Source organism: Chlamydotis macqueenii, chromosome 1, assembly GCF_036417535.1.
Source record: "Chlamydotis macqueenii isolate bChlMac1 chromosome 1, bChlMac1.mat, whole genome shotgun sequence".
NCBI lineage: Eukaryota > Metazoa > Chordata > Aves > Otidiformes > Otididae > Chlamydotis > Chlamydotis macqueenii.
The window spans coordinates 48,901,093-49,045,271 of record NC_141556.1 but is presented as its reverse complement, the minus strand read 5'-3'; the positions used below and the strand labels follow the sequence as shown (position 1 = coordinate 49,045,271).

Genomic DNA, 144,179 nt, shown 5'->3' with positions numbered 1-144,179 from the left:
TCGAGCTGCAGTAATGCAGATACTGAAGAAAGTACTGAAGTCCTCAGTTCTCACCCATCTGAGATGTCCTCCCTGGTATTCCAGCTGTCAGCCCCTGCTATTTTCCAATGAGATAATATTCAAAAAGACCACAACATATTGAACCAAGAGATCCAAGGCCAAAGAGGAGCAATGTGTCCAGCTCTCAGAGTGATGTAGCTCACTTTTTCAGCAGCCTGCATAATTTCAATGGAAAAAAAAAATCTTTTTAGTATGCATGAAATTATAGGTGGGATACCTAAGTCTAAAGTTTTTCTGTGTTTAAGTGAGAATCAGCTCCAACTATGCAAATGAAACTAGAATAAATCAGGTCCAAGCTGATATAAATGTATCCAAGTGGATATTTGTTAGAAATGGTGGAAGCAAATACAGCTCCACTTGTTTGACATCTAGAATGGGATTCATTGATGGATTAAATGGTGAGGAATAAATACTTTGCAATACATGACTCATTCCATTTTAAGGTAGAAAAATAAATTAATTCAGATGAGTTGTACTCCAGAAATGCTTCTCCACTACAGTCAAAAGGTTTTCTAGACAACTAGCTCAGTTTTGCATGTTTACACTAAAGGCATCAAAAGTTTTAGTGAGATGAATCTCATCCCTGGTTTACCACAGGCCTCAGTTGTGTCCAGGTTTAACATGGAGATCCGAGAGCCTCATCCTGTTGCTGATGTGAACGTGTTTCTCTCTCTCTGGATCTGATCTGCACTGAAGAGAGGGTCTTACGGTGAGGAAGGACAGAAGCATACCGACATGCAGAGCCATGGCCAGAGCCAGGCCCAAGGGGGATATCGGCCAGGCAGGGGCTTCATGGAGGGTGTCACAGCTTGGGAAGCATACAGCCAGGTTGATTGCGTGCATGCTGGTAGCTGTTGCTGCCCAGACACAGGGCCTGCAGGTCCCTGGTGGCAACTAGTAGGAGTGTGAAAGGCAGGAAGAGGCATCACAGCAGGATGCTCCCAAATCTCCTTGTGACAGCTCTGCCTGCGTTTCTTGTATGCCAGCAAGCATTGCGTATGACACAGGGAGAGGCATGTAAGTTTCATTCCTTATGAGCCAACAGCAAATTATTATCTGCAGCATGTGAGGGATATTTTAGAGAAACTGTACTTCAGGGAAGTATAGTGGAGAGTTAAGACTTCTTGGGCAGCTCAGGGACATAGTCTCAAGGGGAATTCCTTGGCAGACCTGATCCCAGCTGAGATCTCAAGCCAGATGGTTCTTTTCTCCATGCCAACACAGCTGTTCATATCCTCATGGACGAGGAAACTGATGCCACTGAAATATAATGTGTTCTTTATTATTCTGTGGTGTGGTTTGCTGCCTTATGTGGCTCTGCTGCTGGATGTCCGTGGTGAGGTTCACACAGCAACCCTTGCTCAGAGCTGCTTTTTTACAGGCTCAGCATAGTCTGTTGCATAGTCTCTTAGATTTCTCTTTATGTCCTGTCAAGCAGCTCTTGCTAGTGATGTGAATCTTCACACATGTCCCTGGCTACCCTTTGGCCGGTCCTCAGAGAAAATCCTACATAACGACCAGCCCCTGTCTTCTTTGAATATGGTGAGCCAGGCTGTAGTCACAGCACCTTTGCTTGTTGTCTGTGACCTCACTGGCAAGACAAATCAACCCAGAAGGAGGACTTGCTCTTTTAAAGGAGGTCAGTGAGCCTTTGCACATTACGGATTGGCATGATATGTGTTGGTTATTTGAACCAGAGAGGGCAAAATCCCCTTGGCCTGTTGCCCAGGCTTTATGAGTTTATTTGAGTATGGCTGACAGCTTGCTGTCCCCAGCTCTGTGCCTCACCCTGGACGTGCAAGGTGCCTCTGAGTCAGCTGCTGCATCACCTCGGTTTACATCATGGTTACAGTTTGTGGTATAATAGGGCTGATTCATGTTGATTCATCAGCAGCTCAAATGTTCATACGGTCTGCGCTAGGCAGAAGGCTGGGGCATTGTTTTTCTCCTTTCGTCCTATCTAAGGCATTCTTACTCTTCACCACAGCCCTTAGCCATGCTGGAATATGGGGAGATTCACTGTTCTGCAGAGCATTGCTAGAAATTCTTCTTTCTGCCTTCAGCAGAAAGGGGCTTTCTTAGATCTTCACCTCAACTTGCAGAAACATGCTGTCCTCCCTCGCTGTGCTGCCAACTTGGGCATATCTGCAGAGTGCTGCCCCCTTCAGTTCTTGATGGCCCATTGAGGCAAATGCTTGAGAATTTTCCTTCCCTTGATTTTCTTTTCCCCCTGTTCCCATCCCTTTTAACCGCTTATGCAGAACTGAAGAGCACTATGACACAACAACATTAAAAATATTGCAAAATGTTTCTGCATTTTCTATATAGCAGCTGCAGACAAAGCTCACAAAATGCCATGTTATTATGTACTGCAGGGAAAAATATTGCCTGTTGTACACTGACTGCTTCCTTACTGCCAAGAAAGCTCCTTCCAGACCTGCTGGTGTTGTCCACAGGGCACAGGTACCCTGAGCAGTTCTTGGCCTCAACCCACCACTTTCCTCCTTCACCCTACATTCAGTCTTTCATTCCCATCCCTGCTTCATCCCTCTGGCTCTGCGTCTGCAACTACATGCCGGGAAACAGATTGAACCCTATCATGAAATGATCCTAGCTGAAAGGAACTTTGTTTCTGAGGGGTTTTTTTTTGCTTCTGATGGCTGCAGCGATGTAGTCAGCAGCACAGCCCCATTGTGCAGTTAGCGGGCAGTGCCCGACAGAGAAAGTGTCTCTGGCTGGACAGGAATCTCTCTGATGGCTTTGCCTTGCAGAAGACAAAATTCTGTGGAACTGCTTCTGCTTGACAGGTCTGTCAAAGGGGCTTTAGTGTAAGAAGGGTGAGAGATAGAGAGGATCTGCTCAGAGAGGCTGTAAGGCGGTGGTGGAGCAGAGTGAGAAGAATGAGAAGGAAGATGGAAATTAATGTATGAAAACTCAGTGGGTCCAGACAAGACTTGGAGTGCTGTCAGAAGGGAGATGAGGTTAGAGGAGACTTTATTGGGGAGAGAGAGAGCTGAGCATCAAATCAAGGAGTGGGGTGTGGAAGGGAGGTGTCATATCTTTTGCTAGACAAATATAGCTAGAAAAAGCTCAGACATACTTCTGAGCAGGCTGACTTTTCAGTGACATGGGGATGGGCTTGTGTGCCTCAAAATCTATCTGGTTTCCCCCCACAAATACACAACTTAATTTAATAAAAACTAGGACCTGTCTTTACAAATATTGCCTTAGTTCTGTTCTGAGACCATCACAGCCTCAACAGCCACAATATTACAGCCGTAGGTAGAGACAGAATGAGAGTTGGGGAACTGGCAATTGAATTGGTGGAAAAATTCAAAGGCAACTCTTCTTGCTGGCTTTCCCAAGGATATGTTAAAAACAAGCCTGTGACTTCTTTACGCAGTCTCTGCCCTGCAGTAGATTTTACATTCTCTAGGTTCCCTAGAGTTCAATCCCATTTAATGTCTAAAAGCGTTCGCCTGTTTGTTACAGAGCCAAGTCCTGCTCGGTTTTCTCCAAAATTAGCAGAGCTACCCAAATAGTAGAGATGACCAGGATCAATCCCGTCCTGTTATCTTTGTGCACAATTTCCCCTGATCTTTACTGGATAAACTGCCTCAAGCTAGATATGCCCATCAACGTACGTATCCCCAAGCTTGCCACAGCACAGACACTGCGTGAAGGAAGTCCCCTAGCATATGATAACACATTGTCTCCGTGTTTCTAGTTTAGTGCGGGGTAAGCGATGGGATACCATTTCAGGGAAGACTGCTGATTTGCAATCTCCAGGAAATTGTAGCATTCCCTTAGACACTATCCTTAGTCTGAACACATTAAGCCCACTGGCGAAAAGACAGCCACAATTTAAGTTAATTGTACAGTTGGTGGAAACAATAAAAGAAGAAAAGAGTTCTCTTCGAAGTTAGTCCTCCCACTCATGGGATCAGCTAGTTTCCTATCCCCACAATCTCACACCACAGACCAGTGGGGAGAAAACAGTAATTCTTGACTTTCTTTTTTAGAAGTGGAGGAGGCATGGGAAGTTCATTTTTGTATTCTGTACAGCTTTATTCAGCAACAAGCTTGCATTTAACTGCAGTTTTCAAGGGTCTCAAAAGGTTATTACACGTATCCTGAGAAATATCGGCAATGGAACTGTCACTTTATTGCAAAGAAAGAAAATGAGACAAAAAGAGGTGAAATTGAGGGAATTAGTGTCAGGACTTTCTGGCCCTAGTTTTAGGCTTAGTTTATTAGAAATTGTTAAATTGAGCTGTTTTCAAAAGGTTTTTGATAAAATGCAATCAAATGGTAATGCTTCTGGACTTTTTGCTCCTATTTACAATATAGGGCTGTGGAATAGGTAACCAAGCGGTGTTCTTTCTCATCAGTACTCAAATCCAAAGAAAGTGAGAGAAGGAGAAATATGCTGTTTGCCTCTGAAGTGCTAGCAGTTGACTCCAAAGGATTCTTGAGCTTGTCAGTGACAGGAGAAAGCTCTTCTTCAGGTGTAAGGACACTCTCTTGGGGATTATGGACTTGGCTTCAAATACAGGCAAGACAAGAACTAGATGTTACTGTGCAAAGAACTTTTCCCTGGGCATTCAGAAGGAACCTTCAGTAGCTCTGTGCATGTTTACTCCCCAAAACAGGGGTTTCTAGTGCTTTCTGGGGACAAATGCTGGTGAAAGCAAATGCCAAACCATGGTACCACATAAAGGCCAGAAGAGCTGCTTAAAAAAGCAGACTGTTCCCCCTTTCTTCTCTCAGTCAGTCATTCCTGTCCTTACAGAAACCTCCTTACAATTGCAGCACAAGCATTTGTATGTCCTTGTGGGGAACCATATTGGAAAAATTGTGTATTCTTTTTCCCAGGGGCTGTTTTACAGCTGGATCAGTTCCCTGATCTGGTTCACCATGTAGCCACACAAATATTTATGATGGCACAATACAACAGATGATCTGGGAGAAGATGTGGGAGTCAGAGAAAGCGGGGACTGCTTTATTGGCAATGGTGTTCACTTAAAAGAATACCAAACTGTAGCTTAAAGAAGAAAGGAATAGCAGTGGGATGACAGATCTGAGAAGGGAGTTGAGGAATGTGCATTTTCCCCAGAAATGAAAACACAGCTTCAAATGTCAAATGGTGCAATTATAGGGGGTGAAGATCAGCTAGCACAGCCATTTCCAAATTATGCAATCTGCAGGTAGGGAGATTTTCAGTATTTCAGTCACTCTGAAACTTCACTTTGAGGGAGCTGGGAAGCAGAAGATGCAGATGGTGGAGCAAAACAGCTGCAGAAGCAGTGGATCTGCATGTGAATGACCCCCCACTCCCATGTGATCTGTGAGATCTGAAGTGAGATCCTGTGTGAGATTGTTTTGGATAAATACGCTGGTGTCTGTGTGTTTGTGTGTGTGCATGGGTAGAGGTTGGATTCTGTGAGGGGTTCTTATGTGGTTTTCTTCACTTGAAGGTGCTTGTTGTGTGTTTCTTTTGAAAAGAGTTGTCACTGGAAGGAGACTATAACCCACAGATCTGTGTACCACTATTTTCTTACTAAGCTGTGCTACTTGCAGCAGCCTTCTGGGCCCTGTGCACTGCAATGGCATAACAGCCTGGCCAAGTCCTTGCAGAAAAATGACGTGGGCTCCCTGTCCCATGTTGCCAGTGTTCACCCTGATTTCTGTCACCTGGCACTGGGGCTTGTCTGGCCTTGGGACAAGTGTCCTGTCTGTACCTGCCCACACCCCCCAAAACTGACTTTGCTGGGCCTTTTATGGCTTCTGGCATTTGCTTTAATATGTCTGGTTTTTATGCCAAAACATCCTAGTTCCAATGGATCCAGGTGGAGAAGAGAGAAACTGAATAACTGTTGTTCTCTGCTTCTTGAGGCTCTACTGCATTTTATAAAACCCTTCAGGGATAACTCCCAATCCAGAAGGGAGCTCACAACATGCTGCTTCACCATTATTAAGTTAATGCAGTTGCCAAGTCTGTTCAGAGTCTTACAGCCACAGGTGTGCTGAAACGCTTTGCTGGATAAGGGTCCAAAAATGCTGGGCTATGTCTCTGCTGCAGTCTCAAGCACCAGCTCATGTCTGCTCTTTTTCTCCAGGACTCAAGATATAATTTAGACACATAAAGCTAATTTTGAACTTGTTAGCTCAGCTGCCTACCAGCACTCTAGCTAGGGGCACAAGGAGTTAAAAAAAATTCCTGTCAGAAAATCAAGGTAAATTAGGCAGCACTGAGCTCCATGATGCTGTAGGTTGATGGCTCTCTGCTCCAAAAGATCAAAGTTTGGGTCTTTTCACACTGTACTGTGTTTTTGGGGTAGTCCTACCGTTATGTTGTAATGGGCTGTGCCTCTTACATACTACAGAGATAAGTTTCCCCTGTTTACATCTGTCTTTTAAAATATTTTCTACCCCAGTATTGCAAATAGTCTCATAGTTATACACAAGGTAAGATAAGGGCATTTCTGCTCTGCAGTCAGTGTTGGGGGAGGATGGACTATGTGCGAGTACTTTGATTCTGGACTAAATGCCAAGTCTGATTTAGCGTGGCAGTTCTTGTACTAGCGTTCCTGGGGACACATGAACCATTTCCTTTCAGAAATGTTTTTTGATGAATGAAGTTCTGAATATCCAAGTGACTCTTCATTATTCATTGGTACTTTATTTCAGTAGTTGCAGTTTCAGTCAGTATCTCCCTAGCTTTTAAGTGAATGATGTTATTATACCTCCACTTCTTCAGAGGCTCTCAGGATCTGTTGTGAGATCAAAGATGTCAGCTGCTCTGTGATCTTCATTAAAAGGGAAAGACAACATGGAGAGGGCTGGCTCAGGCAGCAAAAAGATCTTTCAAAAATCTTTGTCTCTTCAGACTGTAATAAGGGAGCAATAATTGTCGGTTGGCTAAAGGATGCAGGGTAAGAAGCAGAAAAGTGCTGGAATGAGACAATTTGGTAGTTTCCTTGTTTTGCACATGGGGAAGGTCCTTTCCAGAGCATTACAAAGTCTTTGTTGCCCCTGCATTTAACAGCATTGTAGGAAATGTGATGGGAAGGTATGACCTCGGCAATGGGTTTACAGTTCCAGCTGCTGCAAATTTAAGGATGGGATTGCTGGGGTTATAAAGCTTTGAGTGAAAAGGAAGCAAAAGTGTGATCCTCATCAATTCCAGCAGCAGAATGATCAGGAACTTTTTCTTAGTAATTCTGCACCTCTGCATGCCAGTGCCCGTCCTCCCAGGGCTCCCCTCACCCTGCCCACAGCCCAGGACCCCATTTCAGCCTCCTGGGGCTTTTGGTCCCTGCCCCAGTGATGCTGCAGCAGGGTCAGTCTCCAGCTCCCCACAGCCCTGCCCAGCCATGGGCCCCCTGAGCTGGGCCCACTCATGGGTCCATGTACCCATCCCCAGGGAGGTCCCCAGTGCGCGGGGCTGGGATGGCTTGGGTGCCCCTCAAACAGCCGTGTTCTGGGCTCTGCCCTGCCGCCTCCCATGGGGAGCCCCCAGTGCCTTGGCCTCAGGGAGCACCCCCCCAGCTCTCATGGGCTGCTGACAGTTGGGTTGCTTTTGCTGGAATTCAGCCAGTGCTTTTCTGAGGGCATTTTCCTGGTGCTTTCTCAGATACATGAATACATCTAGGCTGACTAAAAATATTCTTATCTATTATTCAATAATCTCTTCATCTTTCACCTTGCTGCTGGGTTGCTTTGTAAAACTTTAACAATAAGCTCATTTGATTGAAGTGGTGATAAGGAGTCAGCTCATATGTGTAGATTTTTGCTGGGGAACAGTTTGTGAAAGCCATGTGTATTTGCTCTGTCTGCTTGTTTCAAGACCTATAGACACTACTGTAAGAAGAGGGTGCTTGTTTGTTTCCACGGACATTTTGAGTACATAACGTAAGATGAACATGTTCGTTAACCTTTATTTAAAAATATCTATTGCAAAAGCACTGAGCTCGACTCTAATACCCAGGAATAGCAAATAAGCTGTTCACTAATGTGAAGCAATGGTCAAAACAGAGTGTTTTCACTACTGTGGTTTTTTCAGTTGAATGATTCTTTTTCATCAGTGTCAGAATGTTTGGTGAATCCATTTGACAATATTCCCTTAAAGAGTTTATGACAGCCATGTGTCTGAGGCTGGAAGAGGAGGAGGAGGATGGGAAGAGTTAGCTAATGTGAGAAGAAAGAGCAGACTGCAACAACTCCCTGCCACTCTTCTCCCATTCTGGATATAACGACACAGTTCTGATTTTAGAAATAAGCAATTTATTTTTCTGCTCCTGAAAAAAAAGGGGAACGCATTTTTCAATGTGATTGTGAGGAGGAACTGTCATCCTCCAGCCTCTGCAACCTGTGCAGGCTCTGCATTCGGGCAGTATGAGAATGTCCATCTCATGGAGATACTTGTTCAGGAGTGATAAGGGAAGCCTAACTCTAACCCAGGGCACGGTAGTATGTACGCTGCGAAATGTGAGTCCTACCTATGGCAGGAAATTTCACTATGAAGTATCTATCTGAGTGGTTGTCCTAGTATAGATAGGTGGATACCTGTCACCTTCTGCAGCTTTTGCCATGGAGGTGGTAGGTGTGATAGCAGTGGCTTCTCCACGCTTGCCGAAGAATCTTTCACTTGAGATATCCCTCTAGGTTTCCTGTGTAAGGAGGACTGAAAAGTAAACCATCTATGTTCTCAGCACTTCCCTGAATAAAAATTCTGAAGGAAAGGAGAGTTAAAAGCATTTTTTTAAAAAGTCTGGTTAATTAAAGATTGATTAAAAATATCTTATTAAGCCTCTTTAGCCTTAGCTATACTGAGAAAATATGCTGATTCAGCACATAACTTACACAAAATACAGTTGTGTTTAATAATGTGGTAGCTTGTCACAAATTTCTGCCCTTGCTCATTCCAAGGACAAAGTGAAGTTTAACATTGGGATAGTTAGAAAACATTTTACCTCATACATTTTAACACTGCATTTTCCCTGTATAGTGTCGAGCTTAGTTATTCTAATTTTATCTTCAGTAATGGGTTCCTAATTTTATTGTGGCTGTTGTTCCCTCAGGGCATTCGGAAATGAGATTCAGCATTTAAAAAAAACCTTAGCTGTAACAGACTTTTAATAATGAAATAAATGAAAAGAGTATTTCTGACTATAAATCCTGAGTACTTTAACATGGATGCATAAAGAGTTGCTACCACTTGTTCAGTGTTGAGTTTTCCAGCCCGGTTGCATTTAACCACTTATTTGTCCTGGGGATATTCTGCACAGCTGTGGAAATCTCAGTTCAGAAGAGCCAGTGGATGACATGTTTTCCACCAAAGCATTTGTCAGGTGTGGTAGAGTCCACCGAAAACCTTTTGAAACACAAGAGGACTGTGTAGCCAGGGCAGTGTTACGGCTTTATGACCAAGAAGCTGTTTTAGCTTTGAAGCAACAGCAGACGTTTCCTCTGAGACAGAAATAGGTACAATTTTTTTTTCACTTATATGGAAAAGTTGGCTACTGCAGGTCTGGAAGGTGGCATGTATATGGCTAGGTAGGACTCTGGGAGTTTCCAGCAGCTGCTCTTCTTCACCTATGTAAAATGGTGGTCAGTGTCTTGCTGTGTGTGTGTTCGCAGGAGATGGGCTTTCTCCTGGGGAAACTCTTCTCCGTATCTCATCACTGCTTGTCTGCTCTGCCCTGTGCCTCCCCAGCATTTTTATCTGAACAATTCAGGGCATCTGGAGGTAAAAGGAAGGCCCCAGAGTAAGTGCTTTGGGATCGCCAGATGCTCACTTCCCCTGATGCCCATAGCTTCAGCAGAGAAGAATCAGCGAAGGTGTCAGTGGGGCCCACACTTGGAGACTTCTTGATTTACATGTCTGTAGATTACTCAAATAGGAGAATGTGTTTAAAAAAGGATTATCTTGCAGAGTCTTGTTTGCCAAATATCAGCCTGGAGCAAGTTTTTAGAGCTGAGATACAATGCCTTGATAGCAATGTTTATGATAGAAATTCTGCCAGCTACTTAATGCCAGCAACACACTGGCCACTTAATCACTGGAAGACTTTGTTGTCCAAATGACTTTTTCTTTTGCAAATGGGAATATGTTTGGGGAATATTGCTTGGTACTTCTAAGAGTGAAGGCTCCACGCTGGTTAGTGGTTAGCCAAGCCCACAGGCGCTGCCTGCAAACGTCCTCATGCAGCTCTGCCAGTAACAATAACGGCTGGCGCTTACGCAGCAATTTTCATCTTCAGGCTGGTTTGCAGAGGGGTTGGGACCCGCTCCTCACAAGCTGTGGTTGCTGCTGGCTGCGGAGCTGCGATGGCAGCTCTCCTGGGTCTCAGGGCAGGAAGGGTCATGGCAGTACATGGGACACATGCTGCCCATCACTCCCACATGTTGTTGGAGAAAAAGCAACATGTGCCCTAAGACAGCACATCCCAGCTCAGGCACTCATTGCTTGCCAGGGTTACCACACCGTGCCTGCCTAGCAATAGGACTTCTCTATCAGGCTAAATAGAAAAGGATCTCTTTATCAGGATATTTTTTTTTTGTGGGAGACGTGCCCATGGAGGACCACGGCATTATGGCTTCCTAAAGTCTTTTGACTACCCTGTGTGTCGCTGGGGGGGATTTTGTTCCCCTTAAGGCAAATGCTTTTTGATCCTGATCTTATTTCCCAGACTTGGAGCACTTCTGCGTAAAGAATGCCAAATATGCAAAATTACATAGTGTTTCTTCAGTGGTGTTACCAAGTGCCATTCAATGCCCTTGTGCAAAAATGTTACAATGGGGCAAGCTCATGACAGGGGACTTTGCCCTCATGGAACTGCAGGATAACCTTCCTGCGGATATGCCTTTGGGACATACTCAGAAACAGTGGTCTCACGTGTTGGTATGGGCAAAAGCTACCTAGAATTTGGATAAAAAGGAAAATGTATTCGCTGAACTGTTCTTGGTAATGCAACAGCTCGTACAGTAATGTATTGGTTGTCATTGGCCTGCTTTGAGCAGCAGAGTATGTTCAGCTCATATTCAATCATATAAAACAACCATGCAAAATGACATTGTGATCCAAGACCACTGATCTTCAGCTTACATAGTACATTGCCTGCTTTTGGTTAGGCTCAATTTGAAGAAAATTATTGCCAGTTGTGTTTCATTAGTGCACCGAAAAAAGGGCTGCATTTTTGTTTTCCAGAAAGTTGCTGAATCACATCCCTGTGCAGAATATATTCCTCAAATGGCCTCTCTGTAATGATGCAAGAAAAAGAAAAGAAGGAAAACTGATATCAAAAGATTATATGGGTTAGCTGAGGAAAAGTAGTATCTTTTTTTTTTAATGCCTTATGCTGCAGTGCCTGGGGATTGAAGGGCATAGAGTGTTCCTTTTCTCTTTCACTGCTGCATGACCTGTGCTTAACTATTTATATTGCAATCCCAAGACCTGTTCTCGCTCCCCAGGAGACAAATGCTAAAGTATTATTAGACCTTAGTGCATGGGGGAGAGGAGCTCTTAGTATAATCTTAATGTATAAATATTGTATGCTTTGTGCGAGTTCTTAGATTTTGGCAGGAATGTCAGGTAGCTGGTGCATGCTCTGGGGCCAGTCTTTCTACAAAGAGATCTCACAGGTACAACATGGTGAATAACGCATGTGTATTTGCCATGTATTGCACACAATTTTTTTTCATTTCTAATTGTTATTTTTAAATTGAGAACACATACACTACTCAGTCAAGCATCTTACGAAAGTCATTGCTCCCAAACGGGTATTTTTCAGTTGCTAGTCTTTTGATCTCAGAGGCTAAATCTGGGTTTGTTTGATAAGATCCAGTTTCTGTTTAACTTTTTTGGTCACAGCTTCCTATCTGTTTCCAAAAGAACAAGAATAAGAAAAAAAAAATCTTATCCTCTCTGTTGTTGGACTATAATAAACATGGTAAGGCAAAGGCTCTTGGTACAGATTTGTGTCGTGCTCAGCAAATGCAATTCTGACTAGGCCGGGCCTTCCGGGCTTTGCAGGCATACAAATAACTACCAGCTTTCTGGTCCTACAATACAGGTATACATGGGTTAAAGATTTTTAGAAATTTTTGTGTATGCACATGTAAATTAGAATAAATATAACACTTAGTTCAGTCACATAGCCTCTACTGACAATAACTCTTTGACATTTCTGCATATTCTGTCTTCTGAATGCAGTTTTAATATTGATTCTGCTTGATACTGCTTCTCTTAAGTTGTCTGTGACATACAGTTACACATTTTTGAGTTATTCTTTTTTGTTCCACAGGAAATCTCAGGATTTTCTTAGTGCATTCTTCCCTTACTTCTAGGCAGTGTTCTATTACTTCGGCTGGAGGTGTGGGAAGACAAAATTCCGCTCAATTTCCAGTCAAACAAATCTCCATCCTGCAATATGCTGGAGTGCTGGGACACCCCAGTGACTATAAAAGAGGGAAAACACTGAGAGATTCTTGACCCCTTATAGGGCTCAAAAGTGTGACCCTGAAGAAGAGGGAAGGAGCAAAGGACGGTAGATGTGGATCTGCAGTCTTCTTAGCCACGTCCTGAGAGGCAGGTGCTGCTGCTGCTCCCGCTCTTTGCAGGGTGGCTCGCCTGGTACTGCTCCCTATGACATTTTTATCCTCTGCCTTTGGCTCTCCTTTCTCTCAGGGTCGTCACTTAATGTTGAAAACTCCTGGAACTCAGGAAAAGAAGGCGACCTGCTCCCCCTGTAGGCTTTCCCGGTTGTTGCTTTCACGAACCGTCCGGAGGATCGGAGCTGCATGCAGGCTTTGAAGGCTGGCAAAAACTCTGAAGTGAGAAGTATTTTGCATTTCTGTTAAATTTACAGATAGTTTTTGTACGTGCATATGTGTGTGAATATGTATATGTGTGTCTATGCATATATGTGTGTATACGTATATACACATTCTCTAACACTGATGTGTATAGCTAGTTTTTCTGCAGAAGTCACATATGGAGTAAATTTGACTGTTTAGTCTTAGTCTTTTTTAAACCAACACATGATCCTTTTGTGTGTCAACTTTCTGTTTGTTAATGATTTTTGATAACACCCTTATTAGTGGAAGAGACACCATCTGTGCTGGCATTTCCATGAACCCAAGGGCGCTTCCTCCCCGGTGCCCGCTATCCCGACTCCTTTTCTCCCCTCTCTGTCCCAGGGCCCTACCTCCTCTGTTGCACCAGTATGGCAGTTTCTGGCATCGCTCTGCTAAGAAAAGCCACTTGTATTAAGAACAACCTTGTAAATAAAAAAAGATTATTTGTAACTTGGATGAGCTCAGTGACCTGCTTTACAGCACAGCCCCAACAACAGCTGCAGAGCAGCATGAGTGTGAAGAAGCAGCCGGAGGCAAGGCAGGGATGGGTGACAGACGTTCCCAAGCTGGCCTTGCAGCTGAAGTCTCCCTTTGTGAAACTGCAGCTTCCAGCGTACCTTTGTTCTGGCACAGGTATCAGAGGGAATTCCCCTGCAGAGCCTGAAATAACACTTAAGGGAAGAACTGACACATCGGTGAGTTATATATTAACCGTTATAGATGACCTTTCAGAGAGCGGCAGAGTAACAATCTCACTGAATTTCAGATAAGGAAAAATGGCATTTTTTCCATTATGCAGAGCAAAAGCATTAACTCCTAGGAAAAGACTACCCAGCTCTTTCCACTAAATTGCAGTTTCAGTTCTTCCATACTTTTAAAAATATGAATAAATTGCTCAGATGTTTTTAATGCTAAATAAATGCCTCTGGCTGTTTCTTGTGGGGAGCTGAGGGGAGAAGGCAGGAAATGTTTTAGCTAAAATGATGCAGCCACTTCCAAGGAAGTGCAAGAAGAGCAACATACAAATTTGCTTGAGTTACAGAGAAAAATAATCTTAGCAGTCATTCAGTCATTCAGCACTGTGCTCACTTTTCCTTCCCAAGGTCTGACCTTGCTCTGTGTTCAGCATTATCAGGGATCTACTGCAATGAAGTTGATGTACTTATGTCACAAATGAATTGCTTTAACTTAAGCTTAAAAGCAAAACCCTTCCAGAGATGACAAATATGAGGACTATATATCACCAGTTAAATGACTAATGATTTATTTGTCTTTGAAGCTTCTGGTGAAATCTGAAGCATAATGGTGAAAGAAAAAATAATTAAGTTACGTAACATATGGAATTGATAGTGCTCTGGTTTTGTATGGAATAAATTGCTCTTCAGTGGTAATATACATAGATATAGGCTTTTTGACTGAAGATGATTTTCACAGATCCTTCTTTTGGTCAATATATTCCACTATTTAATGAAAAGAAACCTTGGCCATATTTTGGTTGAATTGTTTGGTTTTCAAAAGACTTTTTTTTTTTTACCTTCAAAACCACAACAGTTGCCCTTGTTTTAGACCGAAATATCATATTTCTGAATTGCAAAAAAACAAAAACAAAAACCACCTTTTTTTTTTTTTTCAAAGAACTTCTTACTTCATTAGTAATATATTTGCTTCAAATTGTATGTTTGGAATTTTATGTATGGAATTTATCTAGCCAAGGCTTTAAGCACCTTTGCATAATTAATAATATAAACCAAAATCCCCACAGTCTTTCTATCAGGATCTCAGCTAAACAGGCACCTGCAGATACTTTCTTCCACTGCGTCATTATGGGAAGCATGCTCTGCAACAATGTGAAATAAGAAAGGATTCAGGCAATGAAAGCCTGATAATAAATACCAACCAGCATGCGAGATTTGAGAGGAGGCCACATTCCAGACAGGATATTGCTCAAATGTGTTTGGGGAGGGAAGGTCTGAGAGGGGTTGCTTATCCACCCCTTAGAGCTGCTACCGCCTCACATAGGTCAAGGTTGTCCTGAGATGTAGAGGCTGCATCTCCTTTCATCCCACTCAGACCTCTTCAGGAAAAGAGAGGCATGAGTAGGGGAGAAGATGAATAATTTTGCTTAAATTGCTGGTGTGGTGGCAGCCAAGGAGGCAACCTGTGACAGAGGAGAGGAGAGGTGAAAGGCAAAAAGGGGTAGCCAGGATTACATCAAGAGAATGACTAAGCAAAAGCAGAGAGAGAAACACTGAAACAAAAGCTTAGCCTAGAGATGAGTGAAGCAGAGTTTCTATGAAATTGCTGGAATCTAGGATATAAGTGTGCTTAGGAATAGTGTGCTGATTATGTTTGGATTCAAGGGCATTGTATGTATACTAGCATTGCAGCTATTGAACATCTTTAAGCTGGTGCCAGAGACCTGTCACATACGTTAATCTTGGAATTGCTGCCAGTTTTCTGAGTACAGCGTATCCAAATGATTATTACATGAGAGAGCAGAAGCATGTGAAATGAGTTGCACGTAAGTTGTACTTGTATCTGATATTTGGGCTCTAGGAAAAGGGGAAAGAGATGTAAGTCTTGCATGTGACAGTTCTGATCAGCCTCTTCAGAAAAGAAATTACTTTGTATTTGCGCATAAATTAAAGTTGCATTGTGATGAAAAGACAGCAACATCAATTTCCACTTCTTGGAAATGTTTTGTGTGCAGGCTTTGGCAACATCATTTCTCCTCACAGGAAGAAGACTGTAAGAAATCCTAGCATTACCTTTCAGATAGTTATGCCATCATTCTACTGTATTGCACCACTGGGGCATTGCAAAGAATGCCTTAAAATGTGGAGCTACCCAAACCTAAAAATGCTTGGGAGCAGCATATTCTTTACTGTATGCATGACCTCATCTTAAAAAGGAAGATTATTAAGATTAAGTTAGCAAACTTAAGATGATGGAAAGTTGGGAGGAGTTGTTATAAATTTAATTTCAGCAACAATATGGTTCAAACAAGAAAAAAAAACTTTATTGGCATTGTCTTCTTTGGCTGTTCTACCTATAACAAAAGGTTTTTTCTAACAAAAATCAGGATGAACAAATTTCCCACCTATGGGCCAGGGCAACATCAGAAAGTGATGTGCAGAGCAGCTGGTATTGCTATTCGAGCTGCTCAGCACAGCAGTGAAGGTCACGCTCCGGGCTGGATGCAGGCGCCTGTGACTGCAGGGCAGAGGATGGAGCTGCCAGTAGCTGCCAGCAGCCAGCTCTGGTGTCAGACTTATTCAAAGTATGACTAAAACAATGTCACTGCTGAATATAAAATTCCCCCATTTCTTTCTTGCTTTAATGAGAAGAGCACTGCAGATGTGGGAACGGGGACAAAAGCAGCCAGTATTTCCTCTCTTTCTGCATGCTAATCAGACATGCTCATGGGGCACTGTCTAATCCCTCTGGCTTCTGAACTGAGGAAAGATGCTCCTCTTCCAAGGAACTAATGAATCACCCCTTTTAGTACATAGCATGCATGACTGCATTGTTAAAAGCAGTCTTAATCACTTGCTGAGAAAAATGGTATCAATCTCTTCTGCCTTTTAGTTGTTAACTGGAAGCCTCAGGAGTTGTGACTTACAGCCTGTGTGCTGTGGCAAGCCCAGAAAGACTTCAGTGGATTTTTAGCTAGTTATCGGAGTCCCCTGCATCTTATTCCTTGCATCTTCCTAGTATGGATATAATTTGGAAAAATGATAGATTTCTTGGTTTTATATCTTTCTAGGAATCACTGTCCTGCAGATGGATTTGGCCTGAACTTTACGCCAAGGTTCAAAGAAGAGAAGCATTTTTGGTAGGCAACCGACTTCTAGGAAAACAACTCATGAGCTGGAGGAAACCCACCCTCCATTTTGCCTTTAGCTGTGCAGAGATGTGTGTCAACAGGACAGTGGAATAAAGAAAAAGAAGTAATAAGAGTAAATTTGAAGGTTTTTGACAGCTTCCTGGGAAAAGCATGAATGGGTCTGAGGTGAGAAACAAATTCTATTGTTGACTAGGAATTGCCAAAGGCAGAGCAAAGTGAATAAATATAAAGTTTTCAACATGACATGGGAAAAAATGTTTCTGTAGTTGTTTCAATTGTAGACAGATATAGTGGCAGATATACTTGTGTATTAATTGCATTAAAAATACTACACTGAAAGATTGTTACCAATGCCAAATGGTCAAGTTTTCAACAGATGGAAAATGCCAAAGACAGCCTATAAGCCCTTAAATCAGTCCTTCTGTGTATATGTGTCTTATAAGAGTATAATATGTAATATGGCTGAATTTTATTGTTACATCCAACTTATTTAATTGAATCAGGCTATCAACTTGTTAATTTCTCCACAAATACAAAAGAAGCTATGGGGCCTCCATAGAAGAGGATGTATAAAGACAGTTCTGTTAGTGAGTGATTGAAGCATGTTTGTTGTTACCAATGCTTTCTGTTATTTCCCCTTGTGCTGGTTTTGTGTAGTGGGGGCAGGCTACAAGTGGCAGCTTCTGCAAGAAGCTATTAGAATTTTCTCCTTTGTCTGGTGGACTTGGCCGGATCTAGGGTGGACCCGCCAGTGTCCAGGGCCAAGCCAGTTGGTGACAGTGATAATGCCTCTGTGACAGTGTATTTAAGAAGAGGGAAATAATAAAAAGGAGTGAGGAAGCAGAAGCGAGGGCAGAGAGGGAGACACGAGTCTTGTAGGCCTTGCGGCCCTCACCCTCTGGCCTCCCGTTGGGTGGCTGTCTGGGCCTGACTTGGCCCGGCCTGGCCAAGAGGAGAGAGGAGGGGAGATGTGAAGTCCAGCGTTGGCTCCCCAGCCCTTCTCTTTCACTCTGTGCGGAGACCTGCCCCACATGCTCCTCCAGTTCTGACACTACATGACATGTTGCTGGTCAGCAGGTCCTCTGCTGTCCCACCACAGCCTTCCTTAGCTGCCGAAAAATGGGGTTAGTTGCCTTCTGCTCACAGCAGACATTTATGAGGCAAGGGGAAGAGGGGAAAAAAGGCACCCACTGAACTAGTGATTGCTTGTGTAATGATTGTGTAATGATGCTAAAAACACATGCATTACAAGACTTAATCATATTTTAATGTAGCCGGCAGCAAAGGTGATATAAAAAAATGCTGACATGCTGAGCGGTCAGGGTGGAGAGAGGAAAACTGTTTGCCAGGAGATGCCTGAGTGCTGAACATGATGCATCCTTACGTATGCTGTCTGCTGAGCTGAGGTTGGTGACACAACATCTCAGTGATTTGTTGGGTGCTGTTCAACTATCATAGCTTTTTGTAACAGGAGGCATAACATCCTCAGTCTCCTGAAGTCCGCAGCAAACAGGTCTCCTCAAAGATACCAAGTTCATTCACAGTGGCTGATGATCTTTTCTTTCCTCAGCAGGCCTTTCTGGCAGCTCAAGCTCCATTCTTGGGGAAAGGACAGAAAACACTCCTTCCAGGACTGGTTCAATATAGGATTAGGATCCACTTGCATGCTACCCAGATGGAGTTAAGTATTTTTTATTTGCTGCTGTGAATCATCTGCCATAAAAATACATGTAGTCTACTCATTAAATGCAAATTGCTAAGCACAATGGGGGATAAACAATAAAAAAAAAATAATCTCCAGGTGAATGGTATGCTAAAACATGCTTCAAAAAGGCACTAGTAGTCATCCTGCGGTCTGTCCTTTGGGCTGTGCTGGTAGAGGTGGAAGGGTGAGATGGCCCAGAGATCCTCTGCTTTAGCAGGGACTGCTGGGACACCTTTGCTCCCTCCGATCATAACAGTTTTCTTTCAGCATCTTTGCCTGGCATTGGATGAGTAGCTTTTTGTTTCTTGCACTGCCGTTGCTGCAAGAAGTATTGCTGTTAGCTGTAAGTCTTAGAAATATCCTTTGGTATATGGAAAGGAAATGGAATTTATTTTGTGACAGGCTCTCACTCCACTGGTGGGTTTCTTGATGAACGTGGTCACTTGATGGAGGCATGCTGCCATGGGGAGACAGCCCCTGGGATCTGCCCCTGCATCAGCTCAACTCTCAGAGAAAGACATGAACCACTGTGGAAGAAGCAGATGTTCTCAGCGGTATCACAAAGAACAGACTGGAACTCATTTGGGAAGGAGAGCCTGCTAAAAATCCTAGCAAATCTGCGTTTGGTAGGTTCAAGGGGGGATTCGGTGAAAGCAGAGATGAAGAGAGAGCCTTGCTGGGAGATAGCTCTGGAGCAAAGCAGAGAAGCTCCTGAGGCCTCCCCAGCCTGTCAAGGGGGATCAGGTTTTGTGTAATGACCCTATGGATGCAGAGGAGTGTAACTCACAGAGCCACTAATCCCAGCCACCCTCTGCATTAAAGGATCAGTGAGAAATACCAAATAGTAACTGTACAAAGTTCTAGCCTTTACACAGTTTTGTCTCAGTAGGAAATAACCTGGCCTTTGGCAACCTAAAATGGACAGACCTGTTATAATCATCTGTAAATGTTTTTGCGATGCAGAGATAGCTACAGTAGCCAGCACTTGTTCTTTGTAAGTAGGGTAGCAGACATCAGGAAAGCTGCAATTTGAATTCCTAACTGCAACTTCAGTTTAAAATCTCTTTAATACTCTTAAAATATATTTCAGGTTAGTGACTTCATTCAGCATCAATTTCTGCTCAGATCTGAGAGTACCTTTTAACATTTGCTGTTTGTTACATTCATAAAAATAGTACTTAGACATCCATGGGTCCTTTATAAACACAAGACTCTTGGATCACTTCAGCAAATTACTATTACACCTAATTGCCCGCCACTTCACAAAACCCCTTTCTGTTTCAGGGCCCTTGCAAGCCCTCAGTGAGACTGAGATAGCTCCATCTAGTATCCCCATATTGCAGGTATAAGATTCTGACTCTCAATGCATTCTTTTTTGTCTCCTAGCCAAGTTCATGCTCACCAAGTAGTTAAATCACCACTGAGATGTTTTGCAGGTTGGAAGGTTTTAATTGGGTTTGTAATCTTTAAATTTAAACAAAAATCTTTTCTTTAAAATGCTTTTTCTTGCTTATTTGATTTGAAAACATTTTGAGGCAGAGATGGCCCATGCTATAGACTTCTTCAATATTAACATCAAGTTTTGGAGAAGCCATTTCAGTATCATTATAAGGCCAAGGGTGAAATAAGGAATGAACGCTTATTTTCTGAGCATATGCATCACTGGCATTCCTGTTACCATTACAGCTAACAACCATCTAAGAAAAGACATATAGGGGCCAGGCTGTGGTTACATAGCTGGCTAAATCTAAGCTTCAGAATACTTAATGAAGGATCAGAAAAGTTACCAGCACAAATACTAAAACATACAGGTCTGGTGCAAACTTATCCCACCTCATAAAATGTGTTAGCATTGTTTTTAAGCAGTAACTTTCTTCTGGCCAGCTTTATAATGGATTTGGTGTTTGTTTTTGGTTTTGGTTTTGTTTTTTTCTACAATCAACTTACAGTTAACATAAAGTATAAAACTGCTTTAACACTATATCCCACACTCTTATTAGCCCAGAAGAAACAGAAATACAGTGGTGCATGTGTATTTGATCCAGATTAAAATTGTATTGTCAGTTGACCCAGTAATGCATGTAGCTGGCATTAATGAAAGGGAAGCCTCAGCTGTTGAAGGGTTGTTTCTTGAGAAGCATGTAACCATGTAGCATTTCATCATCCCACAGGAAATGCATCTGTTACTTTTTCCTTCATTGATTCCCACTGCCTATTTGCCCTAGGCTTTGGTAACACATTTTATTTTCCATTTATAAATTAGAAAGGTGTTTTTTTTGTTTGCAAACTTTATCTAGTGTTTTATGAAATTATAAATCTTACCTGCTCTATACCAGGAAAGGAAGATGATGAATGAAAAGTCTCACTCATTATTCTTTTAGTGTGAACATTTTAACTTTAAAACTGAGAGAGATTTTTAATCCTCCTTTGCTTATACCCAAGTTTCTTCCTCATGTCTAAGTCATTACTACAATGGCTACATAGACAGGTTTGGCTAGTACTGCAAGAAAATCCAGGGCTGGCCAGCAGGGCATTTAGCAGTGCAATACTGTACAGCTTAAAAACAGCATTTTGGATCCTAGATGCAGTAAACTTCTAACATTAAAGTATGAATCTGGAAGATTTTGAAGGTTACATTTATAATAACAGATGCCATTAAGCATTGCGTGATTACTGTAAAGCTACAGGAGCATTTGTTTACTGTTTTAAGAAAGTCTGTCAATCTCCTTTTATAGTTAAAATTTGTCCTCTTTATTTAGCAGCCTATATTTTGACCATTTAAAAATATTTAACTGAATTGCTGGTGCAATGCATGTACACAGTGACTCCCAACAAAGCCAATATTTGTTATATCTGTTTATATACAAAGCCATGAACAAACAGCACATTAATTTTCAGAGATGGAGGACACTGTTTGAATCAGTGCTGTATGGACCTTCATATATTAAAAAAAAAAAAAAAAAGCTTGTTCTTCCGTTTGGTTATATTTGTGTTTGAAAAAAAAACAAACAAACCCCACTGACCTTCAGCTTTTTTTGCAATTATGCAGAAGGATAATCAAAACAATGCCCATAACTCTATTGTCACTAAATCTTCATACATGACATTGAAAATCCATCTTATGTTTCCATTGTAACTAAGAGAGTCGTAATAAGCTTAATTTAAATGATCAGTACTACTGGCATCTCCTACAACCTTCGTAACTAACGACTCCTCTGCTTATTTCATTTGGCATTTTAAGCATTTTGCTGAAAAATCTTTGAAATAGCCTCAAGCATGCCTGGACTGATGGAGATGAATAAGTTTGTGGTTAAGACCCAAAGAAAGAGAAGCTACATCTGTATATTAGCACATACCAAAGTGAGCAGATAAGTAACCCTGAAGAACGTCTTCTTTAAAATATTTGAATTTTACTCTGCAGTGGAATTCCACCAATCCCTTGTCTTCTTCCTATTTACTCAATTTCTGTGCCATTTACTGGAAAGTGCCTAGGAAACTTGCCAGCAACAGCTAACGTCTCTGAAGTAACGGGATCAGAATGACCATGGTATCACCACAGCTTTTTAGGGTGGAATTCGAAAGTGTTTGTTTTGTGGCAGGCTTTCAACTTTATGCAGAATAATTTCCTAGCTGAGGCATTTGGCAAATAGTGCTCTGCGTGACTCAGTGGCAGATCTTCTCCATCTCAGATTTTGGTTATATTAATATCAGGTTTATTTTTTACATGAACTCATACATATTTATAACTTAAGCTTTCTAGCATGCTGCTGGGCTTTCTCTAGTTCCAGTGCCTGTCTCTCCAGCTACTCCGCAAAGCTACATGGCATACTCCACACAGTGATTCAGTCTTGGAGTGGGTGGAAAAAAAAATCAGTCACTGGAGCATTTTTTTTTGGTGTTAATAGAGATAATTCTGTTATTTCTGTCTTTAATTGGGGTTACCTGTGGGCAGCTGTGCAAATCCTACAGCGTTCACGTTCTGTAACGCTAGAAGTCATGGCTTCGAGCTCTTGGATGTGGTATAAATGCTAGCCATGCAACCCTTGTTAGTACACACACTCTTTACTCATGCAAGCAATTGCACTGTCTTGAAAGAGTGCTCCTTTCTGTAGCACAGGAGCTGACCTCCAGTCGTCAGCTCTTTGTGACGGACATCATCACAGAGTCACCCTGGTTCTCAAGTAGCTGAGCAAACACACCCAAATGCATGCAGGGTGAAGTACTGATGCTCTGGCCAACCTCTTCAGTACCTTCAGTGAAGGGCTGAAGAGCTGTTATTTTCCTCTGTAGTGAGAGGGGAAAGGGTCAGGAAAATTTGGTGACTAGTTCAAACAGAGACTAAAACCATCCTATAGGTTTTGTCTAGCTCCTTGGGGAAGCAAAGCTGACCTTCTGTGTCTTCAATGTCCTTCCCCTCTGCTCCCCACCACATACCTTTTGAACCCATGAGGCAATTTAAATGGAAAGAGGTGTAGATCTCTCAGAGGTAGTTACCTGTCTTGGTTTTCAGACAAAATTGATGACTGAGTAGCGGTAAAAGATCCACATTTATGCTACTGAAAAGATCAGCAAGATGAGCTGATGTACAAAAGCACCTGTGCAGCTCTGGACTAGCCGCAGCACACACTGTCTCCTGTGTGGTGGGGGCCCTGAGTGGCCTTGGAGAGACAAGATGAAGTTTCAATAAAGGTGAAGCTGTGGGATATGTTCTTCACAGGAAACTGGACGTGATTTCTTTCACTGCTCATAAATAATTTCGTTATCACCATCTAACTGATCGCTAATAAATTTACATTAATAGTAATATTTGCTTTTAATCACTAGATTCCAATTTCTTTAATGTCTTTATTCTCACAATACCCTGTAAAGCAGAGAGGTATCAGCACTTCCTTTTTAATAGGTGGGGAGTGTTACTCAGAGAACTTGCTTTAGGCTGAGTACAGAGTTACATCCAGTCTCCATAGTCCCAGATTAGTGCCCAAGCCACTGGCTAATTTTGATTTGGTAACAGCAGCTTAAAAACACTCTAAATATTTTTTTCCAGGCTAGACACATTTGTTTCCCCTGACAGAGCTGAGAAGGACCAAATGGTAAATAACGAGATACTGAGAATTCAGTCTGGACTATCAGACTCTTTTGAAGGCAGGACAGATGCTGTCATTTTAATACTCAGCCATTGTCCAGTTTAAAGTATATTCCTACATAAATAGTAAGATCAGTAACAAATGCAAATTTTCATATTTTGAGAACTCCTAGAAGCCTTTTAGCTATTCTTAATTGGATATCTTAGTTCTCCTATGGCTATTGTGGAGCAGATGTGCCCTATATATAGAGGTGGCAGGCAGGGAGGGACTGGCAGCTGCCTTCCTTAGCACTGTCTGTCAGGGTCCGTATACCTCCATTACATGGCACTGGCCCATCTGTGCTGCTAAGCAGCCCTGCTTTCAGTTGAAAATGCATTTGTGCCCAAATCTGTACTTCATAAAGCTTCCAATTTTGTCATACCCTTTTATGACTTTGTCTTTACAAATCTACAAAGATTGAAACAAAGTGAGGAATTCCGAGGGTTTAAAATTTTTTCCGTCTTTTTGACTTTTCACCTTTATATGTCACTTTTAAAATTATTTTTGCTTGATGTACTATGAGTCTCATTGATGTTTTATCCCAACCATTTAACACTAAATTTGAAAGCTACTTGCTGAAAATATGAGCAGCATACAATGACAGTCAAAAATGTACAGTTAAATACCTCTGGGAAAAAGGAAAACAACCCAACCAGAGGCTTTTTGATGCCTTTTATAATTAGAATACTTAAAAGCAACATCTTGAAAAAATAGGATACTTTTCCATTGCAGCACATAATGAACACAAAGAGCTTGTGACCAAGAGATGTTGAGGTCATCATCTGCATAAACACTGATAACATTTAGGACAGTAACCCAGAATCTTTGCGAATGTATAGGCCGCAAGTCTAAGTGAGCACATGTGCTATGGACATATCACTAATTATCGTCCTTGCCATTTTATCCCAAGTGATGGCAGTTCCTGGTGGCCCTCAGTCATGGCAGAAGATTACATGGGCACTGATTCCTGTGAGTCATGGTCCAGGAATCGTTGCTTTTATTTGGCTATATGTATAGCCATTTAAAATTAAAAAAAAAAAAAAGGCAGTCATCTGTTGGAAGGGCTGAGAGGTCTTGGTGCATGCTGGGCCATCCTCAGTACTGCTTGTACAGTCAAAAGACTGATTTCAGTTCTCTACTGAAATAAAGGCATACTGGCTTCTGCAGGTATGCAAGAGGTTGATGTAGTTCTGACTTTCAGCCTTTGGCTTCTATTTGGAGGATGAAGTACCTCCTTCCAGCTGGATCTGGGAAAGTCTTTGCTCTGATTGTGGTCTGAGACTTTCTGCCACCAACTCCAGAGAAAGGCACCTTTTAACCCCCCTGTCACCAAAGCCCTCAGAGTTTATGAGGTTGGATGAAATTAAAATTTACAACTCCCACGCCTGAGGACATAACCTATATTCTAACAGCCTGAGATTTCGATATTAGGGCAGTACATGATATGATTTCATAAGTATTACCATACACACAATAATTAAATCCAAGAACTTCCACTGCAAGTGGGATCAATTTAATCCTTTTTTTATTTTCTAGATCTCTGCCCCAGGAGTGAATTTTTGTGTGCATTCTTTGGTATTTAGTAGTCACACTGCAGTCTTTCCTTTACAAGCAGGAATCAAGAGGATCTCTATTCTCTCCCATGCCATCTATTTAAATTTGTAGGAACTTAATACCTTTGAGCTTTTTCTGGCTCTGTCATATTTGATTGAAATTGGCTGATGGATTCATACATTAACTGAGGGAATGACAGGTGGACAGGGAGACAGATGGATATGTTCACACAAACATCCACATAATTAAAGGATCCTGCATTTCCTTGCAAGACTTGTCTAAGAAAATCCTCCTCTGATGTAAGACTTGTAACTAGTGTCCTCAAATCTGTATCATCTTCCTCTGAATGCTCAGGAATTGCTAACCTGGGAAAGTAAAAAATGTGTTGCAAAGATAGGCTGCTTAACTTACCTGGGTATGGCAAATTGAGCACTCCAGCAGTTCATTGTCTAGGCTGTCAGTTGCTCCTGTTGAAATACTGGTAGCGGGAGTGAAGTATTAAAATTTGCAGTCATTTTTGTTAGATTTAGAGCAAATGTCTGCAGCTTGCCTAGAGTTTTAAGAAACTGGACAGCCGTACGAGAACAATCCTCTTCCCATTGTTAATACCGCATACAAAATTCAGAAGCAAACCTAACTGCTGCCATGCAGTGCACCCTATTTCAAAGCCATTTTGTACGATGGACACATAAATGAAAATGATCTAATAGATGTGACCAAAGACATCAGCGCTCATCACCTGAAGCCATTACCAACTGCGCGCGCGCTCTTAACCTGCCCCAGTTGTGGACAAAATGATGTTAGCACGAAACACATGGGAGCCTGTAGCTGGGCTAAACCGAGTTCAAACACATAATGCTGCTGCGCCTCAAGCCTTCAGCTGCTGCAGCCGAATCCTCCTGGTCGTGGGGTCCTAACTCATGCTAAGGCTGAGGATTTTAGAGTGCTTAGAAACGTCAGCCTTTGAGTGGAAAAATGTTTCAATCTTTGCAGCACAACTGGTGCTCTGCTGTGATATTTGCTCAACTCGGCACAATTAGTCATTGAACAGGTTTGTTATTTACTCATGACCCTTTGTCTTGCATCCAATATGTAACAGTCACAGCTTCAGAGTAGAGAAGGGGACTACAGCGTGTTGAATTATGTATTACAGAAGTGTTCCAGCAGCTGTCCTGCCACGTCTCGTGTGGGTTTCTGCACCTATAGATACAGATTCTTTCCTGGCAGAACTGACGGTTTTGGGCTATCTTTTGTCTGAAGGTAGACGTGTGTTTGTGCGAGCGTGCACGAGCAAAATGATCTTTTCTGAGATCTAAAAAAACACCTAATGGTTCATGCCACAAGGTTGTCTTTTCAGTTTGGGGCCCGAAGGAAGGAGCTGCTCCTTCAGAATTAAATTTCCAGCTAATTATCCAAACAATATTTGCTTCAACGACACTCCTTCAACCTGCATCCCCCACTCCTTTCGATACCGCACGACTGCCCAAATAAACGCGGAGCTGCGTTTGCCCTTCGCCGCACACCGTGAGCCCTCAGCTGCCAAATCCAAACGCCAGTTTGGTTTCCTTTCTCTGGCCGGGACACGATTCCAGAGAAATGACAGCAGCGACAGGGCCCCGCAGCAGCTGCCCGGCGCCTGAGGGGAGAACGGCGGGGCAATCCCGTCGGCCTGCCCCGGCGCACCCTCCGCCCCGTCTCTTTCTTTCCCCCGGCTCCCCTCGGCCAAGGGGCGGCCGCCCCGTCCCCGCCGGGCCCGGCCCTCCCCGGGGCGGTGCGAAGCGGCGCTGTCCCTCCCCGGCCGCGGCGGCTGCTCCGCCTCCCCGGCCGCGGCGGCTGTCACGGGGCGAGCGGGCCGCGCCGGGCTCCTGCGGGGCGGGGGCGGCGCTGCACGGGGCCCCGCGGCTTCCCCCTCGGCCTGGCCGCCGTCGCCCGGCGGCGGCATCCGGGCTCCGCCACCATGTTCAGGCGGATTCTGCAGAGGGTAAGGCAGCGAGACCCGCCCCGGCGGCGGCAGCGAGGGCGGCGTGGTGCCTTGCCTTGCCTTGCCTTGCCGTGGCGGGGAGGGGAGGTGCCGCTTCCTGCCGCCGGCCGGGCTCCCCGCGGCGAGGCCGGAGCCACCGGCCCGGCCTGTCCTGCGGTGCAGGGGTGGGGGTAGGCCCGCGCAGGCCGTGAGCTTGCCCACCGCCGCCCCCTCGCCCCTCATGGGGGACAGCCTGAGCCCCGACGGGGCGGGGCGGGACGGGCCGGGCCGGGCCCGGCTTGGGGGCGTTGGCGTCCCCCCGGCTGGGCGGGGGTTGCCGGTGGCGGGCGGGCCCCTGCGCCCGGGCCTGTCGGTGGGGCGAGGGGTGGCCCTGCCCTGGTGTGCCTCTTTCCCGGAGCGCGGCGGTGTCTCCGCTCGCCGCCTTCGCTCCTCGCCGCGGGTTAGGGCAGGCTGAAGGGAGCCCGGCCTGGGGAGAGCTGGGGTTGTTTCCCCGGAGGCCAGCTGGCAAACCGGCTCCTAACACCGAAAGCCAGCCCGGTGGCCACCGGCCAGCTGTCTCCCCTATTTTTAGGAACAGGCTTTTCCGGCAGCTCTGCCTGGTTTGGAAAGCCGAGTTGTGACACTGGTTTATGAAACCCTTCTCGCCTTCCAGAATCCTCGCCTGTCTCAGCAGTGGCGATACCGGCCGCCTTGCAGTTCGCTTGGGGGCCGGGATGGAAGCTGCCTGAGGTGCTGGCGAAGGGCGGGTGTGGGCCTGGCCGTGGGTTTGAGGAGTCCTTCATCGCTGGCCCTCGGCTGGAGGATGCACTGAAAAGGGTTGAGTCACGCCGGGGGTGGGAAGGCAGCGCTCCAGATCCCGCACCGCGGGAGAGTGGTGTTGGTGTCGTTGACGGATAGAAGGGAAACCGGCTGCCCTCCGTGTTGCTTCTGGTGTTTTCTTTCCAAGTGCGCTGCCTGCGTAACACCTCTGTGGAAGGGTGTTTTGTTGGAAATGTTGGCATGCTTTGCTTATCTGCCATGCGAGGAAGCGTTGCTGCAAGAATGAGAGTTAACAGAGGGGAAGAAAGTACATCAGTATGCATACCGCCAAGTTTTTCAGCGTAAAGCGTGCCTCGGATTGTTTTTCGGTCATAGATCCTGAGCAGGTGAAGATTGCTCTTCATCTGTTTGGAGCTTTGTGTTTAGGGAAGAACTTCCTTCCTGGAGTTTGATGGGAAGCCCTGCTAGCAAGCAGGGTGGAAACTTTGTACGCGTCTAATTAAATATTGGCAGCACTTAACTGGGTGTTTATTGATTCTGAGCAATAACAGGCCATCAAGGAAAGCTTCTATGATGGAGGAAAAATCTTGATACAGTGCCAAAGGAAATTTGCCCCCCAAGTATAAGTTCAGCTAAATGCTTCCTGTAAAAATCTAAAGTCAGTGCAAAGTTTTTGTGTGTTAGAAACAGCTGTCTTATCTGAAAAGTTTAAACAAATAACTATTCCCCAGCGACTCCCGAAAATTACAGGATTACAGCAGAGCTAATTGCAAACAAAGATGAAGCCGACTTCTTCCTGCCCAAAAAGTAGAGAAATGCCAAGGTTCTTAAAGGTGTTAATCTTGTAATTGGTGCAAATAACTAGGATTTAAAAAATCCACCTCTTATTAAAAGAGCTTTAGACCTTTTATAAAAGTGGTGTTTGCATGCACAACCTCATATGTGGCAAAGTATGAAAAAGCCTTCTGATGTACTTCGGTGTTAAAAGAGAGCCTTAACTTGCTGTCAAATTTGTTCATAAAGAGCATAAGTATTATAACCTTTCACGTCTTTGAGGCAGTAATTTGAAGGCCAAGGAACCTCCTCTTGACTCTCATCTTGTGCATCATTAATGTAGCTGGCAAAAACTCCCCACCTTCCAGTCAGTGAAACATAATTTCCTATATATCTATTGGGTTTATTATTTGATTATGGATGATGCCATCCTTTCTAGCTGGGTGGCTAGTCATTACTGGTGATATAACTTCAGTTACAAAAGTATGTTTTTTTAAAAAAAGAGGAATTTTTTATTACATTCCTTTTTTTTTTTTTTCGCTTTTGTAACTCCTCTGCCCATCAGGTTGCAAAGGAGGAAGACAAAACCTACAAAGATACTGTTTATAGTTTTAGTCAATTATTTGAAATTATCTTTTATTTATTATTATTATATGAAAATATATTTTAAAACATAAAGTATTTCTTTTCTATACTACTTCTGTTCCTGATCACCTTCTTATTTCTTCCACAGTTGTAATTTTTGTTTTTAAAAGCGTATTCATGGTGACTTTGAATGGCATATTTTCAAAATAGAAAGTATTATTTACTTGTAGTAACAAATATATAATGAATGTTCAGTAGATCCTGAACATTGCTTGTTTAGTTTTTGAAGTTAGCATCTCCATGCTGTCTTCAACCAAGTCCTCATTTTAGGTCCTTTCCGTACAAGCTGGTTTTGAATTTTATGTATGTTTTCAATGTGACATCTCAGGGATCCATCTGTTCTGTACATTTGCACTGTAAAACCCGCTTTCATTCATTCTTGCCACTTCTCAGTTTCATGCATTGTTTGTCATGCTGATCTAGAAAAATGTGGTCTTTCCGAAAAAAACATCTGTGTGGAATATCTGAGACACAACTTTCCTGCCCAGATGTTTTGATTTTTTTTCAGCATATTCTTTAGAGAGCTGTCTTTTCTTTATTGTGTTCAACTCTGAAGGCCCTTTGTGGCCATTGTGTCCCTTCTCTGTTGTTCATCTACTAGTGGGACAGTGGCTGTTGCCTCTGGTCTGTTAAAGCAGAAATTGCTCTTTATATTTGCAAGGTACCAAAACTGGAAAAGAAAGAAAAAACCCACTTCTTGTAAGGAGGAGGTATTTATTTTCAGATGATGGAAAACTGGTTACTTTGACCTTCTGACCCTTATTCCCATCACCGATGTTTTGTAGTGAAGAACTCATCTGTTGGGCCAGGGTGACTACTGTTTACATTCGTTTCTGTCTCCATTCTTTGTCTTTAACTGGCTGTCTACAACTGTTAGCACTGTGCTGTGTGTGGGTGGTGAGATCGTCTTGCACTGTTTCTAACAATGCTGGAGTTCTTGGTCTTGAGATCTTGGGGTCTAGGTGGAGAACAGGCCTTTGCGGGCATTTCTGTTGCTCGGATAGTACAGTCACCTTTTCTCTTACTCCACACTCAGGAGCAGAGATATTTACTTGTCTGGGATGCATTGAGTCTCATGCCTTACCTATAATTTTCTTTTTACCTTTATAATTGCAGGGCTCACTAGATTATTTATGCGGATGGATGCTGAACTGCAGTCGTACTTGTGCTCTCCCTGCGGGGTCGCGGAGAGCACGTGTCCTGGGCACAGGGTCTGCTTGTGTGGAACCGATGGTGCGATGGGAAAGAAAGGTTTTATGGTCTATAAAGTCAGGAGTCATTTCATTTGTGGAGTCATAAAACAGCATCACACTTCTTCAGGAGTAAACAATATTACTGCTTTGTATCGCACTGTATTCTGTTTCTAGCACTGAGCGTTTGATAACAAGGGCTTGGGCCTTCTTATCCTCTCATTCTTGTGTCTTGTTTGTTGCTTCAGGACCTTAATATGTTTGGACAACAGTACCCTTCTGTAGTATTTAAATCTGTGCTGGGAAAACTCTATAAATCCATATTTGTTCAGACTTTCTCAAGGCGTAACATATTTTTTCAAAGATTTAATTTATTCTGAATTTAAAGCTGCTGAGAAGAGTATCATAACTGAATGGAGTGTAGCTGTAGACAGATAAATGACTATGCAAAAATGACACGGTAGCGATCCATATTTATACTCTGTGATTTTAATGCATTAGCTCAACTCATTCATTATATAATTTTCTATTCCTTCTCAGAAAACAAGCTGCAATCATTGTCGTCCTTTTTGTTGTTAATGATGTTTCTTTATATTAGCTTACAGTTTTGAGAAAACAGAGAGGACAAAATTATGAAGTTTAGCATATTACTTCCACAACTCTACTGCGAGTAGTAGAAACATATGCGTCTCCGCAAAGTAAACAAATATAACTCAGACGACTAGGAAAGAAATACGCTGAGTGAGAGACTGATTTTGCATCAGTCTTTCAACCCCAGATGTGCCTTTAAGGATCAAATGTTAGTTTTGTAAAAATACATATACAGAAACCTGTGTGAAAATTTACTTTTCCTATGGGATTCATAAGTCATCCTTTTGCTCCCCTGCATAGTCCAATTGAAAACAAAGGGCATCATGCTGGGTCTTTCCTTAGTTCACAAAGTCTGAGTTGTTCAACGTGTTGTGATTTTTAATTTTTTTTTTTAACAGAATGTGATATAACAGTGGTCTGGGAGCCTACCTTAGACATGTCTGTGAACCTGTTTGATCATGCAATGATCAATTTAAAAAATATTCCAAATCTCCCATTCTTTATTTGGCTGGTAAAGGATGTTTAAATTATATAACAGGCTTGAAAGATAAGTTAATTGCATTTATGGTCTCCTTCCAAACTTATATTAAATTTTTCTTGCTAGTCTGTATTACTTTGCGAATGGATACCATGGGGTTTTTCTCTTGATCTTGAAAGTTACTTAATGGCCTCTTTCCTTCCCACCCTTATTCCCTGTGTGTGCCACTCACCGGAAAATGCCACCTACTTGTACTAAGCTTTCTAAATCTAACGTGGAATTATGCTTTCTCTTTTCAAGAGAGCACGTTAATTTTTGAAAGGTTAAAAGGATTTTACCAGGTACTGTTTAATAATTTGTCTTGTATATTGCATGTAATAAGACATGCCATGTGGTGCCTTTTAGTGTGATTATAGCATGTCTGAAGTGTTTCATAAAGCACATACTTTAATCAGCCACATAGTAATAACACTGTACTTTTAATATAAGAGCTTTCATCCTGGAGGATGTAATAGTCTCCAATTGGTAGTGCAATTGGTTGGACCTGGCAGAACTTCCTATGCAAATCTCATTGCGAAATGCAGTCAGCTCTGGGGTGAAGTGTGATTAACAATGCAGAGCGGCATTCTGTAAGAAGTTATGATATAAGGTGAGGAAAATATGGTGGCGTCACGGAAGATTCTTGGTTTCAGGATGAAATGATTCATTAGGCATGCTGAAAGCGTACGCTCAGGTATTGCAAAGCTGTCTTTGCTCCAGGCTGAGCCAGCCCTGTTCCCTCAGCCTCTCTCCACAGGGCAGGTGCTCCAGCCCCAGCTGTCTTGGTGGCCTTTTGCTGAACTCACCCTGATTTATCAATGTCCTCCCTGGACATTGCTGCCAGGGGTTTTCCTTCCCAGGCACAGGGCTCTGTGTTTGTTCCTGTTGAATTGTATGAGGTTCCCTTTGGCCTGTTCCTCCAGATCGTCTAGGTCCCTCTGAATGGCAGCCCTCCCTTGAGTGTGTCGACTGGTCCTCTCAGTTTGATACCATATGGAAATTTGATGAGCATGCACCCATGGTCCATGCTGGGATGTGCTTTGTTTACTGTCTATATTGGTGACCTGGAGGAGAAGTATTAGTGCCTTCACTTTGATGTGCTTTGCATGTGCAAATTTGCATTTGCACGTATTCTTTGCTTACAACTTTTTTTACCTCTCCTATTATTAAAATATTATCTAAAAAGATACGGGAGTAGGAAACCAGTGTATGTTGATCACTTAACTGATGACCCCAGAGACGGCTGGAATGAGGAGAGATGGTCCTCTCCTTCGCTTACTGTCCCCAGCCCCCATAGCTTGCTCCTTCACTCTTCGCTTCCCTTTGGCCAGTCTTCAGAGCCTTTCTAAAACTGAACTATATCTCAATGGGAATTAAGTCCTTAATCAGTAAACTTGACCTTTTTGTTACATATTTTTTATTTGATTAGCAATAAAAGTCTGTTATCTTTGTGAAAGTTGGAAATAGAACATTCTTTACAAAACAAAGCAGAAGAATGTGCTTAATTTTCAAAGTATGGAAAAGCATGCATGCTGCAGATACAAAAGATTTTTGTCTGAAAAAAAAAAAGAAGATATACTTGAGCAAGAAAATTCTAAAACAAGTAAGATTTTGGAAAAACCAAGATCTAAAAACTAAAACTACTAATCTACTTCTCTTCCTCTCTCTGTAGATTTCAATCCATATGTTTAAAATTCTTTATCTTTAATCCTCCTACATTAAATTAGAAAATCCTTTATAACATTACAAGTATTTTCAGATGGGCTAAAATACAGGCGTAGCATTACTTCATCCCATTTGTAATTGTCATCATGGAATTGGATAACGAACTTGTAGTTTTGGCTGAAACTAGGATTGCATATCAGTATTAAGATAATTTCTTTACTGATGTTTGCTAACTCTTCTTCCGTCGGTCAAACAGTGGTGTTCTGGAGATGAATAAGAGAAGTTAGATCAAATTTAAATCCAAGTTATAGTTAAATAAGGATTATAAATGGCAATCCATCTATCCAGGTTTTGAATCATGTAGTATTTCAAATTCATTTGCTTATTTTATCTAAATCTATAGTTTCAGATCAATACTGTTGTTTTGATTTTCCTATATTCATAGGGGTTTAATTTTATAGGTTTTCTTTTTAATTAACATGTTTTAACTTTAGCACAGGCTTGATTTTTATCTTTACTTTTTCCAAATCGAGGCAGTGTACCTGCTTGCGTGCTTATTTTATCAGCAGGGTCCTTACTCTTTAGTTTTCTTTCAAATATTTAAAGGCTTGTTCAGATTGTAGACAAGTTATCAAAAAAGTAGTATTATACACGTTTACTACTTCTGAAACTGTTTAGATTGAAATTCTTACTGTTTTCCTGTTGGATATAGAGACTAATTTAACATCGGAGTGAGTGGTGTAAGGGCACAGTTTAGCCCAATACTTTGTTTTGTGTTGAGCGTTTATGAGAGGAAGTGGTTTAAAATCCAGGCCTTTGCTTCTGATGTCTGCTTGTTCTTTGTTGCGTGGAGAGTCTTGGATAAAAGCTTTTGTTGAAGTATTGCACTGAAAATTATATAATTGCTTGTCAGCTTGTTCATTTCATTACTTTTGTGGAGGGAAAATACTTCTGTATTCCAGCTTTGTTAAATACAGTCTGTAAATGCTCATTTGTCTCTCCCTGCTCTATTTCAGACTCCGGGTAGAGGTGGGTCTCAGAGCTCGGATTCGGATTCTTCTGCCACACCAGGAAATGCCGTGGATGTGAACAATGAAGGCTCCTCTGAGGTACTGTACACCGTAATGGGACTGGAGTCTTAACCCTTGGGGGCTGTTTCTCTGATCCGTGAAGCTGTTGGAAGTAACTTTTGATGCCCTCCTAAGTAACAATTGTACAAAATAAATACTCAGAAGTATGATCTTCTAAAAATTGGTTGTTATTTAAATAAAAAAAGAAAGTCTAGGCCATATTTGTATGTTAGTGTTAACCAGACTTTTCTATCTAAATGATCACAAGCAATCCTTCCTGTAATCCTACAGACGAATTATTAAAATTAAAAGCAGTGAGACATAAGACTGCCCGTTAATAAATCTTTTATGAGAGTTCTGAAAAGTGAGGCTTACCGTTTTATTACACTTGTACTCCCTTTTCACCTTGCTTCAGCTAAGCTATAATGTATACTGGAAACATCCTTCTCCTTGTGAAATATCAAATATGTTGGTTTTTGTTTGGTGTTGGTGTATCAATTTACTACTTGTAAATCCTTTCCATTTTTTTATGTGCTCTATGCTATACTCAACTAGCAGAATAAGTTTTTGTTCTTGCTTCAATTCCATATTACGATGTCTTTGGATTTACAGTGTTGTCAAATATTAACTCTGAAAAATGCAAAGTGACTTCACTGGCTGTTGAAGCTAGTTTGTGCTAAAGTAGTCTGATTACCTAGCTTGAAAATGTTTCGAGCTTAGCATACAAATGCAGTGCAAGGTTAATTACTGCTATTATGGCATTAAAGGGAGCAAAGTGCCCTTTCTTACACTGAATGAAGTGTATGGTGATTCAGATACTCCTATGTCTGCTATGATAAGAGATATGAGAAACTTTCTCTGTGCTGTTGAAATTCCTAATTGTTTTCCATCTGTGCATCTGCTTATTTCATATTTCTTGAAGCCTTATTGCAGTCAGTATAATCAGACATTCCTTAATATTTTTCTGCATGTTATACACGTCACAGATTTGAGAGTTCACATCTGTTTTGTATGCATATTTACACCATCCCTGAAGCAAATAAATATTCTTAAATTGCACACTAAAATCTCATTACTTTTGTAGTTAATTAAGGCATAAAAATGTGCAATGAGAGAATTGCTTCTTTCCAGAGTTTGGCTAAAACTGCACAATTCTGTTAACGTGAGTGCAGTATTACTGATTGTACAGCCGGTGGATGTCAGAGGTACTTCAGTATTAATGTAGCAGTATTTTCTTGATGCAGGACGAGCTTTTGAAGTGGTGATGTGCCTGCACTCTTGCATCATTTGCTTTTTTTTTTTTTTGCTGCTGATGGAAACTGTGTCAGACCAAAGGCTGTTCCGTCACTTTTGGTTGATACTGTATAACATGAAAAAGTGTCTTTTAGTTATCAGTAATTCCACCATCTGTTGCATTGGTTACAAGTGGAGCGTTCTCCTTAGCATATAATTTCAAAAGCCGTTTGAAACTGAGCTCCAAGCCGGTGATGGGTTGGGTTCTTACTCTCCTGAGATTCATGCATTACAGCATGCAACTTCAGCCTTTCTGTTGGTCTTCGTTTTCCTGTGCATCTGGCCTGAGGTGTTGCCTCTCTGAGAACTTCTCTCCAGGAGCGCTGCAGCCAGACTTTGCAGAATGTTCACTCTCCATTTATTGTTGCCTTCCCACCTGGTTCTCCAGTATTATGTGAAGTCCAGTTGACTTGTTTTCACTCTAGTATCTTGGCTGGATTTTCTAATTTATATTGCTGCAAAATTCAAATGGAGAATAATTATTAAATCTGTGCAGATTCTCATGTTTCCTACCTCCTCAAGCCTGGTTGAAATCAATCCTGATTTTTGAGAATGGTAGTATGAAACAGAAGGAGTGGGGAAGTCTGAATTCAAACTGTTCCTTGCTCAGGGAGAGATGAAAATCTGGTTTAGTCCTATCTATGGCCACGTCAGCACTTCAGATCGCATATACACCTGTAATCAGGTCTAGATACAAGTTTTATTCAGTGTGCGTTCTGCCCAAGAAGGAAACATTTGAGCCTATCCTACCTGTTGAGCTTAGGTCCCAGTGCAACTCCCTTGGTCCCTGCAGTACTGGGTTGCTAAATACTCTGTGCTTGCAGTGAGTCCACCAGTGTCCTTACACTTTCATTAGTGTAATGTGCTGTGTTAGCTAGACAGGTTTGCCACAGACATGTTTTTTTGGAAGGGGCTTTAACCTTTCCATGTGTGCATGGAGGGTTGTGTTCAGTCTGTTCTGCCTGCCTGTAGTGCTCTGCCATGGAGGTGCAGGTGTTCTCCAGCCCACAGCGTGGATGGAGGCCCAGAGCACTTTGCTCTCCACCCTGCTTTTTCCAGGTGTTTAAGCATGTAGCATGTGTCTTGGAGATGTGAAGCTGTTGTTCTTCAGAAACCGCTTTAACTTTTGACTTCAGTAAATCTCTGGTGAACATACTGGGTATTTTTTTTTTTAAATTCTGCTGAGGAACGTGCATATTTTTCCTTCAGTGAGCATGCCAGCCAGGCATGTGGCTTTGCTGGTGCCTAGGCTTCTCCTGCTGCCGCAAACTTGCTTATGGATTTACAGGGGTATTTCTGCAATCTCACCACACCACCCTTGTCTCGCTGTGAAATATCTGAACACCTTTATGGGAAATTGTGTGATGGAGCTGACATGATGCCTTACAGTGGTCCATTTACAATTTGTTATGTCATATGAAAGAGGTACCAGGAATGTCTGAAAAACACATAGTAGTATGCAGCATGGTGCTAGCTTTAAAATGTGCTGGGTTTGTTTATTTTATGTTCTTAATAATTGTTCCTTCTTGCCTTCTCCATGGTATTGATATGTGGTTTGCAAAAGGAAAACAGACTTTGCTTTTGGTGACTGTAGAGAACTTCAGTGTAAGAATTTGAATGGTATTTGATTCCCAATTTGTTTTTTTTTTTGTCTTTATTAGTTTGTTAAAAACAAATATACATTTCACAGGGCTTCATCTGTCCACTATGTATGAAAGTGTGTGTAACTCCCACTGATCTGTCTGAACATTACCAGAATGAGCACACTGGGCCAGAAGGAAGACAGGAGCTTCATGACCTCCCAGCTGTTACTGTGGGTCTTGTTTATTTTGTTTCAATAGCTTTGGTAATGGACTGCTTTAAATGAACATATATCTTTTCTCATGGCTTCCGTGTCAGCTTTTAAAATTGTTTCTTTTAATTCCTTGCTGAAACATAATTTGATCTCTTATGCATCATTCCAAAGTATACATTCAGCAGAAGAATTAATCTATATCTATCTTTCTGGTTTGCAGTTGTCTCTCACATTAAGCATTTGCGATATTGGGAGACTTCCAGTCACCGATGTATTCTTTTTGAAGAGCTTTTGCTTGATTTTCTTGTAAATAAGACTATTACATTTTTTTGTTTTACTTCAGACTCAGTGGTAGTAGTGGTAAACGGAGTATTGGATCTGGTACATCCTTTGTGAAAAGAAATGTTTCAAGCTCTTATTAGCTACCTATTTTTAAAGCGGATTTCTAGTGGAAGATAGGTACATTGGGTAAAAGATGCAGCAGAGGACAGGAATATAAAAAATTTAGAAGCTTCTCTTCTTGAACGTGTTTAAGAGCCTTACGTATTGCAGCAACATTATAAAAATAATTATAAACCCGATTATTTTATATAGAACTTCATTGGAATTTTTTATGCCCCCAACAAAGTGCAAAGGCTGTTTCAATTAGACATTATAAATAGTAGTGCATTTCTAAATTTTTCCAATTGTGGAGTGTAAAACTGCACACTTTGTTTTAATCGTGCAGTTTTACATTCCTCAATGGGAAGAATTTTGTTTCTCTAAGGTAACAGCCTCCAGCTGCACAAGGCTATCTGAATTTTATTCTGCTGTGAACCTTCAGAGAGCAGATTTGACTTCTAGGGGCAGGCAGCTTGCTGTGCACTAAATGGGTTTGTGTGAAGTAAAGTTTTGCATTCTTTCTGCTGATGTTACTTTTGTTGAGTTTTGGAATTCGAGTGTTTATTCTAGGCTGTGTGAGTGATGTGATTTTATTATGTTTGTGGCTGTATGCATTTGCCAAGTAGTGCTTTTTTTCCCTTCCCTACACTGAATGTATATTTACACTTAATTTTTTTAAGGGAAAACTTCAAATTATGGAGTATTATTCCCAAAGATGATGAAAACCATGAATACCCTGATTATGCTAGAGTTACTTGAGATCTCTTTTCAAGGGCGAAGTGTCAGCTGTTAAAGTGAGCAGGTTCTGTGGTAAAACTGGCCCATGCTGCAGTCCTGGATTGCTGGGGGACCGCCTCAGAGCCAGGACAACTGAAGATTGACTTTTGATTAACTCCTCATTGCCTCCTGTTGAAGCAGGGACCATCTGTGGAGCTCTGTTTGTGGTCAAGTCAGCTTTTTATTTTCTTTATTATCTAGTCACAAAAGAAGTGCCTTATTTGAATAAGCTGTGACTTACCAGTGACAGGTTGTGGCATTCCTGATGCGATGATATCAGTAGATTGTGGGATGTGAGCCATCAGATATGACGTGGTTACCTGAACAAGTTACTCTTTTATTTAAACTGAGTTGCGTTTAACATAGTTGGCTGCAGGTTCTTGCCCACTTTGAGTTTTTGTTTTTCTGCCATCAGCTACTTGTCAGTACTTTTTACTTGTCAATAGCTAATTACAACATTTTAACTTGATAAAAGTTGTGTATTGAGTGTAGCACATGGAATGTAAATTCAGTTGTTTCTAGCTGTTGCTGTTTCTTGTGCTGAAGGTGTGTTTCTTGGTACAGTTATTCAGTAAATATCTGGAAGAGGTGAGAAACAAAGAACGCTAATATATATAGATTATTTTTTTTTCCCAGTTTGATCTTTTATTATATCAGTGTGCATAGAAGCAATGAAAAAGTGGGGATATCTGTTAATCATTATCATCAATTATGTAAAGTTTAAAATACTTGACTGCTGAGAAGCTGATGGTTTGCATTCGTTGATAGAAAATTATAGTTTGCATTTGCAACAAGCACATCGTGATCCTGAAGCAGCAACACAACCAGATTGTCACCCATTGTTCCATCTTTACCATTCCTGAGTCAGCATTATAAGAAGAGTATAATCTGTTATCAATGTAATATTATGGGGTAGACACGGACCATTGCTGAGTTTGGGTTACTTAGACTGGTGTTTGGCTTTCTGTGGCTTGCAGATACTGCTGTGAAAAGTTCAAATACGTTTTGTTGGAAACAATGATGAAGAAGCTCCTGAGTTCAGTTTTTTTTTGCCAGTGCATTCTCTTCAAATGTGGGGATCAGACACATTGCAAGGGCAGTGTTTGGTCACACTTTGTGAGACCTGAAAAATTGTCACTTGGTTGACAAAAGCATTGGTACCTTGCTTTTAATTTTGCCTACAGCTTTCTTTGCTAACCTGTCTTCCACTAATACACTCTCCCTGCTGATGAAAGTCAGGTCATTTGCCACTCTCTTCTTACCCGTCTTACATCTCTGTCCTACATGCAGTGAGAGCTGGTCTTATTCTTCAGTTACAGGCGTCCACTCCTGCAGTTTCTGAAGGTGTCTGATGTCCTGTTGTGGGAAAGGATCCTGACCACTCACCTGCAGCCTTATTTATGGTCTTCCTCTTGAACAGCTCTCAGTGCAGCCCTCATTTTTCAAAATAGGGATTGCACTGTATGATAACTGGTGAAAATGACAGTGAAATACTTTCTCCTGCCCTCCAAACACTGATGGAGCCTTACTTTAAAAGACAAAAGGCTTATTCAGCTGCTGGAACAACCACTGAAATGTTGGCAACTGTCTCTCTCTATATGTAGCCAACTCAGCCAAATAAATGCCACATCACCACGTTCCCAAACAGGACCATTGTTCCCCAACTTTCATGTATACACTGGTGTCACTAACAAAAGCTGTGTGGCTTCTTGTGTTTTGTTTTGTTATTTCTAAAGGTATGATACATTTCTAAACTGTTTCCAGCATTTCCTGACTGTGTCAGTTGGATGTTTGGGACATCTAAACAGTGAGCCAGTTAGAGAGGCTTAGTTTCAGACTTCCCTTCCCAGTTTCTCCTCAAGCATCCAGAAAACCTCCTGCAATGTTTAGAATGTAGTGGCCATTAATATCTATTGTCTTATCTACAGCTAGGCTTAATCTGAGACATTTTTTAAACAGTTCTTTTGTGTAGTCTCCATAAGTTTCGACCCTGATATTTTCTGAACAGACTTTTCATAGAAAGATTGCCTAGAGTATAAATTGGCATACTATTGGGACAAAAATGTAAGGTTTTCTTGTCTGTCTTTGAAAATACCTCATTCTTTACGGTGTTTTTTTACTTGTCTCATTGTAGATGCAATTGACTGTGTCTTCTGTTATTCTGGATGCCCTTGGAATGTTGCAGACTGGTTTTGCACAGAACATCACGTCAATGCTTTAATGCTGATATTTTATTGTTTTTGGCTGCTCTTTCAGTTGCTTCTCAAATTAGGTTGCAGCGGCTGTTTTCACCTCAGCAGTACTTGCCTTCTTTGCACAGGAAGAAAAATCGTCAGTTGAGCTACATTAGTACATTAATTTGCAGCAACATCTGAACAATACTAAAAGGGTGAAGGATTAGAGATACGAGTTTGATTTGACTTGGCCATGTGGTGTGACTTTCTTTAACAAACAGAGAATCCACTGGATTAGAATTTCTAATTCATGACAAAATTGTAGTCTTGTAGCTTGTGACAGAATTGTACTCTTATTCATCAATAGTAATAAAACCAGAAAAGACCTGAACTAGAAATTATGTTGGTTCTATTCTTCTTGGGAAGAACCCAGCTTCTCTTCTGGGAAGACATCCAGTCTTGCAGTCTGGTATAAAATACACTGTAGCAAGACACTTTTTTTTTATTCTTGTACAAAAAGTTTAAGTACTTTTAAAATTGAAATGGACTGCGGGTCTTAATTTTATAAAACATTACCTTTTTACCTACTTTTCTAATGATTAAATAGAGATGTTATCTGAGGAAGCAACTGTTGTCTTACTGTTTATGTACACACAGAGGAAAGGACTTTTTCTGGTGGAAGGCATGGAAAAAATGTCAACTGTATTTTCCTTTTATCAATATATAAAGTGACCTAATTTATTTAGTCTTTAACTTAAAATATCTTTTTTTTAATCAGTATGTAAGACTTCTGAAATAAATTGTGTCTAGGCAGACAGTTTAATCTGCCTCTGAGAACTTCCTGAGGATTCATTTAATTCCTTGGGTATATATTTGGGAAATAAAACCTAGAAACTACTTGATAAGTCTTTCAGCTCTGAAACATCAGTACATTTGTGTCCTCTGACCCTAAATATATACAGTTCCTAACCTTCTGTCCTGTAAAATGTTTCAGCCTTTAAATCACTGTGTAACTGCAAAATATCTGAGTTTTAGCTTAGATTTACTATTTAAATGTTGGTGAAGATGTGTATCTTGTATCAGGTTCATCTGCAGTGGAAAAACATGAATGGTGAATTTAGAATTTTTCCAAATATTCATGACACACAAACCCCAAAATCAGCTCCAGGAAGGTGTTTATGCCTCTGAGCACATGAACATGCCATACAGATCATAGAATCATAGAATGGTTAGGGTTGGAAGTGACCTTCAAAGGTCATCTGGTCCAACCCTGCAAGGATCAAGGACATCTCCAACTAGATCAGGTTGCTCAGAGCCCTGTCCAACCTGGCCTTGAATGTTTCCAGGGATGGGGCATCTACCACCTCTCTGGGCAACCTGTTCCAGTGTTCTACCACCCTCATTGTAAAAAAATTTTTCCTTATATCCAGGCTGAATCTACCTCGCTCTATTTTAAAAACCATTACCCCTCGTCCTATCACAACAGGCCCTGCTGAAGTGTTTTTCCCCATCTTTCCTGTAGGCCCCTGTTAGGTACTGGAAGGCCACTGTAAGGTTTCCCCAGAGCCTTCTCTTCTCCAGGCTGAAAAGATCTTGAACTTACTTTCATTTTTTAAACATGGTGGACTTTATTACCAATATAGTTGTGAAAGTGTTAATTTAAGTCAGGGTTCTGAGACATGGACAAAGGTAGCTCATGGCTGGAAGGTGTTACAGCTTTTGCTTTTTGTTCATGTGGCTCGCTGGGAACAGGCTTGAGTACTGGCCCAGTATTTCTGGAAGGTCAAAAATGAAGCACAGAAACTCAAATTTATTTAAGCTTAAAGCCTGGTCATGTGAATGCCGAGCATGTTAAAGTGCATACTGGATTGGGCTAATGTGTCCTATAGTATGTATACTGTGGAATAGTCACTCATCTTTTCTGTGTGGTAAAAGTATCAGTTATACTGAAATTCTCTGGGGTTTGATTTTTTGGTTTTGGTGGTTGTTTTTTTTTTTGTTTTTTTTTTTGTTCACTACAGTACTTAAATATTTTCCAAGATGAGGATTTATGGAATAAAATTGACTTCTCAGTGGAAAAACAGCAAAGTTAGTTGGTTCTTTAAGGCTGACTCATGACATAATTGCTGGGATAAAAATTCAAGATGTTGCAGAACCTCTGTTTGTCTTAGCAAATAGAGCTCTGTGCGTGCAATTTGTGCTATATGGCTCTCTACCACATACAGCTATAGCTCAGCAGCAATCATAGCAGCCTAAATGCGACCAGTTGTTCAGTTCTATGCAGTATTAAAATGGCATTGGAGAATAGACTAGACAGTCTTCAGAGATTTCAAGAAAATGCTAAGGAAGCTGGGTAGCTGTGACTGTGACTTTTGAACTTAAATCGGGTACCTTTTTTCTTGGACTCCAACTATATAAGCGAGCCTGAATTTCATCCTGTAAAAACTGTTTTGCCCATGGGACTGTCCTTCAAGAAATGTCATCTTTTTTCTTCCAGATAACTCCAGTTTTAATTTGCGAAAAGGGAGCTTCCAATAAAGTAAACTGTGCTTTCAGTCATTAAATACTTGAGATGAGATTTCATATTAGCTGTACAAAGGCCATTTAATTAAAGCTCTCTGGAAAAAAAGAGCAATTGGCAGATGAAGATGGATCTAATGTGTGTATAAGTAGGTGTCTCAAGCTCCAGTTATCGATGATGGAGTCCAAGGAGCTGTTATGCTGACCCTACATATGGTATACACATTTGTTAGGTCAGCTAATTAATTTCTTCCTCCTTTAACTGTGTTGAATAGTTCTCCATTGGTAGTGATTGGGGAGTAGATATCTATGTGTAAATGTCTGGTTATTTTTTAAACCTCAAGCAGAAGCCTCAGCCTGTTGAGGGAGTATCTTTGAAAATTTTCAATTTTCTTTGCTAGTGCGTAAGGAAAATGCTACTTTTCAAAATGTCTTGTCACATTACACAACTTCATTAAATCAGGTTTGTGCAGAATGATGAGGGAAAAAAGCATTAAAAGGAAGACAATATTCTGAGAAGGCTGAAATTTTCCAAAATATATTTTTACACCCCGCCCCACCCCCCCAGTCCTACAGAGTAACACAAGGAGAAGTGAGAGAAGCAGAATCAATTCAGTCCTATACATTCATTTTTCTGTTACATAAACTGTTTCTGAATCAGTTTTTAAGTAGTCTGAGGATTAGGAGGGCTACAGTAGCCTGCAGTCAGTCTGATTGTGTGCCGTGTGCCTGTGGGTCCATGCCCCTGCTCTTGCTGGGCAGTGTGTTCCGATGGGAGGCCAAAGTTCTTCCAACAGTTAATAGCCCTGTAGATTGTATTGGTACAATAAAAATAAATATGTTAGTTCTTGTGGTGAGAGTTTCCTTCCAGTGTTGCTTTTAGCATCCTGGCATACTTCCCAAAGAGTACTGTCTTAATGATTTGTACGAGTATTAATGTTACCCGAAAAGAATAATTTACCTTGTATGCCTTTCAGGAGAGAGAGCACTGAGAAGCTGAACTTTATCAGGCCTGAAAGTAAATCTTAATTATTAAAGGGGAAAAATACTTACAGATGTTCTTCTACAGGCTTATTTGTAAGTCTGTCTTGAGAAAGGCAAGTAAAGAAGCCTCTGAGATCTTTGGTGAAATTTGTCATTATAACTCGAGCTGAGGCAAGACACTTTCCTACAAAACTTCTTTGTAGCAATTTCTGTTCTGCTCCAGGTGAAACCGGTGTGTTTTGGAGTTTTTGCACTGAGGAGAGCCTGTCCCAGCATGAACAGTGTGGTGCTGTGGAGGTGCTTGGTACTAGGCATGGCTCATGGGCATCCACCTGACAGAGAAACATTTCCCTTGGGATCAGAAAAGAGGGATTTGAAGTTTAGCACCTGTCTTGTTCTCATTGGAGTGCCCTGACTGCTGGGCCAGGGGCTGTTTTGAGCAGTAAATGGTGTGCTGACTCCTAGTGACTTCTTTGTGCGTGTATATGGCATTTCGGTTTGGACTCCTTTTCTTTTTTTACTGTTCTTGCTCTGTCTTGCTTCAGCAATTCTGTGGTGATCTTAAGAACTCTTTCGTTATAAAAACTTGCCCATGTGGTGGTTGTGGTTTTATTTTTTTTTCCATTAACTGACAGACATTTGCAAAAAGTTTTGGATTCAATAAATTCTCATTTCCTGGTGCAAAGATTCTGTATTTATAAAAACAAAACCCAACTATTCATCCTGTACCTTCTTTTGGACTATTTTCTCCCTGTTTAAAGTGAAAGATGGAGCCCAATTAGAAACATCAATTAAGGAATTATGTTTTACGGTGCAGCACTGCAGGGGTTGTAAGTGATCTCTTTGCTTTTATTAAATTAAGAATATGAATTGACTTTCACTTCTCTGTGGCTGTGCTTTGTGCAGGGTAACTCATAAATGCACTTTAAAATGAAACCTACCAAGTGTCTCTTGGCAAATGTGCATGTTTTATATGGTGGCTTCCTTCTTCAAATACAAGAACATTGCTCTCATACTTGGTTCTTCTGTAAAGGAGTCTGTTAGGTAAGGGAGCCAAATGCAGGCTTACTGGGAAGGTTGCTTCAGCTCCCCCAAGTTGTGGTGACCAGTGTTACATCTCACGGTTGTAACTCTGCAATCTGCTCTTTATCCATAGTAGGAATGATCCTGATACTGGAATATCTTGCCCTCGATATAAATGCCTCCAAACTAACAAAAATGCTTACAAGATTTAAGCATCTCAGACCATCAAGTTTCTTCCCCTCTTCTTTCTTCTTATGCATTTGTCTTTAGATTAGTAAAATACACTTTTGCATACATTTTCAAAATTCATCTCAAGATGACACTGAGAGAGATATATTTTTATGGCTGTATCTAAAAAGCTTTTTAAAAGAGATAAAGCAAGAGACCCACCAACCCAAGTCCCCAAACAAGATTGCCACCTGGGGCTAATGGTTGCAGGCCCAAGAAACCTTTACATTTCTGTCTGTTACTGTCTGGTGCCCAGGATGATCCTGATAATTCTGATTTTCGTGCTATAAAGAGAACTGAATTAATGCTGCAGACATTAGAGCTGACATCTGAATATTATTAGCCTGCGAGACGCAGCTGGGTCCTGGGTTCATGCAGTTCAAGGCTCTGATGTGTGTGTGGTGGTGCCTGCAGCTGTAGGAGTGGGTGTTCTGCCCGCCTCCGCTCTGCACAGGAAGGATGACATTTTCCCTGTCCGGGATGCCCCATTGCAGAAGGGTGACATCTTACTCTGTTAGAGCTTGTGTGTCAGACTTCTAGGAAACGCTGCGTTAGAATAAGGGCGTTGTGTGGGAGCTGCAACCTGGTGCCGACTCCAACAGCGCCAGGTCCCCCAAAAGTGAGGCCAGCTGTGGTCACGGTAGTGCTGGTGGAGAGGCAGAGGCTGGTGGGTGGTGCACTTTTTACCCCTGCCTGTGTGAGAGGAAGGGGGTTACTACCACAAAGAGGAGATTTTGTCCACGCTTCCCCCCTCTGCTGGTGTACAACATACCTGTGCCCCCCAGAGCTCCCATCCACCGTGCAGGCTCTCAGCTTCAGCAAGTTCCCTTGGCTTGGCAGCTCTGCTCTGCCTCTGGCTCCGTGTCCTTGCAGCCAGTGCCTTCAGATCTGCCTGCCTGCCTGGGAAATTTTGGGCTGGCTTTGCCTAATAACTGAGACAAATGATTGATTGCTGTCCCTTCGGCCTAATTGCACATATAATCTAGTCTTTCCTCTTCTCCAGGACTCCTATTTCCACAGAATAAAACCCAACCACAAAAAACCCACCAAAAACCAAACAAAGAAACAGACTTTGTGTTTTAAATGGAAAGAAATAAAGGGCAAAAAGGAGAGATCAGAGCAATATTCTACACTCGTGCTTTCTAGATGTGCTTACGGGTGCTAGGAGGAACACTGGCTTTTCTCTGTGAAGAGCAGACCTTCCCATCACTGGGAAGCTAAACTAAACATTGAGAACTGCTCGGTAGCATTTAATCCCAAAAGGACACTGTTGCAGCGTCACTGTATGAGACTAACTGCTTTTACCTACCGGGAGAAAAAAATCCCTTGCTTTTTGACCCCTCCTATAGTTCATTGGCATTGCTATTTGCCAGGAATCTCCCTGTGGTTCTTTTGCCCAGAGTGACTATCACTGCCATCATATAATTATATATTAATTGTATCAGATTAACATTACTGAGAACCTAGTAGTTTAAACCATTTTTTTTTTTTTGTACCCATTTTGGCACCTATACATCCATATCAGCTAACTTGGTTTAGTCTGGAGTGAAACTGTGATGATCAATTCTAGAAATAAATAAAAGATTGTTAGGGTAAATTCCTGTTATCTGCTTCAGAAGGAGTATACTGTTTTGTTTGACCTAGTTGTGCCAAAATTAGTCTTCAATATGATATGTCATGGGTTTGAGAAGCAACTGTATTTAGTAATTTATTTCTGAAAAGCTAAACAAATAATAGCAGTTACAAAGCCCCTGTTCAGTGCTCTGGAGCTCTGGCTGTGCTCGAGTAGTTGAATGTGATGGTTCTCCTGGGTTAAATCCACATAAGTGTTTGGTTGTCGAATTTGTAGTGACTAATGAAACAAAATATTATGAGTGTCAAGTTAGAAAATGAGAGCTGCTGTGGTTATCAATGTACGCATTCAATATGTTCATTTTGTGCTGATATTTACTTTTGTGGCTTGTCTTGTAACATCCAAAGGCAAAGTTAAGAGAAGAAGAGGAGTACCAAAACTCTTCATATGTCCATCAGAAATCATACAGGAGCGTATGTTACGTGAAGTGTGATAGTCCTGCAGGGGTACTCTCATCTTGGATAGTGGAGAGCTTTGGTGTAGCATTGGAGTGCACTATGATTTGTACTGGCATCAGAGGCGTAAGAGTAACATATAAATAAGCAAAATCATATTTGAAATTAATTTAAGAAATTTAAGGGGCCTTCATCTCATTTGCATTAGTTTATCTTTGCACAGTTTGAATTACAAGGAGCCGTTAACGTGAGACTGAATTGTTACCTCTCACTCTGAAATGTCTCTCTTTTGCCACCATGGTGCATATGGGCTGTAGCATAAATAGAAACTGAGCTCAGAGTGGACGTGGTAACTGAATGAGTGAAGAACCAACATAAAATTCAGCCCTTAAAAGCAGGTGTAATAGATTGCTAGATAAAATGAGATGAATTATACTTCTGCAAATGGCAGCTTGGACACTCCACAAATGTTTGGAGGTACATAATATTTACTGTTTTAATTTATCTGTGGGCTAATGGGTACAATGAGGGCTTTGCTCTGCTAAATTTTCACTCTGGTGAGCTTGCAGTAAATACACTGGGGTGAAAATGGATGATTTCTGATTCTTTAGGCTGTAAAGATATGATTTACTTGAGGTAGTATTTCTCTGACTTGCATTTACTAATTAATTACATGCAAGGTAAATAGAGATTCTTAATCTCCTGGCCCATATTAAGATCAGTAGCCTAAATACGGCGGTAGTAGGTGTATGAAGAGCTGTGCTGTAGAGTGGTTTTTTTGTATCTCCTTTTTATAAGGCCAAACTCCAAACCTTACCTCGATTTTATGAAAAGTTGTATGGAAAATTCTTTTCTTGAGGGGGAAGAAATTGCGGAACAGTCCTGAAGTGACTTGTTATTTTTCTACATAAATGTTTTGTTGCTAGTATGTAATGCTGTTGGGGAAAAAACCCACTGAATAATGGAATATGATTTTTGTAGGTATTTTCTAACTTTTTAATTGCCAAAACTGTTATCAGAGCATGAAATAATTAGAATAGATCTTAACAATTGTATCTGCTACCTTTTAGATGGGCAAACAAAATTTAGAATTCTGTGTAAGAAGGAGATGAAAAAAAAAAAATTTTGCTTATCACCTCTTTTTTTTTTTTTCTCTTTTCCTTTTTATAATAGGGCTTTATTTGTCCTCTGTGTATGAAGTCTCATGGATCAGCTGAGGAGTTATTCAAGCACTATGAAGCAGTTCATAATTCTGGCATTGATTCAACTCATGGAGGGGAAGGTCATCTGTCACCGGAAAGGTGCAACAGTACTCATTTGTGCATGTGCTTTTGTGTCAGTGTTGAGCTGTTTCTAATGACACCAAAGGGTGTATTAATTTGAACACTCAATTATGTAGTCAAGTATTTAAATGTTCATGCCCCATTTCCAACTGCAATTAAAAAGCAGCTTGAAACTTACATTGGCTGATATTAATCTGACAATAAATGAAAATCAGATACACATGTTTATATTGTTAATTAAGTAACCTGTTTCTCATGCAGCTGACAATGCAATATTGCAAACTGGAATGATTTTTAGGAGTGTGGCAGAAAAAATAGAGTTTCCTCCAATTTCTGGCTTAGAGCTGAAATTTCATCTTTTGCGGGTAGGGGAGGACAACTCTGAAGACAGAGAAGAAACCTGATTTTGTCCCTGCGTAGTTAGGGTACTTACTGGGTAATTATAACATCAATATTTGCATAAATAGGTTTCCATATTACCTTGTTGTTTGCAAATTTGAGAAGTTTCTGTCTGTGTCATTAATTCTTCTTCTGTGTTCCAGAAACTCCATGCTGATCTTCAGAAATCTTCTTTAATTTATTTTATTTAAGTGTTTGGTCAAAAATGTATTGTTAAATGTATTCCCAGGAAACATACCAGGTTGTTTTATTTTTGAAACCAGCAGGACATAGCAAGAACTGATAATGCAAAACTTTCTCTAGAAAAGTTTAACTGAGTAGTCTGCCTGTGGTGGTTTGGGGAGCTTTTTCTTAGGGGTAAAATCTACATAGGTTTCCTTTTGCTACCAGCTAGTTCTTTTTCTGTTCCATGTTTGTTTTGGACTGTTTTAAATAACAGTCCATGCTGCTGTTCTGTCACACTCCCCCAAACTCCCATGGTTTGTACACAGCAGTGTTAGAGTGAGCAGCTGCCTGTGGCTCTGTTCAGCAGAGGTACACACTGCACAGCCCTGCGGGTCATCACCTGCTAATGGAGCTGGCTTCTGCCGGTGCTGGGAAGTAAATTGTTCAAATGTTTTGTCACCAGCAGAAATGTGACCCAAAATGATAAATAAGCACATTGAAAGAAATACATATATTTCTGTAACTAATTCAAGAAAGGGTGGTTCTTCAGTGAGAAAAGAGTGTGGAAGGTAACATATTTCAGTTGGTATCTGAATGAAGATCCCTGCCTCCCCCAGTATTGTGCAGAGCTGGCAGGCCAGTAACAGTCAGCATTAGCAGAGATCACGTCTTCATGCATGGACGGGCTCTTCCTTGTGGATAGCTGCCTTCTCTCCCAGCTGCTGCAACAAAAGAAATAAAAATTAGGGCTTTATATAGGAGAAAGTGGTAGGGTACTAGTGGAGTTATATTGGGTTTCCTATGTGCACATTTATTCAAGAATGAGTATTTCTTCTCTGTCTGATTTAAGCCTTTTTGGAGTGATATAACTTAGACTTGAAATGATACTCTTAGTAGAATAATAGCATTCACATGGGGGAATTATTGGTCATAACTGTATTGTTTATATAGTTTATGAAAGATTTATTTTTATGCCTGCAAGTTTCCAATGTCAACCAGATGTTGGTTGGTGAAATTTATTTACTTTTTTCCTGACTCTTGACAGTTTAAGGACAAGTGGTTTTGTTTTCTCTCATGTAATTGAAAAAGTGGGCAAGGTCAGGGAGTTTGGATGGAGTAAAGGGAGTCTGGTGAGAGCTGTTGTGTAACACATGAGCTATTTTTTCATATTAGTGTGGCATTTTTTAATGTTTCTCAGTTTCATGCTTGCCTGAGAAAACTCTCATTCAACATAAACATGTTTTTCTGAGACTTGGAATACCGCGTTAAAGAAATATTGCAGCCTGCAGCAGGGAGCCACTTGTTAGTAGTCTAGGAGTAAATCTTACATGTAATTCATAGGATCAAGATTGGGAGGTGAAGTTCCTTATTTAGTCAGTAGAGAAAGCCAGGTGCTATGAATCACATTTGTGTCCTCTTCCCCCCATCCCACCAATAAACCACCATAGTTAAGTGCCAAGGGTAAATCATGCAACTCTCCCCAGTGCGATTCAGCAAGCCTATTGGTACTCGGTGCTGGGGTGGAGGCAGCAGCGTTACAGATGGGGAAGGGAGTTGGAGCATAAGGAAAAGGTAGAAAGGATTTGCCAGTTGGTGAGGCTCGGATGTACTGAGAGGAGGAAGGGACTGTAACAGCCCTAGCAGAAAGGGAGATTTGGTGAGGATTTGGATGGTGGTAAGAAAAACCAAAGTTACAATGTCTACAATGATCCCTTACACTTTTTTCCCCCATTAGTTTTCCACTGGTCAGTTAAACTGAATTTAAGTTTCATTTTAGAACTGTCAAGCAGAACTATGTTGGGAATATTGAGGCAATTACTGTAGAAGGGTCCTTACATTACAAACTCTCTCTCTTCCCCTTCTCCTCCTTTCCCTCTACTACAAACTATTTTTATACAGCTTAAAACCTGTTATCTGCTACAAAGACCGGAACATCTTAAATGCTTCACTATTGCAAATCTGGCATATTTTCAGGCCCAACTTCAATATAGTTAACTGTTTCACCTGCCTGAGATTTTGTTTATAATCTTAGATGTGACTGTTAGCTGACTGACTTACTCTTATTCTGATGAGAAAGCTGCTCCCTCTTCTTCACCCACAACCGATGTATGGGTTTTGGATTACAGCTACATCTGTCTCGGTACAGTTGTATTTGTGAACCTCCAGTGAATGTCTCACACAGGCAGAATAATGTGTAAAGAGCAGAAAATCTTCCTCTGAAAAGAATTAGCCTCCCAATATCCCATCAAAATTGGTCCACCTTAGAGTTCTTGCTTCACTGGTTCAAGTGCATGTTTCACTTCACTTGCTTCTTGATGACCCTGACCTGATGTTAATGTGCTAATGTAGATTGAATCTATTCCTTCCCAGTTTAGCTAAGGAATAGCTTGTTTTGTTTTTGTTTTTGTTTTTTTCTCCTGAGATAATTTAAAAGAATTATCCTGTGGAGGAGGGGATAATGCAGCACAGCAGCAATAAAATTGTATGATATGAAACTGAGAGAATTTGTTGGCATAGGCACCCACACACATATATTTGGTATACTCCTCACTGTGGCCACTGCACAAACAATAAGAAAGGGTATGTTTGCATTATTTTAATGACCTGTGTATTCTAGATTTGAAGTGGCTGTATCTCAGTAATACAACATTATCCTGGTATGTATAGTTGTGCAATTCTGTAAGGAGATGTGTGATTTAGAAGGGTGCTGTCTAAATCAATTATAAAATCATAGAATGGTTTGGGTTGGAAGGAACCTTAAAGATCATCCAGTTCCAGCTCCCTTGCTATAGGCAAGGACACCTTCCACTAGACAAGGTTGCTCAAAGTCTCATCCAACCTGGCCTTGAACACTTCCAGGGATGGGGCACCCACAGCTACTCTGGGCAACCTGTTCCAGTGCCTTACTGCCTTCACAGTGAAGAATTTCCTCCTTACAGCTAATTGAAGTCTAACAATTGTAGCCTTGAATCTTGTGTGGCTGGAGGCTTGACCCCAAAATTTGAGAATTTGAAATGCAAAGCTTTAAACATTCAGACCCTTAAGTGAGTGTGTCTGTGGGGCATACTGAATTGCTGTGTGGATGAAAAAATATGTAACCGCATATTTCAAAAGGAGTGAGATAGCATGCTTTCTCTTAGCAGTGTTCCTTTACATGATATGGGAAATGAAAGAGAGTAGACCTGTCCTTTTCATAAAAAAGACATGCAAAACAGTTAAATGTCCCAGTGCTCAGCTTTGCCATTCTGACCTCATGTGGTTAAGCTGATGCACCAATTTAGACTTCTGTTCTGTTTTCATGAGACTTTTTGCATATCTATTTCATTACTTACCCAATTAATATGTTTAGCATTTTTCAAGTGATGTGCAAAGTGAACTAATAAGTATCTGTTAATCCAGTTTCTTCCAAATTTCAAAACATCTAAAGCTTTCTATTTCTAATTATGTAAGAGATATTTATATAGTACATGGCTATCACCCCAGTTATTTAATACATGATATAACCTGTATGTAATTGACAAAATATAACCACTGCATATTCATTTTCTCCACTCTATGGATATATTTATTCAGAGATGAAGTATCACTGCTTCGACAAGAAGTTCAAGACTTGCAAGCTTCGTTGAAGGTTGGAAATGTATTTTACTTGCACTTGGTTCTTTGTTTCAAATTGCAAAGTGTTTCACTGTCTTAAGCAACCAAATTTACAGTTCTCTCTCCCCCATCTCCTTTTTTTTTGTTGTTGTTTTTTTGCCCCCTAGGAGGAGAGATGGTATTCAGAAGAGCTGAAGAAAGAACTAGAGAAATTGCAGGGGCAGCGGCAGCAAGTAATTGCTTTAAAATACTTGAAGCAGGTTTATCATCAGCATTGACATTGAAGATTAATACCTTTTTTGTAAGGCACGTGGCCTGATTTAGTTAGTTCCATAATTTGAATATTGACATATTCTTGAAAAAAAAAGCTAGTTATCTCTCCACAATGCAATTGTATATATAAATCTGAAGAACAAAGTCAGAATAGATAATGATTCTTCCATACTACTCACTATAAGTTCAGACTTTTCCTTCTGTTGGGCTTATTTGGAACTCAGTTTATTAAAGAAAATAAATTTAATGTGGTATTTCATCTGTTATGAGAAAGGGTGATGGGGTCTTTCTTGTGAGAACTTTCGGAGAACAGTAGTGGAACTTCACAGATGTCCAGATGAACTGAACAAACAAGGCAAGGCAAATTGTGGTGTGTTGTGCCCTAAGGAAGCTCTCGCTTCTGTTATTACTGTGAGCTACTTACACACTGGATTGTTAAAAACCTCAGAAATTGCTTTCTGAAGAATGTCTTCTCAGAATGTATTTAATGATGTGCGTAACCTCTGTTTTTAGGGCAGATTTCAATATTGAGGAAAGGGAGGGGGAGGGGATTGTTAATAGAGTCTTGCAAATCTGGAAGCCTGATAGTGTAGTGATACATGAAACAGAAAATCACCTTGGCCTTTTCCAGTCTTCCAGATTGCACTGTTTGAAGTTGGGCATTTTTATACTGCTGTGCAGTATTTGAGCACAGAAGTCATTATTTCCCTGTCTTTCAAAAAAATGGGATGAACTTAGTAAGTAGTAGTTTTTATTCCTACTGTCTAATGATGCATTTGTTCTGTTTTCTTAAGGATTCTAAGTCTGATGGCTTGACAACGGCTACATCTACAGGTGGCTAACATTTTATTATATTAATCTCTGCGCTGTTCTGGAATTTCTTGAAATTTTTTTCAGTGTAGCTTTTAGGTTTATAAAAAAGCACTTTTGGTAAATTAAAGAGCTAGAAAGCTGGAATGGTACAATTACTGGGAAAAAAGTTCATTTTAAGTGCTTAAGCTAGATAGTTCTTGATATCTGTAGTCTGGGGATATGTTCCAGAGGCTTGGGGTTTGTAATTTCTAGAAGCGAGACTCTGAAAGCAATTCTCATGAGTAGTTTTGAACATGTTTTTAATAATTTCCTGTATTCAAGCATTCAGTACAAGTTTTTTTTTGCTGAGAAAGACAGTGATTGTTGATATTTAGACTTTAGCATTTGTCAGTGCTGGTTTTATTTAGGTTGGGTTTTTTTTGTACTCTTTGTTAGCAAAGAAAACAATGCAATTTTTTTTGTTTGTGTTTTTATTTTGCAGATGAATAATTTTTTTTTCTCTGTGTTTTTCTCCATGAGGCACTCATTGAATAAAATTTTCCTTATGTGTGCATAAAGGATCTGACTGATCATGATTAAAGAGCTTTTAATCGCAGTTCAAAGCTTGAAATTCAGCAGCATGTTGCAGTGATCTGAAGGTCTTTTTGTGACCAGTGAAAATGAATGTGTACTTAATCCTGCAGAGTACTGCACTAGTGACAGGTTCCAGTACCATGTTTGTAGATGTTTAACTTCAGTAAAGTTGTTCACTTTGCTAAGCTAATTGGATATTAAGTTAACTTCGATTGCTTATTTACCTGCTGTGCTTCATTAGGAACATGAGTAGCTGTGTTGTCCTAGCTCTTCCAGAAAATAATACTGTTCTTTTTATGGAAATAGAATCATTAGAACGGCAACTAGAAGAGATCCAAGTAGAAAATTTTAACATTAAGCAAATGAAAGACTTATTTGAGCAGAAAGCAGCACAACTGGCCACTGAAATTGTGGGTAAGTGTATTACAATGAAGTCTGATTCTGTTCTCTACTTGTGCAACATGTGCAAGGGATCATTTATTCAACTTCCTTCTTATTAGATCTTAAATCAAAGTATGATGAAGAAATCAGCCTTCGGGGAGGTGCAGAACAGAAAGTGGCAAACTTGACACAAGAACTGCAGAAGGAGAGAAGTACAGTGGAAGACTTAAAGACAGAGCTGGTATTCACATCACACTAATGTTGTTGTTATTTTCAAGTCAAGGAAGGGATATGCTTAAATGATTGCAAATGCAGTTTTAAAGCAGTCAAACTCTGTTGAACTTGGAGATGTCTGCTGGTAGTCTGAAAAAGTTTGGATCACCATTGTTTCTGAACTCTTTCACTGACCTACATTTTCAGTGTTTTTTCAGTGAGGAAATACATGTAGGTTCTGACTTATGTATTTACCCTGTTTATATGTTTTCCCTGCATTGTAGGGAAAATATATTGTCTGCTTGTTTGATGCTCTGCTCTTCAGCAGTTTTGCGGGAGATTACATGTGTAATTACATGTCTAATTACATGTGCTGTGCGGGTCTGTACTTGGAGCATGCCATTGCTGACTTCCACAGGTGTCCTTAGATCCCTCTTTTTCCATGAGGTGTTATGCCCTGACTGTCTCTGGACAGCTGCTTTCATAAGAAGTGCTCAGAGAGGTGTTTTGTGACATGGTGGCTAAAAGGGTAGTAGCTGTCATCATCATGCCTATGTTAATGTTGTCCCTCTTGCTCTTGGCTCATAATACCGATGTGTGTATATTCCAGGATTTTGGCTCCTGGTGACTTTTATATACAGCCATGGCTCCAGGAAGCAATCCCAGTGACTCAGCAGTCATACTGCTTCCAAAGCAGTAGTGAACGGGACTTCCTAGCTTCTCATTTGCCTTCATTCCTCCACTCAACCACGACTTAGACTCTAGAGGAAAGTAGGACTCATTTATGCCCCTTCTTTCCTGTAGTCGGCTGTCCTGAGGGGCTCATGAGTCCCACTTAGCCCTGCCCAGCCACTAGATCTATCCATTCCTCTCTATCTGTTTAGTTGTTTCTTGTTCTCTTTTGTCCTTCTGCATTCTTACCCTTTTTCCTGCACCTTTTACCTTCTAGCACTTCCTTTTCTCTACTTTCTTTGATGCCCAGTATTGCCTTTCTCCTGCCTTCCATAGCTTTTCCCTTTGAGGGACAGTATGGTGCTTTAGATGCAATTACCAACAGAATTTACCCGTGGGTCTGGTATGAGGCACGTCTGACAGTACCTTCAAGACTTTTCCTTCAGCTGCCCTTTTTTTTCTTTGTTCTTGTGGTTTTCTGGAATAGTTCTTGAAGACAGAGACAGTGTAATTTTAAAAGTCTGTGTAGTACTGCACTGTTATGTGCCTCAGTCCTGAGAAGGGCTTGTGAGTATTACAGCAGTATAGTATGTACAGCAATTCCTTCTACAGAGTAGTCGAGTCAGTACAGCCTACTTCTCAGGGGACTAAGAGTTCAGATACATTTTCTGCATGGATTCCCTGTCACTTCAGTGTTTTCCCCAGCAAAGGTCTCCCTCCTGTACCTGACCATCTACCTACATGATAATTACAGAAATTTAGTATTTGAGACCTTATCCCATTTGTCAGATTTGGTTGAAATCAATCAACAAGTTCAAAGTTTAGTAGGCAAGAACTGACAACCAGCCATTAAATCCTGTTTCTTTTGAAAATGATACGTACTTTCCTCTGGGTTTGGTTTTTTTTTGTTGTTTGGTTTGTTTGTTTGTTTGGGGAGTATTTTTGGGAGTGGGCAGGTTTGGGAATTTATTTTTTTCTAACTTTTTCTTTTTTTTTTTTTTTTTTGCCACAGCTGTAGTATTGTATATGTCACCCTGTCTATAAATTGATGATTTGAAAGATTTTTAGAAATTACACTGACAGTGGAATATGTCTGCTAACAGCGTGTTGCTCATTGCTACTTTTCTACTTTTCAGCTACAAAGGCCTGGTGTGGAAGATGTGGCCGTCCTGAAAAAGGAGCTGGTCCAAGTTCAGACGCTGATGGACAAAATGACTCTGGAACGTGAGAGAGAATCTGAAAAGCTGAAAGACGAGTGCAAGCACTTGCAGGCAGAGCAGGCTAACTCGGAGGTAATAGTCGTACCTAAAGATCTGTGTGTTAGCTTTGCCATGATTCTAGTATGAAATTGGAAAATATTAATTCTTCATAAGGAAAACCCTCTTTCTTAACAGAATCATCTAACTTATCTAATAGACATGTTTCTTCATTATGGTAAATTGTGTAATTCTGTCAATATCCATCCTCCAAAAGCCCCCACGCTTTTTGTTGCAAAACCTTTCCTTGGCATAAAAAGTTAATGCAAGAGCCCAACAGCAGAAGAAAAAAACCTACCAGAGCTGTGCTCTTTCTGTTGGGAGAGAGAAATAGAGCAGTACCTGTGTGATGCAAAGAATTGTTTCCCTTATTGAGCTACATGCAGATAAAAACAGTTCTTACTGAAAATAAGAGTTTTGATTAATATTTGAGTTGATGTGTCTGAAAACAGATGCTAGAGTGTTAAAATATATACAAAGAAATAATTAATACAAAATAGATAGTAATTTAAATATTGTTATAGGACATATGTAATTCTTGAACTTACACAAGATTTAAAAAACTCAGTGGATATTTTAAACTGGTTTTAATTTTTGTTTTTTTTTCCTAGCTTTTACTGTCAAATGGGAAGCCTTTTTACATCTATTATTTATTGTAGGAATATTTTGTGTGTAAGGCACAAATCTTTCTGCACACATACCCCCTCAATCCCCTGCATAATGGCCTCCAAGAATTGCCTGTGCACTAGAGCAGAAAGTGAGAGACTACCAGGCCTCACCGTGCCCTAAGGTCAAGATGTCAGAATGTCACCTGTAATCTGTTTCCAGGCAACACCGCCTTAGTTTTCCTTTCTTTGTTGCTGAAGTCTAAAGTAGAAAATAAAGTCTGTTGTTATCATGTTAGTTTTGTGGGTTTTTAAAACATTTTTTCCTCAGTATTTTCGTGTATTCGAACTTTTCAAATTCATCCCATTTGAAAGGGACCTGTCTATTTGACTTACTGAATATGCTGGTTTCTTCGGAAATATTTTGTGAAGGCTTGTCTCTTCTTTAGCTGAGTTGGTGGAAGAAGTTTAAATTGCCGGTGAGAGATTTGTAAATATTAGGCCTTTTTTTTTGTTGTAATTGTGTATAGAATTGATGATAACTCTGTGTCTAAGGAAGCAAAATTAACTGCTTCTCCTGTAGCAAATACTTGGTTTTCTTGGTTTTGATTTCTCTGCTTTTCCACCAGTGAATGCTTTCACTGCCATGCAAGATGGACAAAAAGGGATGCAATAGCTCTGACTTGGGTCTTTAAGAGGGAACCTTATTCCTTGAACTGTCTCAGATCCCTCCCAGCTAAAGCCTGTTTGATGTTGATTACCATGACAGGGAAATCTCCGACAGAGATAATGGCAAGAAATCCCAATAAAAATACAGTGTCACCAAAAAGGCTTTTGTCTAATATATAACTTATTCTACTAATGAGTTGGTAAATCCATACCAGCAGAATTCTCTTGCTGGGTGTTGTCGCATCTCACTAGTGGGTTGTTTGGTATAGTTTTATTAATGAATGGCTTGACAGTGTAATGATCTTCACTGAAGACTGTCAGCTGTGTTTGAGACCTTTTAATTTTGCCCTCTCCCTTTTCTGTTGTTCCCCAGCAATGCAGCAATACTGGCAAAACTTGTCAATGTGGGGCTGTGGTCCCTTGTGAAGTGTGATCCTTGCAGAATTCCCCAGCTTACATGAGGGAACATCTAGAGTTTCTGTAGGACTCCTAGTATCCTCTGTCCTGCTGAGATTTGTGGATGTGAAAGATTCCTGACATCTTGTTATTCTGGGATTTCATGTGCCCTAGATTTTAGAACTTCAGTTTTAACTTTCTATTTTTTCATTTGCACTGCAGAGCTTTAGAGAAGCGCTGCCCAGCACTATTCTAAAGGCCTTAGGGCTTTCCCTCCCACCTCCTCCCCCCAGCAGATATGTTGAGCTCCAGGAATTGTCTAAGGGTACAGTATTGAACTAAACATGAATCTACCATTGTTTTCAAGTTAAAATTATGTGTGCCAAGAGCTTCATCAGATGTGAAAAAAAGGAATATCACAGTTGGAGTTACAAATATAATGTGGTTATGTGGCCATGTAAGTTGCTGCATAATTGTAATTTGGTTTTAACTGTGAGATCCCACAATTATGCTGCAGAATTCAAATTTCATTTCAAAGTACTGTCTTTGTAGTCTTTTGTGGTTTGGGATATTTAGTTTTCATGTGAAGATAAAATGACCTGGTGACATGGGCATAACAAAAATCTTTCATCTTAAAATGTTGTCACGGAAGCATGGATTTCTCCTGTTCCTGAAAATTAGGTATATTTAAGTTTTGACATAACTGGCCATTTTAAAATGTAGCTTTAAAGTGCAGCCTTTAACAGAAAAAAAAGACAAGTGAAGAAGATTTTCGGAGTCCTCCCCGGAGTAACAGCAGATGGGGGAGAAGGCTACATGATGCCCCTAGCTGTTAACTATGTGTTTGTATAAGAAGTCTTAGATTTATGGAAAGATTATAAACTACATTGCAGCAATTATAATAATATCAGATGTCTGTGTGGTATCATCAGTGTGTAGGCTGAACCAGAGAGGACCAAGTTGCTGTGTGGCAGAACATGGTGAGCAGTGGCAGTCTGGTTCTTCTCAGAAATGTTACTGCCTTCTCTGCTTAATTCCAACATATGGCAACAATAGCCCAAGATGTGTTTGAAAAAAAAGCTTTTCTGTTGATGTAAAGTGACAGATCAGACTTGGAAAAAAAAAAAATTACTCAAAGTCATTGTGGTGAAAACTTTTCTACTTTTCTTAAAAGAACACAATTGTGAGAAGTGTTAGCCATAAGAAAAAAAGAAATGGAAATCCTTCATTGACAGAATGGGTACAGTCCTGAACATAAAATTTTGGGCATGTTTCATCTCAGCTTTGGTCTTTAAGACCACCTCAAGGGCTGAAAGAGTAAAGTGGTTTTTAAGCCATCCATAGCTATTTTGCTTAGCTGGCTGAGAATACGTATATTAATATTGCTTTCCAAAGTGAGATGTCTTTAAAATAAATTAGATTTATCTTGTGGGAGAAGAGAATAACAAAGATAATCTTAATCCTATATGAGCATCTTCAAATGCTGCAGGAGAGGGATGTGAAGACTAGTATAGCTCTAAAATTGTTGCCTAAATATATTCAATGTTGTCTTGTCTTTTTTTTTTTTTTTTTGGTTAGATGTTTATGCCTTATTTCAGAGTTGCATCTGAAACTCTGGTGTCTAGATATCTCAGATGAACAATCATTCTGAGATACTTCTTCCCTGTTTAGTTTCTCACTATAGTGACTTCTGCATAGTAAACACATCATGAAAACAGCTGCACTGCTGTGGAGCTAAGCATTTCTATGACTCTCTGCAGACTGGGATTTGTTTCAGTATCTGGTAAATCTTCATAAAATACAGGGCCTAGACTTGATTGTTAAATTGGGTGCCTACAGAGTAAGATTAGTAGATTAAATTGTGGGTAAATTTAATAAAGTCAGGACTGTTGTTTTTTTTTCCCCACTAAGCAAAGACATTAAAAACACCAGAATATTTGAAAACAAATTTGAGGAAGTGTGTCTGCTAACAGCTTTTGTGGCTGCTTATTTCCATTTTTCATCCATCTTTTTTATTTTTGCTGCTTTCTAACGGAGACATTTAAATTTGAGGTAATTTTTTTGAAAGATTTTATTCTCATAGTAGATTTCTGTTGTATCAAGATAATTTCAAGAGGTTGTTAAGACAGTTGCATTCTTATTTGGTTATTTGTTCATTAATCATACAGACATTTCAGCCAGACAGTATCAGGAATGAATATTCATCCATGATATATTTCTGTGTTGAGAATGAAATGTGGGACTGGCTTTATTGAATTGTGAATAAAAGAAATGTATCTTTGTGCATATAAATTACTATTCTGGTTTGAAAGGCTGCAGTGGTGCCCTTAGCAACTTTCTGCATATTTTCTGCATTGTATTATCTCAGTAATAAAATTTCCATACTCTTGTTTTCTGAGAACATCCTGGATTCTTTTTCTGCTAGAGACAGATCCTAGGATGTGTTTTAGTTAACAGCTCTGTAATGAAACAGTGTTGTAAAGCACAGCATTACAGAAAGTCAGAATTAATAACTATGTGTAGTTACATGATGTGTTCATATGTTCTCTTTGGTTTTCCTTTTTCTGTAGGAAGGTTGTAAATATTAAAATGTTTATTGTCTGCTACATGTGTTCCACTGCTTTAGTTCATTCCTGAATTCAGTATTTATACCTTTGTGCTGAAATCTGTGCTTATGAGAACAATAGGAAAGAAAACTTATTTTAAAAGGTCACTGTTATATAGTGTATTCAAAGTGAGTGCATTCATACAGAGCATGCTGTAGGGCAGCCATTGTTACCCGTCCAGACTGCTTTTCTTGTTTGCTTTCATTCCTGTTTTCAAATACCAAATACTGTACGGTCATTGATATATTCTGTTTGTACCAATTCTCTTTAATGGGGTAGTATTGTTATACTGATTATGCTGACCTGCAGGGCTGATGTGTCCAAAAGTCATGCACCAAATTTGCGTCAGATGCCAAACTCGCTTCCTAGTGCCTTTCCCAGTTCATTTCCCTTACCAGGGAGGCAAAGCTTTTGGCCGTGTAACTGCAATGACTTGAAAGGGTTTCACCTTGAGCTGGAACTGCGATAATGATTAATGGATAATCTGTTGTGATTTTCATTGATTGTGGGCTCAACTTAGCATTCTCCATTGGATTGGGGCAAATTTATGTCTTCTGAAATAGGACGAGAATGAATCTCAGCTGGGAAATTATGCTCAGTGGTACTTCTGTAGCTGATGATGCTCTGATATGAGTTTGCAGGTGATTTTTTTTTTCTTAAGTTGTTTATTTGCATACAATATTATTTTTTATTTTGCTACCAGACATCTTACTTTTGTTTGAGTTATGCATGCAAAGCTTTGTTTTAAAGGTGGATTTTTCTGTTTGTCTGTTCAGGCTACCATTAACCAGTTAAGAGCTGAACTTGCCAAAGGACCTCAGGAGGTAGCTGTGTATGTTCAGGAGCTGCAAAAACTTCAAAGTTCAGTCAAAGAGCTAGAACAGAAAAACCAGGTGAGAATGCTGTTATTCCCTGTGCTTGTCAGTTCATATTAAAATGGAAGAACATCACACATTGCCTTGGGAGTGCTGAAGACTGTAACAAAACACTTCTTGTTCCTGCAGAAGCTGAGAATTCCTTTACCATTTTTCTTAACATGAGGTATATCGTAATGTACAAACAAACAGTATATTTTGGTGATCAGTATGTTACAACTGAAATCCTGAGGGTTGGTTTTGTTGCAGATTTCTAATTGCTGCAGTTTATGCTTACCTATTATTAAGTGGTATTGCCATCTCACACATCAAAAGAAAAAGCAGTCCCCTTTGAAATATTACAATGTTTGCCTAAAAATCATAATTCAGAAGATATTTTGAGCTCTCATCATTGGTTTTCCAGTTTCTTAGCTTTTAGATTGTACTTCTATTGCATTTTCTGGCTGTTTATCACGAATGGTAGAAAATTGAAATAAACTCCAGGACCTTCTCAGCTTATAAGTATTCCTCGAGAGCTTTTATCAAAGCTGTTTGAGCTTACTGCATTTTGTATTTACATTAAGAAGGTGTGTGTTGTGGGCTAATAAATGGAGGTAAGGGAGGAAAGGAGACAAGGAGAAAGATGCATGCTGCTTTTTGTGTGTATATATAACACTGTGTATGAACTGTACACATTACATGTGTGTATTTATGAGCAACATAGTCTTCGACAACAGGAAAGGACAGGGAACAAACTGTGTATTTAATGTAATCTAATATTAAAACAGCATTTACAAAGAATATAAGAAGGTGCAATTAAAATTTGGTAAATTAAACTTTGTTTGCTTATTAAATGAGGTGCAGAACTGAGATGGTGACAATTACCATGCTGTTCTTTTCCACAGTCTAGCAACACTGAAACAAGCTTTTGGCAAAATTATTGCTATATAATATAAAGCCCTTGCATGAATATATTGCTATTCCATTAACAACGTGGAATGAGACAGATTGATGCATAAGATAACCATACTTTAAGAGAGAGTCCTCTCCTATGTCAGGTTAATGCCAAACACCACTTGAGGAACAGAAAGAGAAGTGGCAGCCAGCTGCTTTTCCTTTATCAGTTTCAGTGACTTAAAGCAGTTTACAGCCACCTCCTGATGCAGCTTTTTGAAAGGCGATATCCATACAAATGGTATTCTAGCCAAGGAATCTTGTCCCTGGAGGACTTGGACCTAGGATTGAAAAAGTAAGACTAGCTTCCCAAATAGCAGAAATTGCTCCCACTTCAGACAGTTTGCCATCCTTGAAGAAGCTGTCAGGGAGGAGCCATTCATGCAGGATAGAATATATTGCATTTTGATACGTACATCCATTTATAATTCTATTGCAATGTGGGAAGATATTTCTGTGCATTGACGCAGAGTTTTTCAAGCTCATGTACAACCTCAAGCAAGCAAGCTGTTTCTTGTATTTTCAGGAGCTATACTGAGAAGACCAGATGACAAGTAGATAAGATCAGTTCTCTGAGACCAGCAGGAACTGCCTTTCCTTCGTTTATAAAGCACTGTAATTATGGGGCTTGGCTTGCCTTGCAAAGGCCAGTAATGGCCCGTAGCCCAGAAGAGATTTAATGTGTGAAAACCTAGTGTATTCCCTGAAGTGTAAGACTTGATGTAATTCTGAACCCATTGCATGTGGGGTTTTTTGTTTGTTTTCTTTTAGGAAAACTGTAATGCATTATCTACAGAGAAAAGTGCTTAGTTTACAACCTTCTGGTGCCATAACTATTCTGAAATTTGGTGACCACAGAGTTCATTCTTCAATGCCTGGCCGCTGTCACTACTAACATGTATTAAGTGTATTTTTCCAAGGAGCTGTTATAAAAGAAGGGATCAGTCTGGTATTCCCCCTTGTATCTTGTGAGCTTTAAGGCTCAGGGCTCTTTGTTAAGTGCTGTAACTGCTGTCTCTTTTTTTTTTGCTATGGAAATCAAGGCTTGGGGAAAGAGAGGTGGCTCGTGTGTTGCCCCCATGTCATTTTATATATCTGGGATGCAACTGGGACATGCATCCAGGCAGGACACTTTGCTGGTCCACTGATGTAACCTGAATGACTATAGCTTGGCAGCTCTGTGGCCTTGAGCCTGCTGTGGGCTTCAGTCACGCACGGAGGTAGCAGGCTGTTGGGCAAACCAGCTCTTCTCTTGTGAAAGCAGCTCTGTCTGGCCATTCGTGACTGTAGAAGGTGTTCAGCTATCAGGGGCAGTGTCTTTCAATGCTGGTATTCATTGCTGTATTGCTCATCAGATCAGGGAGGAAGAGAGAAGGGTAGTGCAGGATGTGGAGTGACATCTCCAGCCATGTGTAGCTGCTGCTGCTCTTGGCTGTCCTTTGGATGGCTTGTAAGGTGATGGTGAAGAGGCCTTGCTGCTCTTGGCTGTCCTTTGGATAGCTTGTAAGGTGATGGTGAAGAGGCTTTGCTGCTCTTGGCTGTCCTTTGGATAGCTTGGAAGGTGATGGTGGAGAGGCTTTGCTGCTCTTGGCTGTCCTTTGGGTAGCTTGTAAGGTGATGGTGAAGAGGCTTTGCTCCTTTTTTTTTGTTTTACATCGCATTCCTGAAAGCTTCCCAGAGTCTCAGTCTGCTTCAAGACAATGTTAATTGTTTCTCTTTCTTTTTTCTTTCCTCCCTACCCCAACTCTACTTGAAAATTTAAGTAAGTGCTCTACACTGACTCTTCACAAAGTAGGTCATAGCAGTTCTACATGTGACGTGTGGATCTAGTTATGAAGTAGTAGTAATATTACTACCAGAGCTCTAACTTGCCCAGCTATGATGAACTTCAGGTGCTGCAGTGTGTTGATATTTCAGGAACACGTTTCAGGACAAATGCTGCCTGGCCACTTCTCTTTAACGAAAAGGGAATTGCAACTTTTTTTACATTCTGAGGGTGAAACCTTTCCTAAAAGCAGTGGGAGCCTTGCCACTGGCTTGAGGAGGATAAAGATGACACCTGACCTCAGTATGTTCTTTATGTACTCTATTCCTGCATTATATATATGCACATATATAAACTTCTGCATTCTTGTAACAGCAACAAGTTGTTTTATTTTTCAAGAAGCATTCCAAAATGTACTACTAAAGTAGTATATATATAAAGTACTACTAAAATAGCCAAACTTTAGTCTTGAGCCAGAATTTTTGGCTAAGTTGTATGCTTTAGAAAGTCTATATTCTTGTAAAGGGACATGTAGGGCATTCATTATATTCATTCTCACATGGGTTGCTGGACTGCTAGAGTTGTCATTTGCAAGGTTGCTTGTGTTTTAGCCTCTCTTTTTAAATATACAGTCTTCTGTTTATTTTATCACGACTGTAAAATAGAAGTGCCTGTATATTGTTTATAATGACCAATATAGTAATAATTTGTTAAAATCTTTAAAGAACAAAACTGTTTAAATTATTTGAATAATTTTACAGCTTTTTCTTCTGTCAAAACAGGTTTCATCCCTGGCTCCTGCACAGAAGTGGGCTTTTAAAATGCTTGGCATAGCTAGAATTGCAGGACTAACTCTCTTATCTTTGGAACAGTGTTATTTCAGAGCTGCAGAACTGTCTGAAGTTTTGATACATAAGACTGACCCCAAAAAATTGGCATTTTTTCAGGCTGACATGCTAGATGTGTTCTTTATTTTTCTGTATTTTCATTGAAAGGGTCACTAGAGAATACAGTAGTCACTTAAATTGCAGGAAGAACACAAGCATTGAAAAGGTGTGCATAGTAATTCTCTGCTGAGGTAGATATCAGTAAGATGTTGCGATAAATGGAACCTGCTGGTACATTTCAAGAAGTTGGAATGAATTACCTGGTTTAGATGATGACCAGGGCCCCTTTGCAACTGTATTTCTGTGCTTGAAAAAGTGCCACTGGAAAATTGATATGGCTCTCATAGCTTCTTTGTCCTGCTTGAACAGGAGATCTCTGTAATTCTAGTTAGTGCCTCAGCTAAGCTTAGGGGAAAACCTAAACTTTCTGGAATTATATATAGTCCATGAAGATATTTAATTTCTATCTGAATATAGTTTTGATTAGTTTATGAAATTTGGTAAAAAGCATTATGTAATAGCTGAAAATGATCTCTAACTATTTTTTTTTCCAAGTATTTTTTTCTCAGCATGTAAATTTGATCATATGACCTTAAACCCTGCAATATTTACTGTTGTAATTGTGATAAGAAAGATCCGACACTCAGCTGTGTTCATATCTTTCCTTTAGGGAATCTCAATTTTTATTATTTTCAAACTCAAAACAACCATCCTTTTTGAGCTGATTTGTGTGCAAGGAAATTAGACGGTATGAATTAAAATGTAAAAACATCATCTAAAATGAAGGTTAAATCATGAGTGTTTCGTACTGTGATTTATCAACATCACAGATTTTATTAGTTTTCAAAGACTCTCTTCCATAATTTGGATAGCAGATCATACTGTAAGTATAGTGACAGGGCAAAATTAGGATACTTCTAAAAATAACCATCATGATGACTGCACAGGATTATACAGGAATTAAACCACAAATATTGTTGCTTAGGGAATTGTGTGAAAGACAGTGGTGCTTGAAAACTTTTTTCTGTATACTAATAACTCAAATTACTATTTCAGCTTTTCCCCAAGCAAATGCAGTTGTAATGACCTAGAATTTGAACACTGAGGGAAAGCAAATTCGTCTTCAGGATACAGAAATAGAGTTTGTGTGGTTGTCTCAGTAAGAGGAAGTGGATTTATGTGAGAATATGAAAAATAGTATTTCCAAGTGAAACAGTGTGCTGTATGGGCTCCAGAATTAACTTGTATAATACAAAATAGAGATCGTTATTTCCTTGACTAATGTTTTTGAGCAAGTTCTTCACTGTTCAGCATCAGCACTTGAGAAGAAATTTGAATAACGCATTGAACAGCTGTAAGCAGAATTGCACTTGAATTACTGTGTAACTCTTTTCATAGAGTCTGACTGAGAAGCTGCTGAAGAAGGAACAGGACTACACTCAGCTAGAAGAAAAACACAATGAAGTATCTGTGAGTAAGAAGAACGTGCAGGCAAGCTTTCACCAGAAAGACCTGGACTGCCAACAGCTTCAGGCAAAGCTGTCTGCATCTGAAGCCTCGATACAGAGATTACAGACAGAGCTAGGAGAGAAGGGGGAAGCATGCCAGAAACTTAAAGAAGAGTTGTCGGAAGTAGAGACAAAGTACCAGCATCTCAAGGCGGAGTGTAAACAGCTCCAGCAGCAGAGGGAGGAAAAAGAGCAGCATGGCCTGCAGCTCCAAAGCGAGCTCAGTCAGGTAAGGTTCCTTAAACCTCTTAGACCATCCTATTGGGATGGTTCCTTAAGCTATCCCATTAGGGTTTTTTGAACTGTACATGCATATTTTTTTATGCACATGTGTTTGCATTTCCTTATTGAAGGGGAGTAACTAACCAGTACTTATATTTGAATAAATATAAAGCTGACTGGTATTTTAATAAATATAAAGCATTCTTCCTAACACTGCAGAGAATGAAATACAATTGCCTCTTTCTCTTAGAGGAGTAAAGAAAAGAACAGGCAAAAAGAAGAGTGATAAGAGTATAGAAACTTTGGTGTTTGTATGTCGCTATGTCTGAATCTTTTTAGTAGGTCCGTACTCTTGTCAGGGGCAAATGAACATAGTTGTACCCCTGTGCCACAATCAAACTCAGCAAGATCTACACTTATAATGACTATTCCACATTTTTATTTCTCAGAAGGCTAGTGTATCTGTAGTATAATTCCCCCTTTTCTGAGAGGGAAACATCTTACTACTTCTGTTCTATCTGAAACTCCTCTGTAAAATTGTCTTTATACTTTCAGTTTTAAAAATTAAGGTTGAATAAGCGTAAACTTTGTAGCTCTGAGTTGAGCTCTTTTTTTTTATGTGAATAAAAAAGGCTTTAGCTGATCTGAGGCAGATTTTTCATCCACTGTCTTTACCTTACTGTGTTAAATGAACTCTTCTTTCAACCTACAATTTTTTCCCTCCCCTTTTTTTGTTGATGCATTCTCTGAAATAAGGGAAGTATTGTCAAATGAGAGGGCAACACAGAATATTGAGTTTCCATGACAAATATGGTGATAGGCAAATCCTAAGAAATTAACAAGGTTATTTATTCTGGTTCAGTAAGGTAGCTGGAGTGGAGCTATAATGAATTCAGGGTATGAGAAAAACAAATTCAGGTAGTGTATCAGAAGTAGTTTCACTTCTAGTGGTAATTTTATTGTTCTATAGGATGTTTGAGAAAAGTGAATCTTTGTTTTACATTAGAAATGAACAATGCTTAACTTGCTTTAAAATGGACTAGTGAGTAGTTAGTGTGAAAAGCAGGGATAATATAAGTCTTAATATTGCTTCCTTTATGTCTCTCCACAAACATCATCTATTTATGTTGCTGATAGCTATGAGAACACTCGGAGTGTTATGTTCCCCTCACTGTTCATGTATTGTTCTGCTGAGTCCAATGAGTTGTGGAAGCAGGAGTTTCCTGTAACATTGAGCATACCGACATTTGAAGCTGGTTAAACTCTGTTTTGTCTAGTGTCTTGGGCAGTAATGTGTTAAACTGGAGAAATATTTGTGCATCAGGAATCATGTCCAAACCTAAGATGGAAAAAACAATCTGGTTTTTTTTTGTTAGTGTGACGTACTTAATTTTAATCTCTCAGTAAAGCTTTTTAGTTTTAAAGTGAGTGTTTCTCAATTCTCAACCCTTTGTCAAGTCTGAAATAGATTAAGTTGCCGGCTGCGCGTGTACAGTTTATCTTGGAAGAACTGTGGCTTGGCAAAACTTAATTTATGTAGGTATTACATCCCCAAAATGACTTGTCTTCTCCTATCAGTCTTCTGTCAGGGGGAGGGGAGATAATTATATTAGTTGTCTGCTTAGGAATCCTCACTTGGTGAAACTGCCTCACTCTGCCTAGGCAACATGTATGCAAGTTTCAGAAGCACAGCCGAGAGGCTGAGCTGAAATCTGCTTTCAGCCTGAGAGGGCATTTTCAGGAAGGATTTTTGGAGTGTGAAAGTAATGGAGGAGGAAGGTGAATAAAGCATTGCTGAATGAATTCCTGTGAAAGGAAATGGAGGCATCACACATTTGCTAGAGATACCGTTGGGAAGGAAGACAGTCCAAGCAAGAAAACCTGAACAAGCTGCTGGATCTCAGGATGTGTTTTAGAATTGTATTGTGAAACAATAATGGAGGAAGAAAAAGTGGTATAAAATAAAATTAAAGCCAATCAAAAACTTCTCTTCCTCTCTCTCCCTCGAAACGAGAGTTCAGTTACTATTGTCATGAAAAGACTAGATGTCTGGTATTTGTTCACTTAATACTTTAATGGAATTATCTTTTTATGCATCTAGTCCAATAGCTTGTGTTGACACAATGAATGCTGCTTATAAAGGTATATGCATAGTTGTTTAGTCAAACCACATTTTCAAAGAATCCTTGCCATCTTCTCAAAATTCGTTTGAACAGATGCATGTGTGGCTGAATTTGTATGTTTTAGAATTTGGGTGACATAAAAGAAGTGATCTTCACAATGGAAGGAAACTTTAATCATAGTGTTGGTTCCAGCACAGCAACAGGGAGAGGGTAACACAAGAAATATGGACTCCTTCAGTCTTGAAGAAATGTTAATTACAGATAAATCCTGTTGTTGTTAAGAAAATTTGAATCTACTTGATTGTATCTTTGAATGTAAATATTTTTTTTTTGTGATTTTTGTGTTCTGTAACATAGGTTAATCCTATTTTATGGTTCTGTTTACTTAAAGTCAATCTTAAAGTCCTTCAAAATAATTGTGCCTGTAATAAAAGTGACTTTTGTAAAATGTTTCTTGATTTCCCCTTTTACAAATATTCTCTGCTAGTATCAACATAGCCATGAATAGTTGTAATAGTTATCTTGTTGCACCCTTTCTTCATTAGATTTTTTCCTCCATCTCTTATTTGTATTTTTAGTGTGGAAGAAGTATTAATAATTCAGTGATTCTTGTGGAAAAAGACTCACATTCTTGATTAATGGAGGAGAAATTATGGTCTCTTTCCTTACCCTGTCCTTCTCCTTCTCCTACCTCTTTCTTAACTGTGCAGTCATAGTTAACAATCAGCATCTCGGCCAAATGCCAAACAGCTTTTCATTCACAGTTTTTGTGGTTGTGGACATAAAAGCAAATTGTTTAGCTTGGTTTAATAAGAAAATAAGGCATAGAGACAAATTTTTTTTCCTTGTCTTCATTCCCTGTATCTTTTGCATTGTTTGATAACTTCAGCCAGATTTTGACAGGTGGCCAAAAGGTCTTCAGTGTTAGGTTCTTCAGTGTTAAATTCTTGTGGAAACAGGCAGCTGGGGTAAAGGAGAGAGGGTTATGTTCATGCCTCACTCCCTCAGTGCCGGGGGGGGAAGATTTAATGTTATCAAAACCACTATTCCTTTTTCTGTCCTGCTAGGCAGCCAGCTGGTCAACAAGTGGTAGCTTGCAGTGAGCAACAAGATTGTGCTGCCTTTTGCCTAGATAATAGTAGGGATTTGATGAAAGCGTGAGAAAGATTCAGGGATATTGAAGGAAGGACCTGAAGTAACAAGGTAAATGATTCAAGGGTCTTGGACAATAAATTCATAGGGAAGCAAGCTTTATTCATCCTACATACCTGTAGAAAGTTTTTGCTGTGTTGTGAGGCCTGATCCATTTTTGCGTTGAGTTGAAAGTTCATTTGTGTGTCCGTGAATGCGTTCATGTAGAAGTAGGCAGGAGGTAACCCAGGGCCTATAGTGACAGTTTCATATAGAAGAAAAGCTGATTTTATGGAGAGAAATTTTTGTAACTGTATATTGTAAAAGGCCATCCTTGCACTTTGATGGTGGTCCAGTACTGTTTTTGATGACTGAAAAAATTGTAAGGCAGGCTTATGTCCAGCTGGAGGAGCGCATGCTTTACTTACTCTTCACTGTTGGGAGGTGCTGGGGTACAAGGCACCAAAATTACTGTGTACCCTGCATTGAAGGTTCATACATCATCTCCGCAGAGAATGAATACCATTGATATAGCCAGATCAAGCTAAAAATCACACTCTTATTAGTCTAGCAATGAGGAACAGTATACTGTGGCAGCCAGTGAAGCAGGTAAAGGCGTGGTCCTTCAGCTGCTGGATCTGCAGGAGTGAGGGAGTGCGCTGTGTCAGATGAAGTTGCTCTAAGTATTGCTATTTTACATGGTAATCCTTATGTCTTTGAAAGATTGCCCTCTTCGTATTTCTGTTAAATCTCTGTAACTCGTATTGAAGGGCTTCCATAGGTAAACAAGGATGTTTCTGGGTCACTCCAACCTACTTTTTCTTTTTGTATATATGTTCATGATTGTGCAGGTGATGTTGTTCTTTAACATGATTTGTGTTTCTGAGGTGTATGATGTGCATACATGACTTCTGTGAGTATAGAATACAATGCTGTTGACTAAAGAATGGCTGAAAAAATGGATGACTTTTTTTTTTTTTTTTTGGCAGTTGCACAGTAAACTTCTAGAAACAGAACACCAGCTAGGGGAAGCACACGGGCGGCTCAAGGAACAGAGGCAGCTGTCTAGTGAGAAACTGATGGACAAAGAGCAGCAGGTGGCTGATCTGCAATTAAAACTTTCTCGTGCTGAAGAGCAGGTAGGGCCTTTTATCCAGACTCTAGTTTGGTCTTGTTCTGGTAGTAGCCTGTATACACTTGTGATGTTGCAGTTTATAAAGTTTGTCCTTATGGGAATTTTTTTTTGACTAACACTGTTAAAGGCTTGCAGTCAAATTGTCAAAATCTGCCTAAATGCCACTTGCATTACAGGTTTTCTAAGGCTAAATGTTTATCAGATGCATGAATGTTCATGGTGCTTTGCAGATGAACAAAAGATGTGTTTTTTGCACTTAGGAGCTTTGTCTAAGGATATTGTGTAAAAAAGACGTAGGTGCACCTAAGCTTCTACGGGTAAACTTTTACGTGTAGATATGTTTGTGAGATAAAGCCCTATGTGAAGAAAAAGTGAACGTGACACAGCAGGTCATGATAGTTAATAACCTATGTGAGGGAGATGGGCAGAAATAACTTGTTTTATTAATTTTTGTTTTAATGAGCATCTTGTATATGTTGCTGATTTTCTGCTGCCTGTTTGGGGATTGGCCAAGTATCTGAGTGGTATGTTATCAGAGCTTTAAAGCTTTTCTGTAGCTAATTTGCAAAGCCTTGACCAGTATAGAAGTGGAAAGGTTGCAAAACTGAAGTTGCCACTAAAACTGCTAATAATAGTAATAATAATGTTGTTTTACAGGTATCTGTATTATCAGTCACGTCACATCTTAACAGCTGTTGGAAAAAACATACTAAAAATCTTGTTTGTTTTAGATTTTTGAGAGCTAAAATACCTGTATGTCTGATAATTGTTTTGTAGTTCTCACTTGTGATATAGATTCTCACCTATTAATAGTGATGAATGCTTTGGTTAGATTTTGATTATTTAACTAGCGTTACACACTTATTTTTATACTAGTTTTCAAATATTAATGTTTAGAGTAAAATGTTTTAGCATTTGAATGAACATTGAGCACTACTGGCATACTGAATGGTGCTTCTTCACTCATTAGTCTGTTTTGTTTGTTTGTTTGGTTTTTTCAGCTAAAGGAAAAAGCAGCAAATTCCACAGAGTTGCAGCATCAATTAGAGAAGGCAAAACAGCAGCACCAGGAACAGCAGACACTTCAGCAAAATACTACAGCAAAACTACGAGAAGCCCAGGTAACATAGTTATGTATCCTCACGTGAAAGTGTATTTCAGGATTTCATTAGTTAAAATATGTTTTCTCTCTAAAATGACTTATGTGACTTATACTAATTTCAATAAACAAACTTGTAAATCTAGAACAGAATAGACAGAGAGTGTTTAATAAATTTATCCAACATTTTATGCATTAGGAATAACTTCTAAGTTCCCTATAATTAAGGAGGCTATTATGTGATTTTCTAGAATGATTTGGAGCAAGTGCTACGACAAATTGGAGATAAGGACCAAAAAATTCAAAATCTTGAGGCTTTGCTTCAAAAAAGCAAAGACAACATTTCTCTGCTAGAAAAGGAAAGAGAGGACTTATATGCAAAAATTCAAGCTGGTGAAGGAGAAACTGCAGTTCTTAACCAGCTACAAGAGAAAAACCATGCATTGCAAATACAGGTAAGTACTCACAGACCTGCTTCTTTTCTCTCATTCGCATTATTGAATCATGTTTCCTTTTTTCCTGTCTTATCACACATGACATTAATATATTCTGTACTTTGCTGTTTCTCCGCTGCTTTAAATATCTTACTGTAAATTTCACAGGACTTGTGTTTTGGTGACTTCCTTGCTATCAGCATCAGGGAAGGAATTCCTAGATGTTTCTTTTATGTAGATATGCTAGTAATATGTGCTTACAAATAATTTTTGGATACATATGCATGTTTGTTTATCTTATTTTTAAAAGAAGTTTAATTCCTGCTTTCAACACCAAAATTCAGTTTAGCCTACCTCTGTTATCTCCTCAATATTTTGGTTTTGTTACAGCAAGGCCAAATTGACAAATCCCTTTTACTTCCATTTTTAACTGATAACCTGTTTAAGCTCTGGTATTGTGTACAATATAGCTTTACTGTCATAGTTCAGAAAAAGAAATGTGATAGTGTTGAGTCTCCAAAGCCGTGACAAGACACGCTAAAATTCAAAAAGTTTTTGACTTCCTTGGACATGCTGTTCCAGTCTTCTCTTCTAATTACCTCATTTTTTTTTTTTTCACTGCAGGTGACTCAGCTGACAGAGAAGCTGAAGAATCAATCAGAAAGTCATAAACAAGCCCAAGAGAATTTGCATGAGCAAGTGCAGGAGCAAAAGGCACATCTCAGAGCTGCTCAAGATCGTGTGCTCTCCCTGGAAGCAAACATCACTGAACTAACCAGCCAGCTAAATGAAAGTAAGGAGAAAGTTTCACAACTTGATATACAGGTAATGGAACTCTATACTGTCTGGTGATAATAAATAGTGCTTGTGATCTCTGTATTCTCTCCAGAGAACATACATAGCAATTTGGAAAAAAATGCATGCTTCTACTAACAACCAAATGAAGTAGAATAAGGCAGGTAAAATTGAGGAAAATGTAAGTGGATTCAGAATAGCAATAGATGACAAGTGTTGGTTTTTTTGTTGCTGGTTTTGTCTATATTGTTTTTGTTGTTGATTTTTTTAATTAAAAAACCCTCATAGTTCACAGCTGATTTGTGAAAATCTATTCTCCAGCATCTCTTGTATTTGTGATGATTAGCCATCCAAAACCCTGCTCTTAATCAGAATCAGTCCTGGATTCTCTACACCAGAGTATAGGTCTGTCAAGTCACTAAGATATTGTTGTTGCCTAGAAATTTCCTGTGCTGGTGACTTTTGTCAAAAATAAAAAAGCTGTGGGCCACTTCCTTGTCAGTTTAATTTACTAAAAAAGGAAATTCCCCAGTATGGACTCAATGTGGACTCTCCTGCTATTAAGTTAAGAGAAAAGCTGATAATTATGTTGAGCTATCCCAAAGCAGCTAGTATTGTTGGTGTTGGATTAATATATTGTGGTGGTTTTTGAATTAGTGTTACTCAGTTTCCAAACAGGTCTAGGAACTTCTTCACATGTAGCTTTATGATGATTTAATGGCTTCGCTACACTGTCTGAGCTGTTTTTTCACTGAGACATTAGAATAATCTATAGACCTGAATGATCTATGGAGTGTTGCAACTGTTTTTTAAGGCAATGGTGTGAGCTTCCTTGCAGTCTTCAGAGAAGTAGCATTTCTATTAGGGAGAAAACCAGTAAAATACGGTAGCAGGTGACCCTGAATATTGCCTCTGTGCACCAACACCATTCATACTCACCTTCTAAGTTTTGTTTGCCGAGTATTTTGGAAGGAGGGGAGGTTGGTCCCTAACAGGCAGATAGTACCAGAGAAAGTATGCTTGTGGAAGCGTATTTTTGTTGCTTCTTATTCTTTTTGCTTTTAAAAATTTTGGAGGCCCTTAAATGTGCGTGTAGTCTGAGGTTAATCAAGGTGTGCATGGGTGTGAATGCAGTACGTCTATCCTATTGTTCCTTGTTAAGTAAGTAAAAATATTTTACAAGAATAGAAGATGAGTGAGACTGGTGGTATTTTTTTTTGTTTGTCTGTTTTTTTAGCTCAAAGTAAAAAGTAACTGTGACTTAAAATCCTGCTGTTTTTCTAAACCTTGAAAATATCTTTTTTTTTTTTTTTGCACATGAAAACTACTAATTTTACTATTAAACTTAGTGATAAGTACAAAAAAAACTTAAAATGAGCTGTGGTAAAACAGGTGATTTAGTGAAATACAACTTGTCTTTCAGGTAAAAGCAAAAACTGAATTGCTACTTTCAGCAGAAGCATCCAAAGCTGCTCAAAGAGCGGATCTTCAGAATCACCTGGACACTGCCCAGCATGCACTGCAAGATAAGCAACAGGTTATAAGCAACATATAAACATAAAGTTTCTATGCTACCTAAAAAAAAAACCTACTTAAAACCCTAAGAATAGCTTGTTTACAAATTAAATAAACATGTGAATATGCATTTGGAAATTATAATTGGTAATATTTTAACCATGTAATATGTATTCAGTTCTTTTTACTGTAATCTGGACCAGATCTATTTTGCAATGTAAAGAATTTAGTTAGGAATCCACTTCTTGCTGTAGGTTTATGGTTCAGAATCTAAGCTGTCCTATTGGGCTATAATTCAATTCTCACTTGTACGCTATGAAGAAAAGATTGTAGAGTGCGCTGGGTAAAAGTGAAAACTCTTAACTCTTACTGCAGATTTAGATAAATTCAGAATCAGATGCCTATATTCAGAAATAATTATCTGTGTGCCCGCTGACACAAAACCCCAAAAGACTGTTGTTAAAATTGCCTATTTTAATGTGTGTTAATCCTAGTGAAGCATTCCACTGACTGCTGAATCGAATATTTGCACTGTTAGAATCAGTGCTGCTGTGGTCTTCATGGAAACATCCAGCAGATGCTAACATAGCACCATTTTTAGTGTGAGAATGTAATTAACTGCTGTAAACAGAAGGCCTCTTTTTGCAACTATCAGATAATTAATAATTAAATAAATCAGCTTGGTTGGCGAGCAATGAACTTTGATGTAGCTGTCATCATAGTGGTTACTAGGTGAACATGTTCATGTTTCTTGTGGAAATTAAGCTGGTTTGTGTTGAATCAAATGGTTTGAAATCATCTCTGATATGTGGAGAACTGACTGTTTCCATGGTATTGGCTTTCCTCTTTGGTGGTGCTTGAGTTCATGAAGACAGCAAAAATTTTCTCTGAGGTTTTGTAGTGTTACTTTCTAGTTACTGTTGTACTAACTGCAGGATCTAGTGCGTTTATTACCTACAATTCCTCTTCCTTTTATAACTTAAAACACCTTTGTTAAGATTTAGCCCACATCCTGTGAAGTTTGAGAAGAATATTGAGGCTTTAGAAGAAATTTAGTCAGTTTAACAGAGAGAATTAGTGTGCATGTTCATGTTTCCCCCTCTCAATTTCCCGCCCCTCTGAATAAAAAAGAAACATTATTTTCCCTTTTGATTTGAAGACGTTAGATCATTTAAAGCATATGTGACGTTAGTAATTTTTGAAAGCTATTTAAAAACTAACAACCTTCGTATTTTTATTTTACCTCAGGAGTTAAATAAGGTCAGCGTTCAGCTGGATCAGGTTACAGCTAAGCTGAATGACAAGCAGGAATACTGTGCTCAGCTGGAAGCCAATCTTAAGGAGTACAAAGAGAAACATCTTTATTTAGAACAGAAAACTGAAGAGCTAGAGGGACAGCTTAAGGTTTGTATTGAACACAGTATCTGAGCTTACGGAAACCAATGATGTTCTCCGCTGTTTGGTAGTATGTGATAAAAGCTGTGCTTAAATTATGGGGGAAGGATTATATCAATACCACTTTCATAGGTTTCTTTTTTGCTAGTGGTTCCTGATCCACCTATTAATCCTGCTCTTCTCTTCTTCTATGCCTGCATATCACACTAAGAAGGCTTAGCACATTGCCACTATACTTTCATTTTCCTGTACGCGTGCTTCTACCAACCTCTGTGCCCCCCAGAAAGTGTTATGAGAGGGAACATGAATAGTTCCCAAAATCTGGGTCTTCAAGTTCAACCTTATGGACTTTACAGGTGGTAGCAAGGACTGTGTTAGATTGGTTAGTCCGAGTTAACACTACCTGTCTGGTTTAATTTATTTCTAAAACCTTTCAGTAGGCTTCTGCAGAGGCTTTCTATCAACATTTTTTAATCAATGTTTTTCCTGTAACTTGATCTTGAGTTTTGCATTCCATTTGTGGAATCAATTTTTGTCTTAAAGTATACATAATTCTGGCAGAAGGTTTGCAGAACCTTTTGATCTTTTGAGAGACTACTATTTTCAGTTAAGAATATGAATTAGTCCTAATGCTTGAGAGCTTTTAAATTTGGGCTTTAACCCTTGTTCTGTATTTGTTAGGCATTCTTAGTGGCCAAAATTCATGATACAGAGAACCTTATGATATGGGGATTTTAGGACCAATGAAGAATTGGGTTTGCAGTGTTGTCTGTTTTGAGGGAGATTGGCAGTCTTTATGCTCAAGACTGAGTGGGATGTTTTTCCTAATTTTTGTGCTCTATTTTTCCCTGTGTGAGCTTTTAAATCCAATGTGATTAAAAATTAAAGCAGTCATACATTCACATTAATAACATAATTATTTTGCGCTTCTATCTCTTGTCTTTTGCACACTGGTTTTTTTTTTTTCCTGCTTTCATTTGTGTTTTTATTTTTCATCCTGTTGCTAAAGTTTCACAAGTAACCAACAGACACAAATGCTTGGGAGGAATACAGTGCTCGCTTACACAAGATTTTACGATGTTCCTGGTAGCTGAAGTGTGAAACTGAGCAGGGCTGTTGATGCTGTCAACAGGAATGCAACTCTGTGTAAAATCTTGATGTCATCACCATTCTTTGGGATTCTTCCAGCTGAATGCATGGTATTTAAAAAAAAAGTAATTAAAAAATAGAAAACAAAAAACTTTCAGGAATTTTCTCAGAGAAACTTGGCCATTTTGTTTTATGGCCACTGCATGAAAGCAGAAGTGTCTGTAAAACACTAGTGTGTTGCAGAGTCTAAGCAGTGCCCATTTGCTGAAGACTCCTGTGTTCTTTATACTCCATGTAAATGAACAAGTAAGTACCTTCTAAAAACAAAACAAGAAAAACCTCTTCCAGGCCAGGGTAGGATTTCTTTACAGCTGTAGTCTGGGTCTTTGTTTTTGTTATAAAGAATGGCAGAGTTCTGGGATATGTAAATCAGCAGTCATTTGAAACTGCTGAAACTACTTGGTGGTAGCTGAGAACTTGGCCCCAAAGCTGAAGATTGTGTATGGCCTTTTTTTATAGATGTTTTGGATAGAGTCTTTAAAGATTTCTGCATTTTTTCTATTACTTTGCAACAAAATGTCTGCTTGGCATTTAATTTAAAGATGATTTCAGAATGTTTTACGAAAATAGTTCACTTCTGGTGGAGCAAGAGATTTGCAGGAACTAAATAATGAAAGGTAAATGGCAAACTAATGAAACAGGTAGATGGTGTGTGAAAATTGTGACTGCTTTCTACAGTAAAAACTTTTTACCATAAATGCTACTTGCAGAAGAGATGACTCCTGCTTTTTATTGCTATTTTTATTTTGTTGCTTGTGTTCTGATGGCTTTAATTTTTTATTTTTCTTTCTCAGAAATTTGAAGCTGACATTCTTGATGCTAAAGCAAGCAAAGAACAAACTCTTCAGGAGTTGCAGCAGCAGCGACAGCAATCTACAGAATTAGACCTCCAAACAGCAGAACTGAGCAAACAGCTTGAAGCAGCAAGAGAAGCGTATGCATTTCCTGCGTTATAGTACTTTTCAGAATCAGACATAAAAATAGAGGGGTTTGGGCTAGAGCTGAAATTTTGTTCTTCTCTTCTATGATTTCTTAAAATCATAGATAAAAGTGATGTATTCCCTCTGCTATGAGAACTGAGTTATATCCCACCTGTTTTTTTTCACTCCGTATGCTATGCACACTCCATCTGCTGTGTTGTCTCATATGAATCACTGACTGCTGTGATTCATTACCTTTCTTCAGTTTATTCATTGTGCTTATTGTCAGCTAAATATCTGAACAGTCTGGTATACTGAGGTCCGTCTTTAAATATCCACACCTCTGTAACTTTCAGAGACTAATTTGCATTTTATGCATAAGCAGCAAAGGGGTAGTTTCTGTTCATAATATTTGAGGAAGAAGAATCCATCTCGAAGTAGTATTTAGAGTTGCTGTTATATTTTCATTGGAGAGACAAAATGCCCATGTTGTAGATGAAAAAGATATGCTTTGAAGTAGTTCTATAGTTAATATATTAAATGATAGAGACTTTTAATGATACAAAAGAACCTATGAAGAAGAATTGAAAAAAAACCCCACTTTATTTTTCTCTTTGTACTTGCAGGATGTCTACTGCTCAATTTGATCTACAGAAGAAATCTGAGGCCCTTGAACAAGCGAAACAGCAAATTTCAAAGCAGGAGGAGGAAAAGGCCAGCCTCAAACAAAACCTTGAGACATCAAATCAAGATACAAGTAAACAACTTAAGGAATTAGACTGTAAAATACAAGCAGCAACATCAGAGCTGCAACAAGTGAAATCAGAGAAGGATACTCTATTAAAGGACCTTACAGCTACCAAAGACAAGCTCTCAAAAAGTTCTGAATCCTTCAAAAAAAGAAAGGAGGAATTAGAAAAAGAAATACAAAAAGGAAAAGCAGCTGTGGCAGAAATGGTTAGTAGTTTCTTTCATTAGACATTAAGTTGGGTGTATTTACAGTCTGATTAAATGACTGCTGTCTGTCTCAAAACAGAGTACATGCAATGACAGTGCATGGAAATTAATTGCCTTAAGGAAAAACAAATTGTGATTTTTAGTTGTTCATATATATGTCCTCCCTTAAAATTTTTTGTCTGGGTGTTTGCACTGCAAGCATCAGTCATATTACAAAACAGGATCTCTTTTTCCTTGCTGCATGCCTTTAATGTGGTGAAGAAAACAAAGTAGAGACAAACAGTGAAATAATTTGATAGGAAATGTCTCCTTTTAAAAAAAATACGTCAGCCTTATTATTACAAACTGCAGTTTTAAACCTTTTACTGAAGTGCCACCATATTGAAGATGATGTTTTTTTCCTAGGGCCATTTTAGTTTCCTTTCTAGGGTCTTTTGTATAGAGCCTTCCTGTGCACTTGTCTGGACATGCTGGAAGGCTGTGTACTGCAGGCAGAGTAACATCATCTGTTGTTTGGAGAAATGTCTAGCTTAAGGTATTATCAGAGTACTAGAACTATTTGAATTTCAGAGAAATCTCCAAGCAACAAGTGCTTGACCATCAGAGCAACCTATTATGGTAACGAGAGTGATCTCTCACTAGCTGTGAAATAATTTTTTTTTCCTTCTCTTTTTTGCTTTGTTGATAATATGAATAAGCACTACATCAACACATGTTTTATAAAGTTTCTTACAGAGTTGTTCTGATACCCCTGCCTCAGACATAGTAGGGGTATTTTTCTCATTCCCTTCTCTTCTTACGTGTCACCATTTCCCAGAACCTGTTTGTAGCTGCTTTTATTCTGATCTAAAAAAAAATTATACTCCTAGATAAAAATAACATTTTTTCCTTTACTCTTTCACCTCTTTAAGATAAGCCTTTTTGTTTGCTTTACTTACTTACTGCTGTTTAAATATTTATTTCTCCTAAAAACTTGAAGGATTTTCTCCCCAATTTAGACTTAAAGATAGGAGTCCAGATTCTGCTTCTAATTCTGTAGTCATTTGTAGGCTCACCACTAACTTAAGTGCATAGTATTTAAGCTTAAAATTTAGTTGTATTTGCATAGAAATCCCATAAATGTACTTGCTTTTGAGTTTTAGAACATCAATAAATTTTGGATCCTGATGAAAGTGATGAGCTTCCTACTTTCCATGAGGAGAATGACTACCAACATCAGCTTCAAACATGGATACTATTCCAAATCAGAAAAACTTTTTGGCATGTTGCTACATTTGTTAAGTACAGGGTATCAGTTGTGTTCAGCTTAGATTTACCACTGTTAAAGTTTTGAGAAGTTTTTAGCTGCAAATATGTCTGCAGCTGGGAAGGAAAGCATTGTTTTTGAAGGCTTTGAAGGTCCTGCAAAAATACGTGGTACCTGGTCTTTAGAAGCTCACAGAAATATTTGCATGCCTTCTGTTTTTTAGGAAAAGTCTTACCAAGAAGTAAAACACCAGCTCCAGGTACAAACAGAGTCTGTAGCTAAAGAGAGGAATGAATTGAAGAACTCATTGGAAAAAAAGGAAGGGGTAAGCTGTCCACTTAGTTTTAAAAATCTAGAAAATATTAATGATATCTATTTAAAAGATTAATTTTCAGTTTCATATGCTGGGACTGATAAGAGATAAAGGGTCTGCAGTTCTCAAATTGTAACCTAACTGGGGCACTGAAACAAGGTGCTACTAAAAATTTCCAAGATGTTAGTATGAAGTTTAAAAATGCAGGTTTTACTCCTACCTTTCTGTGCCCACATACCTTAGCAGGTAATTTTAGCCCTTTAGGTTTTTTCATCAGTGAAACAGTTATTTTGTATTACCCCTCATTTCTTTTGGTAGTTATGGTCTGTCAGTGATAAAAGTTGCTATTTCGTATCCTTAGATCTGTTTTAGTTGCAGGCCTAATCAGTCTGTTCTCTGTGTGGTCGACAGGGCATTTTCAGATAACCTTGAAGGATGTAGTTGCTTTTGCAAATTTGTATAATTTGCATGTGACTGCATGAGGACAAAATGTCCTTTTTAAAGATAAGCATTCAGACTGCAAAATTATATAGTCCAGCGGCTAAATTTACTTTCAAGGATTTCTCCTAGCTCTTAAAATCTAAGTCTACTTGCCAGTGTTGGACCACCTAGCTCTGAAGTAGAAAGTAGCAGTAGTAGTACTATGGGATGATCTGCTTCTGTGTGCAAGAAATAACAGTAGCATACTTGGAAACTGCTGCAAATAATCCACAGCTCTTTATAAAAATGTAAGAGTGGGCATACTGGACCACAAGAGAAGTGTAGCTTGGTGTCTGTTCTCTGGCAGAGGAAAATGGCAGGTGACTAGCGAAAAGTAGAACAGGACAAGCCTTTCAGATTCCTACAATCAAGGGGTTCTTCCCAACTTCTAGCAGTCTTTTGGAAGCTGATTTCCTAAGGCTTTATCTTCAGCTTTAACAGCTTTGACCAGTTTTTCATGTTTGCTTTTTGAACTACATAATTTGTCATCCACATGGTTCAATAGGCAGTTGTACAAATAGGCATGTGCAAATAGTGATTAAAATTATATACAGTTATTTAATATTTTTGAATATAGATTTCTAAGCAGTTGTCAATAGAACTTGAGTCAGCACGAGCACAAGTACTGGAAATTCAGGGTCTTCTGAAAGAGAAAGAAAAAAGTGAGCAACAACTCCAGGGAAGGCTGAGAGACCTAAAGGAATCTTTTGAGCAGAAGAAAAAACATAGTGAGACACTGCAAGCTGAATTAAAAACTGCCCTTTTAGAAAAGGTAAGACTGGCCTCTCTTCTTCCTTTAAGAAAATTAATGTAAATTTCGCTGATAAATGCCGCAGCTTTTATTTCAATATCTTTGTGATAAACAGCTGTTTGCTGTAGTCTTGTTGGAAATACGAAGGTCAGGATGTAGAAACAGAGTCTTCAGATGCTGTTGGAAATTGAAACAACAATGTCAATGACAACAACAATAAAGTGAAAAGAACCAGTGCTGAAATACAGATTCTGTAGGAAATAACTTTCAATAAAAAATGGCTAGATTTAATGTGTTTATTTTGCTTCAGGAGCATGCTATGAGGCAAGAGCTGCCATTGTCTTGTAAAGCAGTAGAGTTTTCTGAGAGTAGTTTAGACAACTCTCAGTGTTTAGGAATGTCTGTGGCAGTTTAAACCAAGTCTTCTCTTATTATAACAAAAGAATTTATCTGAGTGACAGTAGGAAACTCATAAACCATAATGGAGAGAGTTCAAATGTCTTATAACATTAGAGAATGTTGTGTTGTGTGCTTTATATGTACCTTATGCTACATGATTGTATTTGTGCTTTAGTAAGTCTGTGGAAACTTTAGGACTTGGAAATGTTACTTAGATTTTTAATGTTTGTTCTTAATGTGTTTCACTTCTTCTGACATGAATTAAATTTTATGGTTAAATTAGTTACAAAATATTGCTGTAAAATCACAAACATCAGATTATTGGGCTGTGTTTCATAAGTGGAAAAAAAAAACCTCCTCATGCAGTATAAATGCAGTTTATTGATTAAGCTTGCTTTACTGTTTGTAACTTTATTTGAAACTTCCTATGGTTACGTTTCAGGCAGAACTGGAGAATAAACTACAACAGCAGTCTATTTTGTCAGCACAGGAGCTTAAAGCAGAGAAAGTCAAGCTAACAGACTTACAGAAGACCCATGAAAAAAATAAGGAAAACATGGAGAAGCTGCAGCTAGACCTTTATGGGAAGGAGTCTGAGCTGCTGGCAACCAGGCAAGACCTTAAGGTACTTACAGTAATTTTAATGTCATATATGACATTAAAGATCTGTTTATATCCATTCTGAAGACCAAGAAACAGTACAAGAACTGTATAGAGGGAAAAAGCTCTCCTGCTGTGTATAGACTTTAGTGCTGTTCCATCCCTCCTCTTGGGACAAAGGACGTCCTGAAACTCGTCTAAAGCCAAGAATATTTGCCAGCTTACCTGAACTACCCTTGCATTTGTGCAGTAGCAAAGTGAAAGATGATTTGGTTTTTTGTATTCTTTTAAGAGTTAATTTTTTTTGTGTTGCTTTTTCTTGTTATATATTGTAACTTTCAACTAATTTAAACAGCATAACTAATTAGGGCAAAGTCTCTGCCAGCAGGTGGGTAACTGCTGTCTTCTAGATAATTTAACTAGAATTTTAGTTGTCAGTTTTTTCCCATGTCCTTGCCCCTTCTGCTTCTTCCTGGCTTATTGTTGACTTTCAGAGGTGTCAAACTATTAGGAACAGTAGGTTTAGGGACCTGCTTGGAATACAGGTATCTGAACTTAGTCCTTGAAGTTTTTGCTATTCCTAAACTGAATTTATCTGGTTTGGTATTAGGGTGTAGTGCCATCAAAGAGGCATTGCTGGGAGTTGAGTCAGTTAGCAAAGGTGTTTTTTGTACTTTTTTTCTGCCTCCCTCCTTCATGTCACTGCTAAGCCCATACTCCAGTTAGTCCCAGGACATACTGTGCTGCAGAGACTGGTTGTCTCCTGGCAAGATGTGTAGCTTTGGCACTTTTCACTTAGATGAATCCCACTACAACTTTGTCTTTGTCTTTGTCTGTCTGCCATTGTTGTTTTAGGCTCTTCTGAAGTTTATGAAAAGAAATAGGCACTTTGGGAGGACAGATCATCTGATCCATTTTAGATGTCAGCTTCTGTTTGTTTTGTTATGTATAAAGGGATCCATTAGTGACTGCTTGGTTTTCAGAGCTCCCTTTCAGCTGTCCCAGCGGAGGCCTTTCAGTCTCACCACTGAAATTGTTAAAGGTCTTGTGGCCGTTTCAGATAGGCCCGTGTGAGCTGTGGAGCTCTACCCAAGCTCCAGGTTCAGGGTTATTTTACAAAAAAGATAAATAGCTCCTTTACCTATAGGCCATTGGAGTTTTATTAATCATACTCCTCCTCTGTAGCATTAGATTACCTGCCACATTTCCCTGCAGGTTACAGAAGCTTTATTCACCAGTCTTTCTTGGTTGTAAAAGTGTGAAGAACTTTGGCAAAGGTGGTTTAAACATACTCTTTCTTACATTTAGTTCCTATAGCACATGTATCTCTGTGAGTTCATTTCCTGCAATGCATTTAGATCAGCATTTGGTAATGAAGTGACCTGTAAAAGCATTGGATGTGCTCAATAACTGGGTATTTTTTGGGGGGATATAGCTTTCATGTAAGTATCATTTGTTGCAAAAATAGCTCTGAATAAGTATTATTAAACCATTTTGGTGACCTTTAGTTCTGGGAAATATAAAATAGGACAGTAGGTGTCCCACATGCTTTCAAACCTGAATAGGGCTGGTAGCAAGGGAGAGAGAGAACATCCATGCAAAAAAGGTAAAATACAGTGATGGCAATGGGAAAACAAGATTTTCAAGATGAGCAGTCAGGTAACTTGATTTATTATGTAAGTCTCTGTGGAGCCTGGAGAGCCTGAGGAAGGCTGGGATCTTTAGTACTGAAGTGATATACCAACTTGGAGGCCGTTTGTTTGATTTAGAAAATTTTTTTAAAAACATGTATTAGTTAGGATTAGTGAGGTCTGCTTGCCACCATAAAATGTAGAAGAGGGAAAAGGTGGGGAGCAGATCTTTAATTGTGGATGTGCTGCCTCATTGCAGTGTTAACCTAAAGAAGCAGTGATAATTTGCCTTAGAAGATCGCAGAGGAAAAAGCGTGTTCAGAAAGCCTCAGCGTGGTAGTGTTAGTCTTGAGACCTGAATATCAAAATACCACTCAGGTCAGAAGAACTTTATGGCAGAGTTTCACAGCCCAATTCAAAGTCAGTTGTCTGGATTATGTTTCACTTTAGGTGAGAATTTGAGCCTGAGCTATGGATTTTGGTTGAAGTTTGGAACCAAAACTGGTGAGTGGGCTGAGGTTTAGTTTGGTCTTAATTAGTAGACAGTAGTAGAAGTTTTAAAAACTTGTATGTAGAGTGAGCTTTGGTGTCTTTCAGTGCCAGATTTTTAGTAGAGATATGAACTCCCTGCAGAGCTGCATTGAGTTAGCACGGTTTGAAGCCCAGCGTTGTCCAGGACAGGCATGGCCAGGCCATATCGTGAGATCCTAGCAGTGCTAGGTTTTCTTTAGTTAAAAATACTACAAGGGAAAGCTTAAATATTCCCACATGGTGTAGCACCACGCTGTTGGTGAGGCCAGAGCTCCAGGCCTGGGACAGATGATACAGGACTGCACAGGGCCGTAGGCCCAGTGGCTGAGAGAGGAGCTGTCAGGAGTTAGGCCGTAGGTGGAGCACTGTCTGCTGGTCCCGGTCCGGAATGTCACTGCTGGCATTGAGGGGTTGTCACTGGCGGGGAGACTGGGGTGCAAAGGGAGCAAACGCTTCAGCAAAGGTTTGCAGTTGGAGATACAGCATTGCAGGAGAGGGAGATGTAGGGCAGGAGTTGCTCTCTGGAGCAGCGTCAGCACGGCTGGAGTACGAAAGACCCACTTGAAATCCTTTTTTCTCGTTCAGTAATGGAGGATCCTAGCTATGCCACTGTAGCCAGACACAAACTTGGTTAAACGTTCACAGAGGAGAAGTGAGAAGTGTCATAATAAATTTGGAAGTGAGAACGTAGTTATAATTTTGTGGATACATGCAGCAAGTGTGCTGCAAATTTACTTTGTTTTAAAAATGTGCTGTCTATACCAGTGACTAAACTCATATGTTTTTGTCTCTGTGACAGGAAAAAGAAGTTGGGCAGGATTTGAGTGCTTGTAAAAGCTACAGTTTTTGATAAAAAAAGAACATATGTAACAAGAAACTCCCCATTAAATATATACACACAAATATATATGTGCGTATATATAATATATTTTTTTTTTGTGGAAAAGGCAATTTTTATATAGAAGAGTTAATAAAAATGCAGAACTGTTATTTGTGCCTTGATTCTGAGTTAGTGCAAACATAGTTTATCTGAATCCTGCTTTCCTGAGCGCTGCCAAGTATCCTTCAGTCTTGGCATTTGTGCTTTTTGTAGTCAGTCCTGGATTCCTCTGTGTTCTCCAAAGAATGTTTCTTTGCCTCCAATATTGGCATCACTGTCAGTGTATCTTCACTGGATGTTCTGAGACAATATTCATGCTGCCAAACCTCAGGTCTTTAAGTTAGGAGCCTAAATTGCTTGCAGTCAATCTGACCCTTCTTCGTAGGAAGTAAAGAGAGATCAGGTTAGCATGTGTGAATGATTTCATGTCTCTCCTTGTGGGCTAGAGTCAAAGAGCAGAGAAGATGGGACACAAAGACTAAAATGTTCATTTGCACACCTCACTTAGGCAGAATGAATCCAGGTCCTGACATTGAGTTAGTTCTGCTCTTGGCACTATTATTTGCACTGCAACAGCCCGAGTTGTACTAAGTCAGATTGTGATATCTTCTTATATTTTTATTTATTTACTTAAACTCTATGCTACTCATCCTAAGATCTGTTTTTATTTACCAAAATAACTATGGGTGGCTTTCTTTTTTTCTAAATGTAGCTTTTCCATGCATGCTGTTTTGTCTGCCATCTTAAAGAGCAATCTGATGATTGAGAGTATCTTGTTGGGAGAACACCTATCGTTTTCTGGGAGCAATTGCAAAATTGAATTATAATTAAATAAGGTAAATGGCATCAGATGTTTTGAGAGGTGATTTTGTGTTAAAGATGTGAGATCCTCAGCAGTCCAAAAGAATCAGGCTGAATTACAGTCTCAGTGGAGACTAAGCCTGGAGCAAGGATAGTAACTGGAATATTTAACCATGTGCCAGAAGATTTCTGCTCATTTTGAAAGTATGCTGTGAGGGACTTTTGAGCAAAGCAGAAATAAAGGCATAAATAGATAGAAGATGCATTTACTGTTATATTGAATGATATCCCAATTAAGGTAAATAGCATCATTATTAATCACAGCACAATTAAGAGGCACTTGTATATGTAAGCTATGGTACACTAAATTGTATGCAAGATTCCAAGCATCTTATATTAGAAACTACTGAATTATAGAAACGTTTGTGCCTAATACAGTGCAGAGTACACTGAATACCGACTCACCTTAAAAGAATGTTTAGATTGTCTTAGCCTAGATATAGACACAATGAGATAACCTGTCCAGTGTAGACACTTTACAGAGAGCATTGAGAGAGGAATATCTCCTAGGTGAGGCTTTTAATTTGGGTGTCATTATCCACTTCATAGCCAGATTTTATCATCCTATGCTAACGAATTGTTTTTTACCACATTTCTTCTGCTGGAAATGACTTTGAATAAAAGCTGTGTCTTCCTTATGCCTCTTTCTAAAACTGCAGAGATATTGGGTTTTCCTGTGAAGATGTTCTATGAGGATGCTACACTTCCCATTCTTTCTCATTGTTAGGAAAGTAGTACTGCACTGCCCGCAGTGGAGCAGAGAGGGATAATTTTGCTTTCTGAAAGACCCACCTTGCTGCAAGCTTGAAATTGCAAATGCATCTCTTATTTTGCTTAAAACATTTTCTGAGTTACTCCTTGCAAAGTGCTAAGTAGCAAACTCTAATAGCTCAGAAAGCAAATCAAATACTTTGTCTGCAAATTAATTTTAAAAGCCATTCTGAGCTTTTTTAGAGCCAGTGCGGTTGTTGAAAATACTATTGAATCAGCAGTGTTCCATCACGGGTGTTTCAATCTAAGTTTGACTCTACAGGCAAACCATTTTAGACGTTACAAGGAAGAGTTTGAAGGCATCAGAAATCAATTTGTTTTTAAATCACTATGGGAGCTGCTAAAGCATATGCATAATTAGGTGAAGTCAAAGTTGTGCTTTTATTGTTGCTTTTAAAATCACTAACCTTCAACAAGAAGTTTGATTAGGATTTAAGTAAGAGCTTCAAAAAGAATTTAATTTATCTTGAAAGAATTTAAATCCTTATTGGTGCACTGAAGGCAATAAATTTATCACTAATAATAAATCTCCTCACCTCACATTCTGCATCTTAGCATCAAAAATTTTCATAAAATAACAATATCTTTGTGGAGTGGAGGATGAGTATGGTATTTTTCTTTCTCATTGGTTCTTTGTGAAAGAACATGCTTCTAAGTGGGGTGAGTCCTTGCCTAAACTGATGGCTTTAAACAAATAACCTCCAGAGTACTAGTTCAAGAAGAACCCTAAAATTTGACTTCTCTTTGAGCAACTGGAATGAACCTTGGGTACAGGTTTTAGCTTGTTTCTTGTTTTTTTTTTGTGACCTGTTGTAATGAGATAAATCCAAGTTCTTTTTCTAGATAATGGGTAGAGTAGGAAGCAAATTAAAATGTAATCTGTAGTAGATTTTGTATGGAAGTTTGAATGTTGTCTTTAAAATGCTGGTGCAGCTGAGACTGTGAAATGTTTTGTCCTGATATTGGCATTTTTAGGTTGTACATTCATTTTGGGATTTTCAAAAATTTCACAATTGACCTAGCACTAGCCTCATTGAGTCTTTGGTAAAAAACAGCATTGAATAACTTTTGAAAACTTCACAGTATGATTCACTGCCTCTTAAGCAACAGCCATCTAGAGTTATAGAGCAGTTTATTTGCCCAGAGAATAAAATAAATTTGTGGGAGCAAATTCAAGTTCGTTCTCTTTTCATCAGTCACCTTTCGTCCTCTGCCCTTTTGTATGTTTTCACCTTTTCTCTGTGGAAGGATGCAAGCTGGAGTATGTACAGTAATGCACTGCTGCTGGAAGTGGTGTTGGGGTAGTTTACTTTTACTTAGGGTAGCCTCATAATCTAGAATTTTCTGAAGCTATGCTTTGCAAACATTTGAAGGTAAATGTTGCATGCTAGATAACGATTTTTCTATGTGGAAGATGTTTAAGTGACTGTTGAGTATCTGAAGCTCTTATACTGACAGATAATTTGCAGAGCTCTCTTTGTAATTAGTCCACAGAAGAAAAACTTGCTCTAGCTCAAGAAGAATTAGTTTCCAGCAGAAATCGCATTGCTAGCAATAATCAGCAGATTCAGGAACTGAAGAAAGCAAAATCTACACTGGAGCAGGATCTGTCAAAGAAGGAACAGCAGCTGGGCGAGAAGACCAAAATGTTACAGGATCTTCAGAATGACAGGGTAAGTGCCTCTGTCTTTTGAAATCTTCACACAGACACATTCACAGCATGCAGGCACCCTTTATTAATTTCTGTTACATCTCTACAAAAGGGGTGTTTTGGCAGCATAGCACTGCTGTAGTGCATAGTAATGGCAGTTTTACCCAGTGCAAAGACTTTTAACAGATAGTTGAAGTGAATTTAGTTTGAAGTAGGCTGTTAATGTGTTCTAAGTGGCTAGACACCTGGAAAAATGTTACTAGTTTTAAATCTAAAACTGCAAACATGCTGCTAATTGTTTGCACTATGCACTGTGGATAGAGATAGTGGTAGTTGTTTCCCCTTAGTTACAAAGCCTCCAAGTAGATTTTGGGCCCTGGATGTTTTTTCATTGGTTGTTTTGGGGTTTTTTGGGGTTTTTTTTTTTTGTTTTCTGTTTTTTGGGGTTTTTTTTTTTTTTATTTTGTGAACTTGGAAGAAGTAACTTTTTATTTCTCTTCAAGATTTTGAAAGAAAAAGACTTGGCTAATGAAAAATGTAAAACAACAGAGCTCCAGGAAATAAGGAGTAGACTTGAAAAAGAAAGTACCAAGCTTGGTGAAGAGCTTAGAGCCTGCAAGCAAGAATTTGAGAAGGTATGTTGTCTTCAAACTAGTCTTCATGTGGGTGGTTATCTGATAAGAAATATATACCTACTCAGTAGGTGTCATCTGGAATGGCTTTGCAAAGATGGTTGCTGTAAGTATCGGTATTACAGGTAAGGGAACCAAAGCAGATTTTGTTGAGATTCCTGAGCAATATTGACTTCATTAGTGATAATTCTGGAGCACTACTGCCCAGTGTTCTTAGCCAGGTGGACCACATAACTTGTCTTAGCTTCAGGATGGGTTGTGTGTCCTGGCTTTTCTTCTGTTCCACTGTAGATTCGCTATGCATACCCTTACTTGGCTATTCTGAAGTGCAGAAAGATGTCTAAAAGTGTCATGAATATGCGGTTTCCCAGATATTCTAGGGACATCTGGTACTTCTCAAGGATGTGTGGTAGACTTGAAGCTCCCTTGAAGTGCTGTGGTTTCTTAAAATGTCTTAAAAAGTCACAATCAGGGAGGAAACAATGTCAGGAGCCTCATAAAAGACTAACTCTCTTCCAAAATCATAACAATCAAATGAGCTTTCTAAAGGCTAAAGTTTGTAGGCTCTCATTAAATAATTTTTAGTCTTCAGTAAAACAAGCTATTTCTCACCACATTCTATGTATTTAATTTTTTAGTCTCTGTAGAAACAAACACTCCTAAAAGGCCATAGTTTGTGTTTTCCATACTATACTATTAGTAGTTATATTTGCATCTGTAAAGCACACAGGGTTTAGGTTGCTGCAAAAGTATAAATGAAGGTACAGCCCCTATACACTAATAAAAAGAAAGTAATGTGATATCTTATGAGTTTCAGATATTCTTTTGTTCTGCGATGTTTAGAAAATGGTCTCTTATTTTTAGTTAGAAGTCTGTACTTTGTTTCTGTCAAGCAATCTTTGCCCAGTACTTTCTTGGATTTTGGGGAAGGTGATGATAATTCTTCTGATTCTTCAAATCTATTCTGAAGAATAAAATTTATAAAGGTCTATATAAAAGGTGTGCACATCAATGGCAGTTTAATAGTCATCTCTCGGTCTCCCTGCAAGCAATCATACTAAACCAGGAATGGTCTCCTAAAGGCTTATACTCTCTTTCCCATCTCCTACCAAGGAATGGATACACATGCATCTATAGAGCATCCCTTTCTCCTCAGGATATGCTCTCACACTGTCTTTGATTTGGTTTTAATTTGTGATGCAAACTTTGATTTATAGAAAACTGTCAACCGCTATTAGTCTGTTAGTACCTGCATGCTTGGCTGTGTAGTTTTAAGGGAAATGATTCCTACAAATTTAACTAACTATTCTATTTCAAGATTTTTTATGTTTTATTACAGAATAATGAATAAAACTAATATTTAAAACCAAATGCATCATCCTACTTGCTTAAAACATAGGGTAATTATTTTTACATTTAAGACTAATAGACACTAGATTTCTTCCATAATCAGTGTTTGGTTTTTACATTGTCATTACAACGCTTTTAACCTCATTATTGCAACCAGAGAACAACGTGAGGTAAATTTTAGAACAGACTCTGGAAAATGACAAGTGACACATCTTTTCAAAGAACTGTAGAAAATAATCCAACAGAGCTTCCACTACTTTAGTAGAAACATACATTAAATTTATTTTAAAAATTGAATGTTTTTCATAATATACGTATAAGTTTAAAATCTTTGATAATGAAAATCACTGATACTTTGTGCTATAAAATAATCCTTTCTTCCAGTGATAAAACTAAAAATTGTTGCTGTCCTCTCTTTGGAAAGAATTACAGTAGTCTTGAATTTAAATCATTTACAATTTCAATGTTGCTACTTTAACTTTAAGCTCTGTATCCTAACAGGAGGTGGCAAATCTCAAGGATGCTAAACAGCTGTTGATTCAACAGAAATTAGAGCTGCAGGGCAAAATAGATAATACAAATTCAGCTCTGGAACAGGAAAAAAAAACCCATCAAGCTGTTAAAGATCATCTGAAAAAGAGAGAAGAGGAGCTGAAGAAAGAGTGTGCTGAAATTGAAGCTAAACTGGTTAGTATGTTAGTATAAGACTGTTGTTTTGTGAACACACTTTTGAGTTCTTTCAGGGACAGAGAGGAAGCAACCAGTTGGCATTAGTTTCAAACTACATTAATTTTTAAATGACAAGGTCAGAAATCTTTGAGGCATTTAATGGTGTAGGAAAATGCAGTGGGATGACAGCCTTGTCTAATAGAGTTTGTTGATTAAAAGTAGTGATTCTAGTACAGTAAATTAAACATAGGGAATTAAACATAGGGAATAGGGAAAGAATACTTGGGAGGTTGTTTTTCATTGTTCCATTGTTTTGTTAGCACGCAGAGAAAAAAGAGAAAGAAGAAGAAAACCGGAAACATGAGGAAAAGGAGACCAAGCTCACCATGCAGGTCACCGCTCTGAATGAAAACCTGGCTACCATGAAGAAAGAGTGGCAAAGCAGTCAGAGGCGAGTGAGTGAGCTGGAGAAACAAACAGATGATTTACGTGGGGACATTGCTGTCTTGGAAGCAACAGTGCAGAATAATCAGGATGAGAGAAGAGCGTTGCTGGAGAGGTAAGCTGTCATCCTGACAATGTGGAAGCGTAGTTTGGGAAATGGATAGCCTCACAGTGAAAACTTGTTTCAGTTGATTCAGGATTCTCTGTGCATGCTTTATTTAAATCCATGTTTGTTCCTAGTGCCTGGGCTGTGGGTGCAGTTTCCTGAGTGGAACCTTCTGTCATCCCTGCCAAAGCATAGCAAGGGGTGTTGGGAACAAACTGTGCTCTTTGTGGGCTTTGACAGGGTGACCACTTTGTAGAAAATCAGGCAGGCTTATCAGGACCTTGCTTATCACCAAAGCCACAGTTCTGTGCTTGTGCTTGGATCTTCATACGCATCAGTAAGAGTCTCCTAAATCTGTTGGGCTCTTCTGAACTTTGAGGCATGTAGGTTGTGACTTCTCATCTCATCTGTAGTGTGAACTTTGCAAGACCTGTCAGAGACAGGAAGCCTGGAAGAGACTCCTTAGTGCTTCCAGCAACGTAGAATTTGCTCAGGGACTTCTAGGTATGCCCACTGCTCAATATTAGAAGATTGAATATGTAACTCGAGTAGATAGGCTAAGGTTCACACAAGAGGCAGTTTCTTCCTGCTGAAAACCTACAGTTGTCTTTCCTACAGTTCTGCTCTTGTCTCTACAATATATTTAAATCTTAGGTAAGCAGAGTGCCTTTCCTTCAGGCAGCAGGAGGTACACAAGGCAGTGGGGGTTACCTGAAAGCAGCCATTAAAAGGGCAGAAGAAACACCTGTGAGACAGGAAACTTTCTTCATCTTTATTTTCTGACATGTTTAAAGGCAGAGTGGAAAACTTTTTTTCCATACTGTCAAGCTTGCGCATTTATTTTTTAAGCAGTAGACCTTGGGAGAGGATGGGATCAATTCAAACAAGATCCTCTTTTTTTGACAATCCCTTGCCATACTGTGCTGAACTCATCCAGTAACCATTTACAGTGTGGCAGAAAAAAAACTGTTTGAAATTTGTCTTTAAACAGTTAGCTGAATTTCAGCTGATGGGAGATGGCCTTGCTAAAAGAAAAAGGTTTATTTTCTGTTCTGTTGTCTGACCTGATCTGCTGCAGCTGGTTTGTGAGGGTGTCCTGTTGCACAGGAGTACTTTTTGGGGCTTGCTGTTGATGGACTGCATTCAGAACTGTCTCTGGTTTTGCGAGTAACTCCAGGTATTAATAAGCTGCAGATATTTGGGAGCAATGCCAGATAATCTTAAACTGATTGTTGTAACAGAATGTTTTTCCAGTCAAGGCATCCAAGAACTTTTCACAGCAAGGATACTTTTGGCTGGATTTTATGAGAGTAACTTCTCAGTGATGACAACTTGCCCAAAGGAGGCGGTGTACATGGCCTCATATCCTTTGAGCTGACTATTTACTATTTTTTTCTCAGGTGTATAAAAAGTGAGGGAGAAATTGAAAAGCTTCAAGCCAAACTTGTAGAAATGAAGAAAAAGCTGGACAACACTACTGCTGCAATGCAGGAACTTGGCCGAGAAAACCAGTCATTACAGGTATAATTTGATTTGAAGCAATTAAACCTGTCGATTCTCTGTGTGGGAACTTAGGAGGATATCAAGTTTGTGTCAGAGTGATGGTGTGTTACCTTTCCAGAATGATTAAGATGTTATGCTTGTGGTGTACGAGGGCCATATTGCTGTCTGTGGGTTCTTAAATCTGTTCATAATTTTAAACTTGGAAGATTTTCTCTGAATAAATATAAGCTCTCAGTATCATGGTAGAATTGGTGCTTTTATACCACACTGGGTGGTGCGTGCCATGAAAATGAAGAAAATTAGTAGGAATTAGACAGGAATTTTTTAAAAACTGCTTTTTTTTTTAAAATGTCTTCTGTATAGATCAAACACACCCAAGCTCTCAACAGGAAATGGGCAGAAGACAATGAGGTACAGAATTGTATGGCCTGTGGAAAAGGCTTTTCAGTGACAGTGAGAAGGGTAGGTGTGTTTTACTCTGTGTCTGTGGGGATTTTCCTTTTCTATTGTTTTCAAACTCTTAGATAGGTTATGAACTTCAGAAAATGGCCTTAATAATACTGTGATACTCAGGGCATCTCAGAAAACAGTTATTGCATGCAGTGCCTTAAATATTAAAAATAAAGTTTGTGGAGCCTACTTTATTAATGATTCTTTTGCTATTTTAACAGCATCAGTTTATACAGTGTTAAAATTGTTCAGTCCTGTGAGCAAGCAAGCAAAATTACGTTGTTGTAAGGGTATTTACAAAAAAACTTATTTATAAACAGTCTTAACTGAATTTACATGTATAAAAGGTATGTAAATTTGTTCAAACTGGATATGTGAAAATATGAGGCATCAAGATGATCTGATGCTTTTTGACTATTAATTTCTAAACACTGACTAGATATGGAACTGAAGAAACAACTGGATGTGTTTTAGGACTGTAGTCAGACCTTCTGTGTAAAAACAACTGTGGTCAGCTAAGGTGTTAGCATCCCTCAATTGCCAGGGTCTGCCCTTCATCCAGAGATTACCATCCCTCCAACAAGTGACTTGGCAATGAAGTAGTTGAGGCATATTCATGACGTTAATTTTGCAGTGCTTCCTGACTTGGTTTTAGGTGTCTCTGTCCTGTGTTATTCATAATGATGTCCTTTGGCTAGTCTTTGAATAAAGACTGACGGGGTTCTTTGACTCAATGGTACTTCCCATGTGAAAGCGGGTAGTTACATGTAAAAAGAACGTGTTTTATGTGACTTAAAAAAAGTTCAAGAGGAGAAATTCAAGAGGAGGATGAACTTCAACCAGTTCACTTCCAAGACTGGTATGGTCTCCACACTTAGTGAAGTGCTTCTGAATATTTCACTCGTATACCTTTTAGAAAGGATTTACTCCTATGCCCTTCTGTGTGCTGTGTAACTACTATTTAAAAATTCAAGCTAACTTCTGAAACATGAGATTTGACTTGACCTGATAGTGATCTCTACTAGTGATCGATTCCTTGTCACTGATGTTCAGCATGTCTATTTCTTCTCTTTCACAGCACCACTGTAGACAGTGTGGAAATATCTTTTGTGCCGAGTGCTCAGCAAAGAATGCCTTAACTCCTTCTTCTAAGAAGCCTGTCCGGGTCTGTGATACTTGCTTTAATGACTTGCAAGGATAACTGGCTATCGTGAGTGACAAAGAAATGTTACACTAAAATCTATAATTTCTGTTGATGCACTTCGTTCAGCACTCAGACTACTATTCAGTTTGGACAATGATTGTAACACTTGGCAAAATTTAGTATATTTTAAAATGTTTATTGATACCAAGTAAAACTGTTGTATTTTTTGTGAGACATGGGCTCAGATCATCATAGCTTATTGCCATTTATCCTGGAAAGAGCTTCTATGTCTAGATTAGAAATACTCAGTTATTTGTAAATAAAGTTTAAACAGAGGAGTAACAATGTATTTTTTTATCTTTTATTTTTTTGTTCAAGAGAAACAGCGTTTATGTGATGTTGCAGTTTATTCTTGTTTCCTTCAAAGAAAAAGGAAGATGCAAAAACTTGTGAGGATTTTATGTATCAAATGTTGCTGTAAAAGCATAACTAATTGTTCCGTTTGATTGCATATCTGATGTTCTTTATAATCCTGTACGATTTTGTTTGCTTTCTGTCTCTCTGGTTCTTCGACTTTTCTCTCTAAAGTTCGACCTCTGCAGTGAGGGTAACGGCTGGACTCGACTCCAACTCAGTTTTATTTGCCCACTTAGAACTTGTAGTATCACCACCCAAGTCCTTATCCAACTACCATGCTTGGAGACTGGAACATCTTTACACGTACTATAGTGCATGGTTTGTGTGTGTGTGTGTGTGTGTGTGTCTAAGAGAGACGATGTGTGAACAAATGATGAGACAAAGTTTAGCTGGCATTGTAGGAATATTACGTGATACATTACACTATTCCATCCCATATTGGCTGATTTCACTTTTACACGTTCAGTGGATAAATTTTAATATTCCAGAAACCGTTATATGTGGGATTTAAAAAGCAAACAAACAATGCCTGTAGCGCATCTCTGCCCCTGCCCATACCCTGGGAGCGCTGAGAGGTCCTGTGTCCTTCTAAGGGACATCCAGACCTTTCACACTAGGTATCCTACTGAGAAAAAAGTATTTTTTGAGACTGCTGTAGTTTTTCTGACCTTTTCTGCTGTCCCTTCCCTCAGCTTTTAGTGGAAGAAGCTGAACTCCTGCTACATCTTACTACTGGAGTCTCTTAAATGTTGTGTTAATTAAATGATTTAGTCTACTCAGAATGGTGGTGTCAGTCTCCTGCTACTGGCTTAGTTACAAGCCAAAAAGCTCTCAATGAGAGGCCAATGTATAAATCTTTAGATATTTATTAATATTTTCTGTACCTGCAACAGAAGTTTCTTGAGGAGTTCCTGTAGGCTCCAAACTTATTTTTTATTGTGATTTTATTTACACCTGTTTGTTCTTGCCTGCCTGTCTCTAACTTTTCTTTCCTTAGTATTCCCTGGTATTTGAAAACCATTAAGGTTATTTCTTCCAAGTGGGGGTTATGCCTTCCAATATTTAGGGACCTTTTGTCTTAAATACCCTGATAAATTCCCCACACCCCAAGCCCTTCTGTGTCTTACAAAATTGTGCCAGCTGTTCAGAGAAACGGACTGCGTCCTGGATTCCTCTATTTCTTGCTTGAGGTAAGGAATCAAATTCTGTCACAATGATGGAAGCTTAGCCATTGTTAGGCAGGTTTGTTTGCTTTTATCTGTAGCTCTATATGTGAATGAGGAAGAATCTCTTCTATGAAAAATGCCTTGTCTTCATTAACTCTCAAGTGAAAAAAACTTCTTAATCCTTCTCCAAAAGTAGAGATCTATATGTTTTGTATCCCTTCTTAGCTTACCTGACTAGTTCTACATTTGCAGCCTCAAGGAGTCTTCCTCAAGGAGTTTTCTTAAAATTAAATTCTTATTTCCCAAAAGCCAGCTGAATTATGTAGCTGGTTCTCCTCATTGTAAAATGCTTTGGGATACAGCTGTGGTTTATGTGAAATATTGACCTGCTTTTCTGGTTTGAACTTGAGAGTTGCTTGCTCAAAAGAAACAATTCCTGCAACAATTCCATATGAACAGAGCTTCTGGACTCTCTGTTTCTCCTCAGCAGTGTAACTGGCATAAGAATGTTTTGAATAGAAAATATGAACAGAATCTCTGCCTCTGGGAATTTTTTTACTTATTTATTGAGAGAATCTGAAGAGTTTGCTTTCGAGCCGTGCTTTGTCTGACATGTGACTTCAGAAATGTGAGAAGGGTAAAGATGTTACAGTCTCTGTCTTGTGTAACACACGGAGCCTTGTGCTGCTTTCAGAGTGAAGGATGACCACATGGAGCGGAAGGATTTTTGAGAGGGAAGAGAGAAGCTTCCCACAACTGAACAAGGACAAAACGTGTGAGGGAGAGGAAGATGGAAATCTCTCAGGGGAGCTAGGAAAATGGTTAAAAGACTCACTTGTATTCAGGCATTTTGCTTTTGAGTGGAAACCTGTGAAAGCTGAGGAGAGAGCTCTGCAGTGAAGTGGAAGGCCTAGAAGCTCTAATTGAGTTGTTCTTAATTCAGCACTTTGGGATGCCTTTCTGTAAAGACAAGCAGTCACCTCACATAGCTGGCTGCTGAAGCAGTCTGGTTGGTTGACCACAGATCAGACCTTGGTCTGGGACTCCTCAGCTTCAGGGGCAAAACCAGCTTAATTTCTGCAGGATACTTTTTTGCTGACCAGTTTATATGACCAGCTTCTTGAGGGGATGGAAATGCTTTTTCAAGTACACATTTGTAGAGAGAGAGATTGTTAAAATCTGGAGGAACAGCAGTGGGGTAGAAGTTTTTATGCTTTGAATCTGCAGCAATAGGTCAGGATTTCTACAGCTTTGCACTGGAGTAAATTTATGGCTCTATTGTTAAATCTCATGCTCCTTCTTTTGTGCTTATGATTCTTAGTGCCGGTCTGTATTTGTTGACAAGTTGGTGGTGTAATAGATCCTATAAAGCTCTTGGCCTCACTGCCAAGTTGGAAGTTGTACTTAAGCTCAGTAAAATGACCTGTGAGATACATAATAAGGGAAACTGGAAAGTGAAAAGCTTTTTATTTATAAATCTGCTTGCAGAGTCTGACTCTTTTGATGGGCATATTGTCAGTAGGAGTGTGGGTTTTTGTGTTTCAAATATAAGTAATAGGAAAACCTAGTAAAAAGCCTGGTAACTTTTACCACACTGACTTAAAGGATCCCAGACAAAATAGTTTAATGCACTGATTTTTCAGACTGCAAACACAGGAACAGAAGGAAAAAAATAATAAAATAGCCAAAGAGCCTAGAGCCTTGGAACCAGAGGATACACAGTGATGTGTTTTAACAGCCTCTAGGAAGAACCATATTGCTCTGATTCACTGAGGAGAGGCCATTATACAGCAAGAGGTGGAAATAATGTTAAAACCAGTGCTCGAACCAGTAGGTGTGTGGGATCCTCAAGCTGTCTGATTACTAGCCATTACCATGGCATCAGGAACGGGACGGTGAAGTGTGGGGTTTGTTCCTGAAACTGTCTCCTCTGCAGGCCACTCCATCCACATTCAGAATCGCTGGGGGAGCGGAATATCAGAGACCAGATGCTACGTGGGCTGAGACAAGCTCTGGAGGCAATCAGAAAAGTGTAAAAGATTGTCTTGTTAAGAGTGGGGAGAGGTTCTTTAACTTCCTGGAGGCATCACCTCTCTTCCCAGTCAAACAGCCACCATCCCTTGGGTTATTGCCTCCAAAATGCCAAGTCCTAGTGTTCCACTCCAGCCTCAGGTCAGCAATACATACTTCATACTTCAGTCCTGCAGTGCCTCTGGAAGCAGGTAACTTTGCAGAGGTCAGCAGCAGGCTTTTGATCTTAACTGGCTGTGCTTCACTGTTATTTCTTCTCCACGTGTATTCCATCCCTCTGGTAGTCCTTCCCCTTTCTGCAAAGGTTGAACAAAGAGGATAAAATTAATGAGTCACAGTAGGAAAAGTTGCTGTCTGTAGCTGAAGAGACAAAAGGAATTTTGTGCTGCAGCTTCCAGCAGAGGCAAGAGGTTTAGAGGGATCTCATTTTTCAGCTGGCTTCACTCTAGCAGAAGAGTCCAAGGCTCAAGGGTACCGTGAGGATTTTTTCCTCTGTTTTTGGAAGGCGTCAAGTAACCAAGTTGCCATGGATTGTGGAGTGCTAGGTACACAAGAACAATGAATAACTATTTTTGTTGGTTTTGGGACGGTTAGGGTTATTTGTGAATCCTCACTGGAAAAGCTTTCTTAGTGAAGCAAGAAGGGATTTGGGAGCAGAAGCATGAAGTAACCTTGCTGTATTTGTATTACATTGACAAGAACAATTGAGTCTCTCATGCTAGGTATAAAAAAGTGACATTCCTAAAGAAGGGACCTGGAAAACTTGAGTACTTTTCTGGATTGTTAAATGTCAGTTAAATGTGAAGAGGGAACAAATGCTTTTTGCAAAACTTAAAAATTTATGACCAGTACTCAGTGGCAGACAGAAAACTGCTGGAGCCTAAGTTCAAACAGAACATAAACTATGCCAAGAAGAATGATACTGAGGTTTGAGTATGTTGAAACTGATACATTACTCCTCCAAGTACCACCCCTCTCTTGTATTCTTGGAGGACTAGGAAACAACACTGTCATTTGCACTATGCACTTTTTGCTGTCTAACTGAATATATTCTACAGTAAGTGGAATGGCATCGTTGGCATTGCATGTGTTCGCTGTAATCAATGGGCAGAACGTGTATCTTCAGCTGGACTTTTCACTGTATTACATTCGGCCCCTTGTTAAGTAAAGAGAATTGCACTCGTAATTCCTTTGTACCAAATCATCGTCTGAGAGCACAGGTAACAACAAAAACCATGTAGTCATACACACGTTGTCTTTGTAGAGCTTCATTTTAAGATTACAAAATGAGAAAACATGAATTTTCTGTATTTTCAGAGGTCTTGCCAGTTACCCAGTTCTTCATTTTTGAAGTCTTAGCCTCAGCACCCCTTCTAGGATAAGTGTAAAATTATTGTCCAACCACAGCCTCTCCAAAAGCACGAAGTGGTGTACTTTTAAAAACCAGCAATAATTGGATAGTAAAGTCCCTCCACGGAAACTCAGTTTTTGGTTTGGTTTTTTTTTGTTTGTTTTGTTGGGATTTTTTTGTTTTTGTTTTTTTTTTTTAAGGGGCTAAATAAAGAGGTTTGCATCTTTAGAGAGAACATTAGATGCCACTTAAGATCACAATAATGAAGAGGATAGGTACTAATTAATATAATAAACTTTGCCGTTTGTCTGTAGCTCACCACATACTATGCACTCACTCTGCAGCAGATACAGGAGTATCTGCTCATTTGAAGATTACTCAAGCCCTGCTAACCCTTTTGGATCAATGTTACTATGAAGGAGAAGCCTGGTAGGCGTGTTTTCCGGTTTTTCCTCCCCCTATGACCTAAAGTAAAACCACATTCATCTGTATTTCTTGCCTTTTTTGGGTAAAGAAGGCTGGAAAAGAGTGTTCATCGTTATACGTCAACAGGCCAGTGCTGGCAGGTCCAGGCTCCTGCTGTTGGCTTTGTGGCAAAGTACTCCGTTGTATCACGCTAAAACTTGCTTCCTGGCACAAAAGCGGAGTTTGGAAGAGTGTCTCACTGGGTTAGCAAATAGCAGAACTTTTTATAGTAATGTGTCCAAAATGCTGCTTGTATAGGATTTGTCACTTTTGTAAGAAAAGAAAAAAAAATCACAAAAAAAAATAGTCATAAAACCCCACCATTTGATGCTGTTACATCAGATTTCATTTGAACTACCTCTCAGTGTGAAATTCAAACATTAGGTAAGTTTAATAAGGTTTGCTCACTGTCATGTTATGTAAAAGTTATAGTGAATGCCAAAATTGCTGAAGTTTATCACCAAAAAGGAAAAAAGTTAAGTCTTTTTTTTTTTTTTAATGTGTTTGAAAGTATCCAATAGTTTCAAGTTCTTGTAAACTCTCTTGTATTCTTTTAACTTCTGTAGTTTCAATCTTGCAAACTCTAGCTGCTGGACAGGAAATAAATCATGACCACAAGCTTTCATAATCATGGTCTACTGGGTAAAAACAATTTTGTATGCAGCTTTGTCATCTGGCTATAGATAGCCTCATTCACCAAATGTACCGTTAATTTAGTCGACTGTTTTTTTTTCTTAGTACTTGAGATGTGAACTTGATGAATGGTATTCTGTAATGGATGTGTGCCACAAATTACATTGTTTTGTTTGCCTCTTTTCTGAATTTTAATGATCAGTTTATTATTGCGAATGTGAATATTGCTCTTAATTTCTGTATAATTGTATAAAATATAAATGGAAAAACTTTGAAGTTCTTTTACCCAGTATTTAAAGGTAATGTATTATACTAGCCTTATGTTGCAGTTTTACCTACAGAGTACTGCACTTCTTTTAAACTGGATCACACCATCTTGGTAGGTGTAGACAGATTTTTTTTTGCATGAGTGTGTTTGGGTTTTGTTTCTTTTTAATTGAAGTTCCATTCTCTTAAGTTCTGTTTTCAGTGTTTGTGTTTACTACTTGTGATCACGTAGTTGTGCCTTACATTGTGAAAGAATTTAGTCCAGCGTGCACTATAACTCCTAAACTCTGCGATTTGGAAGGTGGCTGTGGATTTGGATGAGAAAATGACACCATGCATCAACCAGTTCAGTATAAACTATGATGAAATGTTATTGAAATGTCATTTTTGTTTTCTAACCTGTTAAAGGAATGATTAATGACAATAAAGGAAAAAAAAATTAGACCTTTCTAATAGACCAGTTCTGTCATTCAAAACTACCGTGTCCCAGTTCAGACAGCAAAGGTACTTTGAAATGGGGGTTCTATCATTTTGCAAATGAACTGTTGGGAAGCCACGCATCTAAGAACAAGCTAAATGCTCTGGTTTCTTGGGCTTGTAGGGAGCTGCAACAAAAGCTTTCATGTTCCTGCGGAGGCAGTGGTAATGACTGTTTTTCAAATCTGTTTTTTCACAAGTTAAATTCAAAGTAGTCTTTCCATTCCCAATAACTGCTCAGGGCTGCGGGGTGTCCTGCATTCAGTTAAAGTCCTTCTGTTGCTTGCTGTGTGCAGACATCGCACTCAATGCAGTCTGACAATGGGCATAAATGGAAGACTTGGAAGTAGCACTTACTGTATTTTTTAGGCTAATGAAGGGCTCACCTGTGAGATGGAAAACTCTTTCAGGGTGGAACTGTGTTGCAGAGAGAAGCCAGGTGATTATTGTGTGTGAGATCAGTCCCGTGGCAAAGCCACTATTGAATTGTGGGAGTATTCACAAAAAAACCCCATGTTTAGCTATTGAAGGAGATCTTCCTAGGGGGTCTGTGTGGAGAAGGACGGAGAGGTCTCCTGAAGGGCAATTTAAGTTGGGAACTTAATTTCTACCTTGACTGCTTTCTGAGTCCTTTTTCTCTCCGGACCGCAGAAGAGCCTGTTGAGCTTATGTCTCCCTAAAGATAGCTTGTGTGTGAATACTTCCTTTCCCTGGGGTGTCCTCCTTGGAGATGTGCTGGCCTCCAGGAAATACTGAATCTCTGAGACTACTTAGTTGTCTGGTAAACTGAGCAGACCTGGCTTAAGGTCGTTTTGGCAAAAAATACACAGAGAAGTAAAACACCCCCTCCCTTCTGCCAGCACACAAAGCACAGAACTTAGTCTGTCAAGTGTGACTTCTCTGGGCTTGAAATATCCTTCTGTCCTGTCAACACTGGTGTCAAGATACTGTGAGGTCCTGGTGAGGCACCAGGTGTGGAAGGGGGAGGGTGTGATGCAGGGAAGTTGAGCACGGCTGTGTCAGCCAAGTTGTGGCTAAGTGTTCACAGCTTGTGTGGTGTCCTGGAGGAGATCTGCTGTCTCCACTCTGTTCTGCTCTCCTGCTTTACATGTTCAGCACTTGGCATGGAGCCTGGGTGGCTGTTCCTTTCCCAGGAAGCCGTGATAAAAACTTGTTCATCACAGGCATAGGGGGAAGAGCAGGAATGTGTACTGCGCTGGCCTCGGCCGCATCTGGAGGGTGCTGAACAAGTTAAGTACGTACATACATACATAGAGGCATACAGCCTCCAGACCATAGGTTGTATGAACAGGTGAACCAGCTCGAGTGGATAAAATGTACCACTGCATCCTGCTGGGTGGAGCTGGGGAGGAGCTGGGTTAGGGGCAATGCCTGAACTCATGACTGATTCGATTGTGGAGTAGAGGCGAATGCGAAGTGAATTCCAACTTCCGAGTGAATAATGCGAACAACTGGAATGGCACTCCTGCATTCTTCAGCATAGTCATCATCAGTCTTCAGTTCCCCCTGAAGTAATTTCTGATACTGAGGGGATAATCTAAGGGCTAACTTTTCTGCTGAGGGAGACGAGTTGATTTGGCATGAAAGTGGGAGAAGTGACAGAGTCACTTAAGAGTGGCTTCAGGGAAGTTTCCCTTTCTCTCTTGACTATGGCTGATCTCAGGGGATTAGCCAGGGCTAACCTGGTGAGAGCAACCTCCCGCCCTGGCAGTAATCTGCATGAACGCTGTGGCAAGCAATTTCAGGCTGTTCTGCAGGTCTCTTCCAGTACCCCAGAAAGAAGGAAAAAAGAATTAAGAGTCACATATGCCCAGACCATAGATCTGGGATAGCAGTGAATTATGGAATGGCTTAACGCAAAAGGAACACTCAAGTTTGTGAAGCAAACTTGAACTCTAAAGGCTGCAATGGGTGGGAACAATGCATAATGACGGATCTGCTGTTAATAAAGTGATGAAAAATTTTAGGTAAAAAAAAAATCCCTATAAAGCAGGGCATGGTTGCACTCTTGTTCTTTCTGTTTATATATTCTGTAGCATCTCTAGTTTAGCTGAATGTTATATGTAATTACAACCTTTTTCAAAGAAACTTGAATAATCTAATTTTAAAAATTAATGAGGCGTCAACACAATATATGTTTTTACTAATCTGCTTCCACAAGCTCAATGCTAATGCAAAAAAAAATTTGTGATATCATAGTTTAGTAGGTAGAGAGGCATAACTATAGAGAGCTATGGCTGTACAGTTTTAATTTTGTGAAATTTATTAATACAGTTTGTATGATCTTGGAATAACCCTTCTAGACACTTCTGGTGAGTAAGTTCTCCTCAGCAATGTAGGTTTTCCCGCTGTCCTGCTTTCTAGGAAACAACAACCTGTATTAAAACTTCCCTGGATGGCAAGAGCCTTCCGCTAGCTGAAACAAAGGAGCATCTAAGAGCAATACATTTGTTGCATCATCTTCCCCCTCCAGTTTATTCCTGCATCTCATGGTCAAAACTCATCACGTCTGTCTAGTCAAGTCAGAAATCTGTTAGCTTCAGAAACTCAAGGCATGCTGGGAGAAATAACTGTGTTGACACCACAATAGTCTTCCAGTAGTTCTGTTGGTGCTGTGCTGACATTATTAAATTTCAGAGGATTCAGCAGTGAAGCAGAAAGCAGTGCTTTTCTTGGTTTCATGTTGCGTGGTGTAATTGGAGATGGCTGTTTCAATCTGTGACATCCATGTTTTCTATAATGCAAAAAATAATTTGTAAACCAAGACAATCTAAAATAATTCCAGTAATTCACATACATAAACACTCAGAGCCCTTAGTTTTATTTAGTGTTTCTTCATACCCATGCTCGTAATTCCTGAAGTGAACATGAATTATCCCAAAAACTGAGACTTTCCCAGTTGCTCAGGACATTGCACAGCGCTAAAGTCTGTGTCTGGGGCCAGGGATTTCCAGCGGAGGTTTCATTTTTGGTTGGAAGGTAGAATTTTAATGCTCTGTTTGTTAGAAATAGTGAAGTTTGCTGCAGGCGATTTCACCCAGTTTTGTGTGGTATTTATTAATTTAATGCTGTCCCTGCAGCTTGGGCTCCCTGTTCCTCTGAGTAAGACAGCTCCAGTGCTATCTGCATCACAAGTTCTGTCTCTCTCCGAGACCTGTCATGCGCTGCCACATGAATTTCCATTTCCAGCATCATGCTGACAGCATTCCGCTCTCTATCCGCTGTCATCCAGGTATCAGGGCAGGGGTGGCAGGAGAGATGGATTTAAAATACATCCTTCTGTGCTAGTCCAGATGATCTGGATCCCAGAAGCTGAGTTGTCCCTGAATTGCTATGATTAGACATTACAAAGCAATATGAGCTTAAGGCCTAGCTGTGCTTCTCCCACCCCAGGATTTTTCTTTTGCTTACTCAGGGGCTGCTCTCCCTGCTGTCATGTGTGTAGAGACACTGAGCTTTGATGCAGAGTAGAAATACGTGAGAAGTAGAAGCCTGTTCTACTTCAGGCTTCTCTTACGTTTGACGCGTTGTGTGCACTCCCTGTGCAGTGGGTAGAGCGTAGGATGGCAGCGAGGGGCAGGTGGGCAGGGTGAGCCTGGGCCTCGCAAGGGAGCCCAGAGCTGAGGCAGGCACCTCACCAACATCAGGGGATCTAAGAGGCGGTTCAGAGCGTCACAGCCCTCTGCTTGGCATGAGTCAATGGGAATGTGGCACTTAGGCCTTCATTCAGTTTGCTGTCTCCTCTTTGATATAACTTAGCCAACTCGAGGCCCTGGTCTGATGGTCCTCACCAGATAAGATGATCTTATCCAGATCATCTTCCCTTCCGCCTTGCAGAATCACGTCAGCTAAACCCATGAGCTCATTTTGGCTAGCAAATTTTCATTAAAAAATGTGTCGATCATGCTGAGATTTGGCTTTTTGGGAGCTGAAATATGGTAGTCCATTCAACCAGTGCTGGGAAGTCTACCTTTCCTAGGACTTAGAGCACTCAAAGTCAACAAAATGTGGTGATGGCACCACATCCAAGTGAAAATATCCTTTCACTGCAGGGTTTTCTCCTTTGATAAACCGGACTTGGGAGACATTGAGAAGATGGTAGCCACCTGGTGTGAAGATAGTTTTGGAAGGGAAAGGTAATATTTTAGTAACAGGAGAAGGTAGCGACTTCTTGAGCAGATACCTATAGTAGATACCTATTCCAAGTAATAATCAATGACTTAGAAAGAATTCACTCATTGCTTTTCCCTGAAAAAGTCCTTCTACTACAATTTATTTTTAAGAATTAATATTAGTGGCAGTCAAATTTCTGTACATTAGGTATTAGAGAATTAAAGTCAACTTACAGAAGGAAAAAATACTTCTGTGAAGTGCCTACTACACGTTCAGGTGTTATATACAGCACTGTTACTAGAAATGTGATGTGGTGTGAAAATGAGGGGTAAATTTATATAACAGTGGAATTAATCATACCATCTGCTCAGTCTGACATTGCAAGATGTGTGTCGTGCATAGATGGATGAGCATGATAGTTTTCTGATCTGAGTCCTACTGCATATGAGCTGGGTCGGTGAGGGGGGGGTTGTTTTGGTGGTGACTTTTCTGGAGGGGCTCACCATCTTCATTTCTGTTACACAAAAACCAGGGGGTTTTTTTAGCAATCAGAAGTAATATCTTTCAACAAGAATATGACCTGCTTTCAACCTTGATATAAAATTGGTACACGTTCAACATTAAAAATTCTGTAATAAATGTGTGAGCCAGAGCCCTGGGGTGTTATTTTGTTTTGGTTTGGTTTTGGTCAAATGTCACAGCTGTAATAGATTCTTAGCGCAGCGTGGCCGCTTGTAGGCTGAGAGTCTTCTTTTAGGGAAAGCATGGTTGAGTAATTAGAGAAGAGAAAAAAGGTGTGCTACTTACCTTGGCAGTCTCTGTCTGAGCTTGTAGCACGAAGACTGCTATGCACTGACGATACCTATTTTCATGCTGTATTAGGAAAGCATTTCGCAGGCTGAAGACTGTGGAAAAAATACGAAGAAATTATGTAAATTCCTTCACGCAGCTGACAGTCCAATTTTGTATCACATTGTCTGGTGATGATTGAAGAAATTATATATGTGATCATCTTTTCTGATTCTTAATAGGGCAATGCACCCTCATAGGGTTAGTTTTCTGTTGTGCGGGAAGCTGTGTTATTTCAAAAAGTTAATTCTGCTGGCACTTGTTTTATTTTTCATTACTTAAACATTGTGCAGCTAAGGTGCTTTTGAGTCTAGCTGAGGATCGTTAAGAGAAGTTTCCATTCAAAGTGGACTAAATCATAACTGAAGTTAGAGAAAACAAATATCAGAAATTAAAGAGAAAGGCCTCATTTTTATTTTATTTCAAGCAGCTCTGTACGACAGATGCTGTATAGGGAAGTGGCTGTGCTTGGACTGATGGTGGCTTTGGGCTCTTCCCGGAGTGTGTGCACAAGCCCGCGCTGCTGCCCAGGGTGCCCCAGTCGGCTGCCGGCAGCGACGTCTTGCAGGGCCGGCCGTGTTGCCAGCGGCACTCTGGTTCCTGCCAGACTTCTCCTGCAGGAGAAGTTAATCGGTGACAGCAGCATCTCCTGGGTCCTGCACTTTACTTGGAGCCTTGTGTGGCAGGTTTCCCTCCATGGGGACAAGTCAGCACCAGCGTTGCATGTCTGGAGTGAAGGGGTGGCTTAAGTCTGCTACAAAGCCAGCTTAGGGAAAGAGGAGAGGAAATAAATAATCTTCCAGTAGCCAAAAATCCCGTGGCAGACGGGAGGTGTACTTGGATGGACTGGTGGTAGCAGGAAGGGAGAACAGTAGCCTGTTATAACACACCGGATTCAGGTGGCATTTCTTTTTTTAGCTGGAGTTGACACTGTTGTAAATGACATGACGGCGAGCGAGGTGTAGGATTGCCTCCCTGCGAGCGGTGGCCCTGAGCAGACCCCTGCTCCTGAGCCCACGCCACCTGGAGGAGAGCGCAGATCTCGAGCTGCCAAGACAAGGCAGCTTTTTTCTGAGTCTACTACTGTTGATACATCTCTTTGACAACCTTATCTAGATCATATAGTTTCCTCTGAAGCCTTGTACTATGTATGTCAAATATCTTGCTGCTGCATAAGGCTTCTTGTCCAAGCATTTCCAAGTGCGTGACAGTCAGACCTCAAAATGTTTCTGGAAGATAAAATACTCTGTAATCCCAGTTTCATAGAAAAGGAAAGTGGAGTACAGACTGGTTAAATTACTGTGGCAAATCAGTTAGCAGTGGAAATTTGGAGCAGTAGAGGGGGTATGTTTCAGAACTCATGCCTTATGTCTGTCCATGGTCAATGGGAAATACAACTTTGCAATCTTTAAAATGACTTTTCTGGGCAGTGCTCAACATCAGGCTCTCAGTAACATTTTCTAAAAGAAATTATGTGGCTGTAAAGTTTACCAGGCTTTGATACAACAGCATACCAGTGGGTTTGGCTCCTTCAAACTCAGTGTATGCATTATTAGTGGAGCAGTAAAAAATAACTGTGAAGATTAAATCCAGAGCAGAATGTTAGAAGGAAACCATTTTCTGATTAAAAAAATATGTTGCTGCTTGATCTCTTCAGAGATGGATTCATACTATGATACTTAACATGTGAAGTCACGTCTCTTGTGCAAGGTCCTGGCACTCGCAGATAGTTCTGCCTTAAGAGTATCTTCCCAGTGTTAAGAGTACACCACTATCCCTCTTATTCCTCCGCTGATGTGTGGCAGGCTTTGGGCTAGAATTATTCTGCATAATTATCAACCTCCTGCCTGCTGCCAAAAGGGTATTACTATGATATTGCATTTTTTTTTTTTTTTCTAGTCCTTGTATTCAGGTATGTTTCTTTGCAAAGTGAGATCAACCCTCAGCAGACTAACGGATGCAAAAACACTTGTTAGATCAAAAATCAGTTTCATTTTTGATTAAGGTGATGGATCACTACAAGTCACATGCCGTCCTTTCTGAGAACACGCTCACTAATTTTTTACTGCCACCAGTAGTAAAAGTCTCCTTGAGACTGCAAGTAAATTGGCAGCATTCCCAAAGGTCACACATTCCTGAGAATTTAATATTTTCTTTTTTTTTTTTTTCTTTTTCCCTGCAAAGGGACATTTTAAGGAGACAGTAGAAATTTTCCTTGCTGCTTTATGCAAAATGGTGGAAATCTGAACGGCAAGATCCCTATAGTAATTTTTCTCACTATTTTTATTGTGCCCCACTCCAATGAGTCCTGTGTTAGTATGGGGCTTCCAAGATGTTACAAGACTATAGGCAAGTAACAAACACTGCCACAGCTACAGCTGCGTTAAACCTGGTGGGAATATATGGGAGAGAAGTCAGGCAGTGAGGTCCAGAGTGCAGGGAAGGGCCATAACCAGTGGATGCAGCAGGTAACTTTGTCTGTTCTGCTGTTTGCGGCTGAATCATGGGGATAAGAAGGACTCTGATTAGAGATCTCTGAATGTAGCAAATGCTGGCTTGGAAAAAAATCCCTAAATCTTACTCCCATCTCCGTAGTGGCTTTTATGCCCAAGGCTGTATGTGCAAACTGGAGGGTGGGCTGCACCGCTTTCTCCAGCACCCAGGAGCTGGTGGCCTTGCCTCTGGCCTGGGCTTAGGCAGGAAGGTGGGGCTGCCCCCCCACCACCCTGCGGGTGACAAGTGGCTGCCCTGTCTGCTTCATTTCTGCTGGGTTGGTAGGGAGACTCCTTAGGCAGACAGACAGTGCCTGGAGCACATTTGAGAAAAAAAGGTTATTCTTTGTGTTCATCCCCTCATCTCATCTTTAGTCGTTTGCCTTTTGTTGCCTGCCTTTGTTTCCTGTCAGCATTGATGCTGAATGCTAATTACTCTGGCTGAATATATTTCAAAGTTATCATAAATTTTTACAGGCTTTAGGTTTATTTTCCATATCTATTGATTTGTTACAGAATACTCTAGCTCCCTGAGCTTTTCCTTCTAGTCTTTAGGATTAGGAGGGCTGACAGGCCCTGGAGCCCGGAGATTTGTATTCCTCTTATTTCTCTTTGATATCAGAGGCTCCTGGGATCTGGGCATTGTTACACTGCGGTGTGTGAGAGCCTGTATGAACGGCTCAGACCAAGAGGAGGTCTGATTTTTCATGCCTGCTCCCTCATCCAAGCTCTGATTTGGTCATTCTAGGGATGTTGTTTTGGCAGGGTAAGGCTGGCCACCCTCTGTGGAGGTCAGTTCTCCTCCCCTCCTCACCCAAGGGCACAGCAGCAGATGTTATTGGAGGCAGGTTTCCCTGGCAATGCATTTGGATGTCTCTGAGCAAGGATGCATTGATGTACATACGGTGGGTGACTTCCACCCTCTCAAGAGCCAACGGAGAGGTGAGTAGGAGCAGCAGGAGGAGGTAAATCTCCTCCCAAGCCTCCTCAAGAACTGCTGCTGTGCACATGTGAGGACACCCAGGAGAGCAGTGCTGTGGGATGTTGGGCAGTGGGACGACTAAAAAAATGCTGCATAACTAGTATGGAATTGAAAATTCCTCAGGAAAGAGGCCTGGGGTTTGACAGAGTGTCTTAGGACAGGTAGGGCAAGGAAATACTTGGTTTGTGAGAAAGAATTCATTAGAGTCTTGATAGCTCTTTTGCGGTCAATGGGTATCTGGCAGCTGCTGGTGTGTATGTCAAAGTCACTGTTAGAAGCACGGTGACACGGACTGTAATGTCTGTGTTAGCAGGTCATGCCTTGCCATAAGAATAGAGGCACCAACGTTTGCACTCCAAGCACCTGAGGATGGTTTGTGGGCAAACAACATCTTACCCTTGCACTGCCGCCTACACAATGGGTGGAGGTGGTATTTATGAAAGTGTTCAAATGCCCACGGGTACATACCTGTAACGTGGATGGGGTCAATGTTTTTCAGTATCAGTCTGTCTAGTGGGATGGGCTGGTCTAGGACTGTGCAAAACCCACCCTCTCTTATGAACGACTGCAACTCAGGAGTGAGGGAAGGACAGACAGGGATTAAGCCGGTCTCTGAGCTCGTGTATTTCTGTGAATAGAAAATTGAGTTGGTTAGCTGGTTTTTGCCATCTGCTCATGAAGTATAGGCACTAAATAGCCCTAAATCATGTGCTTTCTCTTATCAAAGATACTCAGACAGCTTATTTCCCTGAGGAACCTCAGAAAAACTCATCAGTACCTGGAGATCTCCTGCAAAGACACATCTTGTACTAAAAAAGCCGCAACAGAAATATAATACAAGTCCATGGGCAGAAAACAGTCAGACTAAGGTGTTGAAATGTAATTTTTTTTCCCTGTCCTCCTCTTATTTTAATAGCAGGATTTTTTTTCTCCATTCCTTGGAGGTGTATTTCCCCAAATGGGGGAAATGTACCTCCAAGGCACTCCAAATGGGCTGCAGCTCTTCACAGAAGGTTCACCAACACATGTACATGCGGCAACCATCAGAGACTTGCCTAAGGGCACCAGGTCCTTTGAATTCCTGCTCCCTTCATCTGCCCTATTGCTAAGGAATGGTGCCACAGTTCTACCATCTCTCACTGCACGCCTTCTCTATCTCCTACAAAGGCAGAACAGGTTCTTCTTTAAAAAAAAAAACACAAACCAAGAAGTCTTTAAATCAGACACAAATTTCTTGAGATTCAGCACAGGAACTTCAGGTCATCCAGTGCCTTTTTTTGGTGGCTAAAACCAGATATTTATAATCTATGCAACTCACTCTATAGCATCTTTCATCAATAATTGTTTTCTTTAGAAGGGTCATTGTATCTCCATTTTAAACTGGGGGAATTCAAGGCAAAGAGAGGACACAAAACAACAGGGTGTGTTGGAACTGAGAAGAAAGTCAGCCTTCCATGTATTTTAGCATTTCCCCATTTTCTTCCCCCCCTCTTTTTTTTACTTCTTTACAACAGTTCTGATATCTCTGGGATAAAATTTTCTCAGGTTGCTGGACTAAGTAATGAGGGGAGTATTAGAAATCTTCTTATATTCTTGAAACTATTCTGATTTTTAGGAATCCAGCACATCAAAACACCACCAGGAAAATATTAAGGTCTTGTAAGGTAAATTCTGCTTGTCATAGTATTCCTGTAACAAACTGAGCTTAGAAGCAGGGTTTTGAATCAGTGTTATCATTTGCTATTAGCACAAGGAAGTATCACCCATCCTTGATGCCGATTGCTAATCTTGTATTTTTATTGTTAGATAAATCTTCCAAAGTACATTCAAAATATTTACCAAGCTAAAAACCATACCAACTGTAACCATGTATATCTTTATCTATTATTACCTTTTTGTTACGTTTAATTTTGGTAATTAATAGGAAATCATCAAATAGGAAGAGGTAGACATCAAGGAGTCTTGTGCTTTCTGAGGAAGAAAACAGAAAGATCACTTTGATGGTGTGATGATTTTAAGGAATTGCTGCTTCTAAGATAAGGCATATCTGTGAACCCCTGCATCTTACAAAATGCTTTTACCAAAGCAGTGTAGTTTTCAACATAGTACACAACTACTCATCCTCTAGTCTGCTACAGCCCTGCAGCCACGGTGTCATGCAGCTTCCAGCATCCCTTCAAAATGCTGATCTCCTCCAAACTGCCCAGGCTCTGCTTCCTGCTCACAGAACGAGGAAAACCTCCTCTCCTGCGCAGGTAGGGATTCTGCAGCAGCTCCCCAGCAAGCAACCTGTTGCAAAATGGTGCCTGTGTGTCTGGAGATGCGAGTCTCTGCACTGCCAGGGTGGTAGCGAGCTGTGAGCAGTGCTGTAGAAACCAACACGCTCGTGTGGGACCACTGTCCTACCAGTGGCGTTAATGACATGTTGTAGAAGTGCTCTGTTCCTGAAAGGGAAGCCACCTGGCAGGATAACACCTTTTTGTTCCAAGCTATCTGCCAGAATAGCAATCTTAGGAGAGGTGAAATATGAAATAAAAATAGGGAAAACCTCTGGACTTTTCAGTAATTTTAAATGAAACACATAGCAGATACAGTGCCAGAGAGGTGAGGTAGGTTGACATCGGTCCCTAGGTACGTGGTGCACCATGCATAGGACAGTCTAACCTTCCTGTTTTCCTCCTGCTGTGTTCTTGAAGGTGACAGTAAAACTCCTGCACCTGGCAGACTGAATATCCAGATGTGACAATAAACAGTCATGCAGATTGCTCGTCTTTTCCGGTCTGGCTGTTTCTCAGTCTCTCCCTGACAAGTTGTACATTTGCTTTTTCTTTCCTGCACCTGCCCAAATACTGTTGCAGAGGTTCATTCTGGATCTGCCATAACAAAATATGATTCTGTTAAGCTAAGTTCTGATACGGGGATGTTTAGGGACATTACCTGCTAGCGTTAGCTTCCCTTCATGAAGGAGAAGTCTGTTCGCTGAAGACAAAATGTTTTCACTGCTGTTTTCTCTTAAGCTTTGCTTCAAACACTTGACCCAAAAAAGAGAGAAAGAGAATGGGGAATCTGGTGATGAAGGGAGGCAACCAGCAGTTAAACAAACTGAGCACACTCTTATCTCAGGTCAAATACATCACACCGTTAATAACCGAGCGTGGCTGTGTTTCTTCAGCAGTACTATTGCTCAAATGTCTTTCACTTCTGAAATGTTACGATGGGTTTTTCGTTTCTGTTGTGAGTTTAATGGTTTTTACAGAACCGTGTGAGCTGATGTTATGCACGTGAACAGACATAATCTTTGAGGTGAGACCCACGTGGTGATGTTACCATGATGCTGCTCAAAGTCTGTTTGTGTGGGTAAGGGGGCAACCACAGCAGACAGGTGCACGTGTTCCCAGGTACACCGTGTACTTTTTTGTAATGGCATTTTTATGTGAACAGCAATTTCTTTGGCTCAGCTTGAGGAGTAAGAGAGACCAATAATTTCTACTTTGTATCCTCCATATAAAAAGGCAGTAACACTTCCATCTCTCCCATTTCATTCTGCCCCTTAAAAGCAAACACCAGAGAGTCCTCCTGGATCGCAGTCTCTGCGGCTCCTGGTCGCAGTCGCTTGGATACCAGCGGAGAGCAAGCCGTGCTGCTGTGCAAGGCACTGTGCACAGCCTGCACGTTCAGCTACAGCGTTTGCAGTGCTCCAGCCGCAGCTGCTCAGGTTAGAGCAGAGCCACCCCCAGTAACTGACAACCAGCCAACTTTAGACCACGTTATAAAGACAGATAGGAAACTAAACCTTCCTCAAGGAAAAATGCCCTTTAAAAAAAAATCCACTTACCTCTGGGACAAAGAATCTCTTGTCACGATCCCAGACTTGAGGCCAAATTATGACCTCTTGCAGCTGCCTGAACTTCTGAAAGTTGTCCAACCACTTGACTTTACCTTCTAGATCCCCTGAAATATGTGAAACCTTAGTTACTGTCAAGGCTGGCAAAAACAGTCCTGTTTCTAGAAGATGCTGAACATTGATTTTTCTCCAGTGGAAGCCAGAGCGCCTCACATGTGAAGCTCCAGATAAAATCTTGGCCTCACTGTAAAAAATTACTAAACTCTTCCTAGGTCAGCAGAGCCAGGCTTACATTCACTAAATGCAAGGGTTATGTTACTAATTTGAGAGTGGAAGAGAGGGAAACATAAAACTTGATTAAAATGTAAACTTAAAAAATTATTAAAAAGAATCCTACCTTTATAGACTGCCTGGGGTAGTGAGACAAATATAATTTTCATTATATACAGCCTGATCAAAAGACTGTTGAAATTAATGAGAATTAATTTCTGGGGAAGTGGTGCCAGAAGTGACTGACATTTAACTGGGATGGGGGTGCCTCAGAATGTGAAAAATGGGGACTAAGTCTTTGCAGATTCAGGGCCATTTTGGGGAAAACATGAATGGACCTGCAACTTAAATTCCAAGTTTTTGTGTTGAGTGATATTGCAAATAGTGTCTCCAGATTTATCTGTCTCTTGAAGACATAAACTTTCTCTCTGCTCGTCTCCCAAAGAGATGTTTGAGCCTTCAGCCTGCAGGATGGTGGCAGAGAGCAAGCCACCACGCTGGGTAGCTTAAGGCCTTGGTGTGCTGCTGGTGAGGAGAAAGCTTTGCCTGGCACCTCTCCCTGCCAAGACTGGCAGGACAAGTGTTTTGCTGATGCACTGCCTTGTCTTTCATTCCAGTGGGGGCTGCATGAGGCCTCTGGGGAATAAACTGATCTGCTGATGTACTATATGACCATGAGACACTTAGAGATGCTTATAGCTTTATAGCTTCCTTAACAAGACTGAATTAATAAATTATTTACTTAAAACAAAATACAGGGAAAAAAAACCAAAACATTCCTGGACCAACACCTTTTTCCACAACAGCTAGAAAAAAATCTGTAGCTGAGAGCTTGTCAACTACTTTACATGGTAGGACCCTGCCATTTAGTGAAAGGTCACTGACATAATATTCCCCTTGTGAATGCAATTTTATCCTATTAAGGATTAGCCCCAACAAATCCTTTCCTCCTTATAAATTCAACTCAAAGACTTCTTTGTTTGAGATCTCTCTTGAGTTGCCCCAACTTGTGATCTGCTCTTAATTGTTTGCATGTCACTGCAGATCATTCTGAGCAAATACAAGTGACTCACTGATTTGGGAGTCCTGTGACCTTGCTCAGAGAGGCTTTGGCAGCACAAGGGTAGCACCAATCATTTCCTACAGAATAAGGAAGGACTCAGGTCTGTAGAAAGGCGTGCACATCCTCATTGCGTCTCTGCAGGGAGACTGGACCCATTCACACTCAAAGGACACATAACTTGCTAATTGTTAATTGCCCACTCAACTTTTAACCGCAGCTACTTACGTATGGACTTTTCCACCTTCTCTTTAAGTGACCAGATCAAGTCTTTCTCTGTTTCATCAGTGCTCCTTTTCCAGATGTTGTTAAGGAGGAGGGGGTAGCGCGTCAGCCGATGCAAAGGAGCCACCAGCAGCTCCGGCAGATGCAGTCTTCTGCACTGTTCGTTTTGTTCACACCACTGCTGAAGACAAGGAAAACCTGCCTGAGGCCTCGGCTTGCTCCCCGGCAGGGAGGTAGCAAAGGGTTTTCTGCATCATCAGCTGTCTGTAATGAGATAGGGACTAATTAAAGATTAACTTCTCGCACAGCGAGAGGAAAGGCAGCGTAAAGGCTCTCTACAGGGGGAATTGCGTTGCTCATCTAGATTCTCTTTCTGCATTGCTGCCTCCCATTTCAGGTGCTGTGGCCATGCTAGCAGATCAAGCAGTGCTCTTATTTACCTGCCATTTTAATTTAATCCAGAAAACTTCAGTTACTTTTGAGGGCCAACTTATATCTTAGGGTCACCTGCTATTCCCACTGAGGACCTTTTTCCTAGGCACAAGTATATTAAATCCTTGCCAGGGAGCAAGCAGTGTGAATCTCCCAGGCCATGAAAGCTGCAGTGTTTTTGGCCGCTACAAAGCAGTGTCCTCCTGCTCTTGGGCTGCCTGTGTGAAAAAGCCACTTCTTCAGGTTTCTCTTTCTAAGTCTGCAATGTTTAAAATCAACCTCAAGTATTTACGGGACACAGTGCTTATGATAAATCAGAAAGAGCAGGGCCCTCTGCCCGGGAGCCCCACCGCTGTGCTGTCTGGAGTTGTTGCTTTCAGCGGTGTTGGCCAAGACAGGCCCTGCTCTAGCACTGTAATTTTACAAAGACACCACTAACAGCTCTTTCCAGCCTTACGTGAGGGAGGTAAATGCTCACTTAGTGGTTGTGTTTAGATATTGAGTTCTACATTTGCTTTATCTATGGTCAAGCAAAACCTGTCAGAGGAGCTAAACCACTGCCATCGCAGAGGAGTCGCTTGCTGTGCTATGTAGGACATTGCCTCCTGCCCGTGGGCACTGGAGTTGGTGAATACACATGAACAAGGGAAGCAGCCTGGACTTCTCACAAAATCTGCCTCAGTCTCTCATTCCAGGCTCCCAAGACAAGTGAAAGCACTGACATCCTCCTGGCTTTCTATTCCCCCTGTTTTGGCTTGTATCATACACTCCTTTCCTTATGTCAAAGAAGCCATGATAGACTTGTCCAGTTGGGAGGTTTGTCTCTGTCACCGCTAACGTGGCTTAGCTTAGAGGCTGGAAGCTCTTTTGTACACAGGGATAAAATTGCCCTGTAATCTGCTAAAACACACAATAATACCCTACATACTGGGGTGTCACCCAACATCTAAACCAAGCTGATATGCAGGATGTGTCAAAGTAAAATCAAAGTAAAACACTTCAGAGGGATTTTTACAATGTGGCTTGAATTTTTTTTTCCTGTAACAATTTCACTTTGTTAAGGTGGAGGTCTCCAAGTCAAAGGATTAGGTGCAAAACATATAAAAGATAGAGGCTGGCAGTACATCTTTTCAACCTGCAAAAATGCAGCTGGTTGTTCCCTTTCGGTTTCCCCTCTTGCCTGTACAAACTTACATGTATGGATTTCCACCTGTACAGAGGAACATACACTGAGAAGGGTGATCATATCTGTGACACCGTCTGCAGTTCAAAAATCTGTCTAAAATGCTATCTATACAGTTTTGCTTCCAGTGAGCTTTCTTAGTCTGCTGTTAAAATCCTGTCATAAGGCAAAAAGGCTGAAGATGACAACAACAACAACAAAAAAACCATCACTTTACTTTCAGGTAGATGCCAAAATCTTCTCTCTGTCTCAGGTTTTCCAAGTAGAAGACAGCGGAGGTATAATTAAGGCAATAAATCTGGTGTGTCTGGCAGAGGTCACCCTGGAAAAACTGCAGAAAAGCCTTGGAAACTTATCAAGAAACAAAAATGTCATGACAAAGGGAGGAACAATGGTTTGGGTTTTGCATTGTGCCTTTTACCTGAGATTTCCTTGTACCTAGGAAAATAGAGGGAGAGCGAAAGGGGGAGTTAAAAAGTAGAGGGCGAGTTAAAAAGTAGTAAACGTGGTAAAGTAGTAAAAAAACCCCACAGTGGTGCTCAAGTGCAATTCTAACAGCTCTGCAGAGGTGTGAAGCATTCTTAGATTTTGTTCTCATTAGAAATAAATGGTGTGAAATTCATGTAGAAGCTGAAGATAAAAACCGCTATCTATGCAACAGCTTTACACAGCCTCGTGTAGCATGTCACTTTATAGCCGAGTGTGTTAAACAGCTCTTAGAAGTGTCGAATGCCATCCGTGATAAAACTCAGCTTCATCTGCGATTTTGTCTGTCTCACACAAACATTATCAGTGAGAGTGTCTGAAGTCAGAGGTATTGGGGGTGAGAAGCCAAGCTCTAGCCTCCCTTTCCCTTTTTAAAGTCCTAACCCTGAGGTAGGGTCTGTTTTAGCATTTTCCCAGAAGTTTTCTAATGGCCTCTACTGCTTAGGGAAAGTTCAGGTCCATGAATGAATTTTCTGTCTGTATTAATATTTCAAAATTTTTCAGTCCTTGGGAAGTTGTGTAAGAATTATTACATATATGGGAGAGCCCCTGGAAACAGCTGTTGGGACAACTGCCTTGTTCACCGTGCAAAGTCTCCTTAAGGTCTGGGCTACTGTTCCCCAGGAAGGTAAAATCTTCCCACATTTTGTTCCACATACAGAGCACCTTCCTGCAACCACCTCAAACATGCTGATGAATAAAAAGAAAAACATCCTTGTGACAGGAAGTGCTTCAGGCTGAGGCCAAACTGCCTGTGACAGATGGCATGTCCTTGACTGACTCAACTGCTCTAATCTACCTGCATGCTATGATAAATGGTCTGCGGCAAGGACCTGCTGAGATTAGGCAAGAATACTTCTAATTCTGTTACCTTTCTGAGTATGGAGCTGAAATCCACAGGAAAGTCTGACTTGCTGACATGTTCCTTCACTGTTTCAAAAAAAGTTTTCAGAAAACTGAGACTTATCTAAATAAGGGGGAAAAAAAAGAGAAATTAGCATCAGTGATCTTCTGAAGTTAAGTTTAAAACAATGTCATTTCCCATCTCTAGTCTATCTCTTCAAAAGCCCCATGCCTAATGAGAAACTTATACTTTTGTCCCCAATATCACCAGTATTAGCTTCAGAATTAAGCCTGGAATGCTTTAATTAGTCGGAAGCTAAAACAAATTTATACAAATATCCACTTAGGTCATGATAATGCTATATGACAAAAGCTTTGAAACAAGATTACAGTTATGCCATTTAGACTTATTTTAGGGTAGCAGCTATATTTAACATGAATTGACGTGGAAAATTAAATACAGGAATGATATCTACTGGAAAACACTGATTATGTATGACAGAGCTGTGACAATTAAGGAAGTCTTCACAGTCATTTGAAGGAGAAACCATCTTTCATAGTTTGAGTTTGTTTCATGCTATTGGAGGTAAAGGAAATTTCTATAAAATGCTATAAAAAGTCACGTATCCCCCATAAGTTAACCTTATATGTTTGCATTGGATTCCAAAGGTACCCAGATGTGGACGAAAGCCTGCTCCTGAGCCCACACGTGCCTCCTGCATACACTACTTGCACACAAAGTCATGACCAGACTCAGCTTTAGGCCAAGGTTTAGGCCAGAAGGGAACACCACCCTCTGTGATCCTGCCATGAACTGCTGTTGTTGCTGCACACACTGCTTTGTGTGGTGTATTTATGGGGCATGGAGTTGTATATAGGGTGATGATTATTCTTTCATTTTGACAAGGGTGCATTTTACACCTTTTACAGCATGCATTTATCCTTGCATCCAGCCTGCTGTCAAAAGGAAATGCATGCTGTAAAATGCATGAAAAAAAAGCATAAAAGGCATTGAAAACGGCTACTTTCTCCTACATTTGACCACTATTTTGTATACAAGTATGCATAATAGATGTTCATTTATCATCCTCAGTAATAAGGACAACAAAATTAGAAAACAAAACAGAAAATATATTAAAGGTAATTCTCTCAAGACATGATCAAGCTTCAGCCAAGATCAAAGCTTTTGTGATCCTTAAGTGGCACACAGCAATACACTCCACTCCCTTCTTTGAACAAGAATGAAGGAATTGGCGATTAGAATAATAGAATCATAGAACAGTTAGGGTTGGACCTTTAAAGGTCATCTAGTCCAACCCCCCTGCAAGGAGCAGGGACATCTTCAACCAGATCAGGTTGCTCAGAGCTTCATCCAACCTGGCCTTGAATGTTTCCCAGGATGGGGCACCAACCACCTCTCTAGGCAACCTATTCCAGTGTTCTATCACCCTTGTAAAAATTTTTTTTTCCTAATGTCTAATCTGAATCTTCCTCCCTCTATTTTAAAACCATTACCCCACATCCTATCACAACAGGCCCTGCTGAAGAGCTTCTCAACTTTCCTATAAGCCCCCTTTTGGTACTGGAAGGCCACTAAAGTTGACTACACATTGACTTCTATACATCTACTGAACTCTAGTGCTGCATGTATGGTTTTAGCTCACAACAAGCACAAGGTGAAACACATCAGCTAAAAGTCTTTCCTTGTATCTCCAGACCTGCTCAGGTGGTCACTCACAGCATCTTGCCCCCTGTGTGGTCAGTCAGGGAGCAGAGGTGACTTGCTTATGTGTTTGAGCTCTGGCTAATCGTCCCTACTCTGAAGAGCTTTCCTTGTTTTGGATAAAAAGGGAGATGTTAACTATTAAGGCAAGGGAATTACAATAAAGGAAATAACTTGAAATAAGCAATTTGTTTAAGGTAGGTGATGTGATTGTGGGCAACTTATACAGCTGAAGAGCTGCTTCTAAAATTTGCTTTGCTATTAAGGATGAGGTGTTTGTTTGGTTTATATTTTCAGTCCTGTAGAAGGGCTCTCAAGCTAAGAAAAACTTCTGGTTTGCTTCTAAAGTTATGTAAAAGCTGGTTTGGACTTATGGGCTCCTTTAACTTTTAGGAACTGAAAATGGTCTCCCAGCAGTTGGCCACCAGCAGCGAAGAGCTGGAGCACATCACAGCTGAACCTTGTGGTCCCTCTCCTCCTGGAGGGTAAGTAGCACACAACTGCTCTGTGTGGAACATATCCTTCCACACACACTGAGGGAAACTCCAGATGGAGAGAGGTGGTCATCGTATCATTTTAACGTGCTCTACTGGAGTGGCGTAACAGATAGCAAAGTGTTTGTGTGTATCTGTTTGTGAAAGGAAACTTGTTTTGTAGTTATTTTACCATTCTTACTGTTTTGCTGTAAGGATTGTGCAGTCAGAGTTTATCTTTACAAATCCTTTTAAAAGGATGCTGCTTATGAGAATTAGTCTCAAACTCATGTTTACTTCAGAAACAGCTGCCAAATGAGCTCTCCTCTGTTCTCAAATGCCTGTTTATCTTTTGCTGGAGGCACATGAGAATAATTTGCACTGGTGAAATTTGACCCCCACTGGTAGCAAATGGAAATGAAGGAAAGACTAATTATTTGAACTAAGTTCCAAATGTGAGCATTGAATCTGAATAGAAGTGTATGGATGGTTTCTCATCTCCTTTTAATTGACTGGTCGATTTCTGATCTCAGTAAGACTTTATTTTTTTACTCACCTTGTTTAACTCCACCAAGTTTGCGAAAAGTCTCCACAAATCCACATCCAAGAGAAATTCATTACTCTGGAGGTATTTTAGAGTGTTCATAAATATCTTTTAAAACAAAACAAATCCATGTCATTTACTATTTGTGCCAATTTTACAAATCTCTTTTTTTTTTTTTTTCTTTTCTGAAAAGAAGAGGTTTGCACTGTAATTCTCACAAAATGATCATTTGATTTGGGGAGGGCAGAAGGCGACACTCTGAAAAACTTTTCCTGACCTGCCTGAAGGCTAAATATTGGGCTTTGTGCGAGGAGGAGAGTACGAGTGATGTCTCTGGAGTGTCTTTGCAGCTGTCACAGAGGCAGCTACGTCCTTGCTGTGTTCTCTGGCTGAATAGGGGCAACTGAACCCCCTGCAGATCCGTGTGAAGGAATTAATAACATGAGAGTCACAGTTACAGATTTCTATGACCTTTCTAAATGTTTTCCTTCCTACCTCCTGCATCTGCTGCTGTATGAGTTGTTTAGAATTACTATGGGGAAAAAAAGTATTTTGGAATAGCATAAGTACAGGGCTCTTGAAGGTTTGTTTTTTTTTTTGTGTCTTTGGGTTGTTTTATTAATTTATATTGCACGAAACTGGCTGTTTAAGATCCTATATTATTTAAGCTCTCTGAGGTGATCTTAGAGCTGTGCTGAATCTGATCTAAATGTGAAAAAGGTTTAAAAAATTTAGATTACTAAGTAGAACTTTTTTGTACATGTGTGAAAAGCACTAATGAAAAAACCCATCACCCAGGTGCCAAGACTGAAGAGCTAGTGAGAGTGTTTGCTTGGCCTTGTTTAATTCCTCAGTTGCAAAGAAAGAGAGCTGAGAGCTTAAAGGGGATTTACAGTGGTCTTAAAGATCCTTGTGGAGATTCATTAAAATCAGTGGAATATTTCTATACTGGGAAGCAGCAGGCATCTGTAAAACTAGCTACCCACATTCAATGGGTTCTTTCTTTGGCAGGAGAGTTTGGCAAGCTGGCATGGGCTGCATAGTTTATCACTCACAGGTCATGTGGGGCTGGCTAAGGCTTGTCTGTGGGTTCCTACATCATGCTTAACAGGGACCTGCATGTCCTCACCCTTCCCAGGATTTGCTCATTTTTTATCTTCTCAGAAGAAAGAGTCTATAATGAAGGACACTTTCATCCTGCCTTGGACTATAGCTGGTTCTGTTGCCTTCTTTCTTCTTCCTTCCTGTTCCGCCCCACCAAGGAGGAATTCAACCCACTCCTCCATTTATTCCCTTTACTTTGCAGTACCTCTTGTACTGTCTAGGCTAATTTTTTAGCAGCATGGAAAATGTTTCACTCTCTTTTTTTTTTTTTTTTTCTTTGACTAATAAGAAAACAGAAATTGTCTTTACAGAATAAAAGAAAAATTATAGGAAGATATTAAGGGAAGCTTCCATCCTTTTAAATGGGTACGCTAACTTTTGATGTGTGATGAATTTAAGTAGTGTGGCTATTCTTCTAACAGTGTGTAGTATTCTTGTCCATGTTTCAAAGCTTTTAAAATGCACCAGAACAGAGGCAATCTGGAGTTTTTGGGAGGGGAGCTGTTTTTTAGTTTGCTTGTTTTCTTGTAATATTGGAACTACAGGCCTGCTGAATTCTTAGGATTTCATGCTGTAGTCAGGATAATATAGCCACAGCTCTATATGAAGTTAAACTACAGACTAGTAGTAGAGAAATATCCAGTATAGTCAGTTGGAGAGTGGCTTCAGTTCAGAGTTAGTGAGAGGAATAGCTGAAATTACTGGAAGTATCTAGTGTTTGCAAAGCACTAGAAAGTGATGTCCAGCAGAAGAGATGCCATCAAGATGATAAAAACCAAAAGGAATTGTGGAAACAGGATGAGCAAGCAAGATGGGAGAAAAACAAAGCGCTTAAGTCATTCCCCTGTAGATACTCAATGAGAGGTTGCAGATGGCTTTGTGTCTGCCATGCTGACAGCAGGCTGAATAATGTTTCATTATTTTTGAGAAATGAAATATGAAGTTACCATCTTAAGAACCAGCAAATGATCCAGAAAGTAAGTGCATTCACTTGTGAAAAGTTCCCACACTGCTGCTTCTTTTTTCACTTCTAACCGGCTGTCGATATCTTTCCGCTCAGTCTGTTGCGCCTTTATAAATTCATGCCAAGATTTACTCTGTTGATTGAAGAAGAAAGAAAACCACTGATTGTTGCATCAACTGCTTCAGACCTTATGAAAAGAATTCATGATCTATTTGCCCATGTAAAGAGCTTGGCTGCCAGTATTAGTGATTTTTCTGAAAGCTTGAAGATGCCTTTAAAATGATTAAAAAACCCTGTCATTTTCCTCCAAAATATTTATAATATAAACACACTGCATTGACAGTAACACACTATGATAGTCTATGTTTGTAGGATGCTGAATCAAAAAATAGTAGGCACCTGGCAAATGCTAAGGAACTTAATCTGTCGTGCTGATGCTACTGGAAAGCAGGGGTGGATGATAGTTTCCTGTTTTCCATATGGTAAAATCAAGGTACCAAGGGACTAGATCTTTGTAGGTACTTGGATATTGTTTTGTTTAGTCCTAAGGTGGACACTATCGCCTTACTGACCTGCTCCAAAGTCAGATCTTTACATATAAGTGAGGCACCGACAGGAGTCCTCAACAGCCAAGCCTATGGGGAAGAGCATATATCAGCCTGCGGTGAGAAGAAAAAGGTTTTCTCTGGAGCAGGGGTTGTGTTAGGTGTGGTTTATCTGAATATCACCTTGGTAGACCAAGCTTGGTCTTTCTATGGCTAGGAGGCCCTGGAGGCCAGGAGCCTTGTTTATCTGTCAGACAGGCTTTCATGGGATTTCTGCAGCTGAACCTTGGTGTCAGCACTAGCCTCTACGTGGCCACCTCTGAACACACCCCTAAGGCAGCAGCAGGGGTGACCGTGCCCCATTTGGCATCTCTGTGATGCTGCAATTTCTTTCCCCGGATCTGCAGGCACTGGTGAGAGGGTTGCCTTGATGCCTTTTTCTGCCTCCTTGATCTAGGCAAGTCCAGAAGCCTGGCAAAATCCAGGTGGTTGTGAGAGCCCCTGCTAACCACCTATGACACTTGCAGTTCCCCCCTTGCCCCTCCATTTCAAACAACAAAAATGTACTTCATGCTTATGCATTAATTTTGCAGAAAGGTCTCGTATCCAGATTAATGCAGTGAAAAACGGTAACTTGAAAAGAATACAACATTTTTATCCCCATCTTTAAGTATCCGTGGTACAGTATACTGAGCATTTTGATACCTTAAAGCAGAAAAAATCATATGTGCCGCAATCTATGATCTTAACAGTTGAAAGACAATTTTCCAGATCAGATGCTTGCTTCTGTTTGTCTTTACCCTGTTGAATGACAAAAAAAACAACCCTGATTCATGCAATGTTTTGAAGACCAATAAGAAGTTTACCCAGCTCAGTAGCTTTGCTCTGATCTGTAAGGAGCTTGCCCTCAACTGAATTATTTCCTCATATTTCCAGGCTCTCCTACACAGACATGAGGCTATGATGGCAGGTTTATTTGTAACTATGGCTGGGGTGTGTAGGTGGCTTAGGTGTGGGTGTGTAAGATCTTATTTGTATAACACAGAAGTCTTTGGCAGGACAAGTCAGTGGTATGGCAACAGACAATGGGTTACCCTCAGCAGAAAGAACAAATGAAATATTTTTCTTCCTTCAGCATTGTCAGAAGTAGGGGACAAACATAGTTCAAATCATCGTCCTGCCATAGGTATACAAAGCTTGCATGTTTAGGTTTTTTTCTTTTTTTTTTTTTAAAAAAAAAACCCAAACATTTGAACTACATATTGAAAAATACTCCTTTGGTCAGCTGCAGAGTAGTGTCTATAAAATGAGCTTTTAGAAAGCTTAAAGAGCAGGAGCAGTTTGTCTATGTGAGGGATCATGAAATAAAAACAATTGCTTTTGGTTTGGCTTTGTTTTTCAGGCCAACAATGACATGCAAAAAGTTTAACTAATATTTATGAACACTAGTGCTGTAAGCATAGACTTTAAAAGCCTAAATTTTATCTGTTCTCTGGAACTCCATACTCATACTTCATGGGTTTCTAGTGTCTGAACTTTAGGCACTGAATTCAAGCCAATTTTTAAATATGTGTTTGATTATAATATTTAAAATTCAGAGTTTAAGCTCAACTCTGAGTTTTGAAAGAGCTTGAAATGGAGCAGGAACAACAATGTCATTATATACACACACAGTTAACCCATGCACCAGCAAATGAATATTCATAAATTAAATTTTGTGGCATCTAATTGTCTCAGAAAGCACTTTTGGCTAGATATCAAATGCATTGTATTGGAAATTTCAAAAATTTTGCTGAATTTAAAAATTCTCAGTTTTAGGCCATACTCCTTCAAATGCTAGAGAATTGCTGTCAAATGAAGAGGGAACTCTTGTATGTGCTTGTTGGAGTACTTGCATTGTTTTCATTTGCACAAACTCTTCTTTGATAGTTGAGATTTAGAAGGTAAAATGCAAAAAATATTAGGAAGAGACTGTTCACAATTACATGTTTAGGGGTGCAAAGTTATCAAGATACTTGCAAATTATTTTTTGAACGATGAACAACACTCAAAAAAGACATTTGGTTACCGCAATGAGTGAAAATTTTCATAACTGGAGAAGACAAGGCAATGTGTTAGACAAGGAAATTAACTGAAGTGTGTTGGTGTGTATGCTTTTACTGGGGAGTGTGAAGAGGCCCATGAGGACAGGAAAGGCCTAAGAAAGCATCTAAAAAGCTACTTTGAAGGGAAAAGCCTAGATCCCTTCTATGTGAGTAGGACTTGGGCAGGTACTCCAGAGCCCTAAGGCACTAAGGTCTAGGTCAGCATGCAGAAAGTACAGGATACAGTGTGCTCAAAGCAACGGTGTGACTGACTTGCATACCTTGCACCCTCTTATCCCTGGGAGCTGGACTGGATCTGCTGCCACCACTGAAACCTTCAATGAGAGCTCCCGCATTGCCCAACCTGCTCTGCCCTCCTGGTGCCCAGGGCACCTCTCCTCCCACCACTCATGGGGATGGGAAACAGTGGCACTGGCTGTTTTCATGTGCATCGCATGAAGCAGCACTAGTGGCTGCACTGGAGCCACCCTTTGTGGCAGATTGATGGCCAGACAGTCCCAGGATGGGCTGAGACCTTTCTCCAAGGGCAGTAAAGGGAAGGAACTCTTTTTACACAAGTTAGTTATGGGAGAAGGCATGGTCAGTGCAAGGAAAAAAACATGGTGAAATACTCACGACTCCTCTTTTGGCAAATGGCCACCTTGGCTTTTTGGACTCTAGTAGGTAAAACAAATGTGTTATCAGTAAACAAACGTAAATAAACAAATAGCTAAAAATAAAACGGTTTTCTATATTCTGGCTTTTTTTTTTTTTTTAAACGAAGCCTGATATACTATATTCTACTTGGCTCAGATTTAATACTTGTGTTTAGGCAGTTTGTACACCAGACCTAAAACCTATTAAGCCTGTTGGGCTCCTCCCAGCAAGAATTATGTCTGTCTGTGATGGGATCTTGGACGATGCTAAACACTCCCACTTGCTGCAGATGGCCAGTATGTGATTGCCAATTCTTTACATGGGAAAACACATCATACCTCAGGCTAATTCTTGAAGATATCCATTGTTTTGAAGTGAGAACTAGGCTATGTCTACTCATTAGTGATATCTTGAAGCTATGCAGGTATTTAAAACTCCCGTGATTAAACGATCCTACGAACCCTAAGCCTCAGATCTGTCATGAGGTTGGCACAGTGGTGCGGGCTGTTAATTCATGGCCCTTAGTGAGGCACAGGGAAAGCTGGGGATCTAGATGTAGGAATGTGCTGGCGAGAGGCGAGGAACACCTGTGTTTGTTCGGCAAGAAATTTCAAAGAGTTTTCTAAATGTGGCACCTGTCTTTGGGCCTGTGTGTGACTGGGAATCACAGTCACAACTTCCTCTTTTTTGGATTTTGAAGCCCTTGGTTACTTCCTGGGAATAGCTGGCTTGTTTACTTTTGTGAAACTGCTGATTGTGACCTTGACTCATTTATTTTTGAGGAAAATTTTGATCTCTGGTCACCAGCATCTTGTGGTCTCTGGCAATCAAACTGCAGACTATACTATACTCCATAATAGGTATATTTGGAAATTGCTTGCAGGTCTGCATTTCATTGTTGGAAGGTCTTGTGAGCAACCTCTAGCCATGAGGTGGGTTTGCTACCTTTGTGATTAGAACCCTACTGGAAAGTGCAACCACGCTTTCCTTGAAGCTGTGCAGGTGGGAATTTTTAACTCGACTGCTTGCAGATGGAGATCTTGGCCTGGGCTCTGGTTGCTCCTGCCCTGTGGAGGAAGGAGGTGACCCATGTCCTGCGCACCTCAACTAGCTCCTACATTTTGCATTCAATAATAAAATGCAGAGGGAAAAAAAGAATAATTAAGGAGAATTTTAAAATTAGCAATGCAATCACTTTTGTGTGGGGTAACAGGATCCCCACGATGGCTGCGCTGCCTTATGTGTCATCATTGCACTGATCCTCCCTCCCCATCCCACACACTCACACCTTTTAGTGCACGCGTTTTGGAGCACACTTTTTAGTCATGGCTTTTGCTGGGCTCAGAGGAGCAAACCCCACCCGGTGTCTGACCTGCGCTTAGCAGCAGTGCTGCGTGGGGCAGGTAGTCCATGGCGCTGTCGGACACCAGGAGGTCTCCAGGGAACACCTCGAGTCCTGGCAGACTCACTACCACGGAGCTACGCCTGCGCTCGGCTGATCTGTGAGACGCAACAACAACACACGTCATCTCTCTCCACTCTGGGCTGCAGAGGAAACTTCTGAAGTTCTCCTTGCTGATATGACAAGAAGTGAGCTAAAAAACTAAATCACAGCGGCTATGACATAATATGTTAAAGGAAAAATGAGTAGAAAATTGCAGTGATTGGTGGCAAATATCTAATTCTCTTTCCAACTCCACACTGTTGCTGAGATCAAGGGGCTTATGGCCATGGCTTGCCTCAGATGATAATAGGTACTCAGAGAATTTAAATGTTGGAAATTCCTAGGTTCTTCTGAGATTAGGCAAAAAGTGAGCAGAGATTTCAGAATCTATTTTTTGTCACTGGAGTCCAAAGGAGGAGGTAAATACCATGTCCCTAGCTGATACAGAGACTGCTGTTACTTTTAACCTTCACATAACATATAAACGTCATTTCAATAAAAGACAGCATACTAGTGAAACAGTTAAAATGTTTGGTTTTTTTTTTTTTAATATTTAACCTTTTGGCTAACTCGTGCTATTTTCTTTCTAAATCTTTTTGACATTTTTTCTGCTACTTCAAATATTTTGTATTTTGAATATAATACAACTTAATGGCCCTGCTGATCAAAAACAAATGCCTCTTTCCAGCTATTGTTGTTACTAACAGAGAGCATTGTCCAGGATGTAGATCCATCAAGTGAAGTGGCACAGGCATTCTGTATCCAACAGCGTTGTTTGTGCCAGAGGCTGCTTGCATTCAAATACAGAAACTTTTGGTGCAGATCCATTCTGGATTTTGCTAATAACTCACACCGATACCCAATTATTTGTGTTAGTAAACTTTTGCAAAGTGACTGGTGTCTACAGCTGCTGTTGTGCTGCTGATGCTACAATTGGCTGATGCATGAATACTGCATTAGGGTTCAAAGGGTCCCTGCTCCTTGCAGGGGGGTTGGACTAGATGACCTTTAAAGGTCCCTTCCAACCTAAGCCATTCTATGATTCTAATTAAGTAGCTGAGAGAGAAGGCATGAAGTGTGTGTACATACATAAAAGTTCTCTTTTTCAGTCACTGTTTATTGTGTATGGGATTTTTTTTGTCAGTTAAGTATAATTCTTATTGCTTTTTTTTTTTTTTTTGCCTAGGCAGATACCTTACTGGGAATATCTAGCCATTTGCCAACCTGATATGAAAACTGGCAGGTATATTTTTTTCCCCTTAAGTGCGTGAATAGTCAGTTCACAACTTATCAACTCTGAGGTAGAGAAGTAGGATTTGATATGTATGGCAGGACATAGAAACCATGTTTTTTGTTAGGAACTGACAGTGATGTTGCTTGCAATTGCCTCAGCTAAACCAATTGAATTGTATAGATGAGAGGGAAGCCTGCTCCTAACAACAGAGAGGGCTGTAGGCTATCAGGAGGGCCAGGTCTGGGACTTGAACTCTTGAAACATAGGCATATTAGGGCTTGAAAACCAAACATTGAGGAGATTACAATGTGCAATGTAAGAGTTCTCGAAGCTTTTCTTGTTCTGGTAGTCCTACAGAATGGGGAACATAGGATTTGTTTATTTAACTTCAGGGACTTAGGGTGAAACTCTGAGGTGTCTCATTAAATTGAACCTAACATATGGTTTGAGAGCATTTATGGATGGGGTCTGTTTCTTGGTTGTCTGCAAGCTTGCAGACAACCAAGAAAGTGCAAGGGAGATCACTTTCTGATGAGGTGCACTGAGTGCTACCCAATACAAATTTTAAGTGTTGGTAACAATCGTATTAAGATGCTTCTGAAACCTCTAGTGATCCTGCCATGCAATCTCTTGGGCAGCTGGATTATTATATAGGCCAGATGCTGCAATTTAATACAAGGATAATTCTAAAAGTTATCGCTCCTGTACTGGGAAATTCAGGAGATTTATTTCAGGTTGGATTTACAGTAAGATTTTGCCAATGCATTATTGATTCTTAAAGTATCTAGCCTACTTCAATTGCAGAATATATTTTGAAGTTGCAGGCTAGTCACTTATGAAGATTAGTAACAGGGAGCACAGTTTCATTGTAACTGAGTTATACGGTGTCATCTCCCTGAACCAAAAAGGCCTTGAACTTCAGAGACACATATGTCTAAACAAGCTCTTCACATAGCTACACAAGCCTGTGAAGTGTGGGAGCATGCCCAAGGTCATTTGGATGTATATCTACAATATACCTCTGCCATCTGACATCCCTGGTCTGATTAATGACTTCCATGCCTAAATTATATACTCATGCTTCACAGATGAATGTATAGGTATCTGTGATCACCTGGCCTGATGCCTGTGGACATATTAGATACATTAGATGCTCTTGTTGATTTTACTGGAGAAATTGAACTACTTAACTACTGTGTGATACAATTTATCAGTTTTTGAGTCTCTATGCCATATTTTACCATATTTTCACGCCTACAGACCCTGTAGTTTTGCTTTTTTCTCTTTTTTTTTTTTTTTTTTTTTGTTTTTTTTTTTTGTTTTTCTTCTTAAAGGCAGGGGGCTGAAGTGCTTGAATGAAAGAAACCTTTGTACTTTAGGGGATGAACTCAAGCATCTGAGGAGATATCATCTGCAATAATTCCCCCTTTAAATCTACTTGTTTTGTGAAACAAGATAATGTCACACATTTGCATTACAGTGGTATGGGAAATTATTAAGGACACTGAAGCAGCTCATGGTCCAGAAAATTAAACATCCAGGTGTTTCTAGGGCATGCAGAATTTAAGCTGATTGCTTTTTAGACATTTGTGTCTTGATATGTTCATAACTAGACCTTCTAGATGACCCAGGGAACAGACATCTGTATAAATCACATTACGTAAATAACAGATATATTATTTAAAGGAATACCCACTAGATGAGAATAAAAACAACTGAGGAGGTTACAAGGGTCAACATTATAGGGTAGTCATGGTATTGAGACAGCTGCCAGGTGATGACCCAAGCTACTCAGGGAGAGTATTTGAACTCCCTGATTGAAAGAATTAGCATGACACTTTTTGGGTATGACATTAAAAGAAGAATTAGAGCACTTCAAATTAGATTATCCCAGTTCCCCCAACTCACTGAAAATGAGCTGCCTTAGCAGTTACTGAGAGGAGTCTTCCTTAGCAGGTTGTCTTTAGGAAATAGTGAAACCCAGTTTTTCACCTCGTCTGTGATACACTGAAAGGGGCAAGGAGAAAATAAGCTCAGAATAAACTGAAGGTTTTGTTTTATCAACATTTCCTTCTACAGCAGTGTTGACTTTAGCATCTCCTTGTCTCCACCTCTGTGCTACCCCTCTGGTGCTTTTTAAAAATTTATTTTGGCTGATTATTTTTAATCAGCATTGGTTCAGCATGTTGCCAGGCTGACAGGCAGGTACTGGCATTCCTGACTGAGGGCTGTGTGGGGAAGGCTGCTTAAGATGAGCATTACTACTTTGAGAAAGGCTTTTGAAAGTACAGCCTGGGAGCAGGGAGAAGAGATGTTCATTAAAACTGAAGGATGGAGGTATGTTTTTACCCTGGATAATATACAAGTCAGGCTTGGAGGAGGGTTGCAAACTGTCCCAGTGTGCAAGGAAGTAATCTGACATTTCAGCAGTTTTCTCTGGCTGTGATAAGAAGGGATTAGCTGTTAAGGAGTTAGACTAATGATTTGGATAAAGGAGGAGCTGAATACAGCCCTTGCCCAGACCTTGGACCAAATTCAACTTGACAAAAAAAGTTTAAAGCAGAAACTGGTGATGTTTGCACATACTAATATTGGTCAAGACAAAACTAAAAACCACAGTACATCATCCAAAGCTCCTTTTGTCAATCTTTCGTACTGGTGACTATAGAACAAAGCTGTTGTTCCTTATGTGATTTCTTGATTTTTAAAATATGTCTGGATAGAAGTCCAGAGCCAATATCCTAGCTGGCATATAGTGGCTTCCCTCTGAAGCTGCCAGGCAAGTGGCACCAAGAGGTCTGCACATTCAATGCACAACATTCTACTGTTTAGCTATTGGCATTCAATATTCCTCAAATTCTCCCCTGAAGTTTGCTACAGATTACACTTATCTTCACTCTATCAGTGACATAATGCTTGTGTGCTAGAATTTTGAGTTGGATCAGAGCAGACTCTTCCCATAATAGGTACAGATCACCTGTTTCACACCAAGATCAAAGATCTCTCCCTCCCCTCCTCTATCTGTCTATCTCCACTGCAAATTCAAAATGCTAAAGACTGGATTAGAAATTGCAACAATTCAGAAAATCTAGAAGGCCTCATCTACAGTGAACATGTGATTTCAGATGCACACACAGGTCTCTTAAGCCTTTCCTAAGAAACTACGTTGTCTAATGACTCGTAGGCTGTATCAGCCTGCTCCAGCCCACCCAGTCCCAAACATAAACGTACTTGAAACACAGACCTGTTTGCAAATTGTGGGTTATAACAGAGCTTATACCTGAAAAATGAGTAAACATTGGCAAGAAGAGGAAGTACAGCTCAACAAATGATGCCTACTGCCTTAACAAGTGAAATGTGCTATGGTAGAGTCCCAGGAGCAGCATATTGCTGTTTGTTGTGAGGCTACTTCTGTCTTCCCCAAGACTTGCTCACCAGTGCTAGTGCTTTTAATATGCTTGAAATCTTCAAGGAGATCATGCAGTAAAGCAAGCACTGCGCTATCAGTGGGAGGGTATGGTTATTAAGGGAGGTATTAGCTCCTACTTTCTCCTTGTTTGGGGAGAAAATAAACTTCATTTCCCTTCTGTAAACACCTGAGCCTCTCAAGGAAACAAACATGGCTGAATCAAACTAGTTTCTAATCAATAATTTACTTTCTGATCATTGCTTGTATGAGCTTGATGCTATTCACCACACAACACCTTATCTTGCCCATGCTAACTTATGAAATTAAAGTATTCTTCTTAGTCATAGGATTAACAATCCCCCATTCAGTAGCAGTCCTAGATCTGCTTTGCTCATGTATGAGAACAATATCAAGCTGTTCTGCTGGCTTCTTTGCTCCCTTTCCCCTCCCACAATGTTTTGGAAAGTGTCACTCAAGATTACGAGATGTTTCACATTCTTCAAGCTGAAATTTGACACTGCTAATCCAAACAGCCAGACCTTTTGGCAATTAGTTCCTGGTGCAGAGCTCTCTGATGGTCCAGCCTAAATACTGTGTGAAACACAGCTAAACGTGTCAGGAAGAGAGCCACCTTTTAAAGAAAATCTCATTAAAAAGTTGAGTTTAACAAGCTGGTGACAGGCATTTCACAAAGAAAATCTACAAATTAAAGTTGAGTTACACATACATGCCTCACTGTTCAGTTTTGTGTTAGAGTGAAGTGGATCCATTAAAAATGTAGAGAAGTGAAGCTTAGCATGAGATAAAACAAATCTACGCATACCTTTGTATAGGCAATCCACTCCTCTGAAAGAAAGTGAGATATTCTTGTTAGTTGGTCAGAAAGCAGGCAAGCAATCTGATTTTGTAAAAAAAAAAGTACTTTTTTTTTTTTGTTAGAGAAATTTACTACATAGACTTAGACATTGGCCAATTATTTTTACTGTTGTGGAGAAAGGAGAACTCATTTGATAGCTAGAATGTTTTCGATATTTGAAGGGGCGTAGAAATAGCTTTTGGTCTGTGGCACAAAACTAACTGGTTAGTAAAGAGCTATACCCCCATTTGACACCATCCACGTTTGGTGAAATGTGTGTGTAGGTGCTTTGCATAAGGACGGAGTCAAGTACGTGTCCAGATTTAAGGTCTTTGAGAGGAGATCTAGTAGCAAACCTGGCTTATGCAGTGCCTCTCCTTTTCTCCTTGGGGTGAAACTATGGGGAACAGCTGAACAGCAGCTTGCCACCAGGGAAAGACGGAGGGCTAGCTCCTCCCTTGCTTATTTCTCTTTATTGATGTTGGCATTCACTGAACTAGTGTTTCTTTTTTTTTTTTTCAGAAAAGCTTGCACAATCGCCTTCTCATTTATGGAGCTGAACATAAAAATGGAGAGGGCCAGTGAGAGGCAGAGCTAGGTAAGTGGAATTAAAGAGAGGGGATGGGACCTCTTCCTTTGGTAGTAGCAAACCTTAAATCTGGTTCAACCATTTTGAATGATGTCATTCTTGGTTTTATTGGCATTAGTAATGCTATTCAGTAAAACAGCATAGACAACTGCCCTGGCTTAGGAAGAACCCTGCTGAAGGACCCTGGAAAGAAAATAATCTTCTGAAACCCAAACTGGAAGTGGATAAATTACTTGGTCTTGTTCTTTCGTAGCCACCAAAACAGTTATATGGCCCCACTAGGGCTAATGGACGGAGGTGGGAAAGAGTGGTCATGTGCAGGGGTGGAGTAGGGCAACTTGGTCCCCAAGAGACAAGGCCAGAACTGTTGTCTCTTGCTGATTTGGAAGGAAAAATCTCCCTTCTTGATGAGTGTAGAAGTTGGTCTATTGTATCAAAGGAACTAGGGCCAGATTGTAGTTCAAGTTAGGAACTGTGCACTGGGCTGTGATGATCCAACACTGAATATGCAAGACTGAAAAGGAGGTTGCATCATCCTATTCCTCTTACCTGGACACCATCCTGTGGTGTAGGGCTGAGACGTCTCCTTGGCAGCATAGCAGAGTTAGGTCTCCAAGAGTTTTGGACTTTGTCATTGGGACTGCCATTGCTTAGAGGATCTTTTTGGCTTGGCAGCTTTGACCTGGGGCTGGTGAACTCTGGATCTGCTATAGCTGTCTCAGACTTCACTTTGGAAGATAGCAATTTTGCATGGACACAAGAAGGCAATGACAATGAGGAAGCTGTAGTGCACCGAGGTGGACTCTTACAAATGTGATGGAGAGAGCCGGTGTATTCCTTTTGACTCCCTAGTTGAGCTGTGTCAGAGTCCTGACATGACAGTGCTTGTGAGGCAGAAGCCATCCTTAGACGCCTTAAAGTTGGAGAAGTGGAAATTCTGGCCAAAGCATGCCGGTCAAACTGGAAAGGTGCATGATGGCTCTCAATGTGCTCCTCTGTGGGAAGCTTCAGAAATGAAGGCTCTGTATAACCTCGTCTTCGAACATGGTCGCCTGGAGGTATGGTGGTTTCCATACAAACTGATACTGCTTGCATTTCACAAGAACTGAAGACTTCTTCTGGGCTGCTGCATTCAGACAAAGCAACATTTCCTTTATAAAGCTCAGCTTCCCTGTTTAGAAGTTCCACGCCAATGCAGGTTTCTTTGACCAGGTCTGGAGAATAATCAGAGCTTGGTTGTTGCATTTTTTTATTTGCAGCGTGAAGATTTGTAGCTTTGTGTACCTAGGACATATGGTCAGAAAAAGTTCTTAGAAACTTGCTGTATGCATTTTCATATGGGAGAATATGCAAATAGAAAAAAAAAAAACCACCTAAACATAATAATGTGGATATGTGCACTAGTACAGAAAAAGTTGCCTGCACTTTGAATCCTGCTGAATTAAATGCAGGTTTCAGCAGCTTCAGAACCCTGTTTTAGCAAGCTGTCTAAACAGCTTCTAACTTTGAGTGTGCAAGCAGTGTCAGCATCAGTCAGTAGAACTAATTAGATGGTAAAGGCTAACTGTGTAATTAGGAACTCTGCTCATCTGATACTGCAGCCGGCTAATTTCCTGTTGCCACTCCCCCATCAGAAGTGAGATTGTGACACTGCTGTACACGGCATAAAAATGAAGTCACTAGCTCTCAGGACTCTTACTTGTTGCAAAATTGCTGATATACAAATACTAATTACTTGCTGAATGGTTAAGCAAATACAATTTAACAGTTATGTAAGGTGAGTCTAATCACTCTTGCTTTTCTTTGTAGAAGGAACAGTATTTTGTAGTAAACATTATGTATATGTTGTAATCAAATAATTAAGACCATTTATGAAAGTAACATATCTTTCTGATCTGATTGGTCAGTAAATAATCTTATGTTCTGTGATTCATGAAGCTCTATTTTAAGGTATTTTGATGACTAGTCTCTCTAAAACTGGATTGACATTTCAAGTTATAACTGAAGTTTATTAATTCAACCTCTACAACCTCTTCTTTAATTCAGCTTCTTTGTTTGCTAAGAGGAATCTTAAAACTGTTCATTACTGCTGGCTTCTTTCGGCACTTTTATTTATTAGAATGAACTTATTTGAACGTATGTTGACTTGAGCTATTGAATATCACACGTTGAATATGATTTTTATCTAAATATATAGTCCCATCAGACTGATTTATAAAATGATTAGAAACAAATTATTTCATGAAGTTTTCTAGTTCAAAGTATCGCTTTTTACAAACCCTTTGGCCACTATAAGACAATCATTTAGATATTTACAGGAAGAAGAAACACATCTTTATGATGGAATGTCTTCTTTCACAACTGCAGTGAATAATCACAAATATATGAGCATCGATTCATTCCTCTTTAATAGATAAAGGCTAATTAACACATATGATTATTAAAATGGACCAGCACTAAAAATCACATTCAAGATGTATCATGAATGACAGTAATAGGAAATTATTAGTATTTTCCACTTCTGAGCAAAGATATGTGATATTTGCTATTGTGAAGTGCAATCACATCTAAGCTACATAATGAAATAAAAAGACTGATTGTTGTGTGGCCAGGCATTCTCTTTGCTTTTTTTTTTTCATTTGTTTTTTTAATAATCACCTCTTCTCCATGCAGAATTTTGTAGCTTGGCGTGGAGCTTGCAGATATTAATGCGAATAGAGTTTTGTTGCAGAAGTAGAAAAGATGAAAGATATCTTTACATGGAAGTTTTATATTAAAAATATTTTTTTTCTTTTCCATTGACCAAGATTTTTTTTTTTTAAAGAGGTTAAAACTTATGAGTTTCTTTATGAGCACTTATGAGTTACTTTTATGAGCAGACTCTCTCAGCAGCAAAATATTTGTAAAGAAAATATGTTGTTAGAAAAAGTGCAGAAATACGCCACACACATGCAGAAAAAATAGTGTATATGATTAAACTTACCAAGGTAGCTAGGTGAAGATTTACCAGCTTCTAGTATGTCACATCCTTTTCATATGTAATTAAGTAAAATTTTCAACAAGTGCTTGATTAAATGATAGTAGGCTTAGCAGTAGCGTTTTCTCTTTTAAAGCCTCCTTACTGAATGCTGGTATAGGGAACTAGTTTTTCTTCTTGCAGATTTGTTTCTAGGGGATTTGTTTATCAGGTCAGACGGAAGTGGCTTCAGGATCAATGCCCGTTTACAAAAGGTAATGTGATCCATATGTTTTATTAAACTTCATTCCCTTTATAATTCTTTTTTTTTTTTTTTGTACTTTTCACATGGATAAAGTTTGGCAAGAGAGATCTCAGTCAAGTACATTAAGCTGCAAGAGCAGATGAAATGCCTCCACCCCTCCAATAATTTTTTTTTGCTTGTTTTGATTCACTCTGCTGGATCTAACTGTGCACTGTTCATCCTTCATGGAAGAATAGTAGTGATATATATCCCTTGGTTACAATATTTAAAATAAAATTTTAATTTTAACAAGTGTGATAACTATCTGAATAATTCTGAATGCAGACAGATTTTAGTCTCAGAGAATTTGAGAATTCATCCAAACGTCGATAATTTTGTATTTTGTTGTGTGGCAGAACTGATTGGCAAACATCAAAATTGGTTTAGGCATTCTTTGTTTGGGTGAATTGAAAGTGAAACTTGGAAAAAGATTGTTTATTTGGTAGATAACTTGTGAAGAAGCACTAACGTCCTCAGATGTTCAAATCTATTGTGTAATTAACACACATTTTCAGAGGGCTGAGTGAACGCTTGGAAATGCAGACGACCTTTGCACTATGACATTTTCATTTTCTGTAAAGATTTTTTTCAAAACTCGTCCACAAACCAAAACACAATACCCCAAAACTGAAATGAGTAAGTGCCTTTGATTTCGCTTAGCAATAGATGTGACTGTGGATGGAGGGAGGATTCTTCCAAGAGAATGAAAGAAGAAAACAAACTCGAAGACTTTGTTTGCAAGACTGGGACAATACTTATTTCAGTATTCATTGAGTTTGGCTGCTAAGAAAAATGGATAAGTTTAAAAAAAAAAAGTGATCACCCTGTAAGATAGTTGATATTACAAATGTATTTGCTTTAAGCAGGGGTTTTAGGAATGTAAGACTTTGTTTTGGTTTGTTTTTTTTACTCCTGATGCTGTTCTCGAGATGATATTAGGATCAGATGAAGTGGAACAGACCTTGTTGCCTGATGAAATATGCAAATGTTGGGAGATTTTGCAGTGTTCAAAGCTGCCCTTTCCAATCCCACAGGAGAGACCTAGGTGCACTGCAGCTGGGCAGGTTGGGGTGGTGAGGCTCTTCAGGACTAAGTACAGGGAAGGGGACAGACAGTCAGCAAGTGAAGCCGTACCCTTCCTGGCGGGGAAAACTACTGCTGTGGTGGGGAGAACTGAAAGATATGCCCTCTGCTCTCGGCACTCTACATTTTTGTGTAGTGCATAAATGGGCTCTTCTGCTGCCTAACTGAAATCTTCTAAATGTGCTTTAAAGATGCTACTATGATTTTACCTCCACACCTTCTTACATGAAAGTATCTGGGTGCCCCTTTGCAAGCACTAGTCCCCAGATTACTACAGGGTCTACCCAACCAGACCTTACTCTTGCTTTACAGCTCATGGAAGCCTTACCCTAAATCTAAATCTAACCCCAACTTCTAAATGTCGAAACATTCAAATAGTGCTATTCTGTTTGCCTACATGCAATTCAGAGGATGACAGAGATAGCTGGGCTAGAAAGAGGGCTGTTGTACATTTCTCAGATACCAATACCCATACCTGGGCCTTGATAGCTGCTATGTGGGATCACTTTTGAAAGAGACAATTGGGTAAGAGAAAGAAGTTAGAATGCTAGCTGAGATCAGGGCTGGTGTGAACTACTCTCTGACACGTAGTGCTGGGACTGGTTTAGGTGACTTCGGGCATATCTAGGCAGAAACTTTGTTTTAAGGCCATTTTTGATCAGTTAATTCTGCCTGAGACCTGGAGGTGTTTTGGTTTGTTTTGTGGGACTGTTTGTTTTTTCTTTTTCATTCTAGCTGAGACTTACCCTTGATGTGATCTGTATACTTATATTAACCTAGTAGCGATTATATAAAAAAAAAAGTTATTCTATTTCCTTTCCATTTGCTTGTGCTATAAATTGAAAACTATCTGTAACTTTCTTTACTTAGAATTAAAAATATTCTTAAAGGTTTAAGCACTTCTCTGGCTTAACTTGGGGAGCTATGTTTGGATGTAGGTGAAATCATAATTGCCCTCATTTTACCCAGAATTCACTTGCACTTCCTAACTGGCTTTCTAGTCCTAATTGTAATAAAGCAGGTAACCCATCTCAGTTTGGCCTATGTATGTGTACTTTTACTAGCTCGTGTCACCACCTGTTCTCAAGTTACATAAGCTACTACCTTTCCAAACAAGTATCATCCCAGCTCCAACTATACATTCAATCTTAGACAAACCTTTACCATAGCATTAATTCCATAAACTATAATTTTCATCCTCAGAAAGCAAATGTAGGTACCTTGCATGCACTTTCTAAAATAAATAATTACATTAGATGAATCGCCTCTTCTGGTCTAAATCCTAACACAAAGCTCAAATCACAGCTTTCTGTCAACTAACTTTACTCTAGAATACACCTCCAATCTGAAGCTAAAGTTAATTGGTTGTCTCTTGGGGATCTTTTCCTGGTAGTCTCCTCTGAGCACAACCAGTGCCCCAGTTTGTTGGCCTTTGCTGATCTGGACGGTAATGCTGCCATCAGCATTAGCCATGATCTTGTAAACAGCTGCAGGATTTGCAGGAGACTACTCCCACGGTTAATCTCCAAGTTAGACCTATGCCCCCTATGGACCTATAGACCTACGGATAAAGATGATACTTCAGGTCAATGATGTCTGGTAACTTTGAACATAACCACATCTATCCTAAGCGTTTTCTCCAGCCCCACTTCCCTGTTTTTTTTTTTTTTCCAGAAATATGCACAGCCAGATGTCCTCACTGGCCTCTGCAGTCACCTTCTGAACCTGTATATTACTCATGCTACTAAGCCTCTATATGCTAAAACCTTATGCTTCATGTTACCTCACTAACGTAGACCAACAGCTGCTCCAGTAAGACGTTCTCCCCTTTTCAGTTGGCAAATCCCTTCTTAATGTAAGAGACCCTCAAATTCTCACCTTATTCTCTCATTTGGTTTAGCCTTAGCATGAGGTCAGCCTCATTTGTTTGCCAGAGGACTAACTACAGCCAGGTGGACCAAACCTGTTCTCAGCTTTGCTGCCGTGCCTCTTAAGAGCTCAGCAATTATAGTTTATAGTTTTCTACCTTATCTAACCCAAAACTCAGGCTAAGCTGTAGCCTTCAGGCTTGTCTTTCTAAATAGGTCTCTAGAGCACAAGTGAAGCTTAGAGTCAGGGCAGAGAAATAAATAGAAGTGCAGCATTGTCTAGAAGTGCCTCACAGCTCTGTCATGGACTTCCCTCTAGCTGTAACATAGCTAGCTGGGCTTTTAGCTACTGACAACCTCTTTAGGGTGGAAGGTACAGAAATAAAATAGTGTGGTCCAGGATTATGTACCTCCAGCAGTGTCCCTGCAGATCCTTCAGACATATGTAGGCTGTTAGAGCTGTCTGCAAAAGTCCTCAACTTTCCTCCTGGATTTTCAAGCATCATTTGTTGCATTTGTTCTTTTCTGTGTTTCCCTGAGATCTCTCTCTTGTTCTGTGTCAGATCATGTGTCAGATCATGTCTTGTCTCCTACTGCTGACAGGTGTAGAAGGTTTCTCACGCATTGGCAAGGACAAACAACCTCTGAGCTATACCTGGCTGGCTAGGGGCTTGGCTTGCATCCAGGACATAGGATAGGCTCATAGATGGATCTGTGCTATATTTTCCATGTACCAGAAAATGTCAAGTTGCTGATTATCTTTTACCTCTTGAAAGGCCTCTGCGCGTGATCTGAAGGGAACTTTTATTACAATGCCCCCAACCTTTTAGCTATTTATCTTCAAAACCTATCATGTTCTCTACGTTGAGGTAAAGAGCTTTCTCTGCTCCACTCTTCTTCCTGCAATCCTCCGTTGATGGAGCTTTTTGGAAATGGGCCTTACTGTATCCTCTTTGAAATACACCAAATTCTGGAGGTTATCCTGAACACACTCATCTAACTCTCTGACCACTACTTTCAGGTTAATCCCTTGAACGGATGCTTGCTTCTGAGTTCCTATGACATGTTTATGGCTGCTTAACAGCCCTTCCAAAACAAGAGAAGCAAATGGGATGTCTTTGCAGTCCTGTTAATAGCCCTGGGGAGTCTGTGGCAGCTTTGAAATATGACCTGGCCTTAAAAGTCAGGCTGCATATCCACCTCATCTGTTGCAGTCTTGTAGGAACAGACCTGGTGCAGTGGGTTACCAGTACTGGGGCATTATGTGAGGTTATGAGTTTCCAGCTAGAATGCAAGTCAGTGCTCAGAGCTGCAGGGTAAGCTAGGTAGAGCTGGTCCTAAGGTCAGATAGTCGTCACACTGTGTGTGTGAGCATCCTAATGAGGGCTTAAAACTTCAGAACGCACTTGGAGTTTTATCTCTTGGTCTATCAGTGAGATTCCTCTAGGAGATTTCTATGGTGAGAAAGTTGGCAGATGTGGTCTCAGCATGGATACCCTCATAAGACAGGCTAGAGGTAGCCACACCAATTAAAAATAACTTGGCAAAAATAACTCATTCTTGCTGTCCAAATCAAAACATCTGAGATCCTGCTTCCCATATACTTAGCTCTGAATAACTCTTAACAGGCTCAAAGCACAGATGCCATTGACATCAGCTGTGGCTGTAAGTGTTCAGCTCCCTTGGTAATCAGACCTCAAGTCTCAAGTCAAGTACCTAGAGAATAAAGAGCATACACTTAGTGACCACTCTGAAAAGTTCTTTTTAAATAGCTTAGATGGAGAGATAAAATTGATTTTTCTAGGGAAACGTTCAAATGAGAACTCCCATTTCTCTTCCTATGAATGCCAGCCTCAGCCACCTCATGCTTCTCAGCTTTTGAACAAATAAAGCACAGTGGTCCAAAGACAACAGTCTCCTTAGTGGTGATTCATTCCCAAAGCCAGGGCATCCTGTATGATGAGGAAGGGTCTCATTCAGTTGGTGGGATGGCCAACTGTATCCTGGCTGCATCAAAAGAAGTGTGGCCGGCAGTTC

The 144,179-nt window shown here is 40.1% G+C and overlaps 2 protein-coding genes across 5 annotated transcripts; one reads left to right on the top strand and one right to left on the bottom strand.

The window, feature by feature from the left end:
- Window positions 1-27,011: 27,011 nt before the first annotated feature.
- On the top strand, window positions 27,012-97,043 carry EEA1 (early endosome antigen 1). 3 transcript variants are annotated; one of them, XM_086750229.1, is made up of 30 exons: window positions 27,012-27,131; window positions 34,289-34,381; window positions 37,326-37,448; window positions 48,719-48,846; window positions 52,966-53,020; window positions 53,154-53,219; window positions 54,054-54,093; window positions 54,952-55,059; window positions 55,146-55,267; window positions 57,048-57,203; window positions 62,220-62,336; window positions 67,302-67,640; window positions 71,877-72,026; window positions 73,024-73,143; window positions 73,373-73,576; window positions 74,180-74,380; window positions 75,774-75,887; window positions 77,114-77,269; window positions 79,204-79,343; window positions 79,956-80,286; window positions 81,756-81,857; window positions 82,903-83,097; window positions 83,918-84,100; window positions 90,237-90,422; window positions 90,904-91,035; window positions 92,884-93,069; window positions 93,372-93,610; window positions 95,002-95,122; window positions 95,468-95,566; window positions 96,633-97,043. In XM_086750229.1, the coding sequence occupies exons 1-30, from the start codon at window positions 27,108-27,110 to the stop codon at window positions 96,753-96,755; spliced, it is 4,353 nt and encodes a 1,450-aa protein (XP_086606355.1). In that variant the 5' UTR covers window positions 27,012-27,107; the 3' UTR covers window positions 96,756-97,043. The 3 variants fall into 3 exon arrangements, with proteins under 3 accessions (XP_086606355.1, XP_086606365.1, XP_086606374.1); XM_086750239.1 differs by lacking the exon at window positions 37,326-37,448; XM_086750248.1 differs by lacking the exons at window positions 27,012-27,131; window positions 34,289-34,381; window positions 37,326-37,448; window positions 48,719-48,846; window positions 52,966-53,020 and having other exon boundaries at window positions 53,218-53,292.
- A 9,109-nt stretch (window positions 97,044-106,152) lies between these two features.
- PLEKHG7 (pleckstrin homology and RhoGEF domain containing G7) lies at window positions 106,153-137,176 on the bottom strand. Of its 2 annotated transcripts, none has more exons than XM_086740064.1 (16): window positions 136,481-137,176; window positions 135,310-135,332; window positions 129,772-129,899; window positions 128,379-128,419; window positions 126,364-126,459; window positions 125,097-125,246; window positions 123,058-123,153; window positions 120,334-120,429; window positions 119,194-119,307; window positions 117,365-117,542; window positions 115,798-115,913; window positions 114,900-114,993; window positions 113,854-113,933; window positions 112,431-112,590; window positions 108,447-108,544; window positions 106,153-106,260 (listed from the first exon to the last, which is right to left on the bottom strand). In XM_086740064.1, exons 1-16 carry the CDS (start codon window positions 137,174-137,176, stop codon window positions 106,153-106,155), a joined length of 2,274 nt encoding a protein of 757 aa, XP_086596190.1. The 2 variants fall into 2 exon arrangements, with proteins under 2 accessions (XP_086596190.1, XP_086596191.1); XM_086740065.1 differs by having other exon boundaries at window positions 117,365-117,539.
- Between the last annotated feature and the right edge of the window lie 7,003 nt (window positions 137,177-144,179).

Excerpts from the sequence above, each read along its gene's own strand:
- EEA1 (XM_086750229.1), top strand. The coding sequence starts at position 27,108 with ATGTTCAGGCGGATTCTGCAGAGG. Across the intron at positions 72,027-73,023 it reads TTTCTCGTGCTGAAGAGCAG|CTAAAGGAAAAAGCAGCAAA; the intron begins GTAGGGCCTTTT and ends TGGTTTTTTCAG. Across the intron at positions 73,577-74,179 it reads ACCATGCATTGCAAATACAG|GTGACTCAGCTGACAGAGAA; the intron begins GTAAGTACTCAC and ends TTTTCACTGCAG.
- PLEKHG7 (XM_086740064.1), bottom strand. The coding sequence starts at position 137,176 with ATGCAACAACCAAGCTCTGATTATTCTCCAGACCTGGTCAAAGAAACC. Across the intron at positions 135,333-136,480 it reads CACCACAGGATGGTGTCCAG|AGGAGTGGATTGCCTATACA; the intron begins GTAAGAGGAATA and ends ACTTTCTTTCAG. Across the intron at positions 125,247-126,363 it reads ATGATTTTTTCTGCTTTAAG|AGTAAATCTTGGCATGAATT; the intron begins GTATCAAAATGC and ends TTCAATCAACAG.